Here is a 142,764-nt window from a genome sequence, read left to right as displayed (position 1 = left end):
GGCCCTTAATCATGACGATATTGAGTTTTTGCAAATCAGGGCAGCTTCTAAGCAAGCAAGACAACAGATGCAATGTCAGAATGCACGTGTAGGGTTAACTTCTTTACCTTAAGGGCAGGCAAACCTTTTGGCACTTTCATTCTGTGCAAAGACTTGGAGATGAATTCAAATAACTGTAACTTGAGACTCACAACATGAGCCAGATTCTTCAGTAGCTCAACAAGCATGTTGGCATCATTGTCATCAGAAAAGTAACATTGTGTATAGAAAACATTATCCAGGCATGGAGCAACCTTCAAAGAAATGAGAATGTCATCTGAAAGATAACTGATTTGATCGTCACAAATTTGTTGTTTCTCTTCTCTTTTCCCCTTTCTTGGTTGCATCTTTCTACTAATTTTACTTCTAGCCCTCAATCCTCTGTTCCCCTGTTCCCCCTCTCACTAATTTCTATTTTCAGTGCAGAAAAATTCTAGATTCAAGCACAACCCCAAGAGGCAGGCCTATTACCTCAGTCTTTTGTTTGAGAAGCTTGAAGGTTGACAAAACCAATTCCTTAAGCACAACCCCAAGAGGCAGGCCTATTACCTCAACACAATTAAGCCACATGAATCCTATTTCCATTACCTCAAGAAGAAGAAAAAAGAAAAGAAAAAGATGACTTGCATCCACATGCATCCCGTTTCCATATAAACATAAACAAACCAAAAAGTTACATAAAACATGGATGCCATGTACTGATTACAGAACTGTCAAGAACAAAAAAGAACAGCACAATATTAAAAAGCAAGTAATTGCTTCCTAACTTACTTACTTGGTGATACATTGGAAAAAGAAAACAATTACGAAAAAAACAACAACCCCAATAGCTTTAATCCACCCGTTTTCATTCTCCACTAATTTAACGGCTTCACGCCCTTGTTGCACGACCAACTTCAATTCGATAAAACCTCTTGCCTCAGCCTTTCAGTGTCTTTAATGTCTTGACGTGCCTGTTGCCCCAACAACTTCAATTCGGCAACCTCGTGCTCCAACCTTTCAATGTCTTTAATGTGTTGACGCGCATGTTGCACCAACAACTTCAATTCGGCAACCTCGGCCTCCAACCTCTACGGACATTGAGTACCACTTATGCTGTCCCTCCTCGAACCAAATTCCCTATTGTATTCAGCATTGTCGCACCATTCGAAAAACTCACACTTCTTCTTTCCACCTCCTTCCTATGTGTTGTATATAATCTTTAGTAATTTGAACTTTTGCTCAAAAGTAAAAAAACACTATTAAATGGTTACTCACACTAAATCCAAAAGTGTAGTAGGGCCGGCCTCGGTTGCCATTCACATCTGACTGAGTTATTTTAATAGCCGCTTTTATTCCACATTTACATGGTAATTCTCCAAGTGAACCAGAATTGCTACGGTTAGAGGAGGCCATTAATCTTCACCATCTGCACAATATTGAACAAAAAGAATCGCATTACCACAATCATGGCTTTGACTAGCTATTTCTATGCTTTCCAAGATATGAAATTCAATGGAAAATTACAATATGATGTTTTAAAGCCCTTTTCGTTTTACTTTTAGTACAAAAAAAACTACTGTTAGGGATTCAATTTTCCGAAAATAATATAGGACCGTAGAACTGTAACCCATATCAACTCAAGGCTGTAATGATGATATATAAAATCAGGCTGTAAAACAAAATCTTCTAAATAAAAAAAAAGAAGGAGAAATGAGATATTTCTAGAGGGGGGGCAAGCATACTCTCGAGCCCCACATCAAAATTTAAATAAATTTGAACATTCAATGCCATTTTATGCATCAACTAAATATATGAAGAATGTAAACAGCTCTTTGGAATCGAATTAATTATGTATAATCAACAAAAATACATGACCTTTCACACGTTGAGAAAAATACAGTAAAGCAATTTTCGAACCCTAAAAATGAGAGTAGAGAGGGGTTTTGAGTGGGTTTAGATACTGTATATTTTGGAACCCTAAAAATGAGAGCAGAGAGGGGTTTTGTTAAATCATTTTCGAATCGTAGAAGAAGAAGAAACCATAGCTTCAAATGAGAGCAGAGAGGGGTTTTTGTTAAATCATTTTCCCTAAATTGAGAAACCATAGATTAAAATAAAGAAAAAGGGTTTGAAAAATAGAGAAGAAGAAAGATAAGTTACCTGAAAAAAAACGAGTGTTGGAGAGAGAGAGAGAGAGAGAGAGAGAGAGAGAGAGAGAGAGAGAGAGAGAGAGAGAGACGCGCGGCGTGAGGGAGAGAGTTTTTGGAGAGGGGCGGCGTGAAGGATTCAAACCTCTGTTTCTTCTTCTTTTCTCATCTAGGGTTTCTCCTCTCCAGCGAGAATCGAAATAGGGAGAGGGAGAAATGCGCAATACTTTTTCCGTTTTATTTACATTCGCCTTGGACGGCTGCGATTAGAACCGATCGACGGTTCCCATTCTTCCTGTGTTAACTTAGAGGGACTGTGTTTATAAGGTTAGGTACTCGACCGAGTATAAACACTTAACCGATATATATATATATATATATATATATATATATATATATATATATATATATATATATATATATAGCCAGAGGGAAATTCAGAATTTTTCCTATTTTCTCTCCGAATTACACGTAGGCATTACCCTCTTACCATAAACCCCTTTACTGCTATTCGAACATCCATAGCTATGAGAAATGATACGAGGGTAAAATCATCAATTGAAAATTTCAGATTAGATGCCACGTGGTACTATACACGCAGCTTCTGAGTATACATCGGAAATTCAGAATTTTTCCTATTTTCTCTCCGAATTACACGTAGGCATTACCCTCTTACCATAAACCCCTTTGCTGCTATTCGAACATCCTAGCTATGAGAAATGATACGAGGGTAAAATCGTCAATTGAAAATTTCATATTAGATGCCACGTGGTACTATACACGCAACTTCTGTGTATACATCAGAGATATTTTTGGCAATAGCCTTATCTCTTCCATTACGTGTCTTACACCAAGGATTTTTATCAGAGATATTTTTTGACATTAGAGATATATTTCAGCCATATTCTCCCACCTACTATTTCTCCTCAAGCCTTGCTGCAGCGGTTGCATCAACGAGAAAGGATCCAAGATTTGGAGGTACTTTCCCTCTTCTTCATAGATTTTTCTCTATTTTCCCTCTTCATTTTTGATGTTTGTAACTGTCTTCTTAATTTTATTCTTCTTCTTCTCATTTCTAACTTTTTCCATGTTGAAATATTTTAGGGGTTTAATCGGTTGGAGAAACCATGGCTGTTTCTCTTAATTTCTGTAGTGTATGTTTTGAAATTTTTCTACAAAAATGATTCATGGAATATTTGTTTTCCTGATAATGTTAACTTTTTGTGTATATATTCAGGTTGAAACTTCAAAGTAACATACGGCACAATTTACAACGGAATGAAGGTTAACATTTATTTTTCAGTCCCAAATCCTTTGCTTTTTAATTTTTTTTATCTTCATTTATCTTCTGCTATAATGGACAGATTTGCAGCTCATTGGGATTGAGCCTCTAGAATAATGTTCAAGGCTTTATTCTTTAACCTGGAGGCGTTGTCTACCTCGGGGATTGCAATTCCGTATACACCTGTTGGAAAAGTTGTTTGATTGAGCATTCTTTCATGGTCATATTTTGGGTTTCTGATTGTGTTTTTCTAGCGTATTTTTTTCACTTTGCCTGATTGTGAAGTGGGCATACATTCTGATTTATTAGAAATGTCTTCACACAACAAACTCATTATAGAAAATTACATCAACCTCTTCATTCACAGAAAAATTAATATTGGCATTCATATATTAGTTGTCATGATCATTGATCAAATGGGCCATCATGAAGTGATCCACTGCATCCATCAGTTCTGTTTTCCCATTAATTATCACACAAATCACATTTGTAGCTACATATTCGTATTTAGTTTCCAGTTTTACAAGAATTACCTGCGCATGCTATCTGTTTTAACTCACTACATTTGGGCCCTGTTTGTTTCGAATTTTTAAGACCAATTGTGCTTCACAAAGATATTTCAAGAAGCTTGAAATATCCTTGTTTTAATTGTTTCATTGATTTTTACTTTTTTATGCAGTTTCATTTCTGCTATAGAGAGCAGTGCTATTTCCTGCCTTGGAAGGTGAAGACCTCATTGTCCGTGCAAATATGGTGAATAGACTGAATGTTTTATGCCATAGTTTTTTTTCGTAGGAATGTTTCATGGATGTTACAATCATATGCAAATTCAGTTGTATTATGGTTGTGTTCTGTATCACATTTTTAAATAATATTGTTGCATGTCTTTTAAAAAAATGTTACTCAAATTCCAACGGATTTAAGTTGGAAATACACCTGTGCCCTCAAAATCCCAAGACATCTCTCTACACTCCCGTCTTCTTCTTCTTCTTCTTTCTCATAAATTTTTTTGGGTCTTTGTTCCAAGTGCAAGAATTTGGGTCTTCTAAAATATCAGAAATCTCTCAAATCTTGCCCGTATGCTATCCGTCTCTCTGGACCCTAGATTTTTGCTGGATTGCAGATTTCTTTTCCTCGATTTTTACGGCATCATTTCAATCCAATCGAACCATCGTGGAGCCCTCATGGCACATACCATTTTTCTTTCTTCCTGCAGCTCTCTCTTTCTCTATTATCCGGTTGATCTATCCCTCTCTCTTTTGTCCTATTTCTTTTTTCCACCTTCGTTGTGTTCATCATCTCCGGCTCCACCGATCAGAATTTGGGTATTGGTTCATAAAATCCCCAGATCAGAATTTGGGTATTTTTAGAATGCAAGTCCCAGATTGAGCCAAACCAAGCTTCTCTGATAAATTTGGGTATTGGGACATGGGTTGGAAACGTTGGAGTCTACCCCGCTTCAGCCATCTGCAATTGGCTTGCCATAACCCATTTTCCATTCTTTTTCCTTTTTTATTTGGTTTGAGTTTTCTTAGTTAAGAAGAATAATCATTTTGGAATCATTTCGAAGCGGCTTAAGGTTCTCTCTATTGTTACCACTAGCAGGTTTTTTCTTTTTTTTTTCCTCCATTCACCCCATTCTGTATTTCATCTCTCTTTTTTCTTTATTTTTTTCACCTCCCATGAATTTTGTTTGCAGTCGGTTCTTCCATTCACCCCATTCCTTTTAATTTTGCTTCGAGAGAAAATAATCACATTTTTCAATAGATGTGCTTTAAGTAACCATCAACCATCAGATTCAACCAAAATCACATGTTTAATGCCTGATAAATTTTATTGGGATTCTTTAATACATGCTTTTACAAGCCATCTCACCTTCCCTGCTTCAATTTTACCTTTTAATCTCACCTTCCCTGCTTCAATCTCACCTTCCCGACAAGCCATCTCACCTTCCCTGCTTCCATTCACCCCATTCCTTTTAATTTTGCTTCGAGAGAAAATAATCACATTTTTCAATAGATGTGCTTTAAGTAACCATCAACCATCAGAGTCAACCAAAATCACATGCTTAATGCCTGATAAATTTTATTGGGATTCTTTAATACATGCTTTTACAAGCCATCTCACCTTCCCTGCTTCAATTTTACCTTTCTTTTCGTGTTTCTCAGTTCGTAAGTTGCTTCTAATGAACATTGGTATATGATTCTAATGATTCGTGTTTTGGCATTTATTGGTTAAACCATGTTTCTTTATGAAGTCATGAAATTGGTTCAACCATTTATTGGTTAAATCATGTTTGTATTTTTTATTAATCTTTTTAGTCTGAGTTGAAGGTAAAGAGAATGATAGATATATGGTTTACGGTGGAAGTATTGTGGGGTACTGGCGTTTCATCTCTTGAACTATTTATGGTGGAAGTTGCCAAGTGCTTGGGTAAAATCTCTCACAATAAGGAGCTCTTACCTAATCTGAATTAATATTTCATAATTTTAGCATAAATGAAACATCGAGTTTATGGTAGCAATATTCAATGTTTTTCACCATTAAAGATTGTGCTAAATTTTAATCCAAGTTTTCTTATATGTATTGTATGCTTTTGAATTGCTCCAATAAGCACTTTGAAGATATATTAGAACTTTTGGTGTACTGCTTAAATTGTTAGTGTCCCCATATTTTTTGCATGTGCAGAGTAGGTATGGAAAAGTGTTTGTGAGCTAGAGCTCATATAAGCTTATATGAGCTAGAGCTCACAAACATAGGGGGCCCACATTGTTTGGATGATCCATAGCATTCATTTGATAGACCCTCACATAGATAGGGTGTGCCCAAAAAATCAGCTTCATATGATCATCCTAACCCTTCCATTTATGGAGATAAAAATGGGCACACCCTATATTGGTTACACATAAATGAAACATCCAGGTTCATCCTATATTGGAAGATTACTTATCCCACATAAAAGAACAATCATGTGTTGGTCTTGCTACTAATTTCTCCTTTTCTCTATGTTGGAAAACTACTTCATAGATTGGAAACCGTGCGATGTACGCGTTAGAGGTTAATAGATTGGAAAGAAACCCAAAGAAAGTGAAAGTTGATCGAGAAGTTAGTAGGGTGCAACTCAGGCCGGGTTGAGGCCAACCCGAACCGATCCCGAGCCTAACCCTATAACCCGACCCGACCCGACCCAAGCCCAACCCGAATAGAAAAAAAAAATTGTGAATCTGCTGCTTTTTTCCTGAGAAACGTATGGCATAAGAAAGATAAAAGTTACTATGTGAAAAACGGAAAAAAAAACTAGTAGCTACAGATCCATAGCTTGTAGAAAACAAATCCTAAAAATAAAGATGGGAGATAGGACGAAGAAAAATAGGAAAAGAAAAAAATCAAACCCAACCTGTGTTTAAAAACGCGGATGTGATGCGGAACGCTGCCAAATAAAATCCTTGTCGACTCAGCACGGACGCGGCAAATAACGCGGTTGACGCGGTCAAGTCAGATGAGTTGTAATTTTTAAATGAATAAAACACAAAAATGGAAACCAAGTAGGGCACACCAAATGAATGGTAAAGATCATCTTACCATGTGGGAGCCCACTAATTTTTTAACTTCAGAAAGACAAGATGATTTAGTGAAAATATAAGATTAGAGCTGTGCTAATATCATTTTCCTAGATTTAAAATATTAATCTTTTAGATATTAATTGTTTAACTATTAATTGTTGGTACTTTGGCTATGATATTCACACTACCATTCTTTAATAATGAGACAGACTCACCTTGTCTTTTAGTATTTAAACAGCTGTCAAAAGCTATTACAATTTCCAAGAAGCCTCAACAGCTCATTGATTATAGAATAAGACAATGTGAGTTTGTGTTGAACACAAGCATCCTTTAAAAAATAACGAAAATAGAGGTTATATCTCTGCCTACATGCATAACTGTAGAGACAGCCAAAACGAGGCACTCTTTTGTGAACAACTGTACATAAAAGAGGTACTGTTTTGTGAACTATATTACTAGAAAAAAACTAGTGACAACTTCCTAAAGCTGAACGTCGATGGTGCAGCTAGCGAAAAATCCTGGTATTGCTAGAAGAGGGGGTATTATTTGAGATAATAACAATGGAGTAAGATTTGCTTTCTCTCATTCCTCTGATGTGAATGTTAATATGTTGGTTGAAGCTAATGGTATGAGAGATGGTCTCTACTACTATGCTGCTTTAGGGATTAATAGAATTTGGATTGAATTTGATAGTTTTGTCATTGCCAGCATCATCAAAGGTAAAAACAGAACACCATCGCTCTTAGGACTTGGTTTTTCTCCAAGAACCCCTTAAAAGACATAGGTTTTGGATTCTTCTTCCTTCTTCTTTCTTACCCTTAGCAAAGACTTCAATCTTTAATGGATTAGGGTTCCAAGCCCTCTTCATTTCTTTTGCCCAAGCAAAATCCTAAGAGACCACATGAGAAAAGCTCTTTTTCACTATTTTATTCTCTCCTCTCTCCATCTTGTTTTCCCTCTTTTTTTACCTTCTTTCAATCGAACTACATCACCGACTCTTTCTGTTTTTTAATTAAGAGATGCGGGGGTGTGGGGCCCACACACATGGGGATGGACCCCACAACAAATAGGAGAGGATATTGATAAGGCCCAAATATTTGTATTTTCCCCTTCACTAGCTTGGGACCATGGTTTCAAATTTCGGCCTTAGCCGAAATCCTGAGATTTTAGTAAAGTTGGATGAAATGTCGATTTTTTTGGCAAAAATTTTGGTAATTTCGGTTGAAATTTGGGAAAGGAATAAAAAATTAGTACTTTTGTTAAAGTATAAAAGATAAATAACGCTATTCTCCAACAGCTTAAGCTTTTGGAGAAGTTGGTAAGTTAACAATTTTTATTCAAATTTCGCTGAAATTCACGAAATTTCTGAAATTTTGGCCGAACCCAACATTTGGTACATGTCGCCAATTTCGGTTTCGGAACGATTCCGAAATTTCGGATTTCGGTCGAAATTTAAAACCATGCTTGCGACACAATATTGAAATAAAATTTAAAATAATTTTCTTTACTAACAAGGCCAATTTTTTATTGAATTCATAGAGGCCCTAAAATAAAATGAACAAGTGGAGGATAGGAACAATATCATTAGATGGATTGGCAATGGGTGAAAGCTCATGGCAACATCAAGAAGCTGAAAAATGCATAGCAAACATTGGATTGACAATGGTGTAACCACCATCAACTACAAGGTTGTGACCACTCACATACTTGGATTCATCACTTCCCAAATAGAGAGCAGCATAAGCAATGTCTTCTGCTTTAAGATAGACCCCCTTAAGATTAGCAGGACCCTCCATTGCCTTCTCAAGCTCTTCACCCTTTGCGGTCAAATTTTTCTCAGTCATTGGGGTTACAAGACCATAAGGAGAAACACAATTTACTCTAACACCAAACTGCCCGATCTCAACGGCCGCGTTCTTCGTGAGCCCCACCAGCGCGTGCTTTGAACTTGTGTAGGCATAAGTACTGAGCCCACCTAAGACAGAAGCAATACTAGCTGTACTAATTATGCTGCCGCGGTGAGCTGGGATCATGACCCGTGCAGCATGCTTGATGCCCAAGAAGGCCCCTGTTAGATTCAGGCTAAGTACTCTTTCAAAGTCCGCCTTCTCAATGTTAATAATGCTTTGCTTGTACGCGTCTAAGGTGCCCGCATTGTTGAACATTATGTCGAGCTTCCCATACCTGCTTACAACACTGTCGATAGCATTTCGGACCTGTTCTTCGTCTGAGACATCACAGTGGATGAAGGAATCGGGGGAGGCGAGGTCTTTGCTAACTAATTGGCCCAATTCCTCTTGGACATCGGCTATGAACACTTTGGCACCATGCCGGTGGAACAATTTGGCCGTGGATTTGCCGATTCCGCTTGCTCCGCCGGTGATCAGTGCCAACTTACCTTCTAGTCTTTAGATCAAAGTCAATAGGTTTTTTTTTTGGTTTTTTTAAAAAAAAATAATCATTTTAAAGGAGCTAGGAACAACCCTAGTAGGAAAATATGTAAGCATTAAAAAAATAATCAGTTTAAAGGAGCTAGGAACAACCCTAGAAGAGAAAATATGTAAGCATTAAAGAAGAGAAGCCATGGCACAATTTTATAGACCTTCTACTTGGTGGGCTCTTACCTTGAAAAAAGTCGCATTAATTAGAGAACCGTATTATTGTGCATCAGTCCCTTGAATTGTGAATCTACAGCTTTTTTCCCAAGAAACTTATGGCATAAGAAAGATAAATGTTACTATGTAAAAAACGGGAAAAAAAAACTAGTAGCTACAGATCCATAGATTGTAGAAAAAAATGCTGAAAATAAAGAAGGGAAATAGGATGAAGAAAAACAGGAAAAGAAAAAAATCAAACCCAACCTGTGTTTAAAAACGCGGATGTGATGCGGAACGCTGCCGAAGAAAATCCTTGTCGACTTAGCACGAACGTGGCCAATAACGCGGTTGACGCGGTCAAGTCAGAGGAGTTGTAATTTTTAAATGAATAAAATACAAAAATGAAAACCAAGTAGGGCACACCAAATGAATGGTAAATATCATCTTACCATGTGGGAGCCCACTAATTTTTTAAATTCAAAAAGACAAGATGAGTTAGTGAAAATATAAAACTAGGGCTGTGCTAATATAATTTTCCTAGATTTAAAATATTAATTTTTTAGATATTAATTGTTTAACTATTAATCGTTGGTACTTTGGCTAAGATATTCACACTACCATTCTTTAAAAATGAGACAGACTCACCTTGTCTTTTATTATTTAAATAGCTGTTAAAAGCTATTACAATTTCTAAGAAGCCTCAACAGCCCATTGATTATAGAATAAGACAATGTGAGATTATAGAATAAGACAATGAGAGTTTGTGTTGAACACAAGCATCCTTAAAAAAATAACGAAAATAGAGGTTATATCTCTGTCTACATGCATAACTGTAGAGACAGCCAAAACGAGGCACTCTTTTGTGAACAACTGTACATAAAAAGAGGTACTCCTTTGTGAACTATATTACTGGAAAAAAACTAGTGACAACTTCCTAAAGCTGAACGTCGATGGTGCAGCTAGCGAAAAAACCTGGTATTGCTAGAAGAGGGGGTATTATTTGAGATAATAACAATAGAGTAAGAATTGCTTTCTCTCATTCCTATGATGTGAACTCTAATATGCTGGTTGAAGCTAATGCTATGAGAGATGGTCTCTACTACTTTGATGCTTTAGGGATTAATAGAATTTGGATTGAATTCGATAGTCTTGTCATTGTCAACATCATCAAAGGTAAGAACAGAACACCATCTCTCATAGGACTAGGTTTTTCTCCAAGAACCCTTTAAAAAACATAGATTTTGGATTCTTCTTCCTTCTTCTTTCTTACGCTTAGCAAAACCCTAAGAGACCACATGAAAAAAGCTCTCTTTAATGCGTTAGGGTTCCAATCCCTCTTCATTTCTTTTGCCCAAGCAAAACCCTAAGAGACCACATGAGAAAAGCTCTTTTTCACTATTTTATTCTCTCCTCTCTCCATCTTGTTTTCCCTCTTTTTTCTCCTTCTTTCAATCAAACTACACCACCGACTCTTTCTGTTTTTTAATTAAGAGATGAGGGAGTGTGGGCCCACAACATGGGGATGGACCCCACAACAAATAGGAGAGGATATTGATACGGCCCAAATATTTGTATTTTCCCCTTCACTGGCTTGGGACCATGGTTTGAAATTTAGGTTTCGGCAAAAATTTCGGTCTTAGCCAAAATCCCGAAATTTTAGTAAACATGGACGAAATGTTGATTTTTTTGGCCAAAATTTCAGTAATTTCGGCTGAAATTTGGGAAAGAAATAAAAAATTAATATTTTTGTTAAAGTATAAAAGATAAATAACGCCATTCACCAACAGCTTAAGCTTTTGGAGAAGTTGGTAAGTCAACAATTATTATTCAAATTTCGCTGAAATTGACGATATTTCTGAAATTTTGGCCGAACCCAACATTTGGTACGTGTCGCCAATTTCGGTTTCGGAACGTTTCCGAAATTTCGGATTTCGGTCGAAATTTAAAACCATGCTTGCGACACAATATTGAAATAAAATTTAAAATAATTTTCTTTACTAACAAGGCCGATTTTTATTGAATTCATAGAGGCCCTAAAATAAAATGAACAAGTGGAGGATAGGAACAATATCATTAGATAGATTGGCAATCGGTGAAAGCTCATGGCAACATCAAGAAGCTGAAAAATGCATAGCAAACATTGGATTGACAATGGTGTAACCACCATCAACTACAAGGTTGTGACCACTCACATACTTGGATTCATCGCTTCCCAAATAGAGAGCAGCATTAGCAATGTCTTCTGCTTTAAGATAGACCCCCTTAAGATTAGCAGGACCCTCCATTGCCTTCTCAAGCTCTTCACCCTTTGCGGGAAAAAATTTCTCAGCCAAAGGGGTTACAAGACCATAAGGAGAAACACAATTTACTCTAACACCAAACTGCCCGAGCTCAATGGCCGCGTTCTTCGTGAGCCCCACCAGCGCGTGCTTTGAACTTGTGTAGGCATGAGTACTGAGCCCACCTAGGACAGAAGCAATACTAGCTGTACTAATTATGCTGCCGCGGTGAGCTGGGATCATGACCCGTGCAGCATGCTTGATGCCCAAGAACGCCCCTGTTAGATTCAGGTTAACTACTCTTTCAAAATCCGCCTTCTCATTGTTAATAATGCTTTGCTTGTACAGGTCTATGGTGCCCGCATTGTTGAACATTATGTCGAGCTTCCCATACCTGGTTACAACACTGTCAATAGCATTTCGGACCTGTTCTTCGTCTGAGACATCACAGTGGATGAAGGAATCGGGGGAGGCGAGGTCTTTGCTAACTAATTGGCCCAATTCGTCTTGGACATCGGCTATGAACACTTTGGCACCGTGCCGGTGGAACAATTTGGCAGTGGATTTCCCGATTCCGCTTGCTCCGCCGGTGATCAGTGCCACCTTACCTTCTAGTCTATAGATCAAAGTCAATGGGTTTCTTTTTGTTTTTTTGTTTTTAAATAATCATTTTAAAGGAGCTAGTAGGGAAATATGTAAGCATTAAAGAAGAGAATACATGGGATTAACACTTTGTAAAAAGACAATAAGTGATTCTGCTAAAATAAAATTATCATCTGAAGTGTTTTACTCTTGTCTCATTTTACTAGAGCATCTATAGCCTATAGGAGGTTCTGGAATTCATCAAACAGGGCAACTTTTGTGAGTTTTTCTAGGCAGGCCGATTATGAAAGAGCAATTCTAATATCATTTCTCCAATCCATTGATATTGTGAAGGGCGCATTGGTGGTGGCTTGATAGAAGAATATTCTCTTTCCCGAATAAAATATGTAAAATAAAAGAAATATGAGATACATTACAAATTGTTTGGGAAACGATGACATTAGGTTTTCGAAAAGATGATAAAATAGAAATTTTCAAACATAATTTGTCTATAGCAAAAAAATTATTTACATAGCGTCTACTGTTAGACCTATCGAGACTACTGTTAGACCTATCGAGAATGTATTCTACAAAGGTGAATTTAAAGATGATTGGCAATGGGGTTTTACCAATGTTTGATTCTTCATCTTCTTTTTCTTCTCTTTATTTGGTTTTTTTTCATCACCATTGCCAATGACCATTTCTGCAACTCAAAAGAGGACGAAGAGGGAAAAGAGGAAGAGGAGGATGAAGAAGAAAAAGAAAAGGAAGAAGAGGAAGAATTGACGCCGAAAAAATGGAAGATGTCGGAAAAAAGTAAAAAGAAAGAGGAGGACGAAGGCGAAGTTGGGGTCGAGTTGAGAAAAGTTGAGGTCAAGACGAGAACTTTTCCCAGCTGATCCCCAACTTTTCCTGTCACTATCTGAAGTTTCCCAACGTGAACCAAAGTTTTCCCGACATGACTTGAAGTTTTCCTACTTTTACTTGACCCCAACTTTACTAAGTCGACATGAACTTTTGCCGACACGACACAAATTTTTCTCAATATGACCCGAACTTTTCGACTTAACCCCAACATTTCTCGACACGACCCAAAGTTTTCCCGACACGACCACAACTTTTCCTATTTGACACCAACATTTCCTCTTTTTTCTCCTCTTTTTTTCTTTTATTTTTCTAGTGTCGTCCCTTTTCCGGCATCATCTATTTTTTCCAGCATCGATTCTTCTTTTTCCATATTCTTCCTCATATTTTCTTCCTCTTCATATTGTTCTTCCTCTTTTTCCCCCTCTTTACCGTCCTTTTCATTTTCTCCACTTCTTCTTCTTCCTCTCCCTCTTTCTCTTCCTTCTGTTCTGAGTTCCAGCAATGATCGATGAAAAAACATAGCAAATAAGAGAAGAAGAGGAAGAAGATGAGGAAGGAACCCTGTTAGAGAATATCAGGAATACGATCTGATTTTCATTAACTTCACCAAATGCTTAAGCTTTTGGCATAATTGGTAGTTTCACAAACCCTTATTTGGAGAAGATGAAGAATAAAAATGCCATTATTCTCGTACATATAGACTTGATGGCAAAAGGGTCCTTTTTCCTGTACGGTGCCTATTACGTGCAAAATAGAAACTCTTCTTTTTTCTCTCTTTTTTTCTTTTATTATGTGTAGATAGCTAACGGCACATGATGTGTATGTGACGTGGGTTAGTGGAATAAGGTAGGATAAGTCTGCAGTTATCCTCTTATAGGATGTAGTTATCATGTAGGTGATGTGGGTGAGTGGGAGTAGATCTTTCTCCTATTTTCGTGTATCGAACGTGGGTTCACTTATTTTAAATTGAATGGAAGCAATCTGCCAGGGTATCATTTTGAAACCCAACAAACACTTTGTGTTAACAGAGGCCAAGGTTTCCTCAATCAAACCTACATCTACTGTTATTCTTCGTAGTTGTTTTCTAACACCATAGGTACAACTAAGAACAAGAGAAACTCTCCCCAGTACATACCATTGTGATATCAGAGCTCAGGGGCGTGGACCAACGTGTGGAGCGTTTAGAGCAAGCTATGGAGTTGCTTTCAAAAGGCCAGCAAGACATGATGAATTGAATGGCGGAGATGTTCAAAAAATTGAACACACGTGTGGATCAAATCTCTAATCAATCTGCCAGGGAGACGGGGGAGACTTCTCACGATCCTATTCGAATCAATGAAGATCAGGCTAATGGCAATGGTGGCTCTCATCATGCTAGTTCCACCAACTCATACACACCCAAATTTGTGAGGTTGGACTTTCCGCATTTCAACGGTGGTGAAGATCCAACGAGTTGGTTATGTAGGGCAGAACAGTTTTTCCAATTTCATGAGACCCCAGTGACAGAAAAAGTATCGTTGGCTTCCTCTCACCTTGAGGATGACGCCCAACTATAGTACCAATTGCTGAAGCAAGAAATGAAGGTTGTTACTTGGAAAGAGTTCAAGGATGGGCTCCATTCTCGATATGGTCCAAGCCAATTCTTATATTTCTTTGGAAAACTCACCAAATTCGAGCAAACTGAATCGGTGCGAGTTTACCAAACCCAGTTTGAGAAGTTACTTGCGAAGGTCGGACATCTTCCCCAAGATCGTCAGGTCAGTTGTTTTGTTAGTGGGTTACGAGATTCTCGTAGAATTGACGTTCATGCCAATAGACCCACTACCTTATCTGGTGCTATCGGACTGGTCCGCCAGTACGAGGCCCATGATTTAACACAGCGTGCCATTCCAACGTCAGACATGGCGTACCCGATCACAACCAACAGTAGTCCTACGCTTCCAATCCGACGGATGTAACCCACTGAGCTGCAAGAGAGACGGAATCAGGGACCACGCTATAACTGTAACGAGAAGTTTGTCCCGGGACATCGATGTAAGAAGTTGTTCCTAATAGAGGCATGCTACGAAGAAGAAGAAGAAGAAGATGGCCTTGAGAAAAAGGCCGATTTCTAAGGGGGAGGAGATGTTACGTGCAAAATAGAAACTCTTCTTTTTTTTTCTTTTTTTCTTTTATTATGTGTAGATAGCTAATGGCAAATGATGTGTATGTGACGTGGGTTAGTGGAATAAGGTAGGATAAGTCTGTAGTTATCATGTTATAGGATGTAGTTATCATGTAGGTGATGTGGGTGAGTGGTAGTAGATCTTTCTCCTATTTTCTTGTATTGAACGTGGGTTCACTTATTTTAAATGGAATCGAAGCAATCTGCCAGGGTATCGTTTTGAAACCCAACAAACACTTTGTGTTAACAGAGGCCAAGGTTTCCTCAATCAAACCGACATCTACTGTTATTCTTCGTAGTTGTTTTCTAACACCATAGGTACAACTAAGAACAAGAGAAACTCTCCCCAGTACGTACCAGTGCCATCCGTTAGTGAGAAGAATTTGAAAGTACAAGCCACCCAAAGTTTCACAAAAAGCTTTCTTCCGATGGAGTAACCGTCACAAACTACTAATGGCACATAGCTAGTATAAAAAATGAAATTCTAGAAAACTCTTAAAGGAAAGAGTTGATGAGATGGAGAAGTTGATAGCCTAGAAAGTTTTAAAAAGGAAAGAGTTGATGTGTTGGGTCGTCCTATAAGGAAATTATGTTGATCAAGGCAACAACACGCATCGCAAAAATCAAGAAAAAGACTAACAAGTTGTTTTTTGATTGTATAATACTTATTCTTTTATATCTTAAACCGGATATCTAAATGAGAAAAATCCTTGAAACTATCTTGATTTTTCTTACCCTGTCTAAAAGTAATGTTCACGCATCTCATATTTTTCATAGAATCATTCAACTGACATAGTAGGTGGAATAGACAAACTAGCTTGAGTAGAAGTGCCTAACATAAAGGGCTGGCAAAACCAGCCCTTATTATCTACTAGATTTCAATTGGTACGTGTAAGCCCTATGGTCCCTTACTTTTCAAAATGTACTGTATGGACCACACTATAGGATGATCCAAACCGTCCCTGTGATGGGCCATAACATAAATAGGTTGTGCTCATAAAATCATTTCCATAGGATGATCCGATCCCTCCGATCTATAGAGGAACGGCATATTATGGAAACAAATATTGATCGGAGGGCTATGATCATCCTATGGAAAATACTTTTGGGCCCAACCTATTTATGTTCTGGCCCATCACATGGACGGTTTGGATCATCCTATAGTGTGGTCCATACAGTACATTTTGAAAAATACGGGACTACAAGGGCTTAAACCGTATAAAACTTCTACTTTCTACTTACTATCCCAAAATATCAAAACAAAACAATGCATTTGGATGGTCAGAATCAGGCACTGGATTCGAGATTGGATTCCGATACACCCGATTTCAGCGTTCCCAGCTGCTCTCAAACAGGGAATAAGTATAGGGAAATGTTACCAGCACAACCATATTTTGACTGTCTGTTCTTTAAATATTAGCTCGTGAGAGCTTTTTTGGGAAATGTAATAAGCTTTTGACAGCTCTTTAAATACTAAAAGACAAGATTGTCTGTGAAAATATCAAAATATGGTTGTGCTGATATCATTTCCCCAAGTATAACTTTCAAAAAATTTGGCAAAGAGGGGAAGATTACCTTCTAGCAATCCACGTGAATCTTCTTCATTTTCTGAAAATGGATTTCCTTGCTTGTGAAAATATCATTTTCCAAGTAATGTCGAGGTAAATTTTGTACTGTATTGATGGCCCCACATTATACAATATAAATCTTCCGATCGGTGCCCCCCTACCTTGAAAATTCACAGTGATTGGATAATTATATTGTTGTGGGCCAGTGCTTTGAGATGGCACGATTTTATAGACCATCTAGTTGGTGGGCTCTTACCTTGCAAAAAGTCACATTAATAGATTGGAAAGAAACCCATAGAAAGTTAAAGTTGATCGAGAAGTTAGTACGGTTAGGATGATCCTATGGGGCTGATTTTTTGTGGGCAGATTTGTGGACAAGCTGTGTTTGTCCATTTTTCCCTCCACTGTTGGATGGGTTAGGATGATCCTATGGGGATGATTTTTTGTGGACACCATATCTAGGTAAGGGCCTTTCAAATGAATGGTTTGGATCACCCCAAAAATGTGGGCCCCTACTATTTTTAACCCGACCGAGTAGATAAGCTTATCTACTCGACCGAGTACGCTCACCTTTCCCGATATATATATACGATTAAGTGTTTGTACTCGGTCAAGTACCTAACCTTATAAATGCAGTCCCTCTAAGTTATCGCAGGAAGAATGGGAACCGTCGATCGGTTCTAATTGCAGCCATCCAAGGCGAATGTAAATAAAACGGAAAAAGTGTTGCGCATTTCTCCCTCTCCCTGTTTCGATTCTCGCTGGAGAGGAGAAACCCTAGATGAGAAAAGAAGAAGAAACAGAGGTTTGAATCCCTCACGCCGCCCCTCTCCAAAAACTCTCTCCCTCACGCGGCGTGTCTCTCTCTCCCAACACTCGTTTTTTCCAGGTAACTTATCTTTCGTCTTCTCTATTTTTCAAACCCTTTTTCTCTATTTTAATCTATGGTTTCTCTATTTGGGGAAAATGATTTAACAAAAACCCCTCTCTGCTCTCATTTGAAGCTATGGTTTCTTCTTCTTCTACGGTTCGAAAATGATTTAACAAAACCCCTCTCTGCTCTCATTTTTAGGGTTCCAAAATGTACAGTATCTGAACATACTCAAAACCCCTCTCTGCTCTCATTTTTAGGGTTCGAAAATTGCTTTACTATATTTTTCTCAACGTGTGAAAGCTCATGTATTTCTCCGGACCAACCCAATCGCTTTTTGGCATGAGTACCGGCGGGATAATAGGCTGGCCTCCCGTTGAAGAAAAAACACTCCCGACGATCCTTGACTGGGCGGGGTAGGCAGAAGTTCCAAAGAGCTGTTTACATTCTTCATATATTTAGTTGGTGCATAAAATGGCATTGAATGTTCAAATTTATTTAAATTTTGATGTGGGACTCGAGAGTATGCTTCCCCCCTCCCTCTAGAAATATCTCATTTCTCCTCTTCTTTTTTTTTCATAGTTTTTTAAAACTACTGATTTGCAATTTTCTACTTGACCCTGTTCTTTTTCAAAGATTATGATGACCAATTGCGACTATGAAATCGATTATTAGACTCAAATTTAAACATAATTATGAGCCAAATAATCGGTTTGACAGTCAGAATCAGTTGTTATAATCTGAAAGAAGAAAGCCTCGCGGCGCCTACTCTATGAACACAAATTTTTTTTTGCTAAAAGTAGAATACTTGAGCCTGTTCGTTTAAGATTATGATGAGCAATTGTGAGTGTCAAACCGATTATTGGTTTAATTCTTAATCCAATAATCGGTTTGGCAGTCAGAATCAGTTGTTATAATCTGAAAAGAAGAAGGCCTTAATTTAATTTTTGTGGTTTATTTGCTGAAGAAACTCTTTACTGTTGTGTTTGGAATGATTAGTTGGAATCGCAGGTAGAACTTCTGAGTGGGTTTAAGCTCTATTTGAAAGGGATTGGTTAAGTTTTATTGAGCTAATGGATGACACTGTGTCCGAAGGTTTTGGGTTATCAATTGATGATATAGATGCTAATAGATTGATTGTGGTTGATGACGTGGCGTCCGAAGCCGGTGGCTTACAAAATGATGGACAATATGTCAATGAATTTGTTATGGTTGAGGAGGAGGAAAATCTGAATGAGGGTTGTTTACATTCTGAAGATAACGGTGAGGGTTGTAGCGGTACATTTAGTACGCCTACTAAGGATGTTAATGAGGGGGATTTAGTTTCCAAACCGTTTAAGGACCAGATGTTTGATACCGATATCGCTGCATTTGAGTTTTATAATTTATATGCGTTGGGTATGGGATTTGGAATTCGAAAAGACACAACTTATAAGTCAAAGAAAAATGGGGAAGTGATTTTTTGGAGATTTGTATGTGATAAAGCGGGGTTCAAAAAAAATGAAAGATAACAAAGAGAGTGATAAAGTAGTGAAGCGTCGTCGTAGTGTAAGAGAGGGCTGCCAAGCCAAGATGGATATCTCTTTGATAGATGAGAAGTGGCACATGAGAGCTTTTGAAGATGATCATTGCCACGAGCTTACCTCTCCACCTAGAAGGCTAATGCATCGTTCTCACAATATATTTTTTTGAGAATGAAGCATGTAAGATTTTGATAGATGACCTAAGTAAGATAGGGATGAAGCCTGCTGGTCTTAAAAGGGCTATTAACTCACATGTAAAGGAACAAATGCTGCTTTGACAACAAATCAGGTGGTGTCCCATTTGAGGAAAAAGAGGGGTAACAATATGGGTAAGGAAGGTGTCTTGGTAGCAGAATATTTCCAAAAGAAACGATCAGAAGACCCTAACTTTCAATTTGCTATGGAGTTGGACATTAATGAGAACTTGCGATCGATGTTTTGGGCCTATTCATGGGCACGAGAGGCATACCTAAAGTTTAGTGATGTCATTGTTTTTTATGTCATGTACAGGAAAAATATGTTTAAGATGCCATTTGCTCCATTTACCGGAGTTAATCACCATCGTCAGTCTACACTATTTAGATGCGCATTGTTAGCCGACGAGAAAGATGAGACATTTACATGGCTATTTCAGCAGTGGTTGCAGTGCATGTTTGGGAAGGCGCCAGGTTGTATAATAACAGATATGGACGGGGCGATGAGAAATGCGATTCAAACCGTTTTCCCAGACACCCGCCATAGGTTTTGCTCCTGGCTCATACACAAGTGTTATTATTTTATTTTCGAAAATTAAATTAAATATTTCACACAACCACCCCTTATTTTTTATTATTTAATATAAACTATTGGCAAAGCCTCCCCTTATTTCTCATTATTTAATATAAATTTTAGGCAAAACATGATTCTATACATTAATAAATTATAAAAAATATATATATATATATATATATATATATATATATAGAGAGAGAGAGAGAGAGAGAGAGACTAGTTGGCCAACCGTGCGATGCACGGGTTAGAAGTTAATAGATTGGAAAGAAACCCATAGAAAGTGAAAGTTGATCGAGAAGTTAGTAGGGTGCAACTCAGGTCGGGTTGAGGCCAACCCGAACTGAACCCGAGCCTAACCCTATAACCCGACCCGACCCCAACCCGAATAGAAGAAAAAAAAAACCTGTGAATCTGCTGCTTTTTTCCCAAGAAACATATGGCATAAGAAAGATAAAAGATACTATGTGAAAAACGGAAAAAAAATACTAGTAGCTACAGATCCATAGCTGGTAGAAAAAAAATCCTGAAAATAAAGAAGGGAAATAGGAAAAGAAAAAAATCAAACCCAACCTGTGTTTAAAAACGCGGATGTGATGTGGAACGCTGCCGAATAAAATCCTTGTCGACTCAGCACGGACGCGGCCAATAACGCGGTTGACGCGGTCAAGTCAGATGAGTTGTAATTTTTAAATGAATAAAATACAAAAATGGAAACCAAGTAGGGCATACCAAATGAATGGTAAAGATCATCTTACCATGTGGGAGCCCACTAATTTTTTAAATTCAAAACGACAAGATGATTTAGTGAAAATATAAAACTAGGGCTGTGCTAATATCATTTTCCTAGATTTAAAATATTAATTTTTTAGATATTAATTGTTTAACTATTAATTGTTGGTACGTTGGCTATGATATTCACACTACCATTCTTTAATAATGAGACAGACTCACCTTGTCTTTTATTATTTAAACAGTTGTCTAAAGCTATTACAATTTCCAAGAAGCCTCAACAGCTCATTGATTATAGAATAAGACAATGTGAGTTTGTGTTGAACACAAGCATCCTTCAAAAAATAATGAAAATAGAGGTTATATCTCTGCCTACATGCATAACTGTAGAGATAGCCAAAACGAGGCACTCTTTTGTGAACAACTGTACATAAAAGAGGTACTCTTTTGTGAACTATATTATTGGAAAAAAACTAGTGACAACTTCCTAAAGCTGAACGTCGATGGTGCAGCTAGCGAAAAATCCTGGTATTGCTAGAAGAGGGGGTATTATTTGAGATAATAACAATAGAGTAAGATTTGCTTTCTCTCATTCCTCTGATGTGAATGCTAATATGATGGTTGAAGCTAATGGTAAGAGAGATGGTTTCTACTACTATGATACTTTAGGGATTAATAGAATTTGGATTGAATTTGATAGTTTTGTCATTGCCAACATCATCAAAGGTAAAAACAGAACACCATCTCTCTCAGGGCTTGGTTTTTCTCCAAGAACCCCTTAAAAGACATAGGTTTTGGATTCTTCTACCTTCTTCTTTCTTACCCTTAGCAAAGACTTCAATCTTTAATGGATTAGGGTTCCAAACCCTCTTCATTTCTTTTGACCAAGCAAAACCCTAAAAGACCACAAGAGAAAAGCTCTTTTTACTATTTTATTCTCTCCTCTCTCCATCTTTTTTTCCCTCTTTTTTTTCCTTCTTTCAATCGAACTACACCACCGACTCTTTCTGTTTTTTAATTAAGAGATGAAGGGATGTGGGGCCGACAACATGGGGATGGACCCCACAACAAATAGGAGAGGATATTGATACGGCCCAAATATTTGTATTTTCCCCTTCACTAGCTTGGGACCATGGTTTCAAATTTCGGTTTCGGCAAAAATTTCGGTCTTAGCCGAATTCCCGAAATTTTAGTAAAGACGGACGAAATGTTGATTTTTTGGGCCAAAATTTCGGTAATTTCGGCTGAAATTTGGGAAAGGAATAAAAAATTAATATTTTTGTTAAAGAATAAAAGATAAATAACGCCATTCTCCAACAGCTTAAGCTTTTGGAGAAGTTGGTAAGTTAACAATTTTTATTCAAATTTCGCTGAAATTGAAGAAATGTCCGAAATTTTGGCCGAACCCAACATTCTGTACGTGTCGCCAATTTCGGTTTCGGAATGATTCCGAAATTTCGGATTTCGGTCGAAATTTAAAACCATGCTTGCGACACAATATTGAAATAAAATTTAAAATAATTTTCTTTACTAACAAGGCCGATTTTTTATTGAATTCATAGAGGCCCTAAAATAAAATGAACAAGTGGAGGATAGGAACAATATCATTAGATGGATTGGCAATGGGTGAAAGCTCATGGCAACATCAAGAAGCTGAAAAATGCATAGCAAACATTGGATTGACAATGGTGTAACCACCATCAACTAAAAGGTTGTGACCACTCACATACTTGGATTCATCACTTCCCAAATAGAGAGCAGCATAAGCAATGTCTTCTGCTTTAAGATAGACCCCCTTAAGATTAGCAGGACCCTCCATTGCCTTCTCAAGCTCTTCACCCTTTGCGGTCAAATTTTTCTCAGTCATTGGGGTTACAAGACCATAAGGAGAAACACAATTTACTCTAACACCAAACTGCCCAAGCTCAACGGCCGCGTTCTTCGTGAGCCCCACCAGCGCGTGCTTTGAACTTGTGTAGGCATAAGTACTGAGCCCACCTAAGACAGAAGCAATACTAGCTGTACTAATTATGCTGCCGCGGTGAGCTGGGATCATGACCCGTGCAGCATGCTTGATGCCCAAGAACGCCCCTGTTAGATTCAGGCTAAGTACTCTTTCAAAATCCGCCTTCTCATTGTTAATAATGCTTTGCTTGTACGCGTCTAAGGTGCCCGCATTGTTGAACATTATGTCGAGCTTCCCATACCTGCTTACAACACTGTCGATAGCATTTCGGACCTGTTCTTCGTCTGAGACATCACAGTGGATGAAGGAATCGGGGGAGGCGAGGTCTTTGCTAACTAATTGGCCCAATTCGTCTTGTACATCGGCTATGAACACTTTGGCACCGTGCCGGTGGAACAATTTGGCCGTGGATTTGCCGATCCCGCTTGCTCCGCCGGTGATCAGTGCCACCTTACCTTCTAGTCTATAGATCAAAGTCAATAAGTTTTTTTTTTTTTTTTTAAATAATCAGTTTAAAGGAGCTAGTAACAACCCTAGTAGGAAAATATGTAAGCATTAAAGAAGAGAATATATACATGTGATTAACACTTTGTAAAAAGACAATAAGTGATTCTGCTAAAAGAAAATTTTCATCTGAAGTGTTTTACTCATGTCTCATTTTACTAGAGCATCTATAGCCTATAGGAGGTTCTGGAATTCATCAAACAGGGCAACTTTTGTGAGTTTTTCTAGGCAGGATTAAGAAAGAGCAATGCTAATATCATTTCTCCAATCCATTGATGTTGTGAAGGGCGCATTGGTGGTGGCTTGATAGAAGAATATAATCTTTCCGGAATAAAATATGTAAAATAAAAGAAAATATGAGATACATTACAAATTGTATGGGGAAACGATGACATTAGGTTTTCGAAAAGATGATAAAATAGAAATTTTAAAACATAATTTGTCTATAGCAAAAAAATTATTTACATAGCGTCTACTGTTAGACCTATCGAGAATGTATTCTACAAAGGTGAATTTAAAGATGATTGGCAATGGGGTTTTACCAATGTTTGATTTTTCTTTCGGAAAATGATCCAGAAATTCCGCTTTATTTATGAAAATATGAGTGGCTTGTACTTTCAATTCTTCTTACTAACGGATGGTGCAGTACATAAAAAGACAAGTTTCCCCTTAAGTCTATATATATGCATGAGAATAGTCATTTTTTCATCTTCTCCGAACAAGGGTTCTTTCTTCATCTTCTTTTTCTTCTCTTTATTTGGTTTTTTTTCATCACCATTGCCAATGACCATTTCTGCAACTCGAAAGAGGACAAAGAGGGAAAATAGGAAGAGGAGGATGAAGAAGAAAAAGAAAAGGAAGAAGAGGAAGAGTTGAAACCGAAAAAATGGAAATGTCGGAAAAAAGTAAAAAGAAAGAGGAGGACGAAGGGGAAGTTTGGGGTCGAGATGAGAAAAGATGAGGTCAAGGCGAGAACTTTTCCCAGCTGATCCCCAACTTTTCCTGTCACGATCTGATGTTTCCCAACTTGAACCAAAGTTTTTCCGACATGACTTGAAGTTTTCCTACTTTTACTTGACCCCAACTTTACTAAGTCGACATGAACTTTTGTCGACACGACACAAATTTTTCTCGATATGACCCGAACTTTTCGACTTAACCCCAACATTTCTCGACACAACCCGAAGTTTTCCCGACACGACCACAACTTTTCCTATTTGACACCAACATTTCCTTTTATTTTCTCCCCTTTTTTTCTTTCATTTTTCTAGTGCCGTCCCTTTTCCGGCATCATCTATTTTTCCCGGCATCGATTCTTCTTTTTCCATATTCTTCCTCATATTTTCTTCCTCTTCATATTGTTCTTCCTCTTTTTCCCCCTCTTTACCTTCCTTTTCTTTTTCTTCCACTTCTTCTTCTTCCTCTCCCTCTTTCTCTTCCTTCTATTCTGAGTTGCAGCAATGATCGATGAAAAAACATAGCAAATAAGAGAAGAAGAGGAAGAAGATGAAGAAGGAACCCTGTTAGAGAATATCAGGTATACGATCTGATTTTCCTTAACTTCTCCAAATGCTTAAGCTTTTGGAGTAATTGGTAGTTTCACAAACCCTTATTTGGAGAAGATGAAGAATAAAAATGCCATTATTCTCGTACATATAGACTTGATGGCAAAAGGGTCCTTTTTCTTGTACGGTGCCTGTTACGTGCAAAATAGAAACTCTTCATTTTTCTCTTTTTTTTCTTTTATTATGTGTAGATAGCTAACGTCACATGATGTGTATGTGACGTGGGTTAGTGGAATAAGGTAGGATAAGTCTGCAGTTATCCTGTTATAGGATGTAGTTATCTTGTAGGTGATGTGGGTGAGTGGGAGTAGATCTTTCTCCTATTTTCTTGTATTGAACGTGGGTTCACTTATTTTAAATTGAATGGAAGCAATCTGCCAGGGTATCGTTTTGAAACCCAACAAACACTTTGTGTTAACAGAGGCCAAGGTTTCCTCAATCAAACCTACATCTATTATTATTCTTCGTAGTCGTTTTCTAACACCATAGGTACAACTAAGAACAAGAGAAACTCTCCCCAGTACGTACCATTGTGATATCAGAGCTCAGGCATGGACCAACGTGTGGAGCGATTCAAGCAAGCTATGGAGTCGCTTTCAAAAGGTCAGCAAGACATGATGAATCGAATGGCGCAGATGTTCGAAAAATTGAACACATGTGTGGATCAAATCTCTAATTAATCTGCCAGGGAAACGGGGGAGACTTCTCACGCTCCTATTCGAATCAATGAAGATCAGGTTAATGGCAATGGTGGCTCTCATCATGCTGGTTCCACCAACTCATACACACCCAAATTTATGCGGTTGGACTTTCCACGTTTCAACGGTGGTGAAGATCCAACGAGTTGGTTATGTAAGGCAGAACGGTTTTTCCAATTTCATGAGACCCAACTATGGTACCAATTGCTGAAGCAAGAAATGAAGGTAGTTACTTCGGAAGAGTTCAAGGATGGGCTCTATTCTCGATAAGGTCCAAGCCAATTCTTATATTTCTTTGGAGAACTCACCAAATTGGAGCAAACTGAATCGGTGCGACCTTACCAAACCCAGTTCGAGAAGTTACTTGTGAAGGTCAGACATCTTCCCCAAGATCGTCAGGTCCGTTGTTTTGTTAGTGGGTTACGAGATTCTCGTAGAATTGACGTTCATGCCAATAGACCCACGACCTTATCTGGTGCTATCGGACTGGCCCGCCAGTACGAGGCCCGTGATTTATCACAGCGTGCCATTCCAACGTCAGACACGGCGAACCCAATCACAACCAACATTGGTCCTACGCTTCCAATCCGATGGATGTAACCCATTGAACTGCAAGAGAGACGGAATCAAGGACCATGCTATAACTGTAACGAGAAGTTTGTCCCGGGACATCGACGTAAGAAGTTGTTCCTAATAGAGGCATGCTACGAAGAAGAAGAAGAAGAAGATGGCCGTGAGGACAAGGCCGATTTCTAAGGGGGAGGAGATGTTACGTGCAAAATAGAAACTCTTCTTTTTTTTTTCTTTTTTTCTTTTATTATGTGTAGATAGCTAATGGCAAATGATGTGTATGTGACGTTGGGTTAGTGGAATAAGATAGGATAAGTCTGTAGTTATCATGTTATAGGATGTAGTTATCATGTAGGTGATGTGGGTGAGTGGTAGTAGATCTTTCTCCTATTTTCTTGTATTGAACGTGGGTTCACTTATTTTAAATGGAATGGAAGCAATCTGCCAGGGTATCGTTTTGAAACCCAACAAAGACTTTGTGTTAACAGAGGCCAAGCTTTCCTCAACCATATTTTGATATTTGCACAAACCCAGCTCGTGAGAGCTTTTTTGGGAAATGTAATAAGTTTTTGACAGCTCTTTAAATACTAAAAGACAAGATTGTTTGTGAAAATATCAAAATATGGTTGTGCTGATATCATTTCCCTCAGTATAACTTTCAAAAATTTTTGAAAAGAGGGGAAGTTTACCTTCTAGCAATGGTAGGGAGAAGAGAGGTGCTTCCCATGGTTGAGGCCGTGTCACAACTGATGTATTTTGTGTCCAAAAGATTGATTTCCCCTCAAAATATAATATCATGCAGATTAATTTATTAGGTTGTCAGCAAGAAACTATCGAATAAAAAATTCTAATCTTGCAAACTATCGATTAATATATTTGTATCAAATAAAAATAATGTATTATTTTGTACTAAATGTCAAACCAAATGATCCACAAGAATCTTCTTCATTTTCTGAAAACGGATTTACTTGCTTGAGAAAAAATCATTTTTCAAGTAATGTCGAGGTGAATTTTGTATTGTATTGATGGCCACACATTATACATTATAAATCTTCCAATCGGTGGCCCCCCTACCTTGAAAATTCACAGTGATTGGATAATTATATTATTGTGGGCCAGTGCTTTGACAGCTCTTTAAAATATAATATCATATATGCAGATTAATTTATTAGGTTGTCAACAAGGAACTATCGAATGAAAAATTTCTATTCATAAGGTTTTCAATGACCTAATGGCCTTAGCAAGCCACGTCCCGATATTTCCGACGATCCCCCTCTCTCTCTCAATCAAACGTCAGAGATATTTCTCAAGTGGTATTGATATTTGTTTATTTCTAAAGTGGTATAGATATTTGTTTACCATTTAACCTAGGGCTATTCACTATACGGTTAAAACTGAAATAACCGACCGAAACGAATTTGGTCGGTTATTTCGGTTCGATTTTTTTATGCTTCGGTTAAAATGCTTCGGTTATTTCGGTTTACCATTTAACCTAGGGCTGTTCACTATACAGTTAAAACCGAAATAACCGACCGAAACGAATTTGGTCGGTTATTTCAGTTGGGTTTTTTTATGCTTCGGTTCTGTTTCGGTTAACAAGTTGTACCAATTTCGGTTTTCGGTTTCAGCTTTGGTGTTTGTTAAAAAATATCGGTTATACCCGATTAACCGTATAGTAGCTTTTGTTAAGATTCAATCTGCTCTTTTGTTTGTCCTTTTTTATCTTTGCCCATTTGTTTTTAGTGAAATTCAAAATGCTTTTTGCCTTTTGGCAGCTTTCGAGCACTAATACCATTTCTCCAAAACCATGGGCTGGTCTATTCAAAACCATGGGCAAGTTTTTACATCTTCCAAGAAAGTTATGACAACCCACGTGAGTCGGCTGCAAGACTCTCTCTGCAAAAAGAAAAAGAAGGGAGAGAAGCATAAGAAAACACCCATTTTTTCTGCTACTTTTTTTTTCACTTCTTCCAAAAAACAAACCCAAACTAGCAAGGGCAAATATAGAGAAGCAAAAAACCCAAATCATCCAAAACCCCTCTTCTATTCTCCCTTGTTCAAAGAACCCAAATCATCAAAAAAAGATAGAATAGAGAGAGGTATGACTTCGAGGGATCATCAGGTAGGCTACCCACATGGAAGGAGAGGGAAAATAACAAGAGAAGAGAGAGGAAGAGAAGGTATGGGAGATGGGTTTATATTGATCCGTGATATTTGCATGGGGATAGTTTGATCTCTTTTGGGTTATGGAATTTGGGGTTTTGGTTTTGTTGTTGGTTTTTTGTTTCAATTGGGTTTTTCTGGGTGGTGTGGGAGATGGGTTTTAAAGATGGGTGAGATTTGGGTGGGGATAGACTGATAGTTTGATCTTTTTTGGGTTATGGAATTTCGGTTGTAACCGAACTAACCGAAGAACCGAATTTTTTTTCGGTTTCGGTTATCTTTTTCCCTAACCGAAATATTTCGGTTCGGTTACTTTCGGCTAATTCGGTTCGGTTTTAACCGAATGAACAGCCCTAATTTAACCCTTAGCTGCTTTTTATGTAAGTACTAGTAAAAAACACGGGTGATGAAGAAAAAGATAATGGTTAATTATAAGAAGCATTAAAACAATTGACAATAGAGAGATGAAATAATTGAGAACATTGCATTTTGATTAAAACATTGTAAAATAGAACAATTTAATAAAGCAATATTTGAGATTTGGATGGTTATAGTCTTTGACATGTAATATAGTCTATGCAAAACAAAATATGTCTGACCCGTGTTAAATGGGGTAAGAAGATAAGACTATGCCAAGAATATATCTGAATTGGGATGAGGTGATAGGGGGACGCGTGGGTTTTTCGTCGCGAGATGGGTTTTGCTTTGCCACCCTTAAGTATCGCAACATGTGATCCTGCGCCTGCGCCTGTGTGTATAACAAAAATATCGCGAGATTTTCTAATAGATTTGTGTTGTGTATGGTGAGATGTGATGGGCTTTTATTACTGTTTATTGTTTTTTTATTGGTTTTTTTAAAACCTGGCAGTGCAGAAAATAATAAAAAACATATATAGAGCATAAAAGAATCACAATTAGGCAGTGATTGAGCAAAAGATATTGCAAGTTAGAAAGAAATAAAATAAAAGAATCACATGTTACACGACTAACTTGTCTGATAACCTGAAATTTTAGTGTTTTTTCAATTATTCTCCGACCAAAATCATCTGCAATCACAACAATAAAGATATTCATAGATCAGAAGGGTTTTATCTCACACATACAGGGAAGATGATAAAGAAGATCAACAAAACAACCATGGAAACCCTAGAAGAATTGGAAGGTGCAGAATCAACAACAAAAAGAGATGTCAGTGAGTTCCATTTCGGGTTTTTGCATGCTAAGAGAGACCTCTCATGGGGTTTTAGTTCTACAGGAAATAAGAGATGTTACAGATAGAGAGAGAGAGGGGGCTTGAGGAGAGAGAGCAGGTGGGACAATATGGCTGAAATCTAGCCAAAGTCGAAGAAGAATCCAGAAATTTCGAGGTTGACGGAAGTATCGGGATGGTGGTTGTGGTGCGCGTCTCGAGGCGGGACTCGAGAAGCAAGAGAAATTGGAAACGGAAAATCCAGGCAAGATCTCGTTAAACCCGTGTAGCCCAAATCCTATCTGAAACGAAAATACCACCAACATTTCGAGAAATCCGCCCAAAATCTCGTGAATTTTTTAGTCCGTAGGTTTTTTTTTTTAGGGCGCTGATACCCCCCCCCCACGGGTGGCCAACGTTAAACGTTAGGATATGTCACTTTCCCACCATTTGACCGGCCTCTCTCCACTCTCTCTCTCTCACTTTCCCATAGGGGTGGACATGGTTCGGTTCGGTTCGGTTTTGGGGTATACCCAGAACCGAACCATATATGATCGGTTCCCTGAACCAGAACCGAACCATATATGTTTGGAACCGAACCGAACCAAAACCATATATAATCGGTTCGGTTCTGGGTTTACCCGACCTTCACCAAATGTAGATATTTTGCCTAAACGTATTTATAATCGGTTCGGTTCTGGTTTTACCCGACCTTCACCAAATGTAGATATTTTGCCTAAACGTATTTATAATCTGTTCGGTCCTGTTTATATATGAACTACAAAGAGTAACATGCATGAATTTGGAATAATCAGGCACAAATTTGCACAAATTTGGGCAATGCAAAAATTATATATGACCTACAAACATGCACAAATTTGGAATAATCAAGCACAAATTTGGGGGGTGAATTAAAATTTTAAAGGCAAAGCAACACGTTAAAGAAGGGTGAATTAAAATGGGGTGGGGTGATTTTATCAAGCGATGAGGCATTGGGTTTTAAGGTGAGGGTCGGTTCTCGGTTCGGTTTTCGGTTCCGGAATCCCAAACTCAGAACCGAACCGAATTGCCATCGGTTTCAGGATATCAGAACCGGAACCGAACCATATAAATATGGAACTGAACCGAACCGAACCATATGTGCCGGTTCGGTTTGGTTCCTCGGTTCGAACCAGAACCATGTCCACCCCTACTTTCCCACCTCTCTCTCTCTCTCTCTCTCTCTCTCTCTCTCTCCACACACACACAACAGGAACAGTTGGTGGGCCCAACCGTTGGTGGAATGGTGGGCCCATCTTTACACAACGTAGGCCCCGCCCATACCACTGTAGGATAATCCAAACTGTCCATTTGATGGGCCATAAATGTAAATAGGTTGCGTCCCAAAATATCATTTCCATAGGCAGAGCCTAGCCCTCCGATCTAAATAGAAACTACATCTTATACAACCTCTATAGATTGTAGGGTTGTGATCATCCAATGGAAATGATTTTTGGGGCACAACCTATTTACATTGTGGCCCATCAAATGAATGGTTTGGATCATTCTATGGAGTTGGTCGTAAAGTAACATTAAGGCCCGTCCACAACATAGGACGATCCAAGCTGTCCATGGTTTGGATAATCCTATGGAGTTGGTAACATTAAGGCCCAATCGTAGGCCCCACCAATTTTTTTCAAATTGAAGCGTACCGTCCACAACATAGGATGATCCAAGCCATCCATGGTTTGGATCCTCCTATGGTGTGGTTCGTACAGTAACATTAAGGCCCAATTTAGGCCCCACCCATATTTTTGAAAATGAAGTGTACCGTCCAGACCATAGGATGATCCGAGCCGTCCATTTGATGGGCCATAACGTAAATGGGTTGTGCCCCCAGAAGGGTTGGCCCATCAAATGGATGGTTTGGATCATCCTGTGGTCGTATAGTAACATTAAGGCCCATCCACAACATAGGATGATCCAAGCCGTCCATGGTTTGGATAATCCTATGGAGTTGGTCGTACACTAACATTAAGGCCCAATCGTAGGCCCCACCGATATTTTTCAAATTGAATCGTACCATCCACAACATAGGATGATCCAAGCCATCCATGGTTTGGATCATCCTATGGTGTGGTTCGTACCAATTTAGGCCCCACCCATATTTTTGAAAATGTAGTGTACCGTTCAGACCATAGGATGATCCGAGCCGTCCATTTGATGGGCCACAATGTAAATCGGTTGTGCCCCAAAATCATTTATGTAGGAGGATCACAACCCTACAATCTATAGAGGTTGCATAAGATGTAGTTTCTATTTAGATCGGAGGGCTAGCCTATGGGAAAATATTTTGGGACGCGACCTATTTACGTTTATGGCCCATCAAATGGACGGTTTGGATTATCCTATGGTATGGTATGGGCGGGGCCTACGTTGTTCAAAGATGGGCCCACCATTCCACCAATGGTTTCTATTGGGCCCACCTGACACGTACGCATGAACAGTAACTTGGGTACTATTTCCAAACTTATATTCTTTACCTTCCTTTTCTTCTATGCTTCTTCTTTCTTCTTCTTATGTGCTCCATGGGCTTCTACACATGTATGAGGCTTAAACAGGTAATGGATTGCATAGGTACCTTTTTTGGATTTCTATCTAAAGTTCTGGGTGAAGTTATAATCCATTTTGTCCTGTTTTTGTTTTTTGTGGGTGTTGATATGTGGTTTATGATAAGTCTCCATGTCTATCTATCTTTTTGTTACTTCTTTTATTTGGGATTTAATATGCATTGCTCATTAAATCCAATCAAATGTTTATACATAAGAATCCTAGCCCAAAGAATCCAGAATGTAGCGCTTGTTGCTCTTCATTTCATTTGACATTCAATTTTGGCAGTTTGTTTTGTAACATAGGCCCCACGACAATTCTTTCATCAGGAGAATTCCACTTGGAGGGTGTACTCTTCATTCTTCAGTCCAACACTCATTTCTGTCAAGTTTAAGGTATTATGTACTGTTTTTATAACTTCAGCAGTTTCCCATATTTTTGTCATGGTGGTATCACCATCATGCCTTTAGTGCTCAAAATGGTATCACCATGATTACACACCAGCCACTCAAAATTTGAAACTAAATTAGGCACTGCCATTTTCACCAGAAATTGCTTGAATAGAGTTACATGTGACTCTGTTTTCTTTGGATGGAAGTGGCTCTCATCATTTCGGTCTATGTCATTAATTCTTTCAGGGGTCATGTTTTCCCGTTGTTTTGCACTTCTTATTGATTTTTTTAAAGTCCAAAAATCTAGAAATAACCCATCAGTGAAGTTTATAAGACAATTTTTGGCCATCTATTTACGGATTTTTTCTCTTTGATTTAATCTCTTTTCAGAGTTTTTTTGCCACCCATTTTTCGCTATATTCTGAGTCTCTCTCTTGCTTTCCTATTGAGATAGTTGACTAAAATCTAGGGGTGTCAACGGATCCACTTCGGATCGGATCCACCTATGTCTTAGCCACGATCCATTCAAATCCCTTATCGGTCGGATCGGATCCGGAGTGCTCACCCATCACCTTTTACTCCTTGGTTGAAGCTCCCAAGTATGCTATCATGAGGATTCCCTTCGTTGGTGTAATTTTTGTGCTTGCTCATGCAACATACCTAGAAGAAAAGGAAAAGCCTCCATATACAGACAATATTGTTAATCTTGTAACAACACGACACCAAACTCTTTCAAAGGGAACATGTAATTAAAATAGTTATCATGCCTATTTTGAAGGCCTTGGGCCTTTTTGATGATTTCTTGAGTATGTTATAACTCATTTTATGCAATCTAAGCAGTTTTATGGCTCCAAATCATGGGAATGTTTGGACTTTCCACTTTTTTTAATTAACCTTGATCCTCTCACATCCATTTTTATGTACACTTAAATAGGGTTTTATGTACACTTAAATAGGGGTTCGGGGTTTGCGGTTCGCCCGTGCGAAGCACGGGGTTTTCTACTAGTATACTATATAGCATAAGAGAAATTGGAGAATTATTGTCCATTTGACACGTCAGTGTGGATGATTTTTACCGTTTTGTACCCTCCCCACATATCTAACATCTATCTCTATGAGAAATTATTTGAGGGTAAAATTGTAATCTACATACGAAAATACCGACACAGGGTATCTGTCTATGACAATTACGGGAAACATCCATTTTTATGTACACTTAAATAGGGTTTTATGTACACTTAAATAGGGGTTCGCGGTTGGCCCGTGCGAAGCACGGGGTTTTCTACTAGTATGCTATATAGCAGAAGAGAAATAATTATTGTCCATTTAACACGTCAGTGTGGATGATTTTTACCGTTTTTTGCCCTCCCCACATATCTAACATCTATCTCTGTGAGAAATTATTTGAAGGTAAAATCTTAATCTACATACAAAAATACCGACATAGGGTATCTGTCTATGACAATTACGGGAAAAAACTACCAAGAAGAGGTAAAGACATATGACAATGACAAAAGAACTACTTTATATTACATATGCAGGACACTTGCAAAATATTGACGGATTCCGGGCACCTGAAGATGAACAACAATTATGGAAACCTCTATCGATTGGAGGGCTAGGATCAGCCTATATCGATTGGAGGGCTAGGATCAACCTATGGAAATGATTTTACGAGCACAATCGATTGATGTTGTGTTCCATCACATGGACGGTTTGGAGCAACCTAACCCTCTAAAGATTAGAGGGTTCGGATCAATCGATGAAAATTATTTTTGGAGCACAACCCATGTAGGCAGTGGCCATCTAATGGACAATTTGGATCATCCTATGGTACGGGCCATATCGTACATTTTAATAAAGTGAGGAGTGCGATCATCAAAATACGGTGAGTAGTGCCATTATAAAATATGGTAGTGAGGACATTAGCACTATATATAATTTGAAACCATCGTTGTTATTTGGATGTTCCCGTGCGGGTCGGGTTCAACCCGAATTTGGGTTGGGTCGGGTTAAGCTTTTTCGCAAATCGGGTTGGGTTGGGTTGGGTTGGGAAAAATCAACCCGAATTGGAAATCGGATCGAGTAGGGTTGGGCTCCCGGGCAACCCGACCCAACACGAAACCCGAATTTGGGTTCCATCACATGGACAGTTTGGATCATCCTATGATGTGGTCCGTACAGTTCTTTGTCAGCCCATGCATCGCACGGGGTTTTTTACTAGTATGTATATATATATATATATATATATATATATATATATAGAGAGAGAGAGAGAGAGAGAGAGAGAGAGAGAGAGAGAGAGAGAGAGAGTGTTCATACAACCTAGTGTAGATAACTTATCTACACCTTAGCTTAAAATGTAGGGGGGGTGCATATAGTCCAATTAGGTACTATGCTCCATAACAATCCTAGCTACACTAGATAATTAGCAAAAGAAGAAATCCGAGTTGAGTGTGAAACAAGGAAAAACCCAACAAGACCGATAGAAATACCCAACCATTGCATAGGAGCAGAGATTTCCCCACGTACAAAATTACTATTCACATCACATCCCCTTTGGTTAATGTATCAGCCATCTCCTTGTTGACTAGGAGGTTGTGACAAGAAGTCAGTTTTGGCATATTCCAGGCAGTGAAATCCCTTGTCTCATCGATGAAATTAGTGAACTGTCATGGCCCAAGAACTGGCCATTGATCCAAGCTAAATCATTGGATTAGTAACACGGTTGGATCCGAAAGTGTTATTACACGATCTTGAAGATCGGATAGATCTGAATTTTTTTTTCACTTTTTTTATTTTTTTCTGTAAAATGATATATCTTTATGTATGTCACAAGCAAGGGGATGCATGAGCTCGATCAATTGCAAAATCGCCGGATGATTCTTGCATTCAATATGAAATGATGAAAATGGAAGACACAGAAGAAAGATTAGCACTCTAATCTTCAAATTCCATAATCCTAGAGAAAAAATGAAGGATAAGGAGAAGAGCCAGTCTCTATCTCAATTTTTTCTCTAATGAGAATCTTTTTGAAAATTTCAATTTCAAACCTGTACAAATGAAAGGGAAAGAGGCTTTTATATAGGAAGCCCCTTATACAATAAATGACCATACTACCCTTAATGAAACAAAAAGACCATTAAGTACAATTAAGACAAAGTAAATGACTATACAAGACACCTGCACTAAGGGGCCATGTAGGAGCTGATGTATATCAAGAGGATGCTCCTGCATCAATTAGTCGCCCATATCTAGCAGCGGCCTTCCACCATGATTGGTCAAATGTAGCCTCAAACCCATGAGAATAGCTCACACCTAGGGGTGTAAATGGATATTCAAAAATTCGATTACCGTCAGCATCCGAATCCGTTGAAAGCAAATATTATCCGAATCCGTTTCAAGCGGATATTATCTTAATCCGTTTATGAGATATCCAGCTCTTAGCCGATGCGAATCTGGTAAATGGTATATCCGATCCGTTTACAATCTGAATCCGAGAAGTAAATCCTTTTTATTTATTATTAATAATATCATTAATATTTATTTTTAGTAATGACACACTATCTTTTGTTTTAAGAGAAAAGTGAATTTTCTTTTTAGGAAAAAAACAAAAGCAAAAAGTGTTTTGGGTAGGAAATGAAGTAATCTCTCATTTTAAGGGCATTCTTGGAGTTTGACATGGCTTCTTTATGAAGCAGCAAATGTGGGCTGTAGGATAAAAGAGACAAATGGATGATGGTGGTTGAAAGAAGATGGCATAGCTTCTAGAGAATTCTAAAGCAAAAAGGCCATCTAGGTCATTGATGGTAAATGGACGGCTCAGATCAATTTTTCAACTTAGGGTTATATAAAAACTCAAAATGCAATTAAAAGAGGGGACTTCTAAGGTTAGCAAAGTGAAGAGAGGAGAAAGGAGGAGGCTGAGACACCATCTTCAGCATTCCTTGGTGCCTCTAGCCCCACCAAAATCCACCGACGCCCCTCCACCTTCTCACAGCCACCTCCATCACCGCCAGTCACCTCCATCTCTAACCCAATCCCCATCTCCATCCCCATTTCTCTTCATCTTCCACCATCAGCACTCCCACTTCCATTCTCAAAATAGCCCAAAGCCATTCCATCACACACACACACACACACACACACACACACACACACAACACAAAGCCAAAGACCACTACAAACACCATCATCTATCCCCACCGTCTCTCTCTTTCTCTCTCTCTCTCTCTCTCTCTCTCTCTCTCTCTCTGCCTTTGTTTTAAAAGGAAGAAGAGGATCTCATATATTTTAAGGTTTGAGAGTTAATTTTGTGAAGAGAAGGTAGAGGTCTGGTTTTAGGGTTTGGAAAATTCATTCGAGAAGTAAGAAGGAGAAGAAGATAAAGTGCCGCAATAAAATGTTCGAATTTACCGAATAAACGGATATGTATAATTTCCGAATTCGAACAATATCCGATGGATACGAATTCGGTAATAGATATTAAATATCCGTCGAATTCGAATCCGAATCTGAATCCGAATTCGGATAGTGTATACTGTAATTGAATTCGGATATAGCCATATCCACTTCGAATTCGATCCGTTTACACCCCTATTCACACCTCCGAGTCGTTTTAATAATGGCTCCTCCCAATCGAACAGGAAATTAGTTCCCAGAATTTATATATCTGGTCATTAAGCTTTTGGGATTTTTATTTCAAGAATCGATCGTGATTCCAAATTGGATTGTTCTTTCAAGAGTCGATCGTGACTCCAAATTGGGGCTTTTTGGTGTTGGAATCGTCACTCCAAATTGGGGGTGTTTTTTAAAACTCCGAATTAGGTTTTTTTGGCAACTCCAAATTGTGCTTTTTTGGGTTGTAAACAAAGATTGTTTTTGTGCTTGCCCACCATTGGATTTTTCTTTCTAATTTTTGGGTTCTTTGGTTTGTTGACACTTCGTGAATAATTTATGCATGTCTTGCATTCTTTTTCCTCGAAGATTTTCATTTACGTGTAATCTTCACATACTCGTACCTAGATTGCATGCTTCTTTTATATTGGACTTATTGCTTCAACCACCCTATATCTCTTTTCTTTCGTTACTTTTCCTATTTATATTTCACTCATGGAAAATTATAAAACGTCAGAACTTCTGCATCAAATTGCATTTCAGAACCTTAAACAGTTAACGGATAAAATATTTGCAGATTTCATTCTTTTATGAAAAGTTGCATCGAATTGTATTTGGGAACCTTAAACAGTTAACGGATAAAATGTTTGCAGAGTTCATTCTTGTATGAAAAGTTAGATGGGAGACATGAAGAGTAACTAGAAAACACTATGAAAAGCAGGTAAACTTGCATTTTTCTGTGGAGGTCATTCTTTTATGGAAAAGGACTCTTCAATCCAGTCATCTTGCGACTTTCTGCCTCTCAAGATGTATCATCTCAATCTTTTCTATCTGAAAAGTTATCACATCTCACAAGTTTTTATAACACACTTTTTGAGTATTTTTTTCTGATCTTTACCTTATTTTCTTTTTCCATTTGAATTGCAATTTACTCACTGTTTTTTTTTTTTTTTTTGAATGGCAATTTACTTACTGTTGTATCAGCTTTTCCATGTGGATGCAGGAAGAGAAATAGAAAAGAGCCTAGGAATTGTGAAGTTTTCCGAACTTGGAGTATGCTTCTGTTTTGTTTTGTTGTATTCCTTATCATTATATTTTGTAGGGTAACTTCTTTTCATTTTCTTACATGCAAAAAAGGTGGGGCATGCTCCAATAAAACATCTCTTTTTGGTTTGATTGATTGCAGGTCCTTTCCATGACTTTGCATCTATCTGTTCACCTACATGTCTTGAATCGTCATAAATAGGTGAGAAATGTTTTTTGGACTCTTGGATTGGTAATTTCTATTTGGATAGTTTTTCAATACATTATTGATCTGATTATTGCGTTTTATTTTGGAGTATTTAACACATTTTAGTGATACAAATCTGATCGCTGATAGGACTCTACTTGTTCCAGTCGAAAGCAAATAGTCCCACATTGGATAAGTGAAATAGATGAGAAAGGGTTATAAGGGAATGGGCACCCTCCCTCTAATGGCTAGCTTTTAGGGATGAGTTCTATGTGGTTAAATTCCCTACAATGATATTGCTTTGGGGCCAATTCAAGATGTGCAACCTCAAGGAGTAAAATGTACTTTTTTTGGACATCATCTTCAACTTTTTATAGTTCAATGCACTATTCATTCATGAATTATAGAGAATGACATCAAATTGAATGTTATTGAAATTGCTTTGGGTCTAACTCAAGTAACAATTTTTCCGAAAAGAAGAAGCTAATTTGGCAACAGTGAAAGAGTAAGAACCCACTGCGCCAATTTTATATGAACTTCCCACAAATTATGCAGAAATGCAAGGCCTTTTAATAGATGGGCATGACTCAACAAAGCTGATTGCTGTCATTCGTGATGATTTTCACTAGATCAACAGTTAGATCTTTTGCCGCACTGCATGACTTTAGGTAATGTAGACCATTCTTTTTTGTTTTTTTCCCTTTGACTCGTGCTTAGGTCTATTACCCATTTGTCCCTTATTTGCATTTGCTCTTACCTCTTATTTGTACAATGATTGAGTTCACCATCAATTTTAATCAAGTGGTTGTGTATGCCATAGAAATGTGCCATGCTGGCTGCAGATTTCTCCCTCAAATGAAGCTACCAAGTTTCTTTTCCTTTTTAATTGACTAGGGGGCTTAGTTTTGTTTCGTACCAACTGCCATTACAGGACAGGCATTCGGTGTTGTTGATATGTTTTTGACAATCTCTTAGTTTTGTAAAAAAATCCCCCCTAATTGTGGAGACATGGACTTCATTTATTTATGTTTTCCCTGCTTCTAACATAAGTTTGTGAACTCTATTTATCATTTAATTTTGATGACCAAGTCTCTGTTGATGCTTTCAAAGGAATCACTGATGAAGATGCTGCCAAAGTTGTTGCTGGTTTCGCTCCCAAGCTTTCAGAAAGAAATGCTTCAATACCACAAGTGAAGAAGCTGTACAGACTTTTCTGTGTGTAGACTTTTGAATTTGACTGCATGCCAGTTATCACAAATAACTTTCTGTTTCTGTATTAGAAATATCACTCTTTTGTTCTAATGCTTTTAGGCATCTGTATTTCCCAATCATATCTTTTTTAACGAATGCAAACCTTTTTCATTAAAACAGAGTTTTTAAAGCATACTTGCTATTGGAGGAACTGAACAGTGTCATTAGAAGGATTGGCAATGGGTAAAAGCTAATGGCAAGCTGAAAATTGCATAGCAAACATTGGATTGACTATGGTGTAACCACCATCTACCACAAGGTTGTGACCACTCACATACTTGGACTCATCACTTCCCAAATAGAGAGCAGCATTAGCAATGTCTTCTGCTTTAAGATAGGCTCCCTTAAGATTAGCAGGGACCTCCATTTCCTTCTCAAGCTCTTCACCCTTTGCAGGAAAAAATCCCTCAAGCAAAGGGGTTACCACACCATAAGGAGAAACACAAACCGACCGAGCTCAACAGCCGCTTTCTTCGTGAGCCCCACCACCGCATGCTTCAAGCATGTATAGGCATGAGTAATGTTCCCACTTATGACTGAAGCAACACTAGCTGTACTAATTATGCTGCCTCAGCGAGCTGGGATCATGACCCGAGCAGCGTGCTTGATACCTGTTTGAAGTATAAATGATCAAATAACACTAACTCTAACAGGTTAAGCTTTTGGAATAATTGGTTGTTTCAAAATACCCAAGAAGACGCCTGGTAGATTCACACTAAGTACTCTTTCGAAGTCCGCCTTCTCATTGTTAGTAATGCTTTGCTTGTACGGGTCTACGATGCCTGCATTGTTGAACATAATGTCGAGCTTCCCATACTTCGAAATGACACTATCGATAGCATTTCGGACGTGTTCTTCATCTGAGACATCACAGTGGATGAAGGAATCAGGGGAGGCGAGGTCTTTGCTAGCTAATCGGCCCAATTCGTCTTGGACGTCGGCTATGACCACTTTGGGTCCGTGCTGGTGGAACAATTTGGCCGTGCATTCACCGATCCCGCTTGCTCCGCCAGTGATCAGCGCCACCTTACCTTCTAGTCTATAGGACAAAGTCAATATTGTTTGAGAAAAATAATCAGTTTAGAGAATCTAGTGACAACCCAAATAGGAAAATCTGTGTAAGCATTAAAGAAGAGAATACATGGGATTAACACTTTCGCAAAAGCCATTGAGAGATATTGCTAAAATAAAATTCTCATCCGAAGTGTTCTACTCCTGGTCCTGTCTCATTTTATTAGAGCATCTCTAGGAGGTTTTGAATTTCATCAAAGAGGCAACTTTGGTGAGTTTTGCTAGGCCGGATTAAGAAAACAGCAATGCTAATATCATATATGCAATCCATCGATGTTGTGAAGGGCAGATTGATGGTGGCTTGATGGAAGAATATTATCTTTCCAGAATAAAATATGCAAAATGCCACTCAAAAAACAAAATAAAATAAAGGGAAATGTTATCAGCACTACTGTATTTGATGAGGGCACTCCTCACTTTATTAAAAGTACGGTATAGACCGCACCATATGATGATCCAAACCGTCCATTAGATGGGCCACAGCCTAAATAGGTTGTGCCCCAAAAATCATTTCCATATGTTGATCCTAACCCTCCGATCTGAATGTTAGAGGGTTGATCCTAACCCTCTATAGATCGGTGGCTGCACTCTCATGCAACAGCCGTTCCGCGAAATCCATAGGCATAATATGGTCCCTAACAAATCCCACACACACATACATACATACATGCTTACTAAGAGAGAGAGAGTGAGAGAGTCATGCTAAATTGAAGGGTGCTGAGAGAGAGAGAGAGAGAGAGAGGAATGCTAAATTGAAGGGTGCTCCCGTTGGGTCCACATCATCAAGCTGCATTTATATTAACATTTAAAAATGTAAAGATAAGGAAATAATAAATGCACTATGATGATGTGGATCCAAAGGGTGCCCTTGTCGCCATGGTTTTAAATTTTGGCTAGCCAAAATCTGAAATTTCGGATTTCAGTTGAGAATGAAACCAAAATTTGGCGAATCCGAAATTTCGGATTTTACCAAATTTCGGCTGAATTTTCCCAAAATTTGGAAATTTCGAGAATTCAATTTTTTTAAAATAATATGGTATTCTTTCGAAATTTTGGCCGAAATTACCGAGTATGCTCAACCAAAATTTCAGTCTCCACTTGTATTTAATTAAAAAAATACAAGAAAGTATGGTTGAAACAAGAAAGTATTCTTGGTGTATATACAAATTTGGTAGAACCACTTGTATTTACCGAGTATTCTTGGTGCATATCTTGAAATATATTATATTTTTGTGGGCATTATAGAACAGATAGGAAAGGGAGAGAAGTATCTTATGTTCAGACGAAAATGATCAGCGTTAATCATTTTCATTTTCGTGGAATCTGAATTCCGTCCATTAAAAATCTTACAACTGATTCTCATATTGTGTAGTGGTGATTTAATAGCTTCGTATTGTGGAGGGGTGAATTGAAGGAGGTTAAAAGCAGCAAGTAGTGATTCTCATACTGTCTAGTGGTGATCAACATTCCCTATTCTTTTGAGAACATGATGGGGTTTTGAAAACTACTCTAAGGCCTAAGCATAGGATCCTAACCATGGCAGACTGAATATTTTGTTGTTCGATGGCTATACTTATACTGGTCATCCATTATGAACAGTCTTGATTGAATGGTTAAGATCACTTCCAATAACTATTAATGATTCACTACAATGAACTGTTTATGACTGGAATGCTGAAACTGTTGTCCACGTAAAATGGATGTAAAACAAATTGAGTTTTTATATGATGGCCGACAGGGTAATTTACAAGGGCCACCTAGCCCTTGCTATTTTGACGGTCAGGCATCATATAAATTCTCAAACAAATTTTACACCTATTTTTAAGTGTAAAAATAGGTATAAAATTTGTTTTACGCAAGAAAATGGAGACTTTTTTACCACTATAATCTCATTGTCCCTTCGGCCTGTTGGGTTCGTTCCACAATTTTGAAAGAAAATGAAATGATTAGGGCTTATTTAGAGGGATATCATCATAAATGGAAGGTCCCTCTAAACAAAACTTGAACCGGGCTGGTTCAAGTTGTTTTTCTCATGTATAAACAAATGATAAATTATATGGTGCTCAAGTGTCAATTCCCGTGTCGGCCGTATGATAAAAGTACCACCCTTGATGTTTGATCCAACAACAGCCTCCTAAAACGTGAGCTGCTATTGGATCAAACATCAAGGGCAGAACACCCTCATGGGACTTGATGCTCGGGCACCATATAAAAACTCATAAACAAATAGTAGAAAAATAGATGCAAGGGCACCCTTGCATAAAGAGCCGAGGAGCAATTCGGCCGGGTTGGGTCGAGTCGAGGCCAACCCGACCCAACCCCAACCCAGGATAGTATTACTTCAACCCTTAACCCTACTCAAGTCAAACCATGGGCCGATGAAGGTCAACACTAACCTAACTCACCTCTAAATACCTCAACTATAAACCTGCCTATCTGAGCCGATTTGAAAAATCGGGTTGGGTTGGGTTGGGTTCGAGTTAGATAAGGGAATAAAAGAAAAAGAGGAAATCTAAACTGAAAGGCGCCCCCTACAAAAAGGGGGTGAAAGGGTGCCCTCATTGGCTGCACATCACATCTTGTTCGATTTTTTAACCATTATTAATGCAGGATGGTGATGTGCAGCCAATGAGTATATCCTAATGAGGCATGCAAAAATCAACAACTCAGACCATGTCTGGCTGCCAGGATTTTTTTTTTTTTTTTTTTCATGATAAATTAGTGTCTCCAAGGGGTAAGAGACGGGTGGGGCGTGTGGGAGAAGGGGAGATTTGAGAGGGCACGAATGAGATGAGGCTGAGGAGTCCAAAAAAATGAGGAAAAAGTTGGTCTTGTTTTGAGTAGAGTTTTTTATTTCCTGATTTTTAGCCACTTCTCAGCACTTGGAGACATTATTTCCTTATTTTTAGTCACTTCACCCTCCATACCCATCTTTCATGGAAACACTAATTTATCATAAAAAAATTCATGGTAGCCAAACGTGCCCTTAGAGACATCACTGAGACATCTGTTTTTCTAATCATAATTGATCAAGGATCTAAAATCATCTGATGAGGGAGGGAAGAAGGGTAGTAACTAGTAAGCAAGATTTGTGATGGCCAACAATATTCATATGCCCAATCTTTTACATATGGCCTTGTGATGAGCACATGACGTATTTTCCTATCGATCAAGACCATTAATCTGATGAGCCATCACATGGCAACCAAGTGGGTTCAGGTTTAATGCGAAACAGAGATCTCATTTGAAAGATAAGAGATGCAAAATGAAATGACTTAAAAAGACATCTCAAATAGGGGTGTAAATGGATATTCGAAAATTCGATTACCATCCGCATCCAAATCTGTTTAAAGAGAATATTATCCGGATCCGTTTCAAGCGGATATTTTCCGAATCCGTTTATGAGATATCCGGCTCTTAGCGGATGCGAATCTGGTAAATAGTATATCCGATCCGTTTAACATCCGAATCCGAGAAGTAAATCCTTTTTATTTATTATTAATAATATCATTAATATTTATTTTTAGTAATGACACACTATCTTTTGTTTCTAAAAGAAAAGTGAATTTTCTTTTTAGAAAAAAAAAAACAAAAAACAAAAAGTGTTTTGGGTAGGAAATGAAGTAATCTCTCATTTTAAGGGCATTCATGGAGTTTGACATGGCTTCTTTATGAAGCAACAAATGTGGGCTGTAGGATGAAAGAGACAAATGGATAATGGTGATTGAAAGAAGACGTTATAGTTTCTAGAAAATTCTAGAGCAAAAAGGCCATAGTCATTGATGGTAAATGGAATTAAAAGAGGGGACTTCTAAGGTTTGCAAGGTTTGCAAGATAGAGGAGAAAGGAGAAGGCTGAGACACCATATTCGACATTCCTTAGTGCTTCCAACCTCACCAAAAATCCACTGCCGCCCCTCTCCACCTTCCCATAGCCACCTCCATCACCGCCAGTCATCTCCATCTCTAACTCAATCCCCATCACCATCACCGCTAGTCACCTCCATCTCTAACTCAGTCCACATCTCCATCCCCATTTCTCTTCATCTTCCACAATCAACACTCCCACTTCCCCTATTCAAAATAGCCCAAACCCATTCCATCATATACATAAAAAATAAAAAAAAAACCCACTACCAACACCATCATCCATCCCCACCGCCTCTCTTTCTCTGCCTTTGTTTTAAAAGGAAGAAGAGGATCACATATATTTTAGGATTTGAGAGTTAATTTTATGAAGAAAAGGTAGAGGTTTGGTTTTAGGGTTTGGAAAATTATTCGAGGAGTAAGAAGGAGAAGAAAGATAAAGTGCTGCAATAAAATGTTTGAATTTACTGGATAAACGGATATGGATAATATCCGAATTCGAACAATATCCGACGGATACGAATTCAGTAATAGATATTAAATATCCGTCAAATTCGAATCTGAATCCGAATTCGGATAGTGTATACTGTAATCGAATTCGGATATAGCCATATTCGATTCGAATTCGATCCGTTTACACCCCTAATCTCAAAGAACATTCTTTAGGGAAGTGATATATTTGCCTCCTTTCTTACTTGGGACAGCCCCTTCTAGTGTATTTATGACTACTATTCTACGCTAGTCGGGGCTGCCCCTGGTAAAAGAAGAGATGAATATATCATTTCCCTTCCCATAACATGCTTGATCAGAGGTGTAGAAGCATTCAATGAGAATGCACCCAACGGAATATTCTACGCTAGTCGGGGCTGCCCATGGTAAAAGAAGAGATGAATATATCATTTCCCTTCCCTTAACATGCTTGATCAAAGGTGTAGAAGCATTCAATGAGAATGCACCCAAGGGAATTAGGCCAAAAGACCTCTCTCTCTCTCTCTCTCTCTCTCACACACACACACACACACACACACACACCAAAGCATCACCGGTGGTGCAACTCCGTTTGGTTGGATTGCCACAGCCCAACCCGAGATAGCATTCCCTCAACCCTAACCCAACCCAATCGAAGCCTCGAGTCGAGGATGGTCCACCCTAACTCAACCCATCTTACCTGTTTTTTTCCAAATTGGGTCGGGTTTGGTTCAAGTTCACCTAGGGCCGAACATAAAAATACAAGAAAAAAAACTTAATCCTAAAAAAAACACAATAGAATTAGAGAACGAAGGTCAGGTTCAGGTCTAGTCAGGTTACCAAGGTCTCAACTCTAACCTAATCTGAATTTAAATCGGTTTGGACTTTCCCAATCCTAACCCAACCCAACTCAACCTAACCCGAAGAAATGCCAACCCTACCCGAGCCAAAATCGGTTTAAACCCGTCGGGTTTGGGTTGAACCCAACCCAAGTTGCACTCCTAGCTTCACCCATCCTTCCCACATGCGTCTCACGTGCTCCTCTACGCCCAAAAGCTTGGTGACTAACATTTGATAATGACATAGTATGTAACCTTGAGAACTAGGCCGGCAGCTTTTGCTTCTGAACTCCAACTCAAATTGCTTGTTCCATGGCGTCTCCCTCTCTTTCTCCCTCAATCAATCTCCTATTTCTCTTCTTTCTACTGACTTCAACATTCACACTCTCCTGGGCTTTCCATAATCAATCCCCTGAGATTGAAATTCTAGCTCAGGACTTGCTAAAATCGGCGAGAGAGCCCGAGTTCTTTGAATGGATGAAGAGAATAAGAAGAAAAATTCATGAGAATCCGGAGTTGGGTTTTGAAGAGTATAAGACTAGTGAGTTGATCAGATCAGAGCTTGATTTGATTGGAATTAAGTATTCGTGGCCGGTCGCGAAAACTGGTGTTGTTGGGGCAGTTGGGTCTGGTCAATACCCTTGGTTCTCTCTCAGAGCAGATATGGATGCTCTTCCCTTGCAGGTATTTTTCTAGAAATTCCACTTCCCACATTCTATCAACCCTATTTCAGTATAAAAGAATCTATAACATTTAGATGGTTCATGTACTAAATTTAGCCTCAGTCTCGATTGTTGTGCAACCAAATCAAATATGTGGGAATTCATGTGTACCTGCTGATGGCATAGGATTGACATAGGAGAAATTTAGTTTGGTGTTTTTTTTATATGAATGGAGGAAAAATTTAATAATGATGTGGTGTTGGTGATAAGCACCCAAAATACATGGGCTCGGATCGGAATAACATCGCTAGCAGTTGGTTTACTCACTAAGAGTCATCATACTTAATAATGATGTGGTGTTAGTGATAAATAGAGCACACCACCTGTTCGAGGTAATGTTCAACTTGGATCAGTCTTGTTCGTCAACACTTATGATTATAAGAAAGTGGTGTTGTGGTTGTTGGGACCCGGGTAGAACCCACCCTTAAAAGGTGGCTGTTAAGGGGAGGGTGCCCAAGTTCTTATAAGCCCATTCACATCCATTAATTTTTCCAATGTGGGATCTTTGCTTCAACAGTGGTGAAGAATCCATACACCATAGCCTCTGTTGTAAACACTACACACCTGATCATTCCTCTTTTTTCTGAGCCATGTTGCGAAATCCGACAGGAAGAACGCGGATCCGATCAAACGCAAAGAAGTAAAACGGAACAAACTAGAAGATGCATACACCGTGATTTTACTTAACTTGGCCAAGATGCCGACATCCATGCTTGAGAATACGATCTTCTACTGCGAGAAAGCAAAAGTACCAGGATTACAATGGATTAACCTGAAAAACTGTAACCTTTTCCCCTTGTCCTCTCAACAAGACAGTACAAAAATTAAACCAAGAGACAACACCCTCTCAATTTCTCAACACTAGAGAAAATCAAAGAGAACACCCTTTCTTTTCTCACTCCCCCACTCACGTATCTCTCTCTCTCTCTCATATATATATATAAAGGGTTCCTGCGCTCGAGCACAGAAACAGGCGTGGACCAGATTGGGGTGGGGGGAGAGGGGGGGAGAGAGATCCAAAGCATTCATTTGATGGGCCCTTTCATGGATAGGGGATAGGGTGTCCACCAAAAATCAGCTCCATTGGATCACCATAGGGTGTCCATTTGTGGGGTGAAAGATTTGTGGACAAACAATATCTGTCCATTTTCTCCCCCACAAATGGACACCCTAAGAGGGTCCAATGGAGCTGATTTTTGGTACACCCCCCATCCATCATGGGGCCTGTCAAAATGAATGCTTAGATCACCCCCCAATGTGGCCCCACCGTTGTTTCCAAGACTCGAGTGCAGATAAGCTATCTGAGCTCCAGCGCAGGAACTCCTCTCTCTCTCTCTCTCTCTCTCTCTGTGTGTGTGTGTGTGTGTGTGTATATATATATATATATATATATATATATATATATATATATATATATATATATAATTTCAACCCTTAGCCCCAAGACTTAATTCTAGTCTAACTAGGAGACCCCGAGAGTAACTCTTCTCTTTCTCTCCTAGTCCAACTAGGTATTATGCTCCATAACAATCCTACTTACACTCTAGGAAGCAGGGGTACTCTCCTGGGGCTCCCGCACCCGCACCCGACACGTATGGGGTGCGGGTACGTCCGGGGTGCGTACCCCATTTTTTTTTTTTAAAAAAAAAACTAGTTTTGGTGGTTGGGTGCGTGTCGGGTGCGCACCACGCGTACCCGACACGTTAAGTAAATGTCTTTACTATTTTATTGTCCATTTACTTAAGATTTACATGTAAATAACGGAATACCCCCCTTTTGGATATATTAAAAATAGTTTTAACACCCAAATCTAAAAGGAAAAAAAGTCAACTCTCCAGTTCTAGTACAAAATTCAAAGAAAAAGGGTCGGGTCAAAATTTTAACTTCCAAACAGTGGGGTATTTTTCAAATTTTAAAAATTCATAAAACCTATCGTGTCCAAACATTATTAAATTCCAAAAGTCCGGTAAAAAAAATCTCATAATTTGGTCTCTAAAAATTATTCATCTTGTCAGGCACTGGTCAACACACTGGTGACAGACTTTTTTTTCTAATGAATGATATATTGATGCCTCATATTATGAAATATGGAACTTAATCACTTATGGAATGAAGAGTAATATTAGAATTTTCCATTTTGGTGATGTTATTGTTATTTAATTGCTCTACAATTTTTTTTTAAATTTTTGTAAATATATAATAAAATATTAAAATATATTATTATATTCGGCGTACCCGAACGTACCCGCACCCGGTTTTTTTGGCAAATCACGTTCCCACGTACCCGTGTCGTGTCGTACCCGCACCCCGTACCCGTACCCGTGCTTCATAGCTTACACTAGATAACTAGCAAAAGGAGAAACCCACGTGGAGTGGAGAAGAAGACAATACCCAACAAGACAGATAGAAGTACCCCCCATTAAACTGAAACAGCAACCAGTACATATGGGCAGAGATTGCCACACGTAATAAGGACTGTTCACACCCCTTTTGGCTAATATATCAGCCATCTCCTTGTTGCTCCACTGGCTGTGACAAGAAGCCAGTAATGGCATATTACAGGCAGTGAAATCCCTTATCTCGTTAATGAAATTAGTGAACTGCCATGGCCCAAACAACTGGCCATTGATCGAAGCTAAAACATTGGATTAGTCTCCCTAATTAGCAGTGTCTTTCCACCTTGATGGGTCGGACACAGCCTTAAACCCATGAGAATAGCTCACACCTGTGCTTCGTTTGAATAATGGCTCCTCCCAATCGAACAGGAAATTGGTTCCCAGAATTTATATATCTAGTTATGTTAAATTTGTTATATTCTTGTGAACATTATCTGTTTTTGAATTTGCTATCCGAATGAGTTTCTGATCCCTTGAAATACTTACCCTTTGATAGGAGCTGGTAGATTGGGAGCACAAGAGCATGTACAATGGTAAGATGCATGCATGTGGTCATGATGCTCATGTAACCATGCTTCTTGGGGCAGCTAAACTTCTTCAACGCCGAAAGGATGAACTGAAGGTAAGTCCATAGCACTTTGCCAATTTGCTTCTTATTTAGAAGCATAAACTTTTTGCATCACCCTACTCTTTTGTCATTTCTTGCATGAACCTTTTGCAGTTTCCTGCTTGATTTCCATCTTCCTATTCATTTTGGGAAAAACTAATTGAAATAGGTTCCCTTGTTCAATTTAAAGGGAACGGTAAAGCTCGTTTTCCAACCGGCAGATGAGGGCAAGGGTGGTGTTTACCATATGTTACAAGAGGGTGCTCTTGAGAATGTACAGGCCATTTTTGGATTACACGTCGAGCCCTCTCTGCAGACTGGTGCCATTGCTTCAAAGCCAGGTCCTATCCTTGCTGCATCCGGGCGTTTCGTAGCAACAATTCAAGGGGAAGGTGGGCATGCTGCAATACCACACAAAACCAGAGATCCAATTCTTGCAGCGTCTTTTGCGATCCTTGGCCTCCAGCAGCTTGTATCTCGAGAATCAGATCCTCTGGAGGGCAGAGTAAAGTCCCTCCCTTATTTTTGCAAATCTCTTACCTTAAGGTGATTCGGTTTGTGGTTGCCACTGCACATTAACTCCATTTCAACCCCTTAAAACTGTTGTTATCCATATCTTCTGCTTCAGTCACTTAAACATCCAACATTAAGTTAATATCACTCAACCTTGCATTTTCTTCTAATATTTGTTCTTGTATCTATTACGAACTGAAATTATTTATGGAAGGATGGAAAATTAATTTTAAGCTGCAATCTCAAAACTCAATAAACACAAACCTTGCATTTTCTTATATTTTTTCTTACTAACTGGAATTATTTATGGAAGGATGAAAAATTAATTTTAATGGGTAATCTAAAAAACTGAATAAACCATAGTAACTCGAAACTCCTTGGGCGGGTGGGAAACTTGTTTCCCCTAAAACATGTTTTGGAAATGTTTCCGAAATGTTATTAATAAAACTTAGGGAAACGTTTCCGAAAAGCATGGAAAACACATGGGATAAGAATCATAAGATACTAGTGGAAACAAGTGTGAAACACGTGAGAAACATATGGAAAACTCATAGAAAACGTATATGAAATGCGTGGGAAACATGTGTGAAACTTACAGAAATCGTTTTGTAAAAAAATAAAAACCAAAAAAATTGTAGAATAGATATAAAAAGGGAAAGCAATAGCATACATTGTAATAAGAAATAAAAAATAAAATATTCAAATAGAAATGTGAAATTAACAAATTTTGGTGTGTTTCCCACACAATCCTTCGACTACCGGGTCACTGGGAGTCGAAGGATTGTTTTGGTCATCCTAGACTAACTATATGAAGAGATATCAAGCGCTTCCATGATATCTTTGTAGAAGGAATGAGGTATGAGTCTATTCAGGAGAGAGAATTCACTTTTGGTCATGTTTGTTATAGATGATAGTGGAGATGGAAGAGAACTAGATTAAATTGATGAATGTTTTGTTATTTGATTTTCTCATGTTTGTTATAGGTGATAGTTGATTAATTCTAAGACTTATTAGTTTGTTAAATGAATACCATATTTATATTGTTACCAATTATGATTGTGATCAATAATTTTTATATGCATGCACGTGTCACCATGTTGCCATGTCAGACAATCGTATCTGTGTCGAAACTTGACACCATAGGTTCACTTATTTTAAATTGAATGGAAGCAATCTGCCAAGGTATCGTTTTGAAACCCAACAAACACTTTGTGTTAACAGAGGCCAAGGTTTCCTCAATCAAACCTACATCTAGTGTTATTCTTTGTAGTTGTTTTCTAACACCATAGGTACAACTAAGAACAAGAGAAACTCTCCCCAGTACATACCAATGTGATATCAGAGCTCAGGCATGGACCAACGTGTGGAGCGATTAGAGCAAGCTATGGAGTCGCTTTCAAAAGGCCAGCAAGACATGATGAATTGAATGGCGGAGATGTTCGAAAAATCGAACACACGTGTGGATAAAATCTCTAATCAATCTGCCAGGGAGACGGGGGAGACTTCCCACGCTCCTATTCGAATCAATGAAGATCGGGCCCAATGGCAATGGTGGCTCTCATCATGCCGGTTCCACCAACTCATACACACCCAAATTTGTGAGGTTGGACTTTCCGCGTTTCAACGGTAGTGAAGATCCAACGAGTTGGTTATGTAGGGCAGAACAGTTTTTCCAATTTCATGAGACCCCAGTGACAGAAAAAGTATCGTTGGCTTCCTTTCACCTTGAGGGTGACGCCCAACTATGGAACCAATTGCTGAAGCAAGAAATGAAGGTAGTTACTTGGGAAGAGTTCAAGGATGGGCTCCATTCTCGATATGGTCCAAGCCAATTCTTATATTTCTTTGGAGAACTCACCAAATTGGAGCAAACTGAATCGGTGCGAGCTTACCAAACCCAGTTCGAGAATTTACTTGCGAAGGTCAGACATCTTCCCCAAGATCGTCAGGTCAGTTGTTTTGTTAGTGGGTTACGAGATTCTCGTAGAATTGACGTTCATGCCAATAGACCCACGACCTTATCTGGTGCTATCGGACTGGTCCGCCAGTACGAGGCCCGTGATTTAACACAGCGTGCCATTCCAACGTCAGACACGGCGTACCCGATCACAACCAACATTGGTCCTACGCTTCCAATCCGACGGATGTAACCCACTGAGCTGCAAGAGAGACAGAATCAAGGACCATGCTATAACTCGAATGAGAAGTTTGTCCCGGACATCGATGTAAGAAGTTGTTCCTAATAGAGGCATGCTACGAAGAAGAAGATGAAGAAGAAGAAGAAGAAGAAGAAGAAGGCCTTGAGGAAAAGGCCGATTTCTAAGGGGGAGGAGATGTTACGTGCAAAATAGAAACTCTTCTTTTTTTTCTTTTTTTCTTTTATTATGTGTAGATAGCTAATGGCAAATGATGTGTATGTGACGTGGGTTAGTGGAATAAGGTAGGATAAGTCTGTAGTTATCATGTTATAGGATGTAGTTATCATGTAGGTGATGTGGGTGAGTGGTAGTAGATCTTTCTCCTATTTTCTTGTATTGAACGTGGGTTCACTTATTTTAGATGGAATGGAAGCAATCTGCCAGGGTATCGTTTTGAAACCCAACAAACACTTTTGTTAACAGAGGCCAAGGTTTCCTCAATCAAACCTACATCTACTGTTATTCTTCGTAGTTGTTTTCTAACACCATAGGTACAACTAAGAACCAGAGAAACTCTCCCCAGGACGTACGAGTGCCATCCGTTAGTGAGAAGAATTTGAAAGTACAAGCCACCCAAAGTTTCACAAAAAGCTTTCTTTCGATGGAGTAACCATCACAAACTACTAATGGCACATAGCTAGTATAAAAAATGAAATTCTAGCAAACTCTTAAAGGAAAGAGTTGATGAGATGGAGAAGTTGATAGCCTGGAAAGCCTTAAAAAGGAAAGAGTTGATGTGTTGGGTGGTCCTAATAAGGAAATTATGTTGATCAAGGCAACAACACGCATCGCAAAAAACAAGAAAAAGACTAACAAGTTGTTTTTTTATTGTATAATACATATTCTTTTATATCTTAAACAAGATATCTAAATGAGAAAAATCCTTGAAACTATCTTGATTTTTCTTACCCTGTCTAAAAGTAATGTTCACGCATCTCATATTTTTCATAGAATCATTCAACTGAGATAGTAGGTGGATGAGACAAACTAGCTTGAGTAGAAGTGCTTAACATAAAGGGCTGGCAAAACCAGCCCTTATTATCTACTTAGATTTCAAATGGTACGTGTAAGCCCTATGGTCCCTTACTTTTCAAAATGTACTGTATGGACCACACTATAGGATGATCCAAACCGTGCCTGTGATAGGCCATAACATAAATAGGTTGTGCTCAAAAAATCATTTCCATTGGATGATCCTATCCCTCCGATCTATAGAGGAACGGCATATTATGGAAACAAATATTGATCGGAGGGCTATGATAATCCTATGGAAAATAATTTTGGGACCCAACCTGTTAGGACTAAAATCGGTAACAGATACGGCAGTGACGTAAAAGTTGAGCTGGAGGACCCGAGGAGTAGAAGTGAAGGAGATAAGGAGTTGAATCCTGCGCAAGAAGGAAACGAGGTCAGAAGACCAACCCGGAGTGTTACTCCGGACAGGCCCTTCGACACTCAAGTCAGTAGGAGCAGGAGTGCAGAGCTAGTTTTAAGAATGGTTGAGAATAAGTTTTTCATTACCCTTCGTTTGAGTTTTGAAGGCCCTTTTATAGAGGGTGGTTGGCTCACCTACCCCAGGACAGGTGTCGGCCTGTTATAGGCTTGAGTTTACCTACTCTGAGGTAATTACCATAATACGCCTGGACAGGTGTCTGCCTGTTATAGGCTTGAGTTTACCTACTCCGAGGTAATTACCGTAATACCCCTGGACAGGTGTCGGCCTGTTATAGGTTGCTATTTTTATACCCCATCAATTGCCCCCCAGTTCTCCAAGTCATTGTAGTGATTTGGAGAAGTGTGTTGAGTTATATCCTTGATCGGGGGGAGTCTGTCCGGCGAAGCTGTTTGTTCGGCCTGGAAATCAGTCCGGAAATTTGTCTGTCCGGCCTGGGAATCAGTCCGGGAATCTGTCAGTCCGGCCTGGAAATCAGTCCGAAAATTTGTCAGTCCGGCCTGGGAATCAGTCCGGAAAATCTACCTGTCCGGCCTGGGAATCAGTCCGGAAATTTGTCTGTCCGGCCTGGGAATCAGTCCGGGAATCTGTCAGTCCGGCCTGGAAATCAGTCCGGAAATTTGTCAGTCCGGCCTGGGAATCAATCCGGAAAATCTGTCAGTCCGGCCTGGAAATCAGTCAGGAAAATCTGCCTGTCCGGCCTGGGAATCAGCCCGGGAATCTGTCAGGTCGGCCTGGGAATCAGTCCGGGAATCTGTCAGTCCGGCCTGGAAATCAGTCCGGAAATTTGTCAGTCCGGCCTGGGAATCAGTCTGGAAATTTGTCAGTCTGGCCTGGAAATCAGTCCGGAAATTCTGTTCGGCCAAGCCGTCTGTCCGGCCTGGAAAATCAGATTTTTGTCCTGTAGCGCATTGCGCTATATCCTGGTCGGCTTGAGATGACCTGAATTTTGCCTTGTAGCGCATTGCGCTATATCCTGGTTGGCTTGAGATGACCTGAATTGCGCTATATCCTGGTCGGCTTGAGATGACCTGAATATAGCGCAATTTACTAAAAGACAAAATTGAATTTTGTCTTGTAGCGAATCACGCCGAGTCCTGGTCGGCTTTAGATGACCAGAGTTTTGTCAGCACCCTAGTTTTAGCGAACTGGGTTTCCAAGCAGCGAGTACCCTAGTTTTAGCGAACTGGGTTTCCGAGCAGCGAGTACCCTAGTTTTAGCGAACTAGGTTTCCGAGCAGCGAGTACCCTAGTTTTAGCGAACTGGGTTTCCAAGTGGCTTCGGTTTTTGCTGTCCGGACTTGTTCCGGACCGGAGTGCGCTCCCGGTCTTTGCGGAGACGAGCCGGGGCGAACCAAGCAGTGAGTACCCAAGTTTTAGTGAACTGGGTTTCTGAGCAGCGAGTACCCTAGTTTTAGCGAACTGGGTTTCCAAGTAGTGGAAGGAGATCTGCAAAAGAGTTTCTATCATTCACATTCAACATATATTTACAAAGTCGCTTTCACGCCGGGTGGTCTACTACTGGTAGTATTTTCTGAGGTCTTCGGCGGGTTCAGTCACCTGTGCTTCGTCTCTCAGATCAAGTAGTTCAATCGGCAAAGATTCTGATGCATCTTTGCCTTTTGAGTGCCATGGCATAGCACTCCCTGGATTGTGGTTGATCTCCTCTGACCTCACCCACGCCGTTTGGCGTTATGAACTTCATTTTCTGGTGATACGCTGAAGCGACTACGCGGATTAAGTTCTGCCCGGGTCGTCCCAAGATAGCGTTATAGACCGAAGTGGCCTTCACTACCTAGAAGTTGACCATCGAGAAGGCTTGACAGGGCGGCTCTCGGACGAGGATTGGGAGTTCAATCTGTCCCTCCACTTTGACGACCTCCCCTGAGAAACCGAACAGATCTGAGTTCGTCAGCCTTAAGCGGTCGTCACCTATCATCATTCTCTCGAAAGCATGATAGTACAAAATATCGGCCGAACTCCCGTTGTCGACTAGGATTTTCTTCAATTCCCAGTTTGCGACGAGCATGGTTAAGACCAGGGCGTCGTCGTGTGGCAGTATCAGGTTGTCGAGGTCCGCGTCTGAAAAGGAGATCTCATTCTCCGTCTTCATCTTTTTACTGCATGTGTGCACGGAGTTGACTCGTCGTTCGTATGCTTTTCGAGCAGCAGATGATGTGCCACCAGCGGCCGGTCCGCCCATAATTGTGCTGATGACTCCCCTTGGCTGGGATCGGTGTGCCTCTGGTTGTGGACTGGATGGCGGAGGAGAGTGACCCCGGGCAGGGGGGGCTGTGACCGCCGAGGGCTCCGGCCCTGGGGACTTTTCTCCTTGCGTTCACTTCTGTGGCTGTCACTTATGACATACTTCTTCAAGTATCCCCGGCCAATCAACAGCTCGATTTCTTCCTTGAGCTGCCAGCATTCGTCTGTGTCGTGGTCGTGGTCGTTGTCGAACCGACAATACTTCGACTTGTCTCTCCTATTTCCCTTGGAGATCATTCGGGTCGGCCACCTTACGAACTCTTCTCTACTGATAGCGGTCAGTATGTGTCTCCGGGAGGTGTTGAGAGGGGTGAAGCTCTCTTCCGTCCTCTGGGGGGACTTCTCTCTTCTGGCGGCCTTATCATCCCTACGCTGCTTGGTAGGGTTTTTATCCTCAGAGGTTCTCCTCCGATTCAATTCCAGGGCCCCCAGTGCTCTTCAACTGCTATATACAACTCAGCTCCGGCCATTAGATCTGCCAGTGAGTGCGGATTTTGGCGAGCTACTGACCAGCGGAAGTCGTTGGATCTAGCACCCGCGAGGAGCGTGTTCATTGCGGCTGAGGGATCCAAATTCGGCACTTGGAGTGCCTCCCTGTTGAAGCGGCTGACGAATGTTTTCAGAGGTTCATTATCCTCCTGCCGCAAGGCCATCAAGGATGTTGTTGTCTTCCTTGGCCTCCGGCTGCTCATGAAGTGGTGGACCAAATCGTCCCCAAAGTCCTCAAAGTTGCTGATGGAGTTCGGTTTGATCCTTGAGTACCAGTCTCGGGCCGCACTAGTCAGTGTGGTCGGGAATGCTCTGCAGAGGAAGCCATCGGAAGTGCCGTGGATGAGCATCATCGTCCTGAATGTCTCCAAGTGGTCCACAGGGTCAGTGGTCCTGTCGTATTGCGGGACGGTTGGCATTTTAAATCCTCTGGGCGCTGGGGCACCCATGACATCTTCGGTGAACGGTGTTCTGCTTGAGAACGCCCTCGAAGCGGGCCGGCTCTGATCCTTTGCCAGCTCTTCTATTCGATGGTTCATTTCTTTCATCCTCCGTAGCATCGGATCAGCCCTACGGTCTGGTGACCTATTTCTCTCCACCGATTGGCTCGCTGCGGAACCGGACTGGCTTTCCAGACTCCTACGATGAGGCTGGAGTTTTTCCTGCGGTGCGCGGTCTTCCTGGGCTAGATGCTTTCGTGCAGAGCGGGATCGTGATCTCCGGCGGTGGTGAGGTTCTGTATGGGCGTGCCTGGCTCTGGAGTGCTGGACTTGTCTTGTGGAGTGGTGAGTTCGGTCCTCACTGTGGCACGTTGACTCTCCCCTGTGGACATTTGACCTCTCCTGGACAGGTCGTGGAGCTTCCGGAGGAGGTTGGGGAGGCGCCTGGAGTAGTTGCTAGTATTGACCGACAAGCGCAGTCATCTGTTGAAAGAGAGCTTGCACTTGATCCGGAGTGGGCGTAGGATTGAGGTGGTCCGAACGAGCCGGGCTTTGTTCGGCTGTAGCAGAAGTAGCCACCACCTGTGAGACAATTCGCTCACTACGAGTCCTGCACGGTAGCGCGACTCGAGTTGTCCGTGCAGTTGGTACTCGAGCACTCTTGCGCCCTGCCATTTTGTTTATAGGGGATCTGAACAGCTTTTAGTTCGCGGTCCCACGGATGGCGCCAATCTGTTAGGCCTAAAATCGGTAACAGATACGGCAATGACGTAAGAGCTGAGCTGGAGGACCCGAGGAGCAGAAGTGAAGGAGATAAGGAGTTGAGTCCTGCGCAAGAAGCAAACGAGGTCAGAAGACCAACCCGGAGTGTTACTCCGGACAGGCCCTTCAACACTCAAGTCAGTACGAGCAGGAGTGCAGAGCTAGTTTTAAGAATGGTTGAGAAGAAGTTTTTCATTACCCTTCGTTTGAGCTTTGAAGGCCCTTTTATAGAGGGTGGTTGGCTCACCTACCCCAGGACATGTGTCGGCCTGTTATAGGCTTGAGTTTAAATACTCTGAGGTAATTACGATAATACCCCTGGACAGGTGTCGGCCTGTCATAGGCTTGAGTTTACCTACTCCGAGGTAATTACCGTAATACCCCTAGACAGGTGTCGGCCAGTTATAGGTTGCTATTTTTATACCCCATCACAACCTATATATGTTCTGGCCCATCACATGGACAGTTTGGATCATCCTATAGTGTGGTCCACACAGTACATTTTGAAAAATACGGGACTTCAAGGGCTTACACCGTATAGAACTTCTACTTTCTACTTACTATTCCAAAATATCAAAACAAAACAATGCATTTGGATGGTCAGAATCAGGCACTGGATTCGAGATTGGATTCTGATACACCCGATTTCAGCGTTCCCAGCTGCTCTCAAACAGGGAATAAGTTTAGGGAAATGTTACCAGCACAACCATATTTTGACTGTCTGTTCTTTAAATATTAGCTCGTGAGAGCTTTTTTTGGGAAATGTAATAAGCTTTTGACAGCTCTTTAAATACTAAAAGACAAGATTGTCTGTGAAAATATCAAAATATGGTTGTGCTTTCAAAAAATTTGGCAAAGAGGGGAAGATTACCTTCTAGCAATGGTAGGGAGAAGAGAGGTGCTTCCCATGGTTGAGGGCTCTTACCTTGCAAAAAGTCGCATTAATAGATTGGAAAGAAACCCATAGAAAGTGAAAGTTGATCGAGAAGTTAGTAGGGTTAGGATGATCCTATGGGGCTGATTTTTTGTGGGCAGATTTGTGGACAAGCTGTGTTTGTCCATTTTTCCCTCCACTGTTGGATGGGTTAGGATGATCCTATGGGGATGATTTTTTGTGGACACCATATCTAGGTAAGGGCCTTTCAAATGAATGGTTTGGATCACCCCAAAAATGTGGGCCCCCACTATTTTTAACCCGACCGAGTAGATAAGCTTATCTACTCGACCGAGTACGCTCACCTTTCCCGATATATATATATATATATGTAGAGAGAGAGAGAGAGAGAGAGAGAGAGAGAGAGAGAAAACGGTTCCTACACATATGTGTAGAGAGTTCTCTACACACTAACTTAAAATACAGTGGGGGCCCACATTGTTTGGGTGATCCAAGCCATCCATTTTAAAGGCCCTCACATAGATAGGGTGTCTACAAAAAATCAGATCCATAGGATCATCCCAACCCTACGATTTGTGGAGGTAAAATGGATGTCTGTAAACCTTCACAAATTAGTCCATTTTTTGCCTCCACAGTTTGAATGGTTAGGATGATCCTATGGATCTGATTTTTTGTGGACACCCTATCTATGTGAGAGCCTTAAAAATGAATGGTTTGGATCACCCAAATAATGTGGCCCCCACTGTATTTTAAGCTAGTGTGTAGATAACTTATCTACACATATGTGTAGGAACCGTTCTCTCATATGTATATATATATATATATATATATATATATATATATATATATATATATATATATATATATACGATTAAGTGTTTGTACTCGGTCAAGTACCTAACCTTATAAACACAGTCCCTCTAAGTTATCGCAGGAAGAATGGGAACCGTCGATCGGTTCTAATTGCAGCCGTCCAAGGCGAATGTAAATAAAACGGAAAAAGTGTTGCGCATTTCTCCCTCTCCCTGTTTCGATTCTCGCTGGAGAGGAGAAACCCTAGATGAGAAAAGAAGAAGAAACAGAGGTTTGAATCCCTCATGCCGCCCCTCTCCAAAAACTCTCTCCCTCACGCGGCGTGTCTCTCTCTCCCAACACTCGTTTTTTTCAGGTAACTTATCTTTCTTCTTCTCTATTTTTCAAACCCTTTTTCTCTATTTTAATCTATGGTTTCTCTATTTGGGGAAAATGATTTAACAAAAACCCCTCTCTGCTCTCATTTGAAGCTATGGTTTCTTCTTCTTCTACGGTTCGAAAATGATTTAACAAAACCCCTCTCTGCTCTCATTTTTAGGGTTCCAAAATGTACAGTATCTGAACCCACTCAAAACCCCTCTCTGCTCTCATTTTTAGGGTTCGAAAATTGCTTTACTATATTTTTCTCAACGTGTGAAAGCTCATGTATTTCTCCGGACCAACCCAGTCGCTTTTTGGCATGAGTACCGGCGGGATAATAGGCTGGCCTCCCGTTGAAAAAAAAAACACTCCCGACGATCCTTGACTGGGCGGGGTAGGCAGAAGTTCCAAAGAGCTGTTTACATTCTTCATATATTTAGTTGGTGCATAAAATGGCATTGAATGTTCAAATTTATTTAAATTTTGATGTGGGACTCGAGAGTATGCTTCCCCCCCCCCCCCCCCCCCCTCTAGAAATATCTCATTTCTCCTCTCTTTTTTTTTCATAGTTTTTTAAAACTACAGATTTGCAATTTTCTACTTGACCCTGTTCTTTTTCAAAGATTATGATGACCAATTGCGACTGTGAAATCGATTATTAGACTCAAATTTAAACATAATTCTGAGCCAAATAATCGGTTTGACAGTCAGAATCCGTTGTTATAATCTGAAAGAAGAAGGCCTCGCGGCTCCTACTCTATGAACACAATTTTTTTTTGCTAAAAGTAGAATACTTGAGCTTGTTCGTTTAAGATTATGATGAGCAATTGTGAGTGTCAAACCGATTATTGGTTTAATTCTTAATCCAATAATCGGTTTGGCAGTCAGAATCAGTTGTTATAATCTGAAAAGAAGAAGGCCTTAATTTAATTTTTGTGGTTTATTTGCTGAAGAAACTCTTTACTGTTGTGTTTGGAATGATTAGTTGGAATCGCAGGTAGAACTTCTGAGTGGGTTTAAGCTCTATTTGAAAGGGATTGGTTAAGTTTTATTGAGCTAATGGATGACACTGTGTCCGAAGGTTTTGGGTTATCAATTGATGATATAGATGCTAATAGATTGATTGTGGTTGATGACGTGGCGTCCGAAGCCGGTGGCTTAAAAAATGATGGACAATATGTCAATGAATTTGTTATGGTTGAGGAGGAGGAAAATCTGAATGAGGGTTGTTTACATTCTGAAGATAACGGTGAGGGTTGTAGCGGTACATTTAGTACGCCTACTAAGGATGTTAATGAGGGGGATTTAGTTTCCAAACCGTTTAAGGACCAGATGTTTGATACCGATATCGCTGCATTTGAGTTTTATAATTTATATGCATTGGGTATGGGATTTGGAATTCGAAAAGACATAACTTATAAGTCAAAGAAAAATGGGGAAGTGATTTGTTGGAGATTTGTATGTGATAAAGCGGGGTTCAAAAAATATGAAAGATAACAAAGAGAGTGATAAAGTAGTGAAGCGTCGTCGTAGTGTAAGAGAGGGCTGCCAAGCCAAGATGGATATCTCTTTGATAGATGAGAAGTGGCACATGAGAGCTTTTGAAGATGATCATTGCCACGAGCTTACCTCTCCACTTAGAAGGCTAATGCATCGTTCTCACAATATATTTTTTTAAGAATGAAGCATGTAAGATTTTGATAGATGACCTAAGTAAGATAGGGATGAAGCCTGCTGGTCTTAAAAGGGCTATTAACGTCACATTTTTTTTTTTTTTTTAACCCGGAAATTGAACAGCCCCGGGGCGGACCTCTAAGAATATATAAAAGAGCCAGCCAATACAGGGGAGGCAGAGCCAATTAGCCTGGATGATTACAAGAAGATTATGCTAGCAACCAAATAAACAAAATTGGGCTAGGGAGGGAGTGGCGAGAAGTCAGCCCGAGGCTACAACTTCAATCCTAGAGTATTCTTCTGCGTACCTTGTTAGAAGGTCTGATGTTAGGGAGGCCGGCAGCATCACATCTAGCAGTCCCTCTGGAATGGCGAGGCAAATTTGCCCATGAGGAGTAGAAGGTGTTGTTCTTGGAGGAGCATCCGAAATTGGCGAAGGAGTCAGCTACAGAATTGCCTTCACGATATTGGTGGAGGCAGCAAGGGGAGAGGAGAGCAAGAAGATCTTGAATTTCTTTCCAGAGGTATTGGATGGCCCAGGGGATTTGGCCTTTGCTGAGGATGAGGTCAATTAGAACTTTACTGTCCGATTCAACTATTAACTGGGGCACTTTAAATGCCGAGCAGCATCTAAGCCCATCCAAGAGGGCCCGAGATCCGGCCACCATGTTGGATCCGATCCCGTAGTATAGGGAAAATGCGAGGATGATTTTTGCATTATGGTCTCTGATAACTCCTCCACCCCCGGATTCACCCGGGTTGCCTTTTGAAGCTCCATCGATGTTTAGCTTAAAAAAACCTTTTGGAGGTCTTTTCCAAAGAATCCAACTGTCTTTCTGAGGGGAGGGAGGGTTCGGAGGAATCCCGATTTGGGAAAGAGAGAGTTCTTCGAGCAGATTGGGAGCTTTAGGGAAGCCATCACAGTAGCGCATTCTTTTGATTCCTTCAAGAATAAGACAGGTAATCTTACTTGGATCATGGAGCTTACCTTCCATTTTCCGGGCTATTAACGTCACATGTAAAGGAACAAATGCTGCTTTGACAACAAATCAGGTGGTGTCCCATTTGAGGAAAAAGAGGGGTAACAATATGGGTAAGGAAGGTGTCTTGGTAGCAGAATATTTCCAAAAGAAACGATCAGAAGACCCTAACTTTCAATTTGCTATGGAGTTGGACATTAATGGGAACTTGCGATCGATGTTTTGGGCCGATTCATGGGCGCGAGAGGCATACCTAAAGTTTAGTGATGTCATTGTTTTTTATGTCATGTACAGGAAAAATATGTTTAAGATGCCATTTGCTCCATTTACCGGAGTTAATCACCATCGTCAGTCTACACTATTTGGATGCGCATTGTTAGCCGACGAGAAAGATGAGACATTTACATGGCTATTTCAGCAGTGGTTGCAGTGCATGTTTGGGAAGGCGCCATGTTGTATAATAACAGATATGGACGGGGCGATGAGAAATGCGATTCAAACTGTTTTCCCAGACACCCGGCATAGGTTTTGCTCCTGGCACATACACAAGCATTTAGTTGAGCATGTTCCAGCGATGAGAGAAACTGATAGTGAGTTTTGCAAGAATTACAAGAAATGGTTTTATACAAGACAAATACATGATAGCGGGTTGAAATGGAAAGAATTAGTAGAGAAATATAAGATTAATGAAAATGGATGGCTAGCGAAAATGTGGGAGCTACGTAGTCACTGGGTACCAGCCTATTTTAGAGATACATTCACAGCTGGAATGACTTCTAGTGGCCACAGTGAGAGCATCAATGCTTTCTTTGATGGGTATGTTGATATGAACACCACTTTAAAAGAATTCGTAGATCAATATGATAGGGCACTTGAGTTTTGTCGTAAAGCAGAGTCCCAAGAAGATTTCAGATCTAAAACTACGAAGGCCGTGTTGATTTCAAGGTTCAAATTAGAAGAAGAAGCAAGCAAATGTTATACCAGGACAATGTTTGATAGATTCCAAGTAGAGTTTATGGATAGCCTTGACTGTTGGCATGAGAAAACGGATAAGAATGGCAGCACAACTGAATACGTTGTGGAACTGAGTGTAGACGAGAAGTGGAAATGGTGCAAGGTCTTGTATGATGATTCTGAAGAAGGTGTGAAGGCTACATGTGAGTGTGCAAAATTCGAGATTGAAGGGATTTTGTGCAAGCATATACTTCGTATTATGACCAAGAAGCAATTGAGTAGAATTCCAGAGTGATATATTTTAAACAGATGGACAACCGGGGCTAGATTTGTACTTGGTGGTGGGGTGTCTTTAGGCGAAGAAGATAGTAATGAAGTTAATCCTTATGAAACATGGTGTGTAATAGCAAGGTGTCAAAGGCTAGTACATGAATTTAAGGGTAATAGGAGTCTTTTTACAAAGGTGTATGAAACACTTGATGTATGGTTGGCAGAATGTGAACAACCGAAGAGAGGGACACAACTTATTCCTACAAACACTACTTGTAGCCAAGTACAATCCAATTTTGTGCGTGAATCTGCAGGGATATATATTCATGACCCACAAGTCGTGAAAACCAAGGGCCGCCCGAAGGTTGCTACACGTTTTAAATCGCCGATAGAGACCTCTCAAGCGAAAACAAAGAAACGAAAGTGTAAAAGATGTGGAGAATTACGCCATAATACAAGAACGTGTAAAAAAGAACTCGAGGTTTGGGTTTTTCTCACTTTGTATTTGTAGAATTTCTCATTTTCTATGTTGTAATTATTATTCATGTGAAGCAACATTTTCTATGTGCTAATAGATGACATTAAGGGATGAAGATGAAGAGGAAGAGGAAGAGAGTGAAGAAATCAATGTATTTGAATAGGTACATGATAGCTTCTTAGTGTTACAACTTTGTAAATATTTCTGGATAGGTACTTGGTAGTTTCTTATCATCTTTTATTCTTCTTGCTCTTCATCTTGTATTCTTAATTATTTCTTTTGTCATTTGATGCTTACCTTCTGTAAGCACGTGATTTTCTAAAATCACTTCTCTTCTAAAGCATTCAAAATACCCATGATTTTTCCACTATTTACATCTCCATACCCCTCTCATTTTAAATATTTAAAAGACCAAAAACCAAACCAAATTTACCAAACCTTGCCATCAACCCTAGAAAACGTGATTTTCTTAGCAAAAATGCAATTTTTGCCCAAATTGGAAAACCAGCCATGTTCCCTCCCTTTTCTCTTCCAAATCTTGCCCAAAAATCATTCTTATTTCAATTAAACAGCCATAATCTACCTATTTTTGCAAATTTGCCATCCCTCCGAGCACAAAATCTATTTTAAAGAAAAATTACCCAAGAATCTTACTTTAAAATGACTATTCTCCATCCAATGAGATATAAATCTCCTACAAATCTCCAATTAGGATTTTGAATCAAACCCAAATCCGATCCTTCAAAATCCCAAATTGATCCCTCAAAAATGGTGTTTTTCCCCTCTTTTTTTACCTATCAATACCCTGCTCTACAGCCCTCAAAAAATACCCTCACACTACAAGCTCCCAAGTTCTCTCTCCCAAGCTCTCGCTTTCTATATTATCTGCAATTTTCTTCTCTTAAACCTTTCACATTTTTTTTATTCTCCTCTATATTTTCATTTTTCTTCCATTATTTATCACTGGGGCAGCGGCTTAACTCCGTCTAAAGGGCCTTCAAACATCCCCACGAAGAAGCCACCTCGATCTCATTCTCTACAAGCATTGGTTCAAACATCATCTCAGCAGAAAAGGGAAGGACTGAACTCCCCCTTTTACTCGAAATTTTCATTTTTTTTTTAGCAAAGTTTGCTTCATTCCTGCTTGTTCTATTTTAGCTCTTCTCAAAGCATCCATGTTAAAGGACTAACGTTCCACATTTCAAATCAAAGCTTGCGCCTTGCCATATAAATAAGGATAGATCAGCTTATATATTTGTTAAATATAGGCCATTGGGTCATTTATTTTATTTTATCACCATTTGTTAGTTTTGTTTCAGCCTATTAAGCAACAGACTGCTGCTTGCCCGCTACGCGTGATACGATTCCTTGAGGCTGTCAACAATCCTCTTGTTCCACGGTGTTTCAACCCATTGCCTGCTTGCAATTGCTGTCCACACAGCCAAAAAAAAAAAAAAAAACGCGCTGCCGTCGTACATCAACCTTGCAACTAACCAATCAAGTGAAGCTCGCCATAAAGGTTGGTACTTCAAGACCCTTGGAACTTACACTAAGTCAAATTTCTCAACCGCCAGATCCCAATTCAATCTCAAAGATCCCTTCCCGACTAGGTTCGAACTCAAAATCTTAAAACTTTCTCCCATCAACATATTTGATATTTGAAATTTGAAATTTTGAAATATTAAATTTTCAAATTTAGTAGTTTTCACCTTCATGTTCTAATATTCCTCTGATTGCATGCAGGTGAGTCACTATTTCATGGCAACCCGTTCACATTGGAAGATGAGTTCAGAGTGAAGAGAGCATTGGGTTGAATTGTAGAGCTACATGTTGACCACCACGTGTTTTTTCTTTTGGAGCATTGGGTTGAATTGTAGAGCTACATGTTGACTACCATGTGTTTTTTTTTTTGGTTTCTGTATGGGATGGGATTGTATTAACATTATGAATGGGATGGTTTCTGTATGGCATGGTTTTTGTATTAACATTCTTCAAGTTAATACAACCAGTTTATGAATGGGATTGTATTCACATCTGCAATTTTTGGGACAGAAAGAGGTTCTGGAACTGAACCTGTTACTGCTATGCTCTTATTTGGATTTGGATTGTTTTTTTTTGGATGTAGTTGCCTCAATTGTTTTTTTTTTCCAGATGGGAAAGAGTAAATAACATTAGCTCACTTTGGCTAATGCAACCAACAAGAGATGAACAAACCTTTTCCTATTTAGGTGGCCCTTAATCATGACGATATTGAGTTTTTGCAAATCAAGGCAGCTTCTAAGCAAACAAGACAACAGATGCAATGTCAGAATGCACGTGTAGGGTTAACTTCTTTACCTTAAGGGCAGGCAAACCTTTTGGCACTTTCATTATGTGCAAAGACTTGGAGATGAATTCAAATAACTGTAACTTGAGACTCACAACATGAGCCAGATTCTTCAGTAGCTCAACAAGCATGTTGGCATCATTGTCATCAGAAAAGTAACATTGTGTATAGAAAACATTATCCAGGCATGGAGCAACCTTCAAAGAAATGAGAATGTCATCTGAAAGATAACTTATTTGATCGTCACAAATTTGTTGTTTCTCTTCTCTTTTCCCCTTTCTTGGTTGCATCTTTCTACTAATTTTACTTCTAGCCCTCTGTTCCCCCTCTCACTAATTTCTATTTTCAGTGCAGAAAAAATCTAGATTTAAGCACAACCCCAAGAGGCAGGTCTATTACCTTAACACAATTAAGCCACATGCATCCTATTTCCATCACCTCAAGAAGAAGAAAAAAGAAAAGAAAAAGATGACTTGCATCCACATGCATCCCGTTTCCATATAAACATAAACAAACCAAAAAGTTACATAAAACATGGATGCCATGTACTAATCATTACAGAACCGTCAAGAACAAAAAAGAACAGCACAATATTAAAAAGCAAGTAATTGCTTCCTAACTTACTTACTTAGTGATACATTGGAAAAAGAAAACAATTATGAAAAAAACAACAACCCCAATCGTTTTAATCCACCCGTTTTCATTCTCCACTAATTTAACGGCTTCACGCCCTTGTTGCACGACCAACTTCAATTCGGCAACCTCTTGCCTCAGCCTTTCGGTGTCTTTAATGTCTTGACGTGCCTGTTGCCCCAACAACTTCAATTCGGCAACCTCGTGCTCCAACCTTTCAATGTCTTTAATGTGTTGACGCACATTTTGCACCAACAACTTCAATTCGGCAACCTCGGCCTCCAACCTCTGCAGACATTGAGTACCACTTATGCTGTCCCTCCTCGAATCAAATTCCCTATTGTATTCAGCATTGTCGCACCATTCGAAAAACTCGAACTTCTTCTTTCCACCTCCTTCCTGTGTGTTGTATATAATCTTTAGTAATTTGAACTTTTGCTCAAAAGTAAAAAAACACTATTAAATGGTTACTCACACTAAATCCACAAGTGTAGTAGGGCCGGCCTCGGTTGCCATTCACATCTGACTGAGTTATTTTAATAGCCGCTTTTATTCCACATTTACATGGTAATTCTCCAAGTGAACCAGAATTGCTACGGCTAGAGGAGGCCATTAAACTTCACCATCTGCATAATATTGAACAAAAAGAATCGCATTACCACAATCATGGCTTTGACTAGCTATTTCTATGCTTTCCAAGATATGAAATTCAATGGAAAATTACAATATGATGTTTTAAAGCCCTTTTCATTTTACTTTTAGTACAAAGAAAACTACTGTTAGGGTTCAATTTTCCGAAAATAAAATAGGACCGTAGAACTGTAACCCATATCAACTCAAGGCTGTAATGATGATATATAAAATCAGGCTGTAAAAAAATCTTCTAAATAAAAAAAAGAAGAAGGAGAAATGAGATATTTCCAGAGGGGGGGCAAGCATACTCTCGAGTCCCACATCAAAATTTAAATATATGAAGAATGTAAACGGCTCTTTGGAATCAAATTAAATATGTATAATCAACAAAAATACATGAGCTTTCACACGTTGAGAAAAATACAGTAAAGCAATTTTCGAACCCTAAAAATGAGAGCAGAGAGGGGTTTTGTTAAATCATTTTCGAATCGTAGAAGAAGAAGAAACCATAGCTTCAAATGAGAGCAGAGAGGGGTTTTTGTTAAATCATTTTCCCTAAATAGAGAAACCATGGATTAAAATAGAGAAAAAGGGTTTGAAAAATAGAGAAGAAGAAAGATAAGTTACTTGAAAAAAAACGAGTGTTGGGAGAGAGAGAGAGAGACGCGCGGCGTGAGGGAGAGAGTTTTTGGAGAGGGGCGGCGTGAAGGATTCAAACCTCTGTTTCTTCTTCTTTTCTCATCTAGAGTTTCTCCTCTCCAGCGAGAATCGAAACAGGGAGAGGGAGAAATGCGCAACACTTTTTCCGTTTTATTTACATTCGCCTTGGACGGCTGCGATTAGAACCAATCGACGGTTCCCATTCTTCCTGCGTTAACTTAGAGGGACTGCGTTTATAAGGTTAGGTACTCGACCGAGTACAAACACTTAACCGATATATATATATATATATATATATATATATATATATATATATATATATAGCCAGAGGGAAATTCAGAATTTTTCCTATTTTCTCTACGAATTACACGTAGGCATTACCCTCTTACCATAAATCCCTTTACTGCTATTCGAACATCCATAGCTATGAGAAATGATATGAGGGTAAAATCATCAACTGAAAATTTCATATTAGATGCCACGTGGTACTATACACGCAGCTTCTGAGTATACATCGGAAATTCAGAATTTTTCCTATTTTCTCTCCGAATTACACGTAGGCATTACCCTCTTACCATAAACCCCTTTGCTGCTATTCGAACATCCTAGCTATGAGAAATGATACGAGGGTAAAATCGTCAATTGAAAATTTCAGATTAGATGCCACGTGGTACTATACACGCAGCTTCCGTGTATACATGAGAGATATTTTTGGCAATAGCCTTATCTCTTCCGATACGTGTCTTACACCAAGGATTTTTATCAGAGATATTTTTTGACATTAGAGATATATTTCAGCCATATTCTCCCACCTACTATTTCTCCTCAAGCCTTGCTCTGCGGCGGTTGCATCAACGAGAAAGGATCCAAGATTTGGAGGTACTTTCCCTCTTTTTCATAGATTTTTCTCTATTTTCCCTCTTCATTTTTGCAATAGAGTTATTAAATGGGAAGTTTGGAATCCCCTGTGTTTTCTCTTCCATGTTGATATATTTTTTTTGCTATTTTGTAGATTCTTATGCAATTTCTTCTATCTAGGTTTATTCTCCTTTTTCTCTAATCTCTGTACATGATCCTTTCTGGATGTATTCCCCCTATGTTTTTGCATCCGCCTAGATAGGCATGCAAAATATCCCCTAAATGATTTTAGGATTTTCTTTTTGTTTCTGTCATGCATCTTTTCAATTAAAAGATTCTAGGGTTTTCTTAATCTTTTCAAATAAAATATTTTAGGGTTTGCTTTTCGTTTCTATTGGGTTGTGGACATGGGCATAACTTCATCTCTCTTCGATTAGGAGGTTAGGTATTTTCTCCTATTATACTTGGATTTCAGTAGATTGATGTTTGTAATTGTCTTCTTAATTTTATTCTTCTTCTTCTCATTTCTAACTTTTTCCATGTTGAAATATTTTAGGGGTTTAATCGGTTGGAGAAACCATGGCCGTTTCTCTTAATTTCTGTAGTGTATGTTTTGAAATTTTGCTACAAAAATGATTCATGGAATATTTGTTTTCCTAATAATGTTAACTTTTTGTGTATATATTCAGGTTGAAACTTCAAAGTAACATACGGCACAAATTTACAACGGAATGAAGGTTAACATTTATTTTTCAGTCCCAATTCCTTTGCTTTTTAATTTTTTTATCTTCATTTATCTTCTGCTATAATGGACAGATTTGCAGCTCATTGGGATTGAGCCTCTAGAATAATGTTCAAGGCTTTATTCTTTAACCTGGAGGCGTTGTCTTCCTCGGGGATTGCAATTCCGTATACACCTGTTGGAAAAGTTGTTTGATTGAGCATCCTTTCATGGTCATATTTTGGGTTTCTGATTGTGCTTTTCTTGCGTATTTTTTTCACTTTGCCTGATTGTGAAGTGGGCCTACATTCTGATTTATTAGAAATGTCTTCACACAACAAACTCATTATAGAAAATTACATCAACCTCTTCATTCACAGAAAAATTAATATTGGCATTCATATATTAGTTGTCATGATCATTGATCAAATGGGCCATCATGAAGTGATCCACTGCATCCATCAGTTCTGTTTTCCCATGAATTATCACACAAATCACATTTGTAGCTACATATTCGTATTTAGTTTCCAGTTTTACAAGAATTACCTGCGCATGCTATCTGTTTTAACTCACTACATTTGGGCCCTGTTTGTTTCGAATTTTTAAGACCAATCGTGCTTCACAAAGATATTTCAAGAAGCTTGAAATATCCCTGTTTTAATTGGTTCATTGATTTTTGCTTTTTTATGCAGTTTCATTTCTGCTATAGAGAGCAGTGCTATTTCCTGCCTTAGAAGGTGAAGTCCTCATTGTCCGTGCAAATATGGTGAATAGACTGAATGTTTTATGCCATAGTTTTTTTTGGTAGGAATGTTTCATGGATGTTACAATCATATGCAAATTCAGTTGTATTATGGTTGTGTTCTGTATCACATTTTTAAATAATATTGTTGCATGTCTTTTAAAAAATTTTTACTCAAATTCCAACGTGTTTAAGTTGGAAATACACCTGTGCCCTCAAAATTCCACGACATCTCTCTACACTCCCGTCTTCTTCTTCTTCTTCTTCTTTCTCTTCATAAATTTTTTTGGGTCTTTGTTCCGAGTGCAAGATTTTGGGTCTTCTAAAATATCAGAAATCCCTCAAATCTTGCCCTGTATGCTATCCATCTCTCTGGACCCTGGATTTTCGCTAGATTGCAGATTTCTTTTCGTCGATTTTTGCGGCATTATTTCAATCCAATCGAACCATCATGGAGCCCTCACGGCACAGACCATTTTTCTTTCTTCCTGCAGCTCTCTCTTTCTCTATTATCCGGTTGATCTATCCCTCCCTCTTTTGTCCTATTTCTTTTTTCCACCTTCGCTGTGTTCATCATCTCCGGCTCCACCTATCAGAATTTGGGTATTGGTTCATAAAATCCCCAGATCAGAATTTGGGTATTTTTAGAATGCAAGTCCCAGATTGAGCCAAACCAAGCTTCTCTGATAAATTTGGGTATTGGGACATGGGTCGGAAACGTTGGAGTTTACCCCGCTTCAGCCATCTGCAATTGGCTTGCCATAACCCATTTTCCATTCTTTTTCCTTTTTTATTTGGTTTGAGTTTTCTTAGTTAAGAAGAATAATCATTTTGGAATCATTTCGAAGCGGCTTAAGGTTCTCTCTATTGTTACCACTAGCAGGTTTTTTTTTTTAAATTTTCTTCCATTCACCCCATTCTGTATTTCATCTCTCTTTTTTCTTTATTTTTTCACCTCCCATGAATTTTTTTTGCAGTCGGTTCTTCAATTCACCCCATTCCTTTTAATTTTGCTTCGAGAGACAATAATCACATTTTTCAATAGATGTGCTTTAAGTAACCATCAACCATCAGATTCAACCAAAATCACATGCTTAATGCCTGATAAATTTTATTGGGATTCTTTAATACATACTTTTACCAGCCATCTCACCTTCCCTGCTTCAATTTTACCTTTCTTTTCGTGTTTCTCAGTTCGTAAGTTGCTTCTAATGAACATTGGTATATGATTCTAATGATTCGTGTTTTGGCATTTATTGGTTAAACCATGTTTCTTTATGAAGTCATGAAATTGGTTCAACCATTTATTGGTTAAATCATGTTTGTATTTTTTATTAATCTTTTTAATATGAGTTGAAGGTAAAGAGAATGATAGATATATGGTTTACGGTGGAAGTATTGTGGGCTACTGGCGTTTCATCTCTTGAACTATTTATGGTGGAAGTTGTCAAGTGCTTGGGTAAAATCTGTCACAATAAGGAGCTCTTACCTAATCTGAATTAATATTTCATAATTTTAGCATAAATGAAACATCGAGTTTATGGTAGCAATATTCAATGTTTTTCACCATTAAAGATTGTGCTAAATTTTAATCCAAGTTTTCTTATATGTATTGTATGCTTTTGAATTGCTCCAATAAGCACTTTGAAGATATATTAGAACTTTTGCTGTACTGCTTAAATTGTTAGTGTCCCCATATTTTTTGCATGTGCAGATTAGGTATGGAAAAGTGTTCGTGAGCTAGAGCTCATATAAGCTTATATGAGCTAGAGCTCACAAACATAGGGTGCCCACATTGTTTGGATGATCCATAGCATTCATTTGATAGACCCTCACATAGATAGGGTGTGCCAAAAAAATCAGCTTCATAGGATCATCCTAACCCTTCCATTTATGGAGATAAAAATGGGCACACCCTATATTGGTTACACATAAATGAAACATCTAGGTTCATCCTATATTGGAAGACTAATTATCCCACATAAAAGAACAATCATGTGTTGGTCTTGCTACTAATTTCTCCTTTTCTCTATGTTGGAAAACTACTTCATCATAGTATCCTTTCTCTATGTTACTATAATATAAAATTATTTTGTCATTTTAAATTATTCTTAACATCAGTTTCTTTAGGATCATTTTTCTGACTGATTTGCTTAGGAATTTCGAGGAAATGCATTTCACAACGGACTTTATATTTCTCATTGTTTCTTTAGGATCATTTTTTTGACTTTTTTTTAACAAAGGCACCTATTCAACCCACATATTTTCAATCATACCCCCTCCTTTATACTTTTTAACAAAGGCACCCATTAAAGCCACATAATTTCAATCTTACCCCCCTCCTTTATGCTTTGTTAATAAAAAAAATCTATAGGGTGATCTTAACCATCCGATTTAAGAGGAACGACATATTATGAAAATCTCTATAGATGGGAGGGCTAGGATCAGCCTATGGAAATGATTTTTGGGGCACAACCTATTTATGGTGTGTTCTATCACATGAACGGTTTGGATCAACCTATGATGTGATGTGGTCCGTACAATTCTTTGTCGGCCCGTGCATCGCTTTTTTTTCTAGTATATATATATATATATATATATATATATATATATATATATATAGAGAGAGAGAGAGAGAGAGAGAGAGAGAGAGAGAGAGTAGTTGGCCAACCGTGCGATGTATGGGTTAGAGGTTACTAGATTGGAAAGAAACCCATAGAAAGTGAAAACTGATCGAGAAGTTAGTAGGGTGCAACTCAGGTCGGGTTGAGGCCAACCCTAACCGAACCCGAGCCTAACCCTATAACTCGACCCGACCCGAGCCCAACCCGAATAGAAAAAAAAAACTGTGAATCTGCTGCTTTTTTCCCAAGAAACATATGGCATAAGAAAGATAAAAGTTACCATGAACGGAAAAAAAAAACTAGTAGCTATAGATCCATAGCTTGTAGAAAAAAAATCTTGAAAATAACGAAGGGAGATAGGACGAAGAAAAATAGGAAAAGAAAAAAAATCAAACCCAACCTGTGTTTAAAAACGCGGATGTGATGCGGAACGCTGCCGAATAAAATCCTTGTCGACTCAGCACGGACGCGGCCAATAACGCGGTTGACGCGGTCAAGTCAGATGAGTTGTAATTTTTAAATGAATAAAATAGAAAAATGGAAACCAAGTAGGGCACACCAAATGAATGGTAAAGATCATCTTACCGTGTGGGAGCCCATTAATTTTTTAAATTCAAAAAGACAAGATGATGTAGTGAAAATATAAAACTCGGGCTGTGCTAATATCATTTTCCTAGATTTAAAATATTAATTTTTAGATATTAATTGTTTAACTATTAATTGTTGGTACTTTGGCTATGATATTCACACTACCATTCTTTAATAATGAGACAGACTCACCTTGTCTTTTATTATTTAAGCAGCTGTCAAAAGGTATTACAATTTCCAAGAAGCCTCAACAGCTCATTGATTATAGAATAAGACAATGTGAGTTTGTATTGAAGACAAGCATCCTAAAAAAAAATATGAAAATAGAGGTTATATCTCTATCTACATGCATAACTGTAGAGACAGCCAAAACGAAGCACTCTTTTGTGAACAACTGTACATAAAAGAGGTACTCTTTTGTGAACTATATTACTGGAAAAAAACTAGTGACAACTTCCTAAAGCTGAACGTCGATGGTGTAGCTAGCGAAAAAACCAGGTATTGCTAGAAGGGCGGGTATTATTTGAGATAATAACAATAGAGTAAGAATTGCTTTCTCTCATTCCTATGATGTGAATTCTAATATGCTGGTTGAAGCTAATGCTATGAGAGATGGTCTCTACTACTTTGATGCTTTAGGGATTAATAGAATTTGGATTGAATTTCATAGTCTTGTCATTGTCAACATCATCAAAGGTAAAAACAGAACACCATCTCTCATAGGACTAGGTTTTTCTCCAAGAACCCTTTAAAAAACATAGATATTGGATTCTTCTTCCTTCTTTCTTACGCTTAGCAAAGACTTCAATCTTTAATGCATTAGGGTTCCAAACCCTCTTCATTTCTTTTCCCCAAGAAAAACCCTAAGAGATCACATGAGAAAAGCTCGTTTTCACTATTTTATTCTCTCCTCTCTCCATCTTGTTTTCCCTCTTTTTTTTCATTCTTTCAATCGAACTACACCACCGACTCTTTCTGTTTTTTAATTAAGAGATGAGGGGTTGTGGGCCCACAACATGGGGATGGACCCCACAACAAATACGAGAGGATATTGATACGGCCCAAATATTTGTATTTTCCCCTTCACTGGCTTGGGACCATGGTTTCAAATTTCGGTTTCGGCAAAATTTTGGGTCTTAGCCGAAATCCCGAAATTTTAGTAAAGACGGACGAAATGTTGATTTTTTTGGCAAAAATTTCTGTAATTTCGGCTGAAATTTGTGAAAGGAATAAAAAAATAATATTTTTGTTAAAGTATAAAAGATAAATAACGCCATTCTCCAACAGCTTAAGCTTTTGGAGAAGTTGGTAAGTCAACAATTTTTATTCAAATTTCGCTAAAATTGACGAAATTTCTTAAATTTTGGCCGAACCCAACATTTGGTACATGTCGCCAATTTCGGTTTCGGAACGTTTCCGAAATTTCGGATTTCGGTCCAAATTTAAAACCATGCTTGCGACACAGTATTGAAATAAAATTTAAAATAATTTTCTTTACTAACAAGGCCAATTTTTTATTGAATTCATAGAGGCCCTAAAATAAAATGAACAAGTGGAGGATAGGAACAATATCATTAGATAGATTGGCAATCGGTGAAAGCTCATGGCAACATCAAGAAGCAGAAAAATGCATAGCAAACATTGGATTGACAATGGTGTAACCACCATCAACTACAAGGTTGTGACCACTCACATACTTGGATTCATCACTTCCCAAATAGAGAGCAGCATTAGCAATGTCTTCTGCTTTAAGATAGACCCCCTTAAGATTAGCAGGACCCTCCATTGCCTTCTCAAGCTCTTCACCCTTTGCGGTAAATAATTTCTCAGTCAAAGGGGTTACAAGACCATAAGGAGAAACACAATTTACTCTAACACCAAACTGCCCGAGCTCAATGGCCGCGTTCTTCGTGAGCCCCACCAGCGCGTGCTTTGAACTTGTGTAGGCATTAGTGCTGATCCCACCTAAGACAGAAGCAATACTAGCTGTACTAATTATGCTGCCGCGGTGAGCTGGGATCATGACCCGTGCAGCATGCTTGATGCCCAAGAAGGCCCCTGTTAGATTCAGGCTAAGTACTCTTTCAAAATCCGCCTTCTCAATGTTAATAATGCTTTGCTTGTACGCGTTTGTAGACTCCCCATTTTGACCGGACCCAAATTCGTAGTGTTGATGTGAAACCTTGTCAAATCAGTGAGCTGGGGTCCCAAATTGAACCCTAGGGTAGCTTAAGGTCTCTCGTAGGTCTCCGTAAAATTTCATCGAGATCCGGGCGCGTTTGCTCAGTGAACGAGCCAGGAGAATGAGCACAATGCGAATCCAAAAGGAGGGTGATTCATCTGAAAAGGGGGGCTGCCCATGAAAAAAAAGGGAGGTAAATATATCATTTATGTGTAAAGGGGGGTGCATAATTTCGTCCGAGCCGCGCTTGATTCGCGCGCCCATCAACATTTGTGCGCCCATCAAATGGGTAGTGCGGATATCAGCGCCCTTATTTTTAATATAAAAAAAAAATCGCGAAGAACAGAGGGGAGGAGGAGAGATTTCCCATTTTCGTTGAAAATTTGGAAAGAGAGGAAGAACGAAAAAAAAATTGGAAAAGGGGTTTTCCATTTTTTTTTTCTTCCCCGATCTCCTTGCCGGAGCTCCGTTTCAAATCCCACCACCACCTCCACTTCTTCTTCTTCTTCTATTTCCTCCACCGCCACCTCTCCCACCTCCAAGCTCTGGCCGATCATGGCTAGATTCCAGGATCTGAGATCTGAAATCTCAGATCTGAAATTTGAAATCTCAGATCTGAGATCTGAGATCTGAGAAGAGAGAGAGAGAGAGAGAGAGAGAGAGAGAGAGAGAGAGCTCGCCGGCCATCTCCTTTTCTCCGGCCCCACCATCTTCTCCCCTACCGGAATCCGGTAATCCCATCACCGCCGGCCACCACAAGCCACCGGAATCTAAGCCGTCACCATTTCCAACCTCCATCTGCAACCTCTACCATCACCAGCCACCTCCGACCACCAGCAACCCCACCTTCTTCTTCTCTGCAAAACCCCAAAACCCCAAACCCCTTTCATTTTCCCCTAAGATCTGTTGCTACCTCCGATCCAATCCCCACCACCCGATCCTATCTCCACCACCACTAGCTACCCCTTCATCCATCTCAGCCACCAAAGCTCCTCCGCTACCACCCCATCTCACCCCTTTCCCATTACCACCACCGGTCAACACCACCCTCTTTTTCTTTTTCTTCTTCCGATTTCTACTTCTACCACCATTAGCCGTCGGTCACCTCCACCCCCATTTTCTCCTACCAAATTGTTGGAATCCGGTGAACCGCCCCCTTTCTCCGATGAAGGCTCATTAGCCATTTGCGCTTGGTGCCAACAAACCAGGTTAGGCCGATGTTCTGCATTCTTTTTTTTTATTTTCTGTCTTTCCATCCCAGCATGTGTAATTTTTGGCATTGATTGGTCATGCAATTTTGCTTTTCTTTTGGGAAGGCTGGAAGCTCCTGGTTGCCTATACAAAATTGTTCTGTATTCTGTTGTGATATTTTTGTTTTCATTTCGCTTCCACTATTGGGTATCTGTTCCCATGGTAACCAGGAGTCCCTTTTATTTTGTTGGTGAAATTTTGTCGGCTATTTGACACTCTTGTATAATTCAGTTACACTTTGGTCATTCCAACACACGGCAAATTGAACAATATTCTGGTTCCACAGAGGCTGCTGTCATGTTCTTACGCAAGTGCCTCTCTGTTTTTTTTTGTTTGTTTTCCTAGAGAGCAATGTATCCAGAACAGTATGTGTAATCAAGTTTAAAATACTATTAGCTTTCCTAAAAAAATAAACTGCTTTATCAATCTTTTCTTTTCCAACTTTGTTATGTTTCCTTTTCTTGTTGCTTATTGATTGTGCCCTTCTATCTTCTCTAAAGTTTTATATCTAGCACAGTTTTGTCTGTTCCGGGGCATTGATTCTAGGGCAATGATAAGGTTACTTGGAGCCCATCTTTGTGTTTTGCAGCTCACTATTTTTTTTGCATCAAAATTTATAAAAATCAGAAATATCATTTGATGCATTTGTATAATCTGTTAAAAATTTTAATATTCTTCTCTTGTACTAAGCTTTGAGTTAGGGTTTGAAGACGGTAATAAATGGTGTTCAGGTGAGATTATCTCAAAGCTTATTATACCCATTCCTTTTTATTTTAAATTGTTTAGGGAAGAAGGAGATAAGATGACTACTCTATTCGATATTATCGACATGAGTACTGTCTGATCTCAAGGCAGGATTAGAAATATTATCATGTGTATTATGATATCAGATGATTACTTTAGCATCATCTGATTTCATCCCCATATTGGGGTGGTGTTTGTGGTTGGTTTTGAAGTGTTTGATATTGTTTTTACTTCATTAGGCTACCCAGCGGCTGGTCTGGGCTAATTAATTCCCTTTTAAATAAATTGTTTAATGGAAGAAGGAAATCAGATGATTTGCACTATTCGATGTCCTTGACACGAATATCGTCTGATTTCAAGGCGGTTTGTAAAAATATTATATGTGTAGGAAATCAGATGATTACTTTGGCATCATCTGATTTCATTGGAGTCCCCGTATTGGGGTTTGTGGTTGGCTTTGGAGTGTTTAGTATTGTTTTACTTCATTAGGCTACCCAGCGGCTGGTCTGGGATAATTAATGTTGTTTATCATGCTATGATTGCTATTATTATTGTTTATCATTTTTGGCTTAACCTCAAGAAGGTTGCTTTGATTTTGATAAATGGTGTACCTATAGGAGGCATGCCTTGCCTCATTTAGAGAGCCTTTGAATCATTCGTTTGTGTGGTGATGTTATCGGGGGAGTCTTTGACTCATTTGATCTTTATTGATGTTATTAGGGAGTCATCTGTCTTGGCTTTGTAAGTAATTAGCCTTTAGAAGGCCTGCTTGGCCTCATTTGTAGAATCCTCTTTGAGGTTGCACCTCAATTATACCTCTGTTAATTAGAGACCAATTTGGTCAATTAGTTGTCTTAGCCTTGCTTACCCCTTGCAAGGGCAATGATAAGGTTAGTTGGAGCCCATCTTTGTGTGTGTTTGGGAGACCCACCCGGTCTCATTCTCTCGCTAGTTCTCCTCTTTGTGCGTCGTTTGGTTTTTGGGAGAACACCCTACTCGGCTTGGCTTCATACTCCTACCCTTATGGGGTACTGGGCGCACATTTGTTGCACCCTAGGGCTAAGTAGCTATCCGGCCTGGCTGGGTGTTTTACCTCTGCCAAATGTGCACAAATTCTTATTCCTTTTTTACTTGTGAGCTTCTCCTTATTCGATAGTCCATTCCCATAGGAGTCAGCCCTTGATTAGAGAGTCTTTGACTCATTGATCCTTTAGATGGTGTTATTAGAGAGTCTTTGACTCATTCGCCTTTTAGGTGGTGTTATAGGAGAGTCTTTGACTCATTTGCCTTTTAGGTGATGTTATAGGAGAGTCTTTGACTGTTTGTCTTTCAGGTGGTGTTATTAAAGAGTTTTTGACTCAATCTTTCTCTTATTGGTTTTTCTAGAGAGTCTTTGACTCATTTATCTTTTAGTTGGTATTAGTGGAGTCTTTGACTCGTGTTCCTTTTCTTTTAGAGAGTCTTTGACTCATTTATCCTTTAGTTGGTGTTTTTTGGAGTCTTTGACTCGTATTTCCATTTCTTTTGGAGAGTCTTTGACTCATTTATCCTTTAGTTCGTGTTTTAGAGTCTTTGACTCGCATTCCTTTTCTTTTAGAGTCTTTGACTCATTTATCCTTGTAGACACCCCATTTTGCTCTACCTTAATCGATAAAGAAATTAGGGTTTGTTTTCCGTCGGTTTTCCAATGTCTTTCTTTCCCGCATCCGTTTGTTACATTTCTAAATATTTTTGGTCGTTTCCGTCGTGTTTCGTATTTTCCCGCTAAATGTTGAGAAGGATTATTCAGAAAAATCTAAACCAGAGAGAATTGGGACCCGTTTGGTGGGCCCGCATTGGGTGCTTCGATTAAATTTGGATCGAGAAAGTTGGACCCATTTGGTGGGGCCGCATGATGCATTTTGATTAAATTTGGACTCGTTTGGTGGGCCCGCATTGAACATTTGTTTAAAATCGAATCAACCGAGGGCCCACATTGTGGGGCCCGCGTTGTGGGGCCTCAGTGGGGCCTCTTGTGAGGCCTCTTATGAAGAGCAATGATGGTAGCTCTCCACTAAGAAACATGATGGGCCCTCCACTAAGAACAATAATGATGGATTCTCCACTAAGAAACATGATGGGCCCTCCACTAAGAGCAATAATGATGGACTCTCCACTAAGAAACATGATGGGCCCTCCACTAAGAGCAATAATGATGGACTCTCCACTAAGAAACATGATGGGCCCTCCACTAAGAGCAATAATGATGGACTCTCCACTAAGAAACATGATGGGCCCTCCACTAAGAACAATAATGATGGATTCTCCACTAAGAGGGACAACATGATGAGCTCTCCACCAACATATCTCTCTCTCTCTCTCTTTCTCTCCCTATATATATCTCCCTTCCCATCCATAGGAAGAGGAGAAAAAAAAAAGAAATTTATCTTCCATTATCTCTTTCTCTTCCATTATCTCTTCCAACCACTCCCTCCATCATTTTCTCTAAGATATTCTTCTTCCATTAATCTTTTCAAATCCCTCCCCAATCCCTCCCTCTAAGAGAAAGCGAAAGACGGCGGATCGGATCGGCGGCGGCAAGATCTTCACCACAGAGAAAGCGAAAGACGGCGGATCGGATCGGCGGCGGCAAGATCTTCACTACAGGTAGGTGCATTGTTCTCGAAATATTTCCGTATTTTTCCGAATTATTCTGATTTTTTCCGCAAATTGTGTTTTAAAAATGGAAAACTCTTCAAAAAACATCTTTTGATGAAGAAAAATTAAATTATATACCAAACAGATTCTAAAATTAATGAAATTTCGTGGGAAAATAATATGTTACTGATTCATTTTACCATGAATTTTTAAAGATTTTTGGAGTTTATTTGGTATATTATTTAATATTTTCTTTGAAACTTATCAGATTTTAGGAGAATTTTTACTAACATCAGATCATCATTAAAATTCATAAAAGTTTTACAGTAGTCTTATCTTCCATATTACTTGTTACTGTAAAATTTTCGTGTGATTTGAATCTGTTTTAATATGGGATGTAGTGTTAATTTATAATCTGGTCTGGAAATTGTAAAATCCGAAATTGGTAGTAAATAATTTCTAAAATTCATGAAAATCTCACTGCATGCTATTTTGATTCATATAGTATTTCTGTAGAAATTTCATAGAATTTAGAGTTATATTTCTACTAGTTTATGTGTTAATTGTGCAATCTGGACATTTAATGGTTTAATCAAGATTAAATGTGAATTTAATGTAAAAATATGTAAAACTCATCCTGTAAGCTACATACATTTTCATCTTGCTGCTGTAGAAATTTCAAATCATTTCGAATTTATTTGCAACAATTTCACTTGTAAAACCGCTCATATGCTTAAAATTGATAAAATCCATGGAAAATTCGAAATTAATTGAAAATCATATAAAAATTCCTAAAGAACTTTAAAATTCTGTCACATGTTCACTCCTTAATCCATTGAAACAGAAATTTTAGGATCTTTAGATTTTCCTGGAAAAATGGCCAGTGCATCCATAATCGTATCCCAATTGCAACTTGATCTTTGACAATTTGAATATTTAAGTTATAGCATGTTGTTGGCTCCGAGGTTATTGTCCACGGAAATCCTGAGATTCTGCCAGGCAATAAGATGCTATAACCTAAGTATTAAATTGCACAAGGAAAGAGCGCACGATTCCCTCATTTGGATGCCATTCAAGGCCGAAATTGGTGAACCCTAGAACCATTGGTAATCCTTAAATGTCTAGAAACTGAAAATCTTCGAAATCTGAAACTCATTAACCTCGAGAACTTAAATCGATTTATCTTGTGTCTTTCGGAACCATTGGATTATGGTTTCCAATCTAAGAACCATTAGAGCCCAATTTAGGAACACTGGTGTCGTGCCGTGTCCTAGGTTTTAGGGAGTCCTAGAGTTAGGAGTCCAGCCTCATCACGGACGCTTGCTATGAATAGCAACCGTACCATAGATCTAGTTACACTAGTCGCCCAATCTTTCCTTAAGACAAGCCTAGTAAACTAGGATGTAGGCAAACCTGCATTAGTCTAAGGAACAACTTGCATTTAGATAAGAATCATACAGCATCTTAGATGAAATCCTAAGATAATAAAATCCTCAACTTGAATTAAAGAACTACTTTTAAAACTGTTGAAACAGTCAAATCCGTCTAAGTCGGTGTCCTAGTTGAGTTAGGCATAAGTAGCTTGGCTTAGGTGCACCGAACTACGTCGACTCTGATCCCAGTGAGGCTTGGGTACGTAGGCAGCTTGGATGTCTGATGGCATACCACCCGCGAGTCGGCACCACAACAAATTGTGGTGTTTTGTATATTAATTTTCTTGTAAATACTTAATCAAATCAGTTAGGGTTTTCCATGAAATTAGAATTCTAGGAGAACTTTCACTTAGAATGAATCCAGACAAATTAATAAATCAAGATACACATCTAGGATTCACATTGAAATTAGATCATAGGATGCATGTCACTTAGTTCGCACAATAACATAGAGTTGAATGAGCCATTTAAAATAAATTTAAAAGAGTTAGCTTTTGGAATCGAAGACCGATTATCGGGCAAGAATGGTGCATGTGGTGGATAACTCCCCATACCTTCCATTCTCGTAACCAGGTAGCGAGTCTAGATTTCTGGTTAATTATGAGTCCTAGATCCCACATCTAGGTGGCGACTCTGTCAATCTCTTTCGTGTGGAATTCGGATTGCCTTAGTGATCCCAAGTTCACAGGAAAGACGAATTCAAATCAACAAATAAAATGCACACGCCAATCGCGTGGGAACGAGAGACCAAGAGAGAGCGCGCGGCGGCTCGCGCCCCACGCCCCTCTCGCGGGATCATGTCCCACAGTCTGGCGACTCTGCTGGGGACCACCTAACTTCATTAAAATTTCAAAAGATAATTCATTTGAATTTAATTTAACTGGCTCATAAAAACTCTATACTTGTTAGATTAGTTTGTCTCGTTTTATTTTCTCATCATATTTTACTCGAACTTAATTTAACAAAACCTGAAGGCATCATAGATTGCGCGAACTTATTGCACACACTTACATCACTTGCATCTAAACCCTTGCATTTCACATGCACACACGTCCTATTTTAGGAACCCGGAGTGTTATCTAGCATGGTTGACTGGGATTTCATCACCTGGTGCCTCTGTGCTAGAGAAGCATTCCACCCTTAGCCTAGTACCTTTATGGTGCGTAAACGGATCTCTTGTTCACGTACTGATACGCCGGACACTGGTACAGTATATCGAACATGGATTCGCGCTAAGGGGACTCTTGGCCTTACCCCTAGATTAACCCACACATGCATGCAGTATACGAACACATGTGCACCACATGTGTGAGCCTAGTTTAGGATATCTTACCCATTTGTGTCTAGATTAGGCCGTAGTCCATCTTCCAATGGCTACGATCGGTCCTAGGTACACAAACAACGTCATGAGTCGAGATCCTCTCTCCACTCCGCTAGATTAGGATTAGGGTTGATGCCTTCAGGTAACACTGTTAAAATGTGCGAAGACTAAAAACTTTTCCTTTGGGGTTAGGATATAAATCCCATCATTTCCAAAGATCTCATAGGATTAGTTATTCTTGATCTACCCGTTGAAAGTAATCCTATGCAATCTCACATTTTGATCATGTGTCTATCATTCGTCTCTTGTGGGATTCGATTGTGTCTTCATTGGCGGAAATTGTGTCTCAATCATTTGATCGTGCAATCTTGATGATCCAATCTTGCCTGTACCCTTGATCTCTTCCTCCTCTAGGGGCTACCTTTTTCAAGAATATTTCTGCTAAATCCTTCAGAGTTTACTCTCATAATCCTTGAACTAAGGGCATTCCCCTCATCATTTGGATTCATTCTATTGTCCCAATTACTTGCTTAAATGTGTAATATTTTTCAGTCATTGAGAAGAAACACTCCATGAATGTCAAGCTCATATACCTCGTGTTCATTATTTCCATGACAGGGCACTAAACACCATAGCTAACCCTACTATTCCTTGGGTTCGGATCTCTTCTCGATTGCAGAGGAAATCTGTCTCCCCGCCACCTTCTCTGAGGACCCCAGCATCTCCTTCTTTCCCATCCTCATCCTCCCCAATGGCAGAAAACCAGAACAGTAGTCTTCCACCCGCTGCTATTACCGATACTCTCACCTTGATTCTCCGGCAGCTTCAAGAACTCAAAGAAGAGAACCAAGTTATCAAGGCCCAGCTTTCTGAAAAGTTGGGGCCATCGTTGTCCAAAGATAAAGGGTCCATGCACCATACAGTTACTTCAGCCGCACCTGCCCAGCCAGTGTTCATTCCTATCCCTGACAAAACTGAAGAAGATTTTGAAAAAGAGCAGTACAGCGAAGATCGCAGCAGGCCTTCTCAGTCCATGGTTGATAAAGTAGTTATGGAGAAATTAGAAAGTCTTACCAGGAAGGTTCAGGACATTCAGTTTCAGGACCAGGGTGGTTTCAATCCAAGTGACCTCACACTGTTCCCAGAAATCCGTCTCCCAGCCAATTTTCAAATGCCGGACTTTGATAAATATGATGGTGTGGGTTGTCCAATCACACATTTGCAAATGTTCACCATCATGTGTCAGCCTCAAGGCTTATCTTCTGAGCAAATGGCTCAATTGTTCCCGGTTTCCCTAACCAAGGTTGCCAGGAGGTGGTTCATGGTCTTGGACAAGACTCGTTACAGGACATGGAAGGATATCGGCGAGCAGTTCATCAGGCAATTCAAATATGATGACGGGACAGAAATCACCAGAAAGGATTTGGAAAGGACAAAGCAAGACTTGAGGGAATCCTTTCTGACCTTTGTGAAAAGATGGAGGAGAATAGCAGCTCAGATGATGGAGCGCCCTTCTGAGGAAGAGCAGGTCCAAATAATCATGAAAAATATTTCCCCCCAGCTCCAGTATCACATGTCGTTGCAGTATTATCCGGACTTCAAACACTTTATCGTGGCAGGCACCCAAATAGAGGAGGCTATGGCTCAAGGTGTGTTCAACCGAAGTAACCCGAATACCAAAGAATTCAGGAAGCCTCCATCAGCTGAAATTAATAACCTTTCCCGCTCCAAGCCTCAGCCTTCAAAACCTCAGAACCCCATGGTGATGGGTTATACCCAACCTGCTGTCACACCTCGGCCACAGGCCCAGACAGAATTTACCCCTCTCCCCCTTCCACCATCTGAGATACTCAAGGAGTGTTTAGCCTCAGGTCGCATGATCCTACCCGACATTAGGGCTCTTCCTAATCCTTTACCAGCAAATTGGCGAACAGATCAACACTGCGAATACCATAGAAATTCTGGCCATCTCACTGATAATTGCATTGCCCTAAAATTCAGAATCCAGAGGTTGCTCGACAATAAAAGCCTTGTGTTTGAGCCAAGTCCCGTTGCTACCAATAACCCATTACCGAATCATGCAGTACTGCCGCCAGCCGTTCGCAATGCTTAAATAACTGAAGGCTCAAAGGGGCACAGGTCCGGTTGCAATGAAAAGAATCAGAAGTTGAAAGTACCATTTATGAGCCAGCTTTCGCCGAGCCTCCAAAGCTAGACAGTTGCAGCAGTTAAAGTTTTAGTCATTTACTATTTTATGTTGAGTCAGTCACCATGGTCAGTACAATTGTTGAGTCCGGTTTTACAGTTCAAGGTTAATGCCTAGTCCAGGCAAGTTATCGTTTGCTTTTCTCTTTATTCAGAGTTGTGAATCCTGAGCATGTTCAGGATAGGTCGTCAGATGTAATAGCCTTTCCTTTAAATAAAATTTCAAGTTTCAATAGTTCACTTGTGTCTGTTTCTTAAGTATGCTTCTGATCTTAAAGTAAGACTCCCTCCTCAAATGAGGACAAAATTGGCGAAACTCCACTTGAGTCACAACAATTACTTGAACAAGAGGAGGAGCGCCAATCTCAGCCTTTCAAAGATGAAATTAAAGTGGTAAACACTGGCACTGAAACCTTGATCCAGTAAATGCCGATTGAAAATACATTACCCTCTGAAAAGTGTGAAGAATTGGTAAACCCATTTTGAGGATAAAAAGATGGTCCGGTAAGTGTTACCATTAATGCCAAGAGAAAGACCCAGATAGAAGGTTCAAGAAAGAATGAAGTGAATATCATATGCTATGCAAGGGGCATGGAGTGGAAACAACTTTCATATTTCCAATCAATGACCTTGGTTCTCAAATTCATAACATGAAGCCATCAAATTCGAGATAAGAAGTTCAAGAGCAAGCATTGAAAAGTGATCATCAGATATCAAGAGTTACAAATCCATAGATGGAGGATGTCGAAGAACAAGTTTCGCTCTATGAAAGTCGAAGGCACGTATTAGAATCTTGAAAGAAGAAGATTTATTATATCTTACCTGGAAATGCCGTCAAGCTCCGTGAAAAAAAAAAATAAAAAAATAAATAATCAGTACCAGAGGGACTCTAGTAACCTAGATCGATTCTCAATCTGAACATCGGAAGGCCTCCTTTGGCCGAATAAATCCCAAAATCAGAACCCAAGGTCAAAAGAATACCGGTTTGCAAACCCTTCGAGCCTGAATAAAATTTTCTTGAAAACCCATCAAACTAGGGGCATTCCCCCGAACTACGCGAGACCTGATCCTTACACTGGGGTACGTAGGCAGCTCGGTTAAACTGAGTTCGGTCAATTCAAAAAAGAAAAGCAATTCAATCAATCCAAAAAAAAAAAAATTCAATCCTTTCAGAAAAAAAAAGGGGACAAGTTCCTAAAGAAGAGAAGTCAATTATTCCAGAAAGAAGAAAAAAAAAGAAAAATCAATAAACTTTCGAACAATTTATCTTCAAACTAGGGGCATTCGCCCTGAACTATACACGACCTGATTCCTACCTTGGGATATGTAGGCAACCTATTCACAGGTTCGGTCGAAATCTTTGTTGAACCTTAAGCCATTCTTTGAAAAGCCCTATCCTACCTATAAAGTCCTTCCGGTGTTCAGAACTAATGATCTAGGTCCCGAAAAAAAAAAAAAAATGATGATGAATAAAAAAAAATGGAGTTTGAAGATCTGCTAGACTGAAAACCTGAAAGGGCGGTTTAGGCAAAATTTAAGATCATTCCCCTGTTAAGTTGAAAACCCGAAAGGGCGGCTTAGGCAAAAGCTAAGGGGATAGCCTGCTGAATCGAAAACCTAGAAAGACGGTTCAGGCAAAAGTTAAGGCTACCACGGTCCGCCAAGTTAAAAACCCTGAGAGGTGACTTGGCCACGGTAAGAGAATCATTATAAGAAGGCTACAGCCAGTATCAAGACTGAAGATCAACTGAAGTTCAAGCAAATTTATAAGAAGGTTACAGCCGGTATCAGGACTGAAGATCAATTGAAGTTCAAACAAATTCAAGTGACATCCTCAAAACTGGGGGCATTGGAGCTAAGCAATCCTAGGAGTTGTAATTAAATCATTGAGGCATTACTGTTTTAAGGAAAAAGTCCAGTGTTTACCAATTGAAAAAAATATTCCTTGAAAGGATAGACTTACCAAATAAAACGTTAACTAAGTCAGAAGCATTACTGTGTCTGTCAGTGTAGTTAATCAATCGTTGTTATTCTATGTTCACTCCTTTAGAGCTCCTCAATCCTTTGAGTAGTGCCTTTTATCTAAGTTTTCTATTTAAAAAGAGTCAATCGTCATCCATATGTCCAAATGATGCAACTGTCTCGGTGAAGGAGGCCCGGCCTCGTCAGCTCCCTGCGATTGTACCTGAAAAAGTTCGAGAATCTAGTCAAACAGCTATATTTCAAAGATGATCAACTCAGAAGAATTCAGAAGTAGAAACATCAGAAAGCCCAGCTTCCGTAAAAAGATCATACCCCAGGAAGGCATCTTAAGCTTGGAAGAGCCTCAGATGCAATGATGGTCGAGCCAATTTCTCAGAAAGATGAACCGTTAAAATTCAGAATTTCCTTCCAGTTAGTTAAATACTTTCCTGGTCAAGAAATGTTTATCTAAACACCTATCAAGAGGCAAGTCCCACTTTTCCATGATTATATCCAAGAGAGCCGTTGTTCTAGATTACCAATTTCAAGTGTCTTGTTCAAGGTTTCAGTCATCCAAATCCCCAAAGACAAGACCAGCAGTCTCTTTGAGAAAAATCTTGTTGAAGTTTCATAAAAGTGTTTCTAATCCATTCTTGTTAGTAATGGTTCTTCGGTTTGCCGTTTCATCATTCGTCAAAGTCCTAGTTTCCGATATCTTTGTCAGGCACGATCTATAACATCCTCGATTTCATTAAGTTCAAAAAAATCAAAAATTCATCAAATCCAATCCTATGTCAAATTCAAGTTCATGAAAAATCTCTAAATTCTTCGTTATTGAATTCATCAATCAAAGCTATCTTGTTTCTTTGAGCCTGTTTGTGAACGGTGCCTCTTTTCTCGAGTCCATTTGTAAATGGTCTCGTCTTCTCCTTGAACCCGTTTGTGAACGGTGTCTCATTTTTCTGAGTCCATTTACGGTCTCATGTCCTCCTTGAGCCCGTTTGTGGACGGTGCCTTATTTCTGAAAAATCAAAAATTCATCAAATCCAATCTTATGTCAAATTCAAGTTCATGAAAAAACTCTAAATTCTTCGTTGTTGAGTTCATCAATCAAAGCTATCTTGTTTCTTTGAGCCCGTTTGTGAACGGTGCCTCATTTCTCGAGTCCATTTGTAAATGGTCCCGTCTTCTCCTTAAGCCCGTTTGTGAACGGTACTTCATTTTCTGAGTCTATTTGTGAATGGTCTCATGTCCTCCTTGAGCCCGTTTGTGGACGCTGCCTTATTTCTGAAAAATCAAAAATTCATCAAATCCAATCCTACGTCAAATTCAAGTTTATGAAAAATCTCTAAATTCTTCGTGGTTGAAGCTATCTTGTTTCTTTGAGCCCATTTGTGAACGGTGCCTCATTTCTCGAGTCCATTTATGAATGGTCTCATGTTCTCCTAGAGCCCGTTTGTGAACGGTGCCTCGTTTCTCGAGTCCATTTGTAAATGGTCTCGTCTTCTCCTTGAACCCGTTTGTGAACGGTGTCTCATTTTTCTGAGTCCATTTACGGTCTCATGTCCTCCTTGAGCCCGTTTGTGGACGGTGCCTTATTTCTGAAAAATCAAAAATTCATCAAATCCAATCCTATGTCAAATTCAAGTTCATGAAAAAACTCTAAATTCTTCGTTGTTGAGTTCATCAATCAAAGCTATCTTGTTTCTTTGAGCCCGTTTGTGAACGGTGCCTCATTTCTCGAGTCCATTTGTAAATGGTCCCGTCTTCTCCTTAAGCCCGTTTGTGAACGGTACTTCATTTTCTGAGTCTATTTGTGAATGGTCTCATGTCCTCCTTGAGCCCGTTTGTGGACGCTGCCTTATTTCTGAAAAATCAAAAATTCATCAAATCCAATCCTACGTCAAATTCAAGTTTATGAAAAATCTCTAAATTCTTCGTGGTTGAAGCTATCTTGTTTCTTTGAGCCCATTTGTGAACGGTGCCTCATTTCTCGAGTCCATTTATGAATGGTCTCATGTTCTCCTAGAGCCCGTTTGTGAACGGTGCCTCGTTTCTCGAGTCCATTTGTGAATGGTCTCGTCTTCTCCTTAAGCCCGTTTGTGAACGGTACCTCATTTTCTGAGTCTATTTGTGAATGGTCTCATGTTCTCCTTGAGCCCGTTTGTGAACGGTGCCTCGTTTCTCGAGTCCATTTGTGAATGGTCCCGTGTTCTCTTTGAGCCCGTTTGTAAACGGTACCTCATTTTCTGAGTCCATTTGTGAATGGTCTCTTATCCTCCTTGAGCCCGCTTGTGAAAGATGTCTCATTTTCTTTTTAAAAAAAAAAAAAAAAAAAAAAAAACCGCTTGAGAACGATCTTTGTTCTTTCTGTTCGGAATCCATTCGAAAGTGGTATCTCATTCTCTCGTTGCCCGTTTGTGAACGGCACCGCATCAGGATTTCTTATTATGTTCTAATTCTAGGATTTCATTTAGGGCCTTGCATTAGGTAGTAAATGTTTGCGTCTAAGTTCCGTTTGTGTAGAGTCTTTTGTCGATTAAAGCTACGCAAAATGGCTCTGTCATTTTGACTTTGGTATTCGATGACTACGTCATCTCTACCAAAGAGGGGCATCTGTAGACACCCCATTTTGCTCTACCTTAATCGATAAAGAAATTAGGGTTTGTTTTCCGTCGGTTTTCCAATGTCTTTCTTTCCCGCATCCGTTTGTTACATTTCTAAATATTTTTGGTCGTTTCCGTCGTGTTTCGTATTTTCCCGCTAAATGTTGAGAAGGATTATTCAGAAAAATCTAAACCAGAGAGAATTGGGACCCGTTTGGTGGGCCCGCATTGGGTGCTTCGATTAAATTTGGATCGAGAAAGTTGGACCCATTTGGTGGGGCCGCATGATGCATTTTGATTAAATTTGGACTCGTTTGGTGGGCCCGCATTGAACATTTGTTTAAAATCGAATCAACCGAGGGCCCACATTGTGGGGCCCGCGTTGTGGGGCCTCAGTGGGGCCTCTTGTGAGGCCTCTTATGAAGAGCAATGATGGTAGCTCTCCACTAAGAAACATGATGGGCCCTCCACTAAGAACAATAATGATGGATTCTCCACTAAGAAACATGATGGGCCCTCCACTAAGAGCAATAATGATGGACTCTCCACTAAGAAACATGATGGGCCCTCCACTAAGAGCAATAATGATGGACTCTCCACTAAGAAACATGATGGGCCCTCCACTAAGAGCAATAATGATGGACTCTCCACTAAGAAACATGATGGGCCCTCCACTAAGAACAATAATGATGGATTCTCCACTAAGAGGGACAACATGATGAGCTCTCCACCAACATATCTCTCTCTCTCTCTCTTTCTCTCCCTATATATATCTCCCTTCCCATCCATAGGAAGAGGAGAAAAAAAAAAGAAATTTATCTTCCATTATCTCTTTCTCTTCCATTATCTCTTCCAACCACTCCCTCCATCATTTTCTCTAAGATATTCTTCTTCCATTAATCTTTTCAAATCCCTCCCCAATCCCTCCCTCTAAGAGAAAGCGAAAGACGGCGGATCGGATCGGCGGCGGCAAGATCTTCACCACAGAGAAAGCGAAAGACGGCGGATCGGATCGGCGGCGGCAAGATCTTCACTACAGGTAGGTGCATTGTTCTCGAAATATTTCCGTATTTTTCCGAATTATTCTGATTTTTTCCGCAAATTGTGTTTTAAAAATGGAAAACTCTTCAAAAAACATCTTTTGATGAAGAAAAATTAAATTATATACCAAACAGATTCTAAAATTAATGAAATTTCGTGGGAAAATAATATGTTACTGATTCATTTTACCATGAATTTTTAAAGATTTTTGGAGTTTATTTGGTATATTATTTAATATTTTCTTTGAAACTTATCAGATTTTAGGAGAATTTTTACTAACATCAGATCATCATTAAAATTCATAAAAGTTTTACAGTAGTCTTATCTTCCATATTACTTGTTACTGTAAAATTTTCGTGTGATTTGAATCTGTTTTAATATGGGATGTAGTGTTAATTTATAATCTGGTCTGGAAATTGTAAAATCCGAAATTGGTAGTAAATAATTTCTAAAATTCATGAAAATCTCACTGCATGCTATTTTGATTCATATAGTATTTCTGTAGAAATTTCATAGAATTTAGAGTTATATTTCTACTAGTTTATGTGTTAATTGTGCAATCTGGACATTTAATGGTTTAATCAAGATTAAATGTGAATTTAATGTAAAAATATGTAAAACTCATCCTGTAAGCTACATACATTTTCATCTTGCTGCTGTAGAAATTTCAAATCATTTCGAATTTATTTGCAACAATTTCACTTGTAAAACCGCTCATATGCTTAAAATTGATAAAATCCATGGAAAATTCGAAATTAATTGAAAATCATATAAAAATTCCTAAAGAACTTTAAAATTCTGTCACATGTTCACTCCTTAATCCATTGAAACAGAAATTTTAGGATCTTTAGATTTTCCTGGAAAAATGGCCAGTGCATCCATAATCGTATCCCAATTGCAACTTGATCTTTGACAATTTGAATATTTAAGTTATAGCATGTTGTTGGCTCCGAGGTTATTGTCCACGGAAATCCTGAGATTCTGCCAGGCAATAAGATGCTATAACCTAAGTATTAAATTGCACAAGGAAAGAGCGCACGATTCCCTCATTTGGATGCCATTCAAGGCCGAAATTGGTGAACCCTAGAACCATTGGTAATCCTTAAATGTCTAGAAACTGAAAATCTTCGAAATCTGAAACTCATTAACCTCGAGAACTTAAATCGATTTATCTTGTGTCTTTCGGAACCATTGGATTATGGTTTCCAATCTAAGAACCATTAGAGCCCAATTTAGGAACACTGGTGTCGTGCCGTGTCCTAGGTTTTAGGGAGTCCTAGAGTTAGGAGTCCAGCCTCATCACGGACGCTTGCTATGAATAGCAACCGTACCATAGATCTAGTTACACTAGTCGCCCAATCTTTCCTTAAGACAAGCCTAGTAAACTAGGATGTAGGCAAACCTGCATTAGTCTAAGGAACAACTTGCATTTAGATAAGAATCATACAGCATCTTAGATGAAATCCTAAGATAATAAAATCCTCAACTTGAATTAAAGAACTACTTTTAAAACTGTTGAAACAGTCAAATCCGTCTAAGTCGGTGTCCTAGTTGAGTTAGGCATAAGTAGCTTGGCTTAGGTGCACCGAACTACGTCGACTCTGATCCCAGTGAGGCTTGGGTACGTAGGCAGCTTGGATGTCTGATGGCATACCACCCGCGAGTCGGCACCACAACAAATTGTGGTGTTTTGTATATTAATTTTCTTGTAAATACTTAATCAAATCAGTTAGGGTTTTCCATGAAATTAGAATTCTAGGAGAACTTTCACTTAGAATGAATCCAGACAAATTAATAAATCAAGATACACATCTAGGATTCACATTGAAATTAGATCATAGGATGCATGTCACTTAGTTCGCACAATAACATAGAGTTGAATGAGCCATTTAAAATAAATTTAAAAGAGTTAGCTTTTGGAATCGAAGACCGATTATCGGGCAAGAATGGTGCATGTGGTGGATAACTCCCCATACCTTCCATTCTCGTAACCAGGTAGCGAGTCTAGATTTCTGGTTAATTATGAGTCCTAGATCCCACATCTAGGTGGCGACTCTGTCAATCTCTTTCGTGTGGAATTCGGATTGCCTTAGTGATCCCAAGTTCACAGGAAAGACGAATTCAAATCAACAAATAAAATGCACACGCCAATCGCGTGGGAACGAGAGACCAAGAGAGAGCGCGCGGCGGCTCGCGCCCCACGCCCCTCTCGCGGGATCATGTCCCACAATCCTTTAGTCGGTGTTATTGGAGTCGTTGACTCATGTTTTCATTTCTTTTAGAGAGTCTTGGACTCATTTATCCTTTAGTTGGTTGTTTTGGAGTCTTTGACTCGCGCTCCGTTTCTTTTAGAGAGTCTTTGACTCATTTATCCTTTAGTTGGTGTTTGTAGGAGTCTTTGACTCGTGTTTCCATTTCTTTCAGAGAGTCTTTGACTCACTTATCTTTTAGTTATTATTTTTGGGAGTCTTTGACTCATGTTTCCGTTTCTTTTAGAGAGTCTTTGACTCATTTATCCTTAGCTGGTGTTATTAGAGTCTTTGACTCGTGTTCCTTTTCTTTTAGAGAGTCTTTGACTCATTTGCAGTGTTATTGGAGTCTTTGACTCATTTATCATTTAGTTGCTTTTATTAGAGAGTCTTTGACTCATTTATCCTTCAGTTGCTCTTATTAGAGAGTCTTTGACTCGGTTGCTTCCTTTGTGCTGTTATTAGTGAGTCTTTGACTCATTTGCTCTTATAATGGTATTATTAGAGCATAGTTTCCCTTATTCACCCTACGGTTTGGCCCTAGGGTTTTGCTTTGTATATTCCCTCCGGTCTTTGGCCAAAAGGGTGAAAACATCAGAAATTTTAAAATCCATAAGCATTGAAATCATTAAAAATCTCAAAAACATTAGAAACTTAAAACATAAAAAATAGTTGATTTGCTGTAAGTGTTTGTTAGTTTGAGAGTTCGTTTCGAACTACGTTGACTTGATCCTCTTCCGAGGTACGTAGTGCAGCTTGGGATTTATATCCTAAGTCCAGCCAAATTTTTGTAAATAGCATTTTTTTAAAAATCTTTTGAATAAGCAACCTTTAAAACTTTGTTTTCAAAAGATCTTCCTCTAGAGTTAGGAATTTCTCCTAGATAGAGAGTTTTAGAGTTAGGTTTTTCTTTTGATAGGTTGTTTGATTGATTGTTTGTTGTGTGCTTGTTTTAGAGTTAGGGGTCTGTCCTAGAGTTATAGGAGCGCCTCCGTCCGGTCAGTCGGCGATCCACATCGCCGAGTGATGACTAGAATAGGATACGCTAGTCCACCCTTTGTTTTCCTTAGGAAACACAGCCTAGTTACACATAGGTTGTAGGAACCACCTGCATTAGCTTAGGGCTAATCTGCATTTAGTTAGGGCATATAGGGTGTCCTAAAATTCACCATTCACTGGAATTTAAATAATTGTACAAGAAACTTTAATAACTAGTCCGGTCTTTTAGATCGAGTCTAGGATAGAGGTCTAGGTGTCTTAGGCATCCTAGCTTAGAATAGGCGCGAAGAACTACGTTGCCTTGATTCCCGTGGAGGCGGGGATACGTAGGCTTCTTTGGATGAATACCAGACCATCCGAAGACTCGGGCTAATAATTTAGAGTCTTAGGATTTGTTGTATTGTTATTATATGTTTTCATGTGTTTTTCTTACTTTCTAGTACTGATCCTATACCTTTTAGCTATAGCTTGCATGTGTTTGCACATCAGAACTTAGACACCTATTAGGCATGTCACTCATAACCTAGCTATGCTTAGGTGACACATCTTTCATTTTATTTTATGTGTGCTTATTATTTTATCCTCAGAAAATGCATGCTTAGGTAGACGAATCCTGAGGATTGTTCCCATTTCACATGATTTTTACCCAAACTTCTTTGGAGTTAATGAAAATGGCATAAGAGACCAAGTGCTTGCACTCGAACGAATTGGGGGTGCTCTCAGACTTTCCCATTCGTAATCAGGCACGAACCCATATATATTTCTGGTTATCCATTGCACAGAGGATTTGATTTTAGGGTTCCATGGCATATCCATGGATGGCGACTCTGAGTTTATTTCAGGTATGTCTCGGTTTCGAGCCTTGGCTCCGGATCGAGACATATCTCTTTCTTTTTACATCGCCACTCGTGCTATGCTATGAGGGTGGCATCCGTTTCAAGAGTTCCTTGGTAGAGCTCTCCTTCACACGTGGATGATCCAGAGAGGGTGTTAGGGACCCGTTCCCTCGCCGCTATCTCGGATCGGGGTCCACAGGCTGACGACTCTGCTGGGGAGTTTTTGAAACATTGCCTAACTCTATAAAAATGCCATTTTTACTAACTTTGGAGAAATTTGGGATTAAATCATTTTAAATGGGAACTCTATCGTTAGAATCCAGGGGCACCAGATAGGTGCATAATTAAAACAAGGGATTCACACACTGCATACCATATGTTATTATATTGTTTATTCTCTACATTTTCATTGATTTTCATTATTCTTGGCTCTACGAAAATAGATACAGTGCGTGCCAGACTGGGAGTTCATTACCCTGACGGGACTGTTGTATCTATTTTCAAGCTATGCGCCGGTGCTGCAGCCGTAGACATTGGGCGTACTTTTGTCTACAGCAGCCGATGAGCAATGAAGCATACTATGTATAACATGGGGCGTACTTGTGTTATACATGTTAAGTATGTTTCATACGCATGATACCCATTAGATTTAGTCCGGAGCCTTACTTTGTTTTATATATTATGTATATACTTACTGGCCTAGTGAAATCCAACTAGGAAGTACCTGTGTTTATATACATCTGTATTGCATTCATATAGGGTCGAACGTGTGTTGCTTACACATGTGGAGCCTAGAGTTAGGAGCTTTGCCCCATTTGTAGACTAGGGTAGCTCATTTTATATGGCTACAACATGGTCCTAGTACACTCATCAGTCTGTCTTGAGTCGACATTTTCTTGACTCCGCTAGATTAGAATTAGGGCTGGTGTCCCTGGTTAGGATTTGTGTGTATGTGTATATACTTATAAATACTGATTATGTATATTAGGGTTCTCCTCTTAGTTAGAGTTCCTTATTCATTTCAATTGGTTATATCCATTCGTTATTCAGATATAGATCTAGTCAATGGCTTTTGCTTGCCATATCCTTGACCTGGTTTTGTCCTTTGATCTGTTGATTATAGGATTTGACCCGTTGTCATATATGCTCTCACCTTTGGTCGGTCCTTCATTTGGTCACCTTTCTCTGGTAACCATATTCCGAGTTTATCCTACCACCGTTGTTCATATACCTTTAGTTGAGTTGTGGGAATCCTTTGTCTAGCCGTTATGCTGCCGGATTTTATCCAGAATATTTTGAGCATGACCGCTATCTCTTAGAGTTAGGAAAGCCATGAGTTTACCCTACCTTACTTCCTTGTTTAGCGTCGTTATGCTGCCGAATTTGGTCCAGAACATTTTGAGCATAACCGCTATTTCTTAGAATTAGGAAAACCATGAGTTTGCCTTACCTTGACTTCCTTGTATAGCCGTTGTGCTGCCGAATTTTTCGCAACACATGTTGAGCATGATTGCTATCCTTTGGAGTCAGTCTACTTTGTCTTGATTCCCATATATACATGGCTCAGTAAGATTAGATCCTTACCTGTGTTATCTTGAGATCTGGCCGATAGCTCGGTTGCTGTCCTTATGACCATGGTCTATCATTTCTGATCATATTGATCATATAGTTGTTGATATCCATCATTCAGATTTTAGATCTGGTCCTTGACCCTACTTTTGTCATTCTTATGGCCATGGTTTATTATCTGAGCCATTGATTTTTCATTGATCCATGTTTACCTATCATATATCTTTTACCCTTGGATCATATCGAAATCATTGATGAAAAAGTTTGATCTTACCGGTATTCTTTGAGTGCATGATCATTGCTGAGATCGAAACTTATTTTGATTAGGGATATTTATCGTTCCTGACTCTTTCGCATAAAAATAGAGCAGTTATACCCAAAGAACACCTTAAGGAGTAGATTGAGGATTCTTTCCAAATTAACATGCCCATTGATGTGCTCAAGATTACTCTATCTCTATTTGTCTAGAATTTTTTTATCCCGGGACCATTGATCTAGTGTGTGCACTTCCAATTCAAAAGTCTGGGTTCAGCAAATGACTGTCTATCCATAAGACTAACCATTTCCAAACTCTTTTGATTCAGGTAGCCTTTTGCTTCGCTTATTCTACCAGATATAGTCTTCACCTGTTTCGCCCGGTCTTTACTAAATGACTGAATCTGAGGAAGTGTTAATGAAGATAAGAGACATGTTGAAAACCCTCTGCACGGAGGTAACAGGGATGAAAGAAGACATGACCCATTTGAAAATTCAAGCAAAAGAGAAGTTACCAGTTTCTGAGAATCTGATTATCCCGGACCCTTCAATGATTACAAGTTCAAGTCAGCTTGTGAAGTTATCAGTAGATGTTGATGATGCATTGCGTGCCGAAGAGAAGTGTAGCAGAAATATGACCCAGGTGGATAAAGGAAAATCATTGTTAGAAGAACTCGGGCTGTTAGACCTTAATAATGAGGATACAAGAGTTCAGAACGAAAAGGAGCTTGACCTTCACGACTCCATATTTTTCCCAGATGTCACCCTCCCTCCTGAATTTGAGATTCCAGAGTTCGACGAATATGATGGGATAGGATGTCCAAAGAGACATTTGATATTATTCATTACTCTTTTAGAAGGTCAAGGATTATTTCCAAACCAGATGGCATTGCTATTCCCACTCTCTTTAACTGGGATGGCTAGGAAATGGTACGGCAGTTTGAACCCAAGGGAGATTAACAGCCTGAAAGATGTAGTTGAGAGGTTCCTTGATCATTTTTCCTCGGGAAATATAAATGAGTTCTTTAATGGCAGGCAAGAATCACTCAAGCAGAAACGGAGTAAGATGTTTGAAACAGGAATTGGTTTTTCAGAAGGAAAGAAATACCTCAATGCTTCGAAGGACATGAATTACATTGGAACTTCTCATCAGCCGCTAAACAAACCCCTTGTTCTGAAAGAGGAATCAACTAGGAAGCACAGAAGAGAATTCACAAAATTACCCTGTACATATGAAGCTGCTGTAAGGGAGTTGGTCAGAATCAGAAAATTCATTTTACCTTCCCGTTTAAGCCCTTTGAAAAACTCAGAGAAGCATAGTAGTAAGAGATATTGTTTATATCACCAGTGTTTTGATCATGATACCAATTATTGTGAGGTGTTGAAGCATAAGATCCAGAATGTAATAGACAATGACCCTCATGTTATCCATGAACTCAGTTTCATTCAGAAACCCAGGCCAAAACCTGCATCAAAGCCTGCGCCGAAAAGTGATCCACCTATTCCGATAACTGACAAAGATAAGTTTATCTTGTCTTTCACAAAGCCAGTCATTCCTGCTTCCATTACTCCAGGGCCAAGTGAACCTAAGCGTACTCCATATGTTTTGAGATTTGAAAATGATGAGCTCATTCAGTGGCAGGCAGAATCCGCTGTTCTTGCTCATACCTCAGCGCCGAGTGACAATAAGGCTTTAAAAGGAAAAGAGCTGATGATTGAGAATCAGAAGGAGTTAAGCATAACTAAGAAGACTCCGCCTATGCCAGAGAATGAAAATCAGTACAAGCCAGGTCATCCGGACTTGGTGGGATTGCCCTTTCCGAAATTCCTACTTCGGGATCGAACTCAGTAGCTGTCATCATGATGGAGGAAGACGGGTTACCTGTAAACTTTCAGTGCTAGTTTCTTGTTTATGAAGCGTCCAGTTTTTTTTTTTTTTTTTTTTTTTTTTTGAAGTATGTTTTTTTTGTCGAGTCTATGCCAACTCTTGCTTCAAAGTTGGTAAGTCTAGCAGTGTCATTAATAATTCAGAATATGTAGTGTTTGTCAGTCGTCTTATTGAGTCAATGTCCAGTCTTTTGTTAAGTTCAATGTAGAGCCCGTTGAGGCGCGTCAAAAGTTACTGATGTACTTACAGTTTGCAATTCAATAAAATTGTTTGTTTTGTATCTTTGATATTCTTATGATTCACTCTTGGATCTAATGTTTAAAATAACTAAAGACACCCGACACCCTTCTCGGATGAGAATGCAGACGAAATTTCTCTCAAGATCTGAAAAATGGTCAAATGAGATGAAGAGCGTCTAGCATAGCCACTTGAAGAAGAAATCGAAGCCATTGATAGTGGTATCGAAATCTGAAACTCGGGAAGGATGGATTGGCAAAACTTTATCTCCCGAAGAGAGCGAGGAATTGATAAACCTGTTTATAGGGGTTTGAGGTAGTCTTGCTGGATCCTATAAGGATAAACCGGGTGAATGCCGGGGTATGGTGCAAAGCAAGACTCCATTTGTTTGAGACATAGGGTCAAAGAGCAAAATTCAAGAGAGATGGACATTGGACATCCTGTGGAGCTGATGAAAAATTGAGAGAAGACTTTCTTAAAATGAAGTCATAGATTTGAGCCCTAAAAGAACAATTGGGCTGTATATTTTCATTATGATTTTGAGGTGGAATATTAAAAAAAAAAAGGACATTTTTTAATGTTTAGAATATGAGAGAAAGACAAAGAGAAGGGAATGTGTCCATATGACAATTCTTTTGGAATATCAAAGACCCAGATGATGGAGTCAATGAGATAAATCGCAGATGAGAATCGTCTTTACTATTTGGAGACAATTGAAAGTTGAAGAATCTTGAGCATGAATTCAAGATCTCGAGAAGAGAATGGAGCACCATGGTTAAAGTCTTGCCAGAAAACCGCCAGACTCCTCGATAAAAATATTCAAAGTCTTTGAACCTTAAGCAAAAGAGCTTGTGCACCAAAACACCAGAAGGTCATCCTTGGACGTTTGAGCCTTTATAGCCAAAATCCTAACGTTTAAAAATTCGTTTGTAAACCCTTTGGGCCAAAAATTCAAATCAAACCATTTTTTTTTAACCACATTATAAACCAGGGGCATTTTTTTTTATGAGTTTGAACTACGTTCTGACCTGATCCCCATCTCTTCAGGGGTACGTAGGCAGTCTGATTAATTCAGATTCGGTCAACCTTGGGGATAAAAGCTAAATCATTCCCCTTTTAAAATTTTGAAGCTTAAAAGCTAAACCATTCTTTGTAAACCCTAAAGCGAACTACGCGGACCTGATCCTCCATTTTTGGGGTACGTAGGTAGTCTGGCAAGACCAGATTCGGTTCACAAATCGTTTGAGCTTTTGATATCTAACCATTTTGAACCCAAGACCACCTAGAAAGTCCTTCTGGTGAAACAAGCAAAGGTTCAAGGCGAATAAAAAAAAAAACAGAAAGAAATGAAAAGAACGAGAGTCTGAAGACCCACTAGGTTAAAAACCCGAAAGGGCGGCCTAGAGAAAAATGAGAACCATTTTCTTGCTAAGTCTACAACCAAAGGAGTTGGCTTATGCAAAATGAGGGTAGCGGTCTACTGGATTGAAAACTTGAAGAGGCAATTCAGTCAGAGGCGAAGACTTCTCAAAAAGTGAGCTGATAAGACATGGAAGGAGTTCCTCGATTATGGAGAACTCTGAAGTTTGAGTAGTATGAGAATTCCAGGCAAAAGCTGAAGCAAATGGTTTGCTAGACCAGAAATCTGGAATGCAATAATCATGAGTTCCCACTAGAGGAGATTCGAAGAGATGAAGAAGCAATCACTATACAGGGCAGGATCTTGGAATCCAAGTAGTGTCAGTGAGACTTACTTTGACACCTTTCTAAACTAGGGGCATTAAGACTAAGCAACCCGAAGGGGGTAATAACCATGACGAAAATCCTGATGGAGGAAATTAGTGCCTCTTGACATGGTTTTCGAAATTATTTTAAGGGTGGCTAGCTTATCATAACAAAATAACACATTAGATCTAAGGGTGAATCAAAAGTGAGTCAAGTCCCTTGAATAATCTGCATCTTCTTTGTTGAGTCCTTAGAAGTCTATTTTTCATTGATATTCATTTTCTTCTAAAGTCCATAGTGTATGGCACTGGAAAAAACGGGTGTATACCTTCTGAAATGCGAAGAAAATTCAAAGTAGATCCTGGTTTATGAATCAAGGAAGAGACAAGTCACATTTTGTTCAAACTTGTCAGAGACATCAAAGCCTCAAGCATTGAGCAAAAGGAAGATTGTTTACATTCAGCCTTTGTGGAGATGGTTTTACCCATATACCAGAGAAAGAACTCATGCAAACTCTGCTTTCTTAAGACCTTGTCATGGAAGTGCATCATACTAGGGGCATCTTTTATGACTTGCGTCATAAAAGATATTACACAATGATAACTGAGATATCTATTCTTAGCCAATAGAAACCAGAGAAGCTTGAGCATACTCTTTGAGTTGAATTCCTTGATCAAATTGTACCTTCAGGAGTCAGTTTCAGAAACTTCAATTCCCAGCGGAGTATAGAATCTACTCCTGCATCCTTCAAACCTCATCAGAATGCTTTTCACCTGTTAAAGAGAGTCAACACCTAAAAATCTCATCAATCTACTTGAGTTTTGCTTTCAGCAAAGATCGTGCACTCTTAGTTATTCTCGGTAAGAGATGACTGGCCCATTAGTGAATTTGATCATAGATGATAAATTCTTCATTCCTTTTGAAAGATTTTCGATATATCTCCTTGGCTCCTAGCTTTGCTATGTTATAGCCATTGTTTCTTCTCTCGACCTCTAACTTTGTTATGTCAGGTGTTTTCTGGCTCTCGATTCCAGGATAAAAGCTCGATGTATCTCCTTGGCTCCTAGCTTTGCTATGTTATAGCCATTGTTTCTTCCCTCGACCTCTAACTTTGTTATGTTAGGTGTTTTCTGGCTCTCGATTCCAGGATAAAAACTCGATGTATCTCCTTGGCTCCTAGTTTTGCTATGTTATAGCCATTGTTTCTCCCCTCGACCTCTAACTTTGTTATGTCAAGTGTTTTCTGGCTCTCAATTCCAGGATAAAAACTCGATGTATCTCCTTGGCTCCTAGCTTTGCTATGTTATAGCCATTGTTTCTCCCCTTGACCTCTAACTTTGTTATGTCAGGTGTTTTCTGGCTCTCGATTCCAGGATAAAAACTCGATGTATCTCCTTGGCTCCTAGCTTTGCTATGTTATAGCCATTGTTTCTCCCCTCGACCTCTAACTTTGTTATGTCAGGTGTTTTCTGGCTCTCGATTCCAGGATAAAAACTCGATGTATCTCCTTGGCTCCTAGCTTTGCTATGTTATAGCCATTGTTTCTTCCCTCGACCTCTAACTTTGTTATGTCAGGTTTTTTCTGGCTCTCGATTCCAGGATAAAAACTTGATGTATCTCCTTGGCTCCTAGCTTTGCTATGTTATAGCCATTGTTTCTTCTCTCGACCTCTAACTTTGTTATGTCAGGTGTTTTCTGGCTCTCGATTTCAGGATAAAAACTCGATGTATCTCCTTGGCTCCTAGCTTTGCTATGTTATAGCCATTGTTTCTCCCCTCGACCTCTAACTTTGTTATGTCAGGTATTTTCTGGCTCTCGATTCCAGGATAAAAACTCGATGTATCTCCTTGGCTCCTAGCTTTGCTATGTTATAGCCATTGTTTCTTCCTTCGACCTCTAACTTTGTTATGTCAGGTGTTTTCTGGCTATCGACTCTAGGATAAAAACTCGATGTATCTCCTTGCTCCTAGCTTTGTATTGTTATAGACTTTGTTTCTTCCCTCGACCTCTAACTTTGTTATGTCGGGTGTTTTCTGGCTGTCGATTCCAGGATAAAAACTCGGTGGTAAAAAAAAAAAAAGTAAACTCTTTGACTGTTTGGATTTATGCTTGTCTTAGACAAGTTACTTTGTGGTTTCTAAAAAAAAATGAAAACTCTTTGAGTGATTGGAATGATTTGTTTGTTTGTTTGGTTGGTGCTCTTTGAGCAATTGTTATGTTTACTTTGGCTTAGCCTGATAAAAAAGGAAGAAGAAGTGTTTGTGTTTTTGTAATCGTTCGTTCGTTTTTTGTTAACTAGTTTAGATAGTTGAGTCATGAGTATTAGGGAGAGACTATCTCTTTGAGTTGTCTTAGTTGCCGAGTTAAGAGTCGGTGAGAGGCTATCTCCCTATTGTTGGTAGAGTTTTATCTTTGTGAATATCGTTTCAAAACTGAAAACCCAAAAATTTGCTTTGCTTTCGGGTCAGTCAAAATGTGTCGTCTGTTCAGCTTTGCCATTCGCGTGACAAGCACGCTCTGCCAAAGAGGGGCATCTGTAGACACCCCATTTTGACCGGACCCAAATTCGTAGTGTTGATGTGAAACCTTGTCAAATCAGTGAGCTGGGGTCCCAAATTGAACGCTAGGGTAGCTTAAGGTCTCCCGTAGGTCTCCGTAAAATTTCGTCGAGATCCGGGGGCGTTTGCTCAGTGAACGAGCCAGGAGAATGAGCGCAATGCGAATCCAAAAGGAGGGTGATTCATCTGAAAAGGGGGGCTGCCCATGAAAAAAAAGGGAGGTAAATATATCATTTATGTGTAAAGGGGGGTGCATAATTTCGTCCGAGCCGCGCTTGATTCGCGCGCCCATCAACATTTGTGCGCCCATCAAATGGGTAGTGCGGATATCAGCGCCCTTATTTTTAATATAAAAAAAAATCGCGAAGAACAGAGGGGAGGAGGAGAGATTTCCCATTTTCGTTGAAAATTTGGAAAGAGAGGAAGAACGAAAGAAAAATTGGAAAAGGGGTTTTCCATTTTTTTTTCTTCCCCGATCTCCTTGCCGGAGCTTCGTTTCAAATCCCACCACCACCTCCACTTCTTCTTCTTCTTCTATTTCCTTCACCGCCACCTCTCCCACCTCCAAGCTCTGGCCGATCATGGCTAGATTCCAGGATCTGAGATCTGAAATCTCATATCTGAAATTTGAAATCTCAGATCTGAGATCTCAGATCTGAGAAGAGAGAGAGAGAGAGAGAGAGAGAGAGAGAGAGAGAAAGAGAGCTCGCCGGCCATCTCCTTTTCTCCGGCCCCACCATCTTCTCCCCTACCGGAATCCGGTAATCCCATCGCCGCCGGCCACCACAAGCCACCGGAATCTAAGCTGTCACCATTTCCAACCTCCATCTGCAACCTCTACCATCACCAGCCACCTCCGACCACCAGCAACCCCACCTTCTTCTTCTCTGCAAAACCCCAAAACCCCAAACCCCTTTCATTTTCCCCTAAGATCTGTTGCTACCTCCGATCCAATCCCCACCACCCGATCCTATCTCCACCACCACTAGCTACCCCTTCATCCATCTCAGCCACCAAAGCTCCTCCGCTACCACCCCATCTCACCCCTTTCCCATTACCACCACCGGTCAACACCACCCTCTTTTTCTTTTTCTTCTTCCGATTTCTACTTCTACCACCATTAGCCGTCGGTCACCTCCACCCCCATTTTCTCCTACCAAATTGTTGGAATCCGGTGAACCGCCCCCTTTCTCCGATGAAGGCTCATTAGCCATTTGCGCTTGGTGCCAACAAACCAGGTTAGGCCGATGTTCTGCATTCTTTTTTTTTATTTTCTGTCTTTCCATCCCAGCATGTGTAATTTTTGGCATTGATTGGTCATGCAATTTTGCTTTTCTTTTGGGAAGGCTGGAAGCTCCTGGTTGCCTATACAAAATTGTTCTGTATTCTGTTGTGATATTTTTGTTTTCATTTCGCTTCCACTATTGGGTATCTGTTCCCATGGTAACCAGGAGTCCCTTTTATTTTGTTGGTGAAATTTTGTCGGCTATTTGACACTCTTGTATAATTCAGTTACACTTTGGTCATTCCAACACACGGCAAATTGAACAATATTCTGGTTCCACAGAGGCTGCTGTCATGTTCTTACGCAAGTGCCTCTCTGTTTTTTTTTGTTTGTTTTCCTAGAGAGCAATGTATCCAGAACAGTATGTGTAATCAAGTTTAAAATACTATTAGCTTTCCTAAAAAAATAAACTGCTTTATCAATCTTTTCTTTTCCAACTTTGTTATGTTTCCTTTTCTTGTTGCTTATTGATTGTGCCCTTCTATCTTCTCTAAAGTTTTATATCTAGCACAGTTTTGTCTGTTCCGGGGCATTGATTCTAGGGCAATGATAAGGTTACTTGGAGCCCATCTTTGTGTTTTGCGGCTCACTGTTTTTTTTGCATCAAAATTTATAAAAATCAGAAATATCATTTGATGCATTTGTATAATCTGTTAAAAATTTTAATATTCTTCTCTTGTACTAAGCTTTGAGTTAGGGTTTGAAGACGGTAATAAATGGTGTTCAGGTGAGATTATCTCAAAGCTTATTATACCCATTCCTTTTTATTTTAAATTGTTTAGGGAAGAAGGAGATCAGATGACTACTCTATTCGATATTATCGACATGAGTACTGTCTGATCTCAAGGCAGGATTAGAAATATTATCATGTGTATTATGATATCAGATGATTACTTTAGCATCATCTGATTTCATCCCCATATTGGGGTGGTGTTTGTGGTTGGTTTTGAAGTGTTTGATATTGTTTTTACTTCATTAGGCTACCCAGCGGCTGGTCTGGGCTAATTAATTCCCTTTTAAATAAATTGTTTAATGGAAGAAGGAAATCAGATGATTTGCACTATTCGATGTCCTTGACACGAATATCGTCTGATTTCAAGGCGGTTTGTAAAAATATTATATGTGTAGGAAATCAGATGATTACTTTGGCATCATCTGATTTCATTGGAGTCCCCGTATTTGGGTTTGTGGTTGGCTTTGGAGTGTTTAGTATTGTTTTACTTCATTAGGCTACCCAGCGGCTGGTCTGGGATAATTAATGTTGTTTATCATGCTATGATTGCTATTATTATTGTTTATCATTTTTGGCTTAACCTCAAGAAGGTTGCTTTGATTTTGATAAATGGTGTACCTATAGGAGGCATGCCTTGCCTCATTTAGAGAGCCTTTGAATCATTCGTTTGTGTGGTGATGTTATCGGGGGAGTCTTTGACTCATTTGATCTTTATTGATGTTATTAGGGAGTCATCTGTCTTGGCTTTGTAAGTAATTAGCCTTTAGAAGGCCTGCTTGGCCTCATTTGTAGAATCCTCTTTGAGGTTGCACCTCAATTATACCTCTGTTAATTAGAGACCAATTTGGTCAATTAGTTGTCTTCGCCTTGCTTACCCCTTGCAAGGGCAATGATAAGGTTAGTTGGAGCCCATCTTTGTGTGTGTTTGGGAGACCCACCCGGTCTCATTCTCTCGCTAGTTCTCCTCTTTGTGCGTCGTTTGGTTTTTGGGAGAACACCCTACTCGGCTTGGCTTCATACTCCTACCCTTATGGGGTACTGGGCGCACATTTGTTGCACCCTAGGGCTAAGTAGCTATCCGGCCTGGCTGGGTGTTTTACCTCTGCCAAATGTGCACAAATTCTTATTCCTTTTTTACTTGTGAGCTTCTCCTTATTCGATAGTCCATTCCCATAGGAGTCAGCCCTTGATTAGAGAGTCTTTGACTCATTGATCCTTTAGATGGTGTTATTAGAGAGTCTTTGACTCATTCGCCTTTTAGGTGGTGTTATAGGAGAGTCTTTGACTCATTTGCCTTTTAGGTGATGTTATAGGAGAGTCTTTGACTGTTTGTCTTTCAGGTGGTGTTATTAAAGAGTTTTTGACTCAATCTTTCTCTTATTGGTTTTTCTAGAGAGTCTTTGACTCATTTATCTTTTAGTTGGTATTAGTGGAGTCTTTGACTCGTGTTCCTTTTCTTTTAGAGAGTCTTTGACTCATTTATCCTTTAGTTGGTGTTTTTTGGAGTCTTTGACTCGTATTTCCATTTCTTTTGGAGAGTCTTTGACTCATTTATCCTTTAGTTCGTGTTTTAGAGTCTTTGACTCGCATTCCTTTTCTTTTAGAGTCTTTGACTCATTTATCCTTTAGTCGGTGTTATTGTAGTCTTTGACTCATGTTTCCATTTCTTTTAGAGAGTCTTGGACTCATTTATCCTTTAGTTGGTTGGTTTAGAGTCTTTGACTCGCGCTCCGTTTCTTTTAGAGAGTCTTTGACTCATTTATCCTTTAGTTGGTGTTTGTAGGAGTCTTTGACTCGTGTTTCCATTTCTTTCAGAGAGTCTTTGACTCACTTATCTTTTAGTTGTTGTTTTTGGGAGTCTTTGACTCATGTTTCCGTTTCTTTTAGAGAGTCTTTGACCCATTTATCCTTAGCTGGTGTTATTAGAGTCTTTGACTCGTGTTCCTTTTCTTTTAGAGAGTCTTTGACTCATTTGCAGTGTTATTGGAGTCTTTGACTCATTTATCATTTAGTTGCTTTTATTAGAGTCTTTGACTCATTTATCCTTCAGTTGCTCTTATTAGAGAGTCTTTGACTCGGTTGCTTCCTTTGTGCTGTTATTAGAGAGTCTTTGACTCATTTGCTCTTATAATGGTATTATTAGAGCATAGCCCTTATTCACCCTACGGTTTGGCCCTAGGGTTTTGCTTTGTATATTCCCTCCGGTCTTTGGCCAAAAGGGTGAAAATATCAGAAATTTTAAAATCCATAAGCATTGAAATCATTAAAAATCTCAAAAACATTAGAAACTTAAAACATAAAAAATAGTTGATTTGCTGTAAGTGTTTGTTAGTTTGAGAGTTCGTTTCGAACTACGTTGACTTGATCCTCTTCCGAGGTACGTAGTGCAGCTTGGGATTTATATCCCAAGTCCAGCCAAACTTTTGTAAATAGCATTTTTTTTTTTAAATCTTTTGAATAAGCAACCTTTAAAACTTTGTTTTCAAAAGATCTTCCTCTAGAGTTAGGAATTTCTCCTAGATAGAGAGTTTTAGAGTTAGGTTTTTCTTTTGATAGGTTGTTTGATTGATTGTTTGTTGTGTGCTTGTTTTAGAGTTAGGGGTCTGTCCTAGAGTTATAGGAGCGCCTCCGTCCGATCAGTCGGCGATCCACATCGCCGAGTGATGACTAGAATAGGATACGCTAGTCCACCCTTTGTTTTCCTTAGGAAACACAGCCTAGTTACACATAGGTTGTAGGAACCACCTGCATTAGCTTAGGGCTAATCTGCATTTAGTTAGGGCATATAGGGTGTCCTAAAATCCACCATTCACTGGAATTTAAATAATTGTACAAGAAACTTTAATAACTAGTCCGGTCTTTTAGATCGAGTCTAGGATAGAGGTCTAGGTGTCTTAGGCATCCTAGCTTAGAATAGGCGCGGAGAACTATGTTGCCTTGATTCCCGTGGAGGCGGGGATACGTAGGCTTCTTTGGATGAATACCAGACCATCCGAAGACTCGGGCTAATAATTTAGAGTCTTAGGATTTGTTGTATTGTTATTATATGTTTTCATGTGTTTTTCTTACTTTCTAGTACTGATCCTATACCTTTTAGCTATAGCTTGCATGTGTTTGCACATCAGAACTTAGACACCTATTAGGCATGTCACTCATAACCTAGCTATGCTTAGGTGACACATCTTTCATTTTATTTTATGTGTGCTTATTATTTTATCCTCAGGAAATGCATGCTTAGGTAGACGAATCCTGAGGATTGTTCCCATTTCACATGATGATTTTTACCCAAACTTCTTTGGAGTTAATGAAAATGGCATAAGAGACCAAGTGCTTGCACTCGAACGAATTGGGGGTGCTCTCAGACCTTCCCCATTCGTAATCAGGCACGAACCCATATATATTTCTGGTTATCCATTGCACAGAGGATTTGATTTTAGGGTTCCATGGCATATCCATGAATGGCGACTCTAAGTTTATTTCAGGTATGTCTCGGTTTCGAGCCTTGGCTCCGGATCGAGACATATCTCTTTCTTTTTACATCGCCACTCGTGCTATGCTATGAGGGTGGCTTCCGTTTCGAGAGTTCCTTGGTAGAGCTCTCCTTCACACGTGGATGATCCAAAGAGGGTGTTAGGGACCCGTTCCCTCACCGCTATCTCGGATCGGGGTCCACAGCGTCTAAGGTGCCCGCATTGTTGAACATTATGTCGAGCTTCCCATACCTGGTTACAACACCGTCGATAGCATTTCGGACCTGTTCTTCGTCTGAGACATCACAGTGGATGAAGGAATCGGGGGAGGCGAGGTCTTTGCTAACTAATTGGCCCAATTCGTCTTGGACATCGGCTATGAACACTTTGGCACCGTGCTGGTGGAACAATTTGGCCGTGGATTTGCCGATCCCACTTGCTCCGCCGGTGATCAGTGCCACCTTACCTTCTAGTCTATAGATCAAAGTCAATAGGTTTTTTTTTGCTTTTAAATAATCAGCTTAAAGGAGCTAGTAACAACCCTAGTAGGGAAATATGTAAGCATTAAAGAAGAGAATACATGGGATTAACACTTTGTAAAAAGACAATAAGTGATTCTACTAAAATAAAATTATCATCAGAAGTGTTTTACTCCTGTCTCATTTTACTAGGGCATCTAAAGCCTATAGGAGGTTCTGAAATTCATCAAACATGGCAACTTTTGTGAGTTTTTCTTGGCAGGATTAAGAAAGAGCAATGCTAATGTCATTTCTCCAATCCATTGATGTTGTGAAGGGCGCATTGGTGGTGGCTTGATAGAAGAATATTATATTTCCCGAATATAATATGTAAAATAAAAGAAAATATGAGACACATTACAAATTGTATGGGGAAACGATGACATTAGGTTTTCGAAAAGATGATAAAATAGTAATTTTCAAACATAATTTGTCTATAGCAAAAAAATTATTTACATAGCGTCTACTGTTAGACCTACCGAGAATGTATTCTACAAAGGTGAATTTAAAGAGGATTGGCAATGGGGTTTTACCAATGTTTGATTTTTCTTTCGGAAAATGATCCAGAAATTCCGCTTTATTTCTGAAAATATGAGTGGCTTGTACGTTCAATTCTTTTTACTAATGGAGGGCTATGATCATCCTATGGAAAATAATTCTGGGACCCAACCTATTTATGTTCTGGCCCATCACATGGACAGTTTGGATCATCCTATAGTGTGGTCCATACAGTACATTTTGAAAAATACGGGACTACAAGGGCTTACACCGTATAAAACTTCTACTTTCTACTTACTATTCCAAAATATCAAAACAAAACAATGCATTTGGATGGTCAGAATCAGGCACTGGATTCGAGATTGGATTCCGATACACCCGATTTCAGCGTTCCCAGCTGCTCTCAAACAGGGAATAAGTATAGGGAAATGTTACCAACACAACCATATTTTGACTGTCTGTTCTTTAAATATTAGGTCGTGAGAGCTTTTTTGGGAAATGTAATAAGCTTTTGACAGCTGAAAAAATGGAAATGTCGGAAAAAAGTAAAAAGAAAGAGGAGGACGAAGGGGAAATTGGGGTCGAGTTGAGAAAAGTTGAGGTCAAGGCGAGAACTTTTCCCAGCTGATCCCCAACTTTTCCTGTCACGATCTGAAGTTTCCCAACATGAACCAAACTTTTCCCAACATGACTTGAGGTTTTCCTACTTTTACTTGACCCCAACTTTACTAAGTCGACATGAGCTTTTGCCGACACGACACAATTTTTTCTCGATATGACCCGAACTTTTCGGCTTAACCCCAACATTTCTCAACACGACCCGAAGTTTTCCCGACACGACCACAACTTTTCCTATTTGACACCAACATTTCCTTTTATTTTCTCCCCTTTTTTTCGTTCATTTTTCTAGTGTCGTCCCTTTTCCGCCATCATCTATTTTTTCTAGCATCGATTCTTATTTTTCCATATTCTTCCTCATATTTTCTTCTTCTTCATATTGTTCTTCCTCTTTTTCCCCCTCTTTACCTTCCTTTTATTTTTCTTCCACTTCTTCTTCTTCCTCTCCCTCTTTCTCTTCCTTCTGTTCTGAGTTGCAGCAATGATCGATGAAAAAAGATAGCAAATAAGAGAAGAAGAGGAAGAAGATGAAGAAGGAACCCTGTTAGAGAATATCAGGTATACGATCTGATTTTCTTTAACTTCTCCAAATGCTTAAGCTTTTGGAGTAATTGGAAGTTTCACAAACCCTTATTTGGAGAAGATGAAGAATAAAAATGGCATTATTCTCGTACATATAGACTTGATGGCAAAAGGGTCCTTTTTCTTGTACGGTGCCTGTTACGTGCAAAATAGAAACTCTTCGTTTTTCTTTTTTTTTCTTTTTTTATTATGTGTGGATAGCTAACGGCACATGATGTGTATGTGACGTGGGTTAGTGGAATAAGGTAGGATAAGTCTGCAGTTATCCTGTTATAGGATGTAGTTATCATGTAGGTGATGTGGTTGAGTGGGAGTAGATCTTTCTCCTATTTTCTTGTATTGAACGTGGGTTCACTTATTTCAAATTGAATGGAAGCAATCTGCCAGGGTATCGTTTTGAAACCCAACAAACACTTTGTGTTAACAGAGGCCAAGGTTTTCTCAATCAAACCTACATCTATTGTTATTCTTCGTAGTCGTTTGCTAACACCATAGGTACAACTAAGAACAAGAGAAACTCTCCCCAGTACGTACCATTGTGATATCAGAGCTCAGGCATGGACCAACGTGTGGAGCGATTAGAGCAAGCTATGGAGTCGCTTTCAAAAGGCCACCAAGACATGATGAATCGAATGGCGCAGATGTTCGAAAAATTGAACACACGTGTGGATCAAATCTCTAATTAATCTGCCAGGGAGACGGGGGAGACTTCTCATGCTCCTATGCGAATCAATGAAGATCAGGTTAATGGCAATGGTGGCCCTCTTCATCCTGTTCCACCAACTCATACACACCCAAATTTGTGAGGTTGGACTTTCCGTGTTTCAACGGTGGTGAAGATCCAACGAGTTGGTTATGTAGGGCAGAACAGTTTTTCCAATTTCATGAGACCACAGTGACAGAAAAAGTATCGTTGGCTTCCTTTCACCTTGAGGGTGACGCCCAACTATGGAACCAATTGCTGAAGCAAGAAATGAAGCTAGTTACTTGGGAAGAGTTCAAGGATGGGCTCCATTCTCGATATGGTCCAAGCCAATTCTTATATTTCTTTGGAGAACTCACCAAATTGGAGCAAACTAAATCGGTGCGAGCTTACCAAACCCAGTTCGAGAAGTTACTTGTGAAGGTCAGACATCTTCCCCAAGATCGTCAGGTCAGTTGTTTTGTTAGTGGGTTACGAGATTCTCGTAGAATTGACGTTCATGCCAATAGACCCACGACCTTATCTGGTGCTATCGGACTGATCCGCCAGTACGAGGCCCGTGATTTAACATAGCGTGCCATTCCAACGTCAGACACGACGTACCCGATCACAACCAACAGTGGTCCTATGCTTCCAATCCGACGGATGTAACCCACTGAGCTGCAAGAGAGACAGAATCAACGACCATGCTATAACTGTAATGAGAAGTTTGTCCCGGACATCGATGTAAGAAGTTGTTCCTAATAGAGGCATGCTACGAAGAAGAAGAAGAAGAAGAAGAAGAAGATGGCCTTGAGGAAAAGGCCGATTTCTAAGGGGGAGGAGATGTTACGTGCAAAATTGAAACTCTTTTTTTTTTTCTTTTTTTCTTTTATTATGTGTAGATAGCTAATGGCAAATGATGTGTATGTGACGTGTGTTAGTGGAATAAGGTAGGATAAGTCTGTAGTTATGTTGTTATAGGATGTAGTTATCATGTAGGTGATCTGGGTGAGTGGTAGTAAATCTTTCTCCTATTTTCTTGTATTGAACGTGGCTTCACTTATTTTAAATGGAATGGAAGCAATCTGCCAGGGTATCGTTTTGAAACCCAACAAACACTTTGTGTTAACAGAGGCCAAGGTTTCCTCAATCAAACCTACATCTACTGTTATTCTTCGTAGTTGTTTTCTAACACCATAGGTACAACTAAAAACAAGAGAAACTCTCCCCAGTACGTACCAGTGCCATCCATTAGTGAGAAGAATTTGAAAGTACAAGCCACCCATAGTTTCACAAAAAGCTTTCTTTCGATGGAGTAACCTTCACAAACTACTAATGGCACATAGCTAGTATAAAAAATGAAATTCTAGCAAACTCTTAAAAGGAAAGAATTGATGAGATGGAGAAGTTGATAGCCTAGAAAGCTTTAAAAAGGAAAGAGTTGATGTGTTGGGTGGTCCTACTTCGAGGTAATTACCGTAATACCCCTGGACAGGTGTCGGCCTGTTATAGGTTGATATTTTTATACCCCATCACAACCTATTTATGTTCTGGCCCATCACATGGACGGTTTGGATCATCCTATAGTGTGGTCCATACAGTACATTTTGAAAAATACGGGACTACAAGGGCTTACACCGTATAAAACTTCTACTTTCTACTTACTATTCCAAAATATCAAAACAAAACAATGCATTTGGATGGTCAGAATCAGGCACTGGATTCGAGATTGGATTCCGATACACCCGATTTCAGCGTTCCCAGCTGCTCTCAAACAGGGAATAAGTATAGGGAAATGTTACCAGCACAACCATATTTTGACTGTCTGTTCTTTAAATATTAGGTCGTGAGAGCTTTTTTGGGAAATGTAATAAGCTTTTGACAGCTCTTTAAATACTAAAAGACAAGATTGTCTGTGAAAATATCAAAATATGGTTGTGCTGATATCATTTCCCCAAGTATAACTTTCAAAAAATTTGGCAAAGAGGGGAAGATTACCTTCTAGCAATGGTAGGGAGAAGAGAGGTGCTTCCCATGGTTGAGGCCGTGTCACAACTGATGTATTTTGTGTTCAAAAGATTGCCTTTTATAGAAGAAGAAAACCTACTCTTGAATTGGTTACACGCACTACCATATGATTACTTTCGTGAGCGTGATCGACATTTTTCAAATAAAAATAATGTATTATTATGTACTAAATGTCAAGCCAAATTATCCACGTGAATCTTCTTCATTTTCTGAAAATGGATTTCCTTGCTTGTGAAAATATCATTTTCCAAGTAATGTCGTGGTAAATTTTGTACTGTATTGATGGCCCCACATTATACATTATAAATCTTCCGATCGGTGCCCCCCTACCTTGAAAATTCACAGTGATTGGATAATTATATTGTTGTGGGCCAGTGCTTTGAGATGGCACGATTTTATAGACCATCTAGTTGGTGGGCTCTTACCTTGCAAAAAGTCACATTAATAGATTGGAAAGAAACCCATAGAAAGTGAAAGTTGATCAAGAAGTTAGTAGGGTTAGGATGATCCTATGGGGCTGATTTTTTGTGGGCAGATTTGTGGACAAGCTGTGTTTGTCCATTTTTCCCTCCACTGTTGGATGGGTTAGGATGATCTTATGGGGATGATTTTTTGTGGACACCATATCTAGGAAAGGGCCTTTCAAATGAATGGTTTGGATCACCCCAAAAATGTGGGCCCCCACTATTTTTAACCCGACCAAGTAGATAAGCTTATCTACTCGACCGAGTACGCTGACCTTTTCCTATATATATATATATATATATATATATATATATATATATACGATTAAGTGTTTGTACTCGGTCGAGTACCTAACCTTATAAACGCAGTCCCTCTAAGTTACCGCAGGAAGAATGGGAACCGTCGATCGGTTCTAATCGCAGCCGTCCAAGGCGAATGTAAATAAAACGGAAAAAGTGTTGCGCATTTCTCCCTATATGAGAAAAGAAGAAACAGAGGTTTGAATCCCTCACGCTGCCCCTCTCCAAAAACTCTCTCCCTCACGCCGCGCTTCTCTCTCTCCCAACACTCGTTTTTTCCAGGTAACTTATCTTTCTTCTTCTCTATTTTTCAAACCATTTTTCTCTATTTTAATCTACGGTTTCTCTATTTGGGGAAAATGATTTAACAAAAACTCCTCTCTGCTCTCATTTGAAGCTATGGTTTCTTCTTCTTCTACGGTTCGAAAATGATTTAACAAAACCCCTCTCTGCTCTCATTTTTAGGGTTCCAAAATGTACAGTATCTGAACCCACTCAAAACCCCTCTCTGCTCTCATTTTTAGGGTTCGAAAATTGCTTTACTATATTTTTCTCAACGTGTGAACGCTCATGTATTTTTGTTGGTTATACATATTTAATTCGATTCCAAAGAGCTGTTTACATTCTTCATATATTTAGTTGGTGCATAAAATGGCATTGAATGTTCAAATTTATTTAAATTTTGATGTGGGACTCGAGAGTATGCTCCCCCCCCCCCTCTGGAAATATCTCATTTCTCCTTTTTTCTTTTTTTTAGAAGATTTTTTTTTACAGTTTTTTAAAACAACAGATTTGCAATTTTCTACTTGACCCTGTTCTTTTTCAAAGATTATGATGACCAATTGCGACTATGAAATCGATTATTAGACTCAAATTTAAACATAATTATGAGCCAAATAATCGGTTTGACAGTCAGAATCAGTTGTTATAATCTGAAAGAAGAAAGCCTCGCGGCGCCTACTCTATGAACACAATTTTTTTTTGCTAAAAGTAGAATACTTGAGCCTTGCCATCAACCCTAGAAAACGTGATTTTCTTAGCAAAAATGCAATTTTTGCCCAAATTGGAAAACCAGCCATGTTCCCTCCCTTTTCTCTTCCAAATCTTGCCCAAAAATCATTCTTATTTCAATTAAACAGCCATAATCTACCTATTTTTGCAAATTCGCCATCCCTCCGAGCATAAAATCTATTTTAAAGAAAAATTACCCAAGAATCTTGCTTTAAAATGACTATTCTCCATCCAATGAGATATAAATCTCCTCCAAATCTCCAATTAGGACCAAAATCCTTGCTTTGATGCCATCTTTACCTTAAAATCAAACCCAAATCCGATCCTTCAAAATCCCAAATTGATCCCTCAAAAATGGTGTTTTTTCCCTTTTTTTTACCTATAAATACCCTGCTCTACAGCCCTCAAAAAACACGAAAAACACAAGAGCAAAGCCTCACACTACAAGCTCTCAAGTTCTCTCTCCCAAGCTCTCTCTTTCTATATTATCTGCAATTTTCTTCTCTTAAACCTTTCACATTTTTTTTTATTCTCCTCTATATTTTCATTTTTCTTCCATTATTTATCACCGGGGCAGCGGCTTAACTCCGTCTAAAGGGCCTTCAAACATCCCCACAAAGAAGCCACCTCGATCTCATTCTCTACAAGCATTGGTTCAAACATCATCTCAGCAGAAAAGGGAAGGACTGAACTCCCCCTTTTACTCGAAATTTTCATTTTTTTTAGCAAAGTTTGCTTCATTCCTGCTTGTTCTATTTTAGCTCTTCTCAAAGCATCCATGTTAAAGGACTAACGTTCCACATTTCAAATCAAAGCTTGCACCTTGCCATATAAATAAGGATAGATCAGCTTATATATTTGTTAAATATAGGCCATTGGGTCATTTATTTTATTTTATCACCATTTGTTAGTTTTGTTTCAGCCTATTAAGCAACAGACTGCTGCTTGCCCGCTACGCGTGATACGATTCCTTGAGGCTGCCAACAATCCTCTTGTTCCAGGGTGTTTCAACCCATTGCCTGCTTGCAATTGCTGTCCACACAGCCAAAAAAAAAAAAAAAAAAAACGCTCTGCCGTCGTACATCAACCTTGCAACTAACCAATAAAGTTAAGCTCGCCATAAAGGTTGGTACTTCAAGACCCTTGGAACTTACACTAAGTGACCCAAACCTAAAGTCAAATTTCTCAACCGCCAGATCCCAATTCAATCTCAAAGATCCCTTCCCGACTAGGTTCGAACTCAAAATCTTAAACTTTCTCCCATCAACATATTTGAAATTTGAAATTTTGAAATATTAAAATTTGAAATTTAGTACTTTTCACCTTCATGTTCTAAAATTCCTCTGATTGCATGCAGGTGAGTCACTATTTCATGGCAGCCCGTTCACATTGGAAGATGAGTTCAGAGTGAAGAGAGCATTGGGTTGAATTGTAGAGCTACATGTTGACCACCACGTGTTTTTTCTTTTGGAGCATTGGGTTGAATTGTAGAGCTACATGTTGACCACCATGTGTTTTTTCTTTTAGTTTCTGTATGGGATGGGATTGGATTAACATTATGTATGGGATGGTTTCTGTATGGCATGGTTTTTGTATTAACATTCTTCAAGTTAATACAACCAGTTTATGAATGGGATTGTATTCACATCTGCAATTTTTGGGACAAAAAGAGGTTCTGGAACTGAACCTGTTACTGCTATGCTCTTATTTGGATTTGGATTGTTTTTTTTTTGGATGTAGTTGCCTCAATTGTTTTTTTTTTTCAGATGGGAAAGAGTAAATAACATTAGCTCACTTTGGCTAACGCAACCAACAAGAGATGAACAAACTTTTTCCTATTTAGGTGGCCCTTAATCATGACGATATTGAGTTTTTGCAAATCAGGGCAGCTTCTAAGCAAGCAAGACAACAGATGCAATGTCAGAATGCACGTGTAGGGTTAACTTCTTTACCTTAAGGGCAGGCAAACCTTTTGGCACTTTCATTCTGTGCAAAGACTTGGAGATGAATTCAAATAACTGTAACTTGAGACTCACAACATGAGCCAGATTCTTCAGTAGCTCAACAAGCATGTTGGCATCATTGTCATCAGAAAAGTAACATTGTGTATAGAAAACATTATCCAGGCATGGAGCAACCTTCAAAGAAATGAGAATGTCATCTGAAAGATAACTGATTTGATCGTCACAAATTTGTTGTTTCTCTTCTCTTTTCCCCTTTCTTGGTTGCATCTTTCTACTAATTTTACTTCTAGCCCTCAATCCTCTGTTCCCCTGTTCCCCCTCTCACTAATTTCTATTTTCAGTGCAGAAAAATTCTAGATTCAAGCACAACCCCAAGAGGCAGGCCTATTACCTCAGTCTTTTGTTTGAGAAGCTTGAAGGTTGACAAAACCAATTCCTTAAGCACAACCCCAAGAGGCAGGCCTATTACCTCAACACAATTAAGCCACATGCATCCTATTTCCATTACCTCAAGAAGAAGAAAAAAGAAAAAAAAAAGATGACTTGCATCCACATGCATCCCGTTTCCATATAAACATAAACAAACCAAAAAGTTACATAAAACATGGATGCCATGTACTGATTACAGAACTGTCAAGAACAAAAAAGAACAGCACAATATTAAAAAGCAAGTAATTGCTTCCTAAGTTACTTACTTGGTGATACATTGGAAAAAGAAAACAATTACGAAAAAAACAACAACCCCAATAGCTTTAATCCACCCGTTTTCATTCTCCACTAATTTAACGGCTTCACGCCCTTGTTGCACGACCAACTTCAATTCGATAAAATCTCTTGCCTCAGCCTTTCAGTGTCTTTAGTGTCTTGACGTGCCTGTTGCCCCCAACAACTTCAATTCGGCAACCTCGTGCTCCAACCTTTCAATGTCTTTAATGTGTTGACGCGCATGTTGCACCAACAACTTCAATTCGGCAACCTCGGCCTCCAACCTCTGCGGACATTGAGTACCACTTATGCTGTCCCTCCTCGAACCAAATTCCCTATTGTATTCAGCATTGCCGCACCATTCGAAAAACTCACACTTCTTCTTTCCACCTCCTTCCTATGTGTTGTATATAATCTTTAGTAATTTGAACTTTTGCTCAAAAGTAAAAAAACACTATTAAATGGTTACTCACACTAAATCCACAAGTGTAGTAGGGCCGGCCTCGGTTGCCATTCACATCTGACTGAGTTATTTTAATAGCCGCTTTTATTCCACATTTACATGGTAATTCTCCAAGTGAACCAGAATTGCTACGGTTAGAGGAGGCCATTAATCTTCACCATCTGCACAATATTGAACAAAAAGAATCGCATTACCACAATCATGGCTTTGACTAGCTATTTCTATGCTTTCCAAGATATGAAATTCAATGGAAAATTACAATATGATGTTTTAAAGCCCTTTTCGTTTTACTTTTAGTACAAAGAAAACTACTGTTAGGGATTCAATTTTCCGAAAATAAAATAGGACCGTAGAACTGTAACCCATATCAACTCAAGGCTGTAATGATGATATATAAAATCAGGCTGTAAAACAAAATCTTCTAAATAAAAAAAAAAGAAGGAGAAATGAGATATTTCCAGAGGGGGGGCAAGCATACTCTCGAGCCCCACATCAAAATTTAAATAAATTTGAACATTCAATGCCATTTTATGCATCAACTAAATATATGAAGAATGTAAACAGCTCTTTGGAATCGAATTAATTATGTATAATCAACAAAAATACATGACCTTTCACACGTTGAGAAAAATACAGTAAAGCAATTTTCGAACCCTAAAAATGAGAGTAGAGAGGGGTTTTGAGTGGGTTTAGATAGTGTACATTTTGGAACCCTAAAAATGAGAGCAGAGAGGGGTTTTGTTAAATCATTTTCGAATCGTAGAAGAAGAAGAAACCATAGCTTCAAAGGAGAGCAGAGAGGGGTTTTTGTTAAATCATTTTCCCTAAATAGAGAAACCATAGATTAAAATAGAGAAAAAGGGTTTGAAAAATAGAGAAGAAGAAAGATAAGTTACTTGAAAAAAAACGAGTGTTGGGAGAGAGAGAGAGAGAGAGAGAGAGAGAAGCGCGGCGTGAGGGAGAGAGTTTTTGGAGACGGGCGGCGTGAAGGATTCAAACCTCTGTTTCTTCTTCTTTTCTCATCTAGGGTTTCTCCTCTCCAGCGAGAATCGAAACAGGGAGAGGGAGAAATGTGCAATACTTTGTCCGTTTTATTTACATTCGCCTTGGACGGCTGCGATTAGAACCGATCGACGGTTCCCATTCTTCCTGCGTTAACTTAGAGGGACTGCGTTTATAAGGTTAGGTACTCGACCGAGTATAAACAATTAACCGATATATATATATATATATATATATATATATATATATATATATATATATATATATGAGAATAGAGTTCCTAAGGTGTCACCTCATATAGCTTATATGAGGTGGCGCTTAAAAACATAAGGGGCCCACTTTGCTTGGGGTAATCCAAACCACTCATTTGAAAGGCCCTTAGATGGATATGGTGCTTACAAAAAATCAGGTCCATAGGATCATCCTAACCCTTCCATTTATGGAGGTAAAAAATTGGCATATTTATGGAGGTTTATACCCATCCATTTCAACCTCCACAAATGGAAGGTTTAGGATGATCCAATGAAGTTGATTTTTTGGGCACACCTTATCTATGTGAGGGCCTATCAAATGAATGGTTTGGATCATCCAAACAAAGTGGGCCCCTTATGTTTTTAAGCGCCACCTCATATAAGCTATATGAGGTGACACCTTAGGAACTCTATTCTCTATATATATATATATATATATATATATATATATAGCCAGAGGGAAATTCAGAATTTTTCCTATTTTCTCTCCGAATTACACGTAGGCATTACCCTCTTACCATAAACCCCTTTACTGCTATTCGAACATCCATAGCTATGAGAAATGATACGAGGGTAAAATCATCAATTGAAAATTTCAGATTAGATGCCACGTGGTACTATACACGCAGCTTCTGAGTATACATCGGAAATTCAGAATTTTTCCTATTTTCTCTCCGAATTACACGTAGGCATTACCCTCTTACCATAAACCCCTTTGCTGCTATTCGAACATCCTAGCTATGAGAAATGATACGAGGGTAAAATCGTCAATTGAAAATTTCAGATTAGATGCCACGTGGTACTATACACGCAACTTCTGTGTATACATCAGAGATATTTTTGGCAATAGCCTTATCTCTTCCATTACGTGTCTTACACCAAGGATTTTTATCAGAGATATTTTTTGACATTAGAGATATATTTCAGCCATATTCTCCCACCTACTATTTCTCCTCAAGCCTTGCTGCGGCGGTTGCATCAACGAGAAAGGATCCAAGATTTGGAGGTACTTTCCCTCTTCTTCATAGATTTTTCTCTATTTTCCCTCTTCATTTTTTATGTTTGTAATTGTCTTCTTAATTTTATTCTTCTTCTTCTCATTTCTAACTTTTTCCATGTTGAAATATTTTAGGGGTTTAATCGGTTGGAGAAACCATGGCTGTTTCTCTTAATTTCTGTAGTGTATGTTTTGAAATTTTTCTACAAAAATGATTCATGGAATATTTGTTTTCCTAATAATGCTAACTTTTTGTGTATATATTCAGGTTGAAACTTCAAAGTAACATACGGCACAATTTACAACGGAATGAAGGTTAACATTTATTTTTCAATCCCAAATCCTTTGCTTTTTAATTTTTTTTATCTTCATTTATCTTCTGCTATAATGGACAGATTTGTAGCTCATTGGGATTGAGCCTCTAGAATAATGTTCAAGGCTTTATTCTTTAACCTGGAGGCGTTGTCTTCCTCGGGGATTGCAATTCCGTATACACCTGTTGGAAAAGTTGTTTGATTGAGCATTCTTTCATGGTCATATTTTCGGTTTCTGATTGTGTTTTTCTAGCGTATTTTTTTCACTTTGCCTGATTGTGAAGTGGGCATACATTCTGATTTATTAGAAATGTCTTCACACAACAAACTCATTATAGAAAATTACATCAACCTCTTCATTCACAGAAAAATTAATATTGGCATTCATATATTAGTTGTCATGATCATTGATCAAATGGGCCATCATGAAGTGATCCACTGCATCCATCAGTTCTGTTTTCCCATTAATTATCACACAAATCACATTTGTAGCTACATATTCGTATTTAGTTTCCAGTTTTACAAGAATTACCTGCGCATGCTATCTGTTTTAACTCACTACATTTGGGCCCTGTTTGTTTCGAATTTTTAAGACCAATTGTGCTTCACAAAGATATTTCAAGAAGCTTGAAATATCCTTGTTTTAATTGTTTCATTGATTTTTACTTTTTTATGCAGTTTCATTTCTGCTATAGAGAGCAGTGCTATTTCCTGCCTTGGAAGGTGAAGACCTCATTGTCCGTGCAAATATGGTGAATAGACTGAATGTTTTATGCCATAGTTTTTTTTCGTAGGAATGTTTCATGGATGTTACAATCATATGCAAATTCAGTTGTATTATGGTTGTGTTCTGTATCACATTTTTAAATAATATTGTTGCATGTCTTTTAAAAAAATGTTACTCAAATTCCAACGGATTTAAGTTGGAAATACACCTGTGCCCTCAAAATCCCAAGACATCTCTCTACACTCCCGTCTTCTTCTTCTTCTTCTTCTTCTTTCTCATAAATATTTTTGGGTCTTTGTTCCAAGTGCAAGATTTTGGGTCTTCTAAAATATCAGAAATCCCTCAAATCTTGCCCGTATGCTATCCGTCTCTCTGGACCCTAGATTTTTGCTGGATTGCAGATTTCTTTTCCTCGATTTTTACGGCATCATTTCAATCCAATCGAACCATCGTGGAGCCCTCATGGCACATACCATTTTTCTTTCTTCCTGCAGCTCTCTCTTTCTCTATTATCCGGTTGATCTATCCCTCTCTCTTTTGTCCTATTTCTTTTTTCCACCTTCGTTGTGTTCATCATCTCCGGCTCCACCGATCAGAATTTGGGTATTGGTTCATAAAATCCCCAGATCAGAATTTGGGTATTTTTAGAATGCAAGTCCCAGATTGAGCCAAACCAAGCTTCTCTGATAAATTTGGGTATTGGGACATGGGTCGGAAACGTTGGAGTCTACCCCGCTTCAGCCATCTGCAATTGGCTTGCCATAACCCATTTTCCATTCTTTTTCCTTTTTTATTTGGTTTGAGTTTTCTTAGTTAAGAAGAATAATCATTTTGGAATCATTTCGAAGCGGCTTAAGGTTCTCTCTATTGTTACCACTAGCAGGTTTTTTCTTTTTTTTTTCCTCCATTCACCCCATTCTGTATTTCATCTCTCTTTTTTCTTTATTTTTTTCACCTCCCATGAATTTTGTTTGCAGTCGGTTCTTCCATTCACCCCATTCCTTTTAATTTTGCTTCGAGAGAAAATAATCACATTTTTCAATAGATGTGCTTTAAGTAACCATCAACCATCAGATTCAACCAAAATCACATGTTTAATGCCTGATAAATTTTATTGGGATTCTTTAATACATGCTTTCACAAGCCATCTCACCTTCCCTGCTTCAATTTTACCTTTTAATCCCACCTTCCCTGCTTCAATCTCACCTTCCCGACAAGCCATCTCACCTTCCCTGCTTCCATTCACCCCATTCCTTTTAATTTGCTTCGAGAGAAAATAATCACATTTTTCAATAGATGTGCTTTAAGTAACCATCAACCATCAGAGTCAACCAAAATCACATGCTTAATGCCTGATAAATTTTATTGGGATTCTTTAATACATGCTTTTACAAGCCATCTCACCTTCCCTGCTTCAATTTTACCTTTCTTTTCGTGTTTCTCAGTTCGTAAGTTGCTTCTAATGAACATTGGTATATGATTCTAATGATTCGTGTTTTGGCATTTATTGGTTAAACCATGTTTCTTTATGAAGTCATGAAATTGGTTCAACCATTTATTGGTTAAATCATGTTTGTATTTTTTATTAATCTTTTTAGTCTGAGTTGAAGGTAAAGAGAATGATAGATATATGGTTTACGGTGGAAGTATTGTGGGGTACTGGCGTTTCATCTCTTGAACTATTTATGGTGGAAGTTGCCAAGTGCTTGGGTAAAATCTCTCACAATAAGGAGCTCTTACCTAATCTGAATTAATATTTCATAATTTTAGCATAAATGAAACATCGAGTTTATGGTAGCAATATTCAATGTTTTTCACCATTAAAGATTGTGCTAAATTTTAATCCAAGTTTTCTTATATGTATTGTATGCTTTTGAATTGCTCCAATAAGCACTTTGAAGATATATTAGAACTTTTGGTGTACTGCTTAAATTGTTAGTGTCCCCATATTTTTTGCATGCGCAGAGTAGGTATGGAAAAGTGTTTGTGAGCTAGAGCTCATATAAGCTTATATGAGCTAGAGCTCACAAACATAGGGGGCCCACATTGTTTGGATGATCCATAGCATTCAGTTGATAGACCCTCACATAGATAGGGTGTGCCCAAAAAATCAGCTTCATATGATCATCCTAACCCTTCCATTTATGGAGATAAAAATGGGCACACCCTATATTGGTTACACATAAATGAAACATCCAGGTTCATCCTATATTGGAAGATTACTTATCCCACATAAAAGAACAATCATGTGTTGGTCTTGCTACTAATTTCTCCTTTTCTCTATGTTGGAAAACTACTTCATAGATTGGAAACCGTGCGATGTACGCGTTAGAGGTTAATAGATTGGAAAGAAACCCAAAGAAAGTGAAAGTTGATCGAGAAGTTAGTAGGGTGCAACTCAGGCCGGGTTGAGGCCAACCCGAACCGAACCCGAGCCTAACCCTATAACCCGACCCGACCCAAGCCCAACCCGAATAGAAAAAAAAAAACTGTGAATCTGCTGCTTTTTTCCTGAGAAACGTATGGCATAAGAAAGATAACTGTTACTATGTGAAAAACGAAAAAAAAAAAACTAGTAGCTACAGATCCATAGCTTGTAGAAAACAAATCCTAAAAATAAAGATGGGAGATAGGACGAAGAAAAATAGGAAAAGAAAAAAAAATCAAACCCAACCTGTGTTTAAAAACGCGGATGTGATGCGGAACGCTGCCAAATAAAATCCTTGTCGACTCAGCACGGACGCGGCAAATAACGCGGTTGACGCGGTCAAGTCAGATGAGTTGTAATTTTTAAATGAATAAAACACAAAAATGGAAACCAAGTAGGGCACACCAAATGAATGGTAAAGATCATCTTACCATGTGGGAGCCCACTAATTTTTTAACTTCAGAAAGACAAGATGATTTAGTGAAAATATAAGATTAGGGCTGTGCTAATATCATTTTCCTAGATTTAAAATATTAATCTTTTAGATATTAATTGTTTAACTATTAATTGTTGGTACTTTGGCTATGATATTCACACTACCATTCTTTAATAATGAGACAGACTCACCTTGTCTTTTAGTATTTAAACAGCTGTCAAAAGCTATTACAATTTCCAAGAAGCCTCAACAGCTTATTGATTATAGAATAAGACAATGTGAGTTTGTGTTGAACACAAGCATCCTTTAAAAAATAATGAAAATAGAGGTTATATCTCTGCCTACATGCATAAATGTAGAGACAGCCAAAACGAGGCACTCTTTTGTGAACAACTGTACATAAAAGAGGTACTCTTTTGTGAACTATATTACTAGAAAAAAACTAGTGACAACTTCCTAAAGCTGAACGTCGATGGTGCAGCTAGCGAAAAATCCTGGTATTGCTAGAAGAGGGGGTATTATTTGAGATAATAACAATGGAGTAAGATTTGCTTTCTCTCATTCCTCTGATGTGAATGTTAATATGTTGGTTGAAGCTAATGGTATGAGAGATGGTCTCTACTACTATGCTGCTTTAGGGATTAATAGAATTTGGATTGAATTTGATAGTTTTGTCATTGCCAGCATCATCAAAGGTAAAAACAGAACACCATCGCTCTTAGGACTTGGTTTTTCTCCAAGAACCCCTTAAAAGACATAGGTTTTGGATTCTTCTTCCTTCTTCTTTCTTACCCTTAGCAAAGACTTCAATCTTCAAATTTGGGAAACGAATAAAAAATTAGTACTTTTGTTAAAGTATAAAAGATAAATAACGCTATTCTCCAACAGCTTAAGCTTTTGGAGAAGTTGGTAAGTTAACAATTTTTATTCAAATTTCGCTGAAATTCAAGAAATTTCTGAAATTTTGGCCGAACCCAACATTTGGTACATGTCGCCAATTTCGGTTTCGGAACGATTCCGAAATTTCGGATTTCGGTCGAAATTTAAAACCATGCTTGCGACACAATATTGAAATAAAATTTAAAATAATTTTCTTTACTAACAAGGCCAATTTGTTATTGAATTCATAGAGGCCCTAAAATAAAATGAACAAGTGGAGGATAGGAACAATATCATTAGATGGATTGGCAATGGGTGAAAGCTCATGGCAACATCAAGAAGCTGAAAAATGCATAGCAAATATTGGATTGACAATGGTGTAACCACCATCAACTACAAGGTTGTGACCACTCACATACTTGGATTCATCGCTTCCCAAATAGAGAGCAGCATTAGCAATGTCTTCTGCTTTAAGATAGACCCCCTTAAGATTAGCAGGACCCTCCATTGCCTTCTCAAGCTCTTCACCCTTTGCGGGAAAAAATTTCTCAGCCAAAGGGGTTACAAGACCATAAGGAGAAACACAATTTACTCTAACACCAAACTGCCCCAGCTCAACGGCCGCGTTCTTCGTGAGCCCCACCAGCGCGTGCTTTGAACTTCTGTAGGCATAAGTACTGAGCCCACCTAAGACAGAAGCAATACTAGCTGTACTAATTATGCTGCCGCGGTGAGCTGGGATCATGACCCGTGCAGCATGCTTGATGCCCAAGAACGCCCCTGTTAGATTCAGGCTAAGTACTCTTTCAAAATCCGCCTTCTCATTGTTAATAATGCTTTGCTTGTACGCGTCTAAGGTGCCCGCATTGTTGAACATTATGTCGAGCTTCCCATACCTGCTTACAACACTGTCGATAGCATTTCGGACCTGTTCTTCGTCTGAGACATCACAGTGGATGAAGGAATCGGGGGAGGCGAGGTCTTTGCTAACTAATTGGCCCAATTCCTCTTGGACATCGGCTATGAACACTTTGGCACCGTGCCGGTGGAACAATTTGGCCGTGGATTTGCGCTTGCTCAGCCGGTGATCAGTGCCAACTTACCTTCTAGTCTTTAGATCAAAGTCAATAGGTTTTTTTTTTGGTTTTTTTTTAAAAAATAATCATTTTAAAGGAGCTAGGAACAACCCTAGTAGGAAAATATGTAAGCATTAAAAAAATAATCAGTTTAAAGGAGCTAGGAACAACCCTAGAAGAGAAAATATGTAAGCATTAAAGAAGAGAAGCCATGGCACAATTTTATAGACCTTCTACTTGGTGGGCTCTTACCTTGAAAAAAGTCGCATTAATTAGAGAACCGTATTATTGTGCATCAGTCCCTTGAATTGTGAATCTACAGCTTTTTTCCCAAGAAACTTATGGCATAAGAAAGATAAAAGTTACTATGTAAAAAACGGGAAAAAAAACTAGTAGCTACAGATCCATAGATTGTAGAAAAAAATGCTGAAAATAAAGAAGGGAAATAGGATGAAGAAAAACAGGAATAGAAAAAAATCAAACCCAACCTGTGTTTAAAAACGCGGATGTGATGCGGAACGCTGCCGAAGAAAATCCTTGTCGACTTAGCACGAACGTGGCCAATAACGCGGTTGACGCGGTCAAGTCAGATGAGTTGTAATTTTTAAATGAATAAAATACAAAAATGAAAACCAAGTAGGGCACACCAAATGAATGGTAAAGATCATCTTACCATGTGGGAGCCCACTAATTTTTTAAATTCAAAAAGACAAGATGAGTTAGTGAAAATATAAAACTAGGGCTGTGCTAATATAATTTTCCTAGATTTAAAATATTAATTTTTTAGATATTAATTGTTTAACTATTAATCGTTGGTACTTTGGCTAAGATATTCACACTACCATTCTTTAAAAATGAGACAGACTCACCTTGTCTTTTATTATTTAAATAGCTGTTAAAAGCTATTACAATTTCTAAGAAGCCTCAACAGCCCATTGATTATAGAATAAGACAATGTGAGATTATAGAATAAGACAATGAGAGTTTGTGTTGAACACAAGCATCCTTAAAAAAATAACGAAAATAGAGGTTATATCTCTGTCTACATGCATAACTGTAGAGACAGCCAAAACGAGGCACTCTTTTGTGAACAACTGTACATAAAAAGAGGTACTCCTTTGTGAACTATATTACTGGAAAAAAACTAGTGACAACTTCCTAAAGCTGAACGTCGATGGTGCAGCTAGCGAAAAAACCTGGTATTGCTAGAAGAGGGGGTATTATTTGAGATAATAACAATAGAGTAAGAATTGCTTTCTCTCATTCCTATGATGTGAACTCTAATATGCTGGTTGAAGCTAATGCTATGAGAGATGGTCTCTACTACTTTGATGCTTTAGGGATTAATAGAATTTGGATTGAATTCGATAGTCTTGTCATTGTCAACATCATCAAAGGTAAGAACAGAACACCATCTCTCATAGGACTAGGTTTTTCTCCAAGAACCCTTTAAAAAACATAGATTTTGGATTCTTCTTCCTTCTTCTTTCTTACGCTTAGCAAAGACTTCAATCTTTAATGCGTTAGGGTTCCAAGCCCTCTTCATTTCTTTTGCCCAAGCAAAACCCTAAGAGACCACATGAGAAAAGCTCTTTTTCACTATTTTATTCTCTCCTCTCTCCATCTTGTTTTCCCTCTTTTTTCTCCTTCTTTCAATCAAACTACACCACCAACTCTTTCTGTTTTTTAATTAAGAGATGAGGGGGTGTGGGCCCACAACATGGGGATGGACCCCACAACAAATAGGAGAGGATATTGATACGGCCCAAATATTTGTATTTTCCCCTTCACTGGCTTGGGACCATGGTTTCAAATTTAGGTTTCGGCAAAAATTTCGGTCTTAGCCAAAATCCCGAAATTTTAGTAAACACGGACGAAATGTCGATTTTTTTGGCCAAAATTTCAGTAATTTCGGCTGAAATTTGGGAAAGAAATAAAAAATTAATATTTTTGTTTAAGTATAAAAGATAAACAACGCCATTCACCAACAGCTTAAGCTTTTGGAGAAGTTGGTAAGTCAACAATTTTTATTCAAATTTCGCTGAAATTGACGAAATTTCTGAAATTTTGGCCGACCCCAACATTTGGTACATGTCGCCAATTTTGGTTTCGGAACGTTTCCGAAATTTCGGATTTCGGTCGAAATTTAAAACCACGCTTGCGACACAATATTGAAATAAAATTTAAAATAATTTTCTTTACTAACAAGGCCAATTTTTATTGAATTCATAGAGGCCCTAAAATAAAATGAACAAGTGGAGGATAGGAACAATATCATTAGATAGATTGGCAATCGGTGACAGCTCATGGCAACATCAAGAAGCTGAAAAATGCGTAGCAAACATTGGATTGACAATGGTGTAACCACCATCAACTACAAGGTTGTGACCACTCACATACTTGGATTCATCGCTTCCCAAATAGAGAGCAGCATTAGCAATGTCTTCTGCTTTAAGATAGACCCCCTTAAGATTAGCAGGACCCTCCATTGCCTTCTCAAGCTCTTCACCCTTTGCGGGAAAAAATTTCTCAGCCAAAGGGGTTACAAGACCATAAGGAGAAACACAATTTACTCTAACACCAAACTGCCCGAGCTCAACGGCCGCGTTCTTCGTGAGCCCCACCAGCGCGTGCTTTGAACTTGTGTAGGCATGAGTACTGAGCCCACCTAGGACAGAAGCAATACTAGCTGTACTAATTATGCTGCCGCGGTGAGCTGGGATCATGACCCGTGCAGCATGCTTGATGCCCAAGAACGCCCCTGTTAGATTCAGGTTAAGTACTCTTTCAAAATCCGCCTTCTCATTGTTAATAATGCCTTGCTTGTACGGGTCTATGGTGCCCGCATTGTTGAACATTATGTCGAGCTTCCCATACCTGGTTACAACACTGTCAATAGCATTTCGGACCTGTTCTTCGTCTGAGACATCACAGTGGATGAAAGAATCGGGGGAGGCGAGGTCTTTGCTAACTAATTGGCCCAATTCGTCTTGGACATCGGCTATGAACACTTTGGCACCGTGCCGGTGGAACAATTTGGCCGTGGATTTCCCGATTCCGCTTGCTCCGCCGGTGATCAGTGCCACCTTACCTTCTAGTCTATAGATCAAAGTCAATAGGTTTTTTTTTGTTTTTTTTTTAAAATAATCATTTTAAAGGAGCTAGTAACAACCCTAGTAGGGAAATATGTAAGCATTAAAGAAGAGAATACATGGGATTAACACTTTGTAAAAAGACAATAAGTGATTCTGCTAAAATAAAATTATCATCTGAAGTGTTTTACTCTTGTCTCATTTTACTAGAGCATCTATAGCCTATAGGAGGTTCTGGAATTCATCAAACAGGGCAACTTTTGTGAGTTTTTCTAGGCAGGCCGATTATGAAAGAGCAATTCTAATATCATTTCTCCAATCCATTGATATTGTGAAGGGCGCATTGGTGGTGGCTTGATAGAAGAATATTCTCTTTCCCGAATAAAATATGTAAAATAAAAGAAAATATGAGATACATTACAAATTGTTTGGGAAACGATGACATTAGGTTTTCGAAAAGATGATAAAATAGAAATTTTCAAACATAATTTGTCTATAGCAAAAAAATTATTTACATAGCGTCTACTGTTAGACCTATCGAGACTACTGTTAGACCTATCGAGAATGTATTCTACAAAGGTGAATTTAAAGATGATTGGCAATGGAGTTTTACCAATGTTTGATTCTTCATCTTCTTTTTCTTCTCTTTATTTGGTTTTTTTTCATCACCATTGCCAATGACCATTTCTGCAACTCAAAAGAGGACGTAGAGGGAAAAGAGGAAGAGGAGGATGAAGAAGAAAAAGAAAAGGAAGAAGAGGAAGAATTGACGCCGAAAAAATGGAAGATGTCGGAAAAAAGTAAAAAGAAAGAGGAGGACGAAGGCGAAGTTGGGGTCGAGTTGAGAAAAGTTGAGGTCAAGGCGAGAACTTTTCCCAGCTGATCCCCAACTTTTCCTGTCACTATCTAAAGTTTCCCAACATGAACCAAAGTTTTCCCGACATGATTTGAAGTTTTCCTACTTTTACTTGACCCCAACTTTACTAAGTTGACATGAACTTTTGCCGACACGACACAAATTTTTCTCGATATGACCCGAACTTTTCGACTTAACCCCAACATTTCTCGACACGACCCAAAGTTTTCCCGACACAACCAGAACTTTTCCTATTTGACACCAACATTTCCTCTTTTTTCTCCTCTTTTTTTCTTTCATTTTTCTAGTGTCGTCCCTTTTCCGGCATCATCTATTTTTTCCGGCATCGATTCTTCTTTTTCCATATTCTTCCTCATATTTTCTTCCTCTTCATATTGTTCTTCCTCTTTTTCCCCCTCTTTACCGTCCTTTTCATTTTCTCCACTTCTTCTTCTTCCTCTCCCTCTTTCTCTTCCTTCTGTTCTGAGTTCCAGCAATGATCGATGAAAAAACATAGCAAATAAGAGAAGAAGAGGAAGAAGATGAGGAAGGAACCCTGTTAGAGAATATCAGGAATACGATCTAATTTTCATTAACTTCACCAAATGCTTAAGCTTTTGGCATAATTGGTAGTTTCACAAACCCTTATTTGGAGAAGATGAAGAATAAAAATGCCATTATTCTCGTACATATAGACTTGATGGCAAAAGGGTCCTTTTTCCTGTACGGTGCCTATTACGTGCAAAATAGAAACTCTTCTTTTTTCTCTCTTTTTTTCTTTTATTATGTGTAGATAGCTAACGGCACATGATGTGTATGTGACGTGGGTTAGTGGAATTAGGTAGGATAAGTCTGCAGATATCCTCTTATAGGATGTAGTTATCATGTAGGTGATGTGGGTGAGTGGGAGTAGATCTTTCTCCTATTTTCGTGTATCGAACGTGGGTTCACTTATTTTAAATTGAATGGAAGCAATCTGCCAGGGTATCGTTTTGAAACCCAACAAACACTTTGTGTTAACAGAGGCCAAGGTTTCCTCAATCAAACCTACATCTACTGTTATTCTTCGTAGTTGTTTTCTAACACCATAGGTACAACTAAGAACAAGAGAAACTCTCCCCAGTACATACCATTGTGATATCAGAGCTCAGGGGCGTGGCCCAACGTGTGGAGCGATTAGAGCAAGCTATGGAGTTGCTTTCAAAAGGCCAGCAAGACATGATGAATTGAATGGCGGAGATGTTCAAAAAATTGAACACACGTGTGGATCAAATCTCTAATCAATCTGCCAGGGAGACGGGGGAGACTTCTCACGATCCTATTCGAATCAATGAAGATCAGGCTAATGGCAATGGTGGCTCTCATCATGCTAGTTCCACCAACTCATACACACCCAAATTTGTGAGGTTGGACTTTCCGCATTTCAACGGTGGTGAAGATCCAACGAGTTGGTTATGTAGGGCAGAACAGTTTTTCCAATTTCATGAGACCCCAGTGACAGAAAAAGTATCGTTGGCTTCCTCTCACCTTGAGGATGACGCCCAACTATAGTACCAATTGCTGAAGCAAGAAATGAAGGTTGTTACTTGGAAAGAGTTCAAGGATGGGCTCCATTCTCGATATGGTCCAAACCAATTCTTATATTTCTTTGGAAAACTCACCAAATTCGAGCAAACTGAATCGGTGCGAGTTTACCAAACCCAGTTTGAGAAGTAACTTGTGAAGGTCGGACATCTTCCCCAAGATCGTCAGGTCAGTTGTTTTGTTAGTGGGTTACGAGATTCTCGTAGAATTGACGTTCATGCCAATAGACCCACGACCTTATCTGGTGCTATCGGACTGGTCCGCTAGTACGAGGCCCATGATTTAACACAGCGTGCCATTCCAACGTCAGACACGGCGTACCCGATCACAACTAACAGTAGTCCTACGCTTCCAATCCGACGGATGTAACCCACTGAGCTGCAAGAGAGACGGAATCAGGGACCACGCTATAACTGTAACGAGAAGTTTGTCCCGGGACATCGATGTAAGAAGTTGTTCCTAATAGAGGCATGCTACGAAGAAGAAGAAGAAGAAGATGGCCTTGAGGAAAAGGCCGATTTCTAAGGGGGAGGAGATGTTACATGCAAAATAGAAACTCTTCTTTTTTTTTCTTTTTTTCTTTTATTATGTGTAGATAGCTAATGGCAAATGATGTGTATGTGACGTGGGTTAGTGGAATAAGGTAGGATAAGTCCGTAGTTATCATGTTATAGGATGTAGTTATCATGTAGGTGATGTGGGTGAGTGGTAGTAGATCTTTCTCCTATTTTCTTGTATTGAACGTGGGTTCACTTATTTTAAATGGAATGGAAGCAATCTGCCAGGGTATCGTTTTGAAACCCAACAAACACTTTGTGTTAACAGTGGCCAAGGTTTCCTCAATCAAACCTACATCTACTGTTATTCTTCGTAGTTGTTTTCTAACACCATAGGTACAACTAAGAACAAGAGAAACTCTCCCCAGTACGTACCAGTGCCATCCGTTAGTGAGAAGAATTTAAAAGTACAAGCCACCCAAAGTTTCACAAAAAGCTTTCTTTCGATGGAGTAACCGTCACAAACTACTAATGGCACATAGCTAGTATAAAAAATGAAATTCTAGCAAACTCTTAAAGGAAAGAGTTGATGAGATGGAGAAGTTGATAGCCTAGAAAGCTTTAAAAAGGAAAGAGTTGATGTGTTGAGTTGTCCTATAAGGAAATTATGTTGATCAAGGCAACAACACGCATCGCAAAAATCAAGAAAAAGACTAACAAGTTGTTTTTTTATTGTATAATACTTATTCTTTTATATCTTAAACCGGATATCTAAATGAGAAAAATCCTTGAAACTATCTTGATTTTTCTTACCCTGTCTAAAAGTAATGTTCACGCATCTCATATTTTCAATAGAATCATTCAACTGACATAGTAGGTGGAATAGACAAACTAGCTTGAGTAGAAGTGCCTAACATAAAGGGCTGGCAAAACCAGCCCTTATTATCTACTAGATTTCAATTGGTACGTGTAAGCCCTATGGTCCCTTACTTTTCAAAATGTACTGTATGGACCACACTATAGGATGATCCAAACCGTCCCTGTGATGGGCCATAACATAAATAGGTTGTGCTCATAAAATCATTTCCATAGGATGATCCTATCCCTCCGATCTATAGAGGAACGGCATATTATGGAAACAAATATTGATCGGAGGGCTATGATCATCCTATGGAAAATACTTTTGGGCCCAACCTATTTATGTTCTGGCCCATCACATGGACGGTTTGGATCATCCTATAGTGTAGTCCATACAGTACATTTTGAAAAATACGGGACTACAAGGGCTTAAACCGTATAAAACTTCTACTTTCTACTTACTATTCCAAAATATCAAAACAAAACAATGCATTTGGATGGTCAGAATCAGGCACTGGATTGGAGATTGGATTCCGATACACCCGATTTCAGCGTTCCCAGCTGCTCTCAAACAGGGAATAAGTATAGGGAAATGTTACCAACACAACCATATTTTGACTGTCTGTTCTTTAAATATTAGCTCGTGAGAGCTTTTTTGGGAAATGTAATAAGCTTTTGACAGCTCTTTAAATACTAAAAGACAAGATTGTCTGTGAAAATATCAAAATATGGTTGTGCTGATATCATTTCCCTAAGTATAACTTTCAAAAAATTTGGCAAAGAGGGGAAGTTTACCTTCTAGCAATGGTAGGGAGAAGAGAGGTGCTTCCCATGGTTGAGGCCGTGTCACAACTGATATATTTTGTGTTCAAAAGATTGCCTTTTATAGAAGAAGAAAACCATATGATTACTTTCGTGATCGTGATCGACATTGTTCAAATAAAAATAATGTATTATTATGTACTAAATGTCAAGCCAAATTATCCACGTGAATCTTCTTCATTTTCTGAAAATGGCCCCACATTATACATTATAAATCTTCATAGTGATTGGATAATTATATTGTTGTGGGCCACTGCTTTGAGATGGCACGATTTTATAGACCATCTAGTTGGTGGGCTCTTACCTTGCAAAAAGTCGCATTAATTATTGTGCATCAGTCCCTTCAAGTGTTATTATTTTATTTTCGAAAATTAAATTAAATATTTCACACAACCACCCCTTATTTTTTATTATTTAATATAAACTATTGGCAAAGCCTCCCCTTATTTCTCATTATTTAATATAAATTTTAGGCAAAACATGATTCTATACATTAATAAATTAAAAAACAAAAAAAAAATAAAATAAAATAAAAAAAAAAAAAAAATATATATATATATATATATATATATATATAGAGAGAGAGAGAGAGAGAGAGAGAGAGAGAGAGAGAGAGAGAGAGAGAGAGAGACTAGTTGGCCAACCGTGCGATGCACGGGTTAGAAGTTAATAGATTGGAAAGAAACCCATAGAGAGTGAAAGTTGATCGAGAAGTTAGTAGGGTGCAACTCAGGTCGGGTTGAGGCCAACCCGAACCGAACCCGAGCCTAACCCTATAACCCGACCCGACCCCAACCCGAATAGAAAAACAAAAACCTGTGAATCTGCTGCATTTTTTCCCAAGAAACATATGGCATAAGAAAGATAAAAGATACTATGTGAAAAACGGAAAAAAAATACAAGTAGCTACAGATCTATAGGTGGTAGAAAAAAAATCCTGAAAATAAAGAAGGGAAATAGGAAAAGAAAAAAATCAAACCCAACCTGTGTTTAAAAACGCGGATGTGATGCGGAACGCTGCCGAATAAAATCCTTGTCGACTCAGCACGGACGCGGCCAATAACGCGGTTGACGCGGTCAAGTCAGATGAGTTGTAATTTTTAAATGAATAAAATACAAAAATGGAAACCAAGTAGGGCATACCAAATGAATGGTAAAGATCATCTTACCATGTGGGAGCCCACTAATTTTTAAAATTCAAAACGACAAGATGATTTAGTGAAAATATAAAACTAGGGCTGTGCTAATATCATTTTCCTAGATTTAAAATATTAATTTTTTAGATATTAATTGTTTAACTATTAATTGTTGGTACTTTGGCTATGATATTCACACTACCATTCTTTAATAATGAGACAGACTCACTTTGTCTTTTATTATTTAAACAGCTGTCTGAAGCTATTACAATTTCCAAGAAGCCTCAACAGCCAGGGGCGGAGGCACATATAGCTTGAGGGGGGCCATGGCCCCCCCATGACTTGCAAAATTCCTTTTATGGTTCATGGACATACATGCATATGCCTAGCTATTTTAGTGGTCATGGCCCCCCTCAATGACCAATCCAGACAAGTGTATATTAATCCGGCCCCCCCAACTGTAAATTCCTGGCTCCGCCCCTGTCAACAGCTCATTGATTATAGAATAAGACAATGTGAGTTTGTGTTGAACCCAAGCATCCTTCAAAAAATAATGAAAATAGAGGTTATATCTCTGCCTACATGCATAACTGTAGAGATAGCCAAAACGAGGCACTCTTTTGTGAACAACTGTACATAAAAGAGGTACTCTTTTGTGAACTATATTATTGGAAAAAAACTAGTGACAACTTCCTAAAGCTGAACGTCGATGGTGCAGCTAGCGAAAAATCCTGGTATTGCTAGAAGAGGGGGTATTATTTGAGATAATAACAATAGAGTAAGATTTGCTTTCTCTCATTCCTCTGATGTGAATGCTAATATGCTGGTTGAAGCTAATGGTAAGAGAGATGGTTTCTACTACTATGATACTTTAGGGATTAATAGAATTTAGATTGAATTTGATAGTTTTGTCATTGCCAACATCATCAAAGGTAAAAACAGAACACCATCTCTCTCAGGACTTGGTTTTTCTCCAAGAACCCCTTAAAAGACATAGGTTTTGGATTCTTCTACCTTCTTCTTTCTTACCCTTAGTAAAGACTTCAATCTTTAATGGATTAGGGTTCTAAACCCTCTTCATTTCTTTTGACCAAGCAAAACCCTAAAAGACCACAAGAGAAAAGCTCTTTTTTACTATTTTATTCTCTCCTCTCTCCATCTTTTTTTCCCTCTTTTTTTTCCTTCTTTCAATCGAACTGCACCACCGACTCTTTCTGTTTTTTAATTAAGAGATGAAGGGGTGTGGGGCCGACAACATGGGGATGGACCCCACAACAAATAGGAGAGGATATTGATACGGCCCAAATATTTGTATTTTCCCCTTCACTAGCTTGGGACCATGGTTTCAAATTTCGGTTTCGGCAAAAATTTCGGTCTTAGCCGAATTCCCGAAATTTTAGTAAAGACGGACGAAATGTTGATTTTTTGGGCCAAAATTTCGGTAATTTCGGCTGAAATTTGGGAAAGGAATAAAAAATTAATATTTTTGTTAAAGAATAAAAGATAAATAATGCCATTCTCCAACAGCTTAAGCTTTTGGAGAAGTTGGTAAGTTAACAATTTTTATTCAAATTTCGCTGAAATTGAAGAAATTTCCGAAATTTTGGCCGAACCCAACATTTGGTACGTGTCGCCAATTTCGGTTTCGGAACGATTCCGAAATTTCGGATTTCGGTCGAAATTTAAAACCATGCTTGCGACACAATATTGAAATAAAATTTAAAATAATTTTCTTTACTAACAAGGCCGATTTTTTATTGAATTCATAGAGGCCCTAAAATAAAATGAACAAGTGGAGGATAGGAACAATATCATTAGATGGATTGGCAATGGGTGAAAGCTCATGGCAACATCAAGAAGCTGAAAAATGCATAGCAAACATTGGATTGACAATGGTGTAACCACCATCAACTAAAAGGTTGTGACCACTCACATACTTGGATTCATCACTTCCCAAATAGAGAGCAGCATAAGCAATGTCTTCTGCTTTAAGATAGACCCCCTTAAGATTAGCAGGACCCTCCATTGCCTTCTCAAGCTCTTCACCCTTTGCGGTCAAATTTTTCTCAGTCATTGGGGTTACAAGACCATAAGGAGAAACACAATTTACTCTAACACCAAACTGCCCGAGCTCAACGGCCGCGTTCTTCGTGAGCCCCACCAGCGCGTGCTTTGAACTTGTGTAGGCATAAGTACTGAGCCCACCTAAGACAGAAGCAATACTAGCTGTACTAATTATGCTGCCGCGGTGAGCTGGGATCATGACCCGTGCAGCATGCTTGATGCCCAAGAAGGCCCCTGTTAGATTCAGGCTAAGTACTCTTTCAAAATCCGCCTTCTCATTGTTAATAATGCTTTGCTTGTACGCGTCTAAGGTGCCCGCATTGTTGAACATTATGTCGAGCTTCCCATACCTGCTTACAACACTGTCGATAGCATTTCGGACCTGTTCTTCGTCTGAGACATCACAGTGGATGAAGGAATCGAGGGAGGCGAGGTCTTTGCTAACTAATTGGCCCAATTCGTCTTGGACATCGGCTATGAACACTTTGGCACCGTGCCGGTGGAACAATTTGGCCGTGCATTTGCCGATCCCTCTTGCTCCGCCGGTGATCAGTGCCACCTTACCTTCTAGTCTATAGATCAAAGTCAATAGGTTTTTTTTTGTTTTTTTGTTTTTAAATAATCAGTTTAAAGGAGCTAGTAACAACCCTAGTAGGAAAATATGTAAGCATTAAAGAAGAGAATATATACATGTGATTAACACTTTGTAAAAAGACAATAAGTGATTCTGCTAAAAGAAAATTTTCATCTGAAGTGTTTTACTCATGTCTCATTTTACTAGAGCATCTATAGCCTATAGGAGGTTCTGGAATTCATCAAACAGGGCAACTTTTGTGAGTTTTTCTAGGCAGGATTAAGAAAGAGCAATGCTAATATCATTTCTCCAATCCATTGATGTTGTGAAGGGCGCATTGGTGGTGGCTTGATAGAAGAATATTATCTTTCCGGAATAAAATATGTAAAATAAAAGAAAATATGAGATACATTACAAATTGTATGGGGAAACGATGACATTAGGTTTTCGAAAAGATGATAAAATAGAAATTTTAAAACATAATTTGTCTATAGCAAAAAAATTATTTACATAGCGTCTACTGTTAGACCTATCGAGAATGTATTCTACAAAGGTGAATTTAAAGATGATTGGCAATGGGGTTTTACCAATGTTTGATTTTTCTTTCGGAAAATGATCCAGAAATTCCGCTTTATTTCTGAAAATATGAGTGGCTTGTACTTTCAATTCTTCTTACTAACGGATGATGCAGTACATAAAAAGACAAGTTTCCCCTTAAGTCTATATATATGCATGAGAATAGTCATTTTTTCATCTTCTCCGAACAAGGGTTCTTTCTTCATCTTCTTTTTCTTCTCTTTATTTGGTTTTTTTTCATCACCATTGCCAATGATCATTTCTGCAACTCGAAAGAGGACAAAGAGGGAAAATAGGAAGAAGAGGATGAAGAAGAAAAAGAAAAGGAAGAAGAGGAAGAATTGAAACCGAAAAAATGGAATATCGGAAAAAAAGTAAAAAGAAAGAGGAGGACGAAGGGGAAGTTGGGGTCGAGATGAGAAAAGATGAGGTCAAGGCGAGAACTTTTCCCAGCTGATCCCCAACTTTTCCTGTCACGATCTGAAGTTTCCCAACGTGAACCAAAGTTTTTCCGACAAGACTTGAAGTTTTCCTACTTTTACTTGACCCCAACTTTACTAAGTTGACATGAACTTTTGTCGACACGACACAAATTTTTCTCGATATGACCCGAACTTTTCGACTTAACCCCAACATTTCTCGACACGGCCCGAAGTTTTCCCGACATGACCACAACTTTTCCTATTTGACACCAACATTTCCTTTTATTTTCTCCCCTTTTTTTCTTTCATTTTTCTAGTGTCGTCCCTTTTCCGGCATCATCTATTTTTTCCGTCATCGATTCTTCTTTTTCCATATTCTTCCTCATATTTTCTTCCTCTTCATATTGTTCTTCCTCTTTTTCCCCCTCTTTACCTTCCTTTTCTTTTCTTCCACTTCTTCTTCTTCCTCTCCCTCTTTCTCTTCCTTCTATTCTGAGTTGCAGCAATGATCGATGAAAAAACATAGCAAATAAGAGAAGAAGAGGAAGAAGATGAAGAAGGAACCCTGTTAGAGAATATCAGGTATACGATCTGATTTTCTTTAACTTCTCCAAATGCTTAAGCTTTTGGAGTAATTGGTAGTTTCACAAACCCTTATTTGGAGAAGATGAAGAATAAAAATGCCATTATTCTCGTACATATAGACATGATGGCAAAAGGGTCCTTTTTCTTGTACGGTGCCTGTTACGTGCAAAATAGAAACACTTCATTTTTCTCTTTTTTTTCTTTTATTACGTGTAGATAGCTAACGTCACATGATCTGTATGTGACGTGGGTTAGTGGAATAAGGTAGGATAAGTCTGCAGTTATCCTGTTATAGGATGTAGTTATCATGTAGGTGATGTGGGTGAGTGGGAGTAGATCTTTCTCCTATTTTCTTGTATTGAACGTGGGTTCACTTATTTTAAATTGAATGGAACCAATATGCCAGGGTATCGTTTTGAAACCCAACAAACACTTTGTGTTAACAGAGGCCAAGGTTTCCTCAATCAAACCTACATCTATTATTATTCTTCGTAGTCGTTTTCTAACACCATAGGTACAACTAAGAACAAGAGAAACTCTCCCCAGTACGTACCATTGTGATATCAGAGCTCAGGCATGGACCAACGTGTGGAGCGATTCGAGCAAGCTATGGAGTCACTTTCAAAAGGTCAGCAAGACATGATGAATCGAATGGCGCAGATGTTCGAAAAATTGAACACACGTGTGGATCAAATCTCTAATTAATCTGCCAGGGAGACGGGGGAGACTTCTCACGCTCCTATTCGAATCAATGAAGATCAGGTTAATGGCAATGGTGGCTCTCATCATGCTGGTTCCACCAACTCATACACACCCAAATTTATGCGGTTGGACTTTCCGCGTTTCGACGGTGGTGAAGATCCAACGAGTTGGTTATGTAGGGCAGAACGGTTTTTCCAATTTCATGAGACCCAACTATGGTACCAATTGCTAAAGCAAGAAATGAAGGTAGTACTTCGGAAGAGTTCAAGGATGGGCTCTATTCTCGATAAGGTCCAAGCCAATTCTTATATTTCTTTGGAGAACTCACCAAATTGGAGCAAACTGAATCGGTGCGACCTTACCAAACCCAGTTCGAGAAGTTACTTGTGAAGGTCGGACATCTTCCCCAAGATCGTCAGCTCCGTTGTTTTGTTAGTGGGTTACGAGATTCTCGTAGAATTGACGTTCATGCCAATAGACCCACGACCTTATCTGGTGCTATCGGACTGGCCCTCCAGTACGAGGCCCGTGATTTATCACAGCGTGCCATTCCAACGTCAGACACGGCGAACCCAATCACAACCAACATTGGTCCTACGCTTCCAATCCGATGGATGTAACCCACTGAACTGCAAGAGAGACGGAATCAAGGACCATGCTATAACTGTAACGAGAAGTTTGTCCCGGGACATCGACGTAAGAAGTTGTTCCTAATAGAGGCATGCTACGAAGAAGAAGAAGAAGAAGATGGCCTTGCGGACAAGGCCGATTTCTAAGGGGGAGGAGATGTTAAGTGCAAAATAGAAACTCTTCTTTTTTTTCTTTTTTTCTTTTATTATGTGTAGATAGCTAATGGCAAATGATGTGTATGTGAAGTGGGTGAGTGGAATAAGGTAGGATAAGTCCGTAGTTATCATGTTATAGGATGTAGTTATCATGTAGGTAATGTGGGTGAGTGGTAGTAGATCTTTCTCCTATTTTCTTGTATTGAACGTGGGTTCACTTATTTTAAATGGAATGGAAGCAATCTGCCAGGGTATCGTTTTGAAACCCAACAAACACTTTGTGTTAACAGTGGCCAAGGTTTCCTCAATCAAACCTACATCTACTGTTATTCTTCGTAGTTGTTTTCTAACACCATAGGTACAACTAAGAACAAGAGAAACTCTCCCCAGTACGTACCAGTGCCATCCGTTAGTGAGAAGAATTTGAAAGTACAAGCCACCCATAGTTTCACAAAAAGCTTTCTTTCGATGGAGTAACCTTCACAAACTACTAATGGCACATAGCTAGTATAAAAAATGAAATTCTAGCAAACTCTTAAAAGGAAAGAGTTGATGAGATGGAGAAGTTGATAGCCTAGAAAGCTTTAAAAAGGAAAGAGTTGATGTGTTGGGTGGTCCTAATAGGAAATTATATATGTTGATCAAGGCAACAACACGCATCGTAAAAATCAAGAAAAAGACTAACAAGTTGTTTTTTGATTGTATAATACTTATTCTTTTATGTCTTAAACAGGATATCTAAATGAGAAAAATCCTTGAAATTAACTATCTTGATTTTTCTTACCCTGTCTAAAAGTAATGTTCACGCATCTCATATTTTTCATAGAATCATTCAACTGACATAGTATAGTAGGTGGATGAGAACAACTAGTTTGAGCAGAAGTGCCTAATATAAAGGGCTGACAAAACCAGCCCTTATTTTCAACTAGATTTATGGTCTCTTACTTTTCAGAAAAGTACCGTATGGACCACACTATATGATGATCCAAACCGTCCATGTGATGGGCCACAACGTAAATAGGTTGTGCTCAAAAAACCATTTCCATAGGATGATCCTATCTCTCCAATCTATAGAGGAATTGC

General features: G+C 39.0%; 4 protein-coding genes, 4 long non-coding RNA genes and 5 pseudogenes across 18 annotated transcripts; 5 read left to right on the top strand and 8 right to left on the bottom strand.

The window, feature by feature from the left end:
- Nucleotides 1-3,066: 3,066 nt before the first annotated feature.
- On the top strand, nucleotides 3,067-4,319 carry LOC143863274 (uncharacterized). Its single transcript, XR_013240856.1, has 3 exons — nucleotides 3,067-3,146; nucleotides 3,406-3,452; nucleotides 4,130-4,319. It is a non-coding gene; the product is annotated as an uncharacterized LOC143863274 (long non-coding RNA).
- Nucleotides 4,320-8,621: 4,302 nt separating this feature from the next.
- LOC143863392 (secoisolariciresinol dehydrogenase pseudogene) lies at nucleotides 8,622-9,439 on the bottom strand (annotated as a pseudogene).
- A 2,174-nt stretch (nucleotides 9,440-11,613) lies between these two features.
- On the bottom strand, nucleotides 11,614-12,690 carry LOC143863391 (secoisolariciresinol dehydrogenase pseudogene; annotated as a pseudogene).
- Nucleotides 12,691-22,565: 9,875 nt separating this feature from the next.
- On the bottom strand, nucleotides 22,566-27,001 carry LOC143863684 (secoisolariciresinol dehydrogenase-like). The gene is made up of 2 exons (XM_077374436.1): nucleotides 26,957-27,001; nucleotides 22,566-23,393 (listed from the first exon to the last, which is right to left on the bottom strand). Exons 1-2 carry the CDS (start codon nucleotides 26,992-26,994, stop codon nucleotides 22,610-22,612), a joined length of 822 nt encoding a protein of 273 aa, XP_077230551.1. The 5' UTR covers nucleotides 26,995-27,001; the 3' UTR covers nucleotides 22,566-22,609.
- A 1,137-nt stretch (nucleotides 27,002-28,138) lies between these two features.
- Nucleotides 28,139-39,764, top strand: LOC143864066 (uncharacterized). Of its 4 annotated transcripts, none has more exons than XR_013241068.1 (5): nucleotides 28,139-28,447; nucleotides 37,871-37,938; nucleotides 38,221-38,270; nucleotides 38,404-38,463; nucleotides 39,559-39,764. It is a non-coding gene; the product is annotated as an uncharacterized LOC143864066 (long non-coding RNA). The 4 variants fall into 4 exon arrangements; XR_013241070.1 differs by having other exon boundaries at nucleotides 38,404-39,116; XR_013241071.1 differs by lacking the exon at nucleotides 37,871-37,938.
- Nucleotides 39,765-39,889: 125 nt separating this feature from the next.
- Nucleotides 39,890-44,757, bottom strand: LOC143863390 (secoisolariciresinol dehydrogenase pseudogene; annotated as a pseudogene).
- Nucleotides 44,758-46,176: 1,419 nt separating this feature from the next.
- Nucleotides 46,177-66,235, top strand: LOC143863273 (IAA-amino acid hydrolase ILR1-like 9). Of its 5 annotated transcripts, none has more exons than XR_013240855.1 (5): nucleotides 46,177-46,627; nucleotides 49,558-49,683; nucleotides 49,859-50,173; nucleotides 65,531-65,821; nucleotides 65,955-66,235. XR_013240855.1 is itself a non-coding variant. In XM_077373956.1 (5 exons), exons 1-4 carry the CDS (start codon nucleotides 46,256-46,258, stop codon nucleotides 65,702-65,704), a joined length of 987 nt encoding a protein of 328 aa, XP_077230071.1. In that variant the 5' UTR covers nucleotides 46,177-46,255; the 3' UTR covers nucleotides 65,705-65,730; nucleotides 65,955-66,234. The 5 variants fall into 5 exon arrangements, 1 of the variants encoding a protein (XP_077230071.1); XM_077373956.1 differs by having other exon boundaries at nucleotides 65,531-65,730; nucleotides 65,955-66,234; XR_013240854.1 differs by lacking the exons at nucleotides 46,177-46,627; nucleotides 49,558-49,683; nucleotides 49,859-50,173; nucleotides 65,955-66,235 and adding exons at nucleotides 60,409-64,214; nucleotides 64,309-64,374 and having other exon boundaries at nucleotides 65,531-65,648.
- Nucleotides 66,236-69,263: 3,028 nt separating this feature from the next.
- Nucleotides 69,264-117,573, top strand: LOC143863925 (uncharacterized). Of its 4 annotated transcripts, XR_013241037.1 has the most exons (5): nucleotides 69,290-69,342; nucleotides 70,011-70,058; nucleotides 70,735-70,779; nucleotides 116,809-117,118; nucleotides 117,244-117,573. It is a non-coding gene; the product is annotated as an uncharacterized LOC143863925 (long non-coding RNA). The 4 variants fall into 4 exon arrangements; XR_013241038.1 differs by lacking the exon at nucleotides 70,735-70,779 and having other exon boundaries at nucleotides 69,264-69,342; nucleotides 117,244-117,572; XR_013241039.1 differs by lacking the exons at nucleotides 69,290-69,342; nucleotides 70,011-70,058 and having other exon boundaries at nucleotides 70,729-70,808; nucleotides 117,244-117,572.
- Nucleotides 75,488-114,119, bottom strand: LOC143863989 (secoisolariciresinol dehydrogenase-like). Its single transcript, XM_077374800.1, has 4 exons — nucleotides 114,082-114,119; nucleotides 109,386-109,656; nucleotides 84,492-84,502; nucleotides 75,488-76,110 (listed from the first exon to the last, which is right to left on the bottom strand). The coding sequence occupies exons 1-4, from the start codon at nucleotides 114,117-114,119 to the stop codon at nucleotides 75,609-75,611; spliced, it is 822 nt and encodes a 273-aa protein (XP_077230915.1). The 3' UTR covers nucleotides 75,488-75,608.
- Nucleotides 117,574-121,237: 3,664 nt separating the features above from the next.
- On the top strand, nucleotides 121,238-122,450 carry LOC143863817 (uncharacterized). Its single transcript, XR_013240993.1, has 3 exons — nucleotides 121,238-121,277; nucleotides 121,537-121,583; nucleotides 122,261-122,450. It is a non-coding gene; the product is annotated as an uncharacterized LOC143863817 (long non-coding RNA).
- A 3,936-nt stretch (nucleotides 122,451-126,386) lies between these two features.
- On the bottom strand, nucleotides 126,387-126,929 carry LOC143863389 (secoisolariciresinol dehydrogenase pseudogene; annotated as a pseudogene).
- A 2,399-nt stretch (nucleotides 126,930-129,328) lies between these two features.
- Nucleotides 129,329-134,868, bottom strand: LOC143863841 (secoisolariciresinol dehydrogenase-like). Its single transcript, XM_077374619.1, has 2 exons — nucleotides 134,811-134,868; nucleotides 129,329-130,227 (listed from the first exon to the last, which is right to left on the bottom strand). Exons 1-2 carry the CDS (start codon nucleotides 134,846-134,848, stop codon nucleotides 129,444-129,446), a joined length of 822 nt encoding a protein of 273 aa, XP_077230734.1. The 5' UTR covers nucleotides 134,849-134,868; the 3' UTR covers nucleotides 129,329-129,443.
- A 2,921-nt stretch (nucleotides 134,869-137,789) lies between these two features.
- LOC143863388 (secoisolariciresinol dehydrogenase pseudogene) lies at nucleotides 137,790-138,629 on the bottom strand (annotated as a pseudogene).
- Between the last annotated feature and the right edge of the window lie 4,135 nt (nucleotides 138,630-142,764).

This window comes from Tasmannia lanceolata, unplaced genomic scaffold, assembly GCF_043159265.1.
Source record: "Tasmannia lanceolata isolate RefF3 unplaced genomic scaffold, GAP_Taslan_0.1 ptg000044l, whole genome shotgun sequence".
Lineage (NCBI taxonomy): Eukaryota > Viridiplantae > Streptophyta > Magnoliopsida > Canellales > Winteraceae > Tasmannia > Tasmannia lanceolata.
This window is presented reverse-complemented; position numbering and strand designations above follow the sequence as displayed.

Bases quoted from the DNA above. Each gene is read 5' to 3' on its own strand.
- LOC143863273 (XM_077373956.1), top strand. From the start codon at position 46,256: ATGGCGTCTCCCTCTCTTTCTCCCTCAATCAATCTCCTATTTCTCTTC. The intron at 46,628-49,557 runs GTATTTTTCTAG...ACCCTTTGATAG, and splicing joins TGGATGCTCTTCCCTTGCAG to GAGCTGGTAGATTGGGAGCA. The intron at 50,174-65,530 runs GTAAAGTCCCTC...GTTTTGTTTCAG, and splicing joins CAGATCCTCTGGAGGGCAGA to CCTATTAAGCAACAGACTGC.
- LOC143863684 (XM_077374436.1), bottom strand. From the start codon at position 26,994: ATGGGAAGCACCTCTCTTCTCCCTACCATTGCTAGAAG. The intron at 23,394-26,956 runs GTAAACTTCCCC...TTTGATCTATAG, and splicing joins CTCCCTACCATTGCTAGAAG to ACTAGAAGGTAAGGTGGCAC.
- LOC143863989 (XM_077374800.1), bottom strand. From the start codon at position 114,119: ATGGGAAGCACCTCTCTTCTCCCTACCATTGCTAGAAG. The intron at 109,657-114,081 runs GTAATCTTCCCC...TTTGATCTATAG, and splicing joins CTCCCTACCATTGCTAGAAG to ACTAGAAGGTAAGGTGGCAC.
- LOC143863841 (XM_077374619.1), bottom strand. From the start codon at position 134,848: ATGGGAAGCACCTCTCTTCTCCCTACCATTGCTAGAAG. The intron at 130,228-134,810 runs GTAAACTTCCCC...TTTGATCTATAG, and splicing joins CTCCCTACCATTGCTAGAAG to ACTAGAAGGTAAGGTGGCAC.